The sequence below is a fragment of the Anabrus simplex genome, chromosome 3 (assembly GCF_040414725.1).
Source record: "Anabrus simplex isolate iqAnaSimp1 chromosome 3, ASM4041472v1, whole genome shotgun sequence".
NCBI lineage: Eukaryota > Metazoa > Arthropoda > Insecta > Orthoptera > Tettigoniidae > Anabrus > Anabrus simplex.
The window spans coordinates 426,805,176-426,949,354 of NC_090267.1; the positions used below are offsets into that span (position 1 = coordinate 426,805,176).

At 37.9% G+C, this 144,179-nt stretch overlaps 1 protein-coding gene across 1 annotated transcript; it reads right to left on the reverse strand.

Annotated features, from left to right (window-relative positions):
* Window positions 1–18,364: 18,364 nt before the first annotated feature.
* Prosalpha6 (Proteasome alpha6 subunit) lies at window positions 18,365–104,447 on the reverse strand. The gene is made up of 5 exons (XM_067143409.2): window positions 104,286–104,447; window positions 90,197–90,447; window positions 77,416–77,575; window positions 57,543–57,752; window positions 18,365–18,758 (listed from the first exon to the last, which is right to left on the reverse strand). Exons 1-5 carry the CDS (start codon window positions 104,286–104,288, stop codon window positions 18,549–18,551), a joined length of 834 nt encoding a protein of 277 aa, XP_066999510.2. The 5' UTR covers window positions 104,289–104,447; the 3' UTR covers window positions 18,365–18,548.
* Between the last annotated feature and the right edge of the window lie 39,732 nt (window positions 104,448–144,179).

Here is a 144,179-nt window from a genome sequence, read left to right on the forward strand (position 1 = left end):
AATGACAGTGATCACCACAATGTCAGCTACAAACAGCACTTAAAATGGGAAATAGTGATTTTGAAACTGTTTTCTCCACAGTTCAAGTTTCAATTTGAAAGATTACACTTTGTAATCCAGCTGATCTCTATCCAGCAAAGATGTAAGTAGAAGCATCCAGATGGCTGAGGATATCTGTAAGAAAGGCTAATTCCAAGATCCAAGTGAGGTCAGAAAATTCAGAGACAGGTTTTCCCTTTGTATCCTGTAACCGTACAACAGGGTTACAGATTCCATTCGGTATTTATTATTATTATTATTATTATTAACCCGATTCATGAGATTTTATATTCTGTTTCTCATCATTTAGACTGTAATAATTAGGTATCATGCATATTATTGTATTTAATCATAGGTTAAGTGAAATTTGTTTGTAATTATTCTGTATTGTAGTAAGTGAGATTTGTTGGTTTCATATAGTCATGCTGTGGCTTGTAACTCTGGCCAGATGAGCTGGCAGAGTATTTTGCAATACAGGCTAAGTTTAACTGAGAATGTTATGTGCAAGTAGGTTTCCCCGTGACTCATACAGCATAGTCAACTGTAATCCGCTTGGGTACACTTATATGACACATGACTGATGACATCAGTGCGTGGGCACTTGATTGCGACCAAGTGTCAGTATTCGCCAGCTACTGTACATTGAGGTAGAAGGGATGACCAGGGAATAGGGATATGAGTGGTCATCACGAGGTTATATAAGTCGATGCAACGGTGGTGAGAGGTATCAGATCATATGTATCAGTCAGATGTATCAAATGGAAGAAGTGGTCTTAGAGTGATGGTCAGAGCTAAGAGTTGTGTTTGAAGAGGTCTTGTAATAATCGAGGAGGTCTACAAGTGGTGGTTGTATCTGAGCAGAGACGGGTACTATGCTGATAAAGAAACATCATCTTCTTGCGAGGATGGACTTCACAAGATGTTTCAATAATATTTTCCAATTTCTTATAATATGTTGAGTGGACGTAACTATATTGGAGCTTACTACACGTGTACATGGTATGTAGGTCGACTCCTAGTTACATAAGAAGATAACAGCAGACGGCTCCCGACTTCAGCTCATAGGCTTTTCCAGGAATTTCAAGTTCATCAGTGGTATATACAGACATCAGATAGAATGTAATCAGCGGCGGTATCACATTTCACTTCAAGTTCATGCCAATAGCTTTTTTTGTTTAGAATAAATTTTCTTTTTATATGTTACCGCAAATCTCACTATATATTTTTTGTTAAATTAAACAACGTCAATGCTTGTTCATTGTGACGTAAATTATAGTCATAAATTCAGTTTTATTTTAATTATAATAAGTGATTCTAGTTCCATGTACAATCCTCAGTTGTGGAAATGCAACCGTAATCTAATATTGTCCTGATCCATATCCCTGTACATTGCCAGATGTGTGAGTTTATCACCTCACACCTTGAGATAATTGATATAAGAGGCATGCTACCAAATTTTGTTGTTTTTTCGTAAAAAGCAACTGGTGCTCAAACAAATGTTATGTATATTGTGTGAAGGAGATGAAGGTATAAGAGTAGTGGTTGGAGTAGCCACAATGTGTCGCTTGCAACGTGGGACTCGAAAGGTTCAGAAAAAGTGATTCTGAATGGCAATCTACATGGATCAGTTCTTTTAATGAGTACGCACATGTTAAATTCACCGAGTAATGTTAGGAAGGTCATTTTGTTGAAGTTTGTATTTAAGGGGTAATGTCAAAGGAAGTGCAAGGGGAAATAGCTTTGAGATCGCGAAAAATTAGTAGGAAACCGAAGATGGACAAGGATAGCAATATGCAGTCAGGTGATGAGGCTGAGGTTATTGTGTCCAAGGAAGTCCCAAGGTGGTAACATGAATAGGAAGTTGGTGACTAAGGTGGGGCCTGCTGAAAGCCAGAAAATAGTAGAAACTGAGGAAAACGCTGTCACGCAAGATCAAAGTAAAGGGGGGATTGACCTTGGTTTATTCAATTTGCTGATGTCCAAAATGACTGAGCAGAATAATGTGATTAGAGAGAAAATTGAATCTCAGAATAATATTATGAGTGAGAAAATTGAATCTCAGAATAATATCATTAATGAGAAAAGTGAATCTCAAAATAAGGTCATTAGTGAGAAAATTGAATTTCAAAATGATGTCATGAGTGAGAAAATTGAAGCTCAGAGTAATGTCATAAATAGTATTAATAAGAAGATTGATGATGTCAGTAATAAGATAAATCATAAGGTGTTAGAAATAAGTAAGCAAATTAATTTAGAAAGTAAGGTAAACAGAGAGTGTAGTGACATCAGAGCTGAGATGGAATTGAGTCGGAGCAATCTCCATACGGAAACAGTGCAAATTAGTGAGACATGCATCAAACAGATTGATGAATTAGGCGCCAAGATCGAGTCTAATAAGGGGGAAATCAATGAGTTAGTGGAAGAAAGGTTTGAAAAGATAGCCAATACAGTGGGGCAAGAAACTAGGAAATGTATTAGTAGGGTAGAACATGTGGAAAGGAAACTTGGAGAAGTAAGTGATCTAGGGAGCGAGCAGATCATTATCACAGAGAGGTGAGAGAATCGCAAAAAGAATTGGAGGAATTCAGAAAAATTCAAGAAAAGACTGAGGAAACAGTGGAAGAAAAATTTCTGAGTTGCCAGAGAGTACTCTGGTGATAGTAAGAACGTACGTGAGATAATTATGAATAATGGTTTAATCACTAGAGATCATGATATACCTAAGTTTTCTGGGAAAGAATTTAACCCGATGGAATTTGTGAGAGTAGTAGAGAAGAAATTTGCTGTTCAATTAAGAGACAATATTATTAGCTGGGAAACTGTATTGGAGATCTTAGCTAATGCTTTCGTAGGAGAGACTAAGTCTTGGTTTCAGGTATATAGAAGCTCGATGTCTAGTCTAACTGAATTTAAGGAGAAGTTCATAGCTAAATTTTGGAGTGAAGGTGTTCAGAGTAGAGAGAGAGAGAGAGAGAGTAATGTTTGGCAGGTATAATTCTAACGAGAGTGTTAGAATGACAGAATATTTTTTGGCTCATGTTTTGGTGTGGAGAAATTTAGAATGCATTGGACCTGAGGCTGATATAGTTAGACTTATGGCTAAGCACTATCCCGATAGAATAAGAGAAGCTGTTTGTATGCAAAGAGTGGAGACTATTAAGGAAATGGAAATTTTGTTGGAAAGTTTTGATGCTTTAGGTAGTAGCTTGAATAATAGGACACATAATAGGAATGTAGAAGGAAGGGGTAACCAATCTAATAATCAGGACAGGCCTATGAATAATCGTAACTACAGAAGAGAATATAAGCAGAGACCTAATAATAATTTCCACAGGGAGAGAAATTATCAAAATAGTTCGGAACATTTCAGGACTGGGAGGCGTGATTATGGAAATCAACCAGAAGCTGGGAGGCGGGAGAATACAGGCCATAATAATAATAATAATAATAATAATAATAATAATAATAATAATGAAGCTAGAGGTAATAGGCAAACAGGGGAGGCCGACTGAGGTGTGTAACCAACAAGTCGTAACCGAACCAAGTAATTTAAACGCGCAACAGGCTGTATAAACAGGTCACTGAGACAGTCCGTAAATGGTGAGTTCACGTATAAGGTAGATAAGTCAGTTAATGTCGACCAGCCTATAGTTGTAAGTGAACATGATTGTGAGTTAAGTAGCAATAATTCAAATGTTTTAAGTGACGACTTAATCGTAGAAAATAAATTTTATAAGTGTAATTTAAATTTAGATATAAGGCAAGATTTGTTAAGTGATCTTATATTATGTAATGAGGATAATTTAAGTAGTGTTACTGTTACACCGACAATTGAACTGCTGATATGGGGCAGGAAATTTAAGATTTTGTTGGACTCTGGTAGTGAGAAGTCATGCGTAAATTCCAAGCTGTATGAGGAAGTTTTGAGAGAGAAGTATGATGTAGCAGAAATTCCAGTGAGGAATACGTTCATCGTAACAGCTGTTGGAAACAAGTATCAAAGAGTGAATAAACAAATAGCTGTCCCCATTAACATAAGTGGAGAATGTATTTTCCAACCATGCTTAGTTGTGCCTAATTTAGTTTATGCCGTTATTTTAGGTACCGACTGGTTAATGTGTCACAAGGCTAAATTAAATTTTGATCTGTGTAATGTCAATCTTATTTGGGGAAAGAGTAGCAGGGAAGTCAGGTTACCATATGATGTTTTGTCAGAAATTAGTGCGAATAAAGTGTGTTCTAGTACGGAAGGGTCTTGTGAAATTCCTAATATGAGGAAAAATATTGCTGCCATGTGTCTATACAGAGAGATTCTAGAGATGAACTGTATGAGACAGTGGAGAAATGTAATTTAGCAGAAAGTCAGAAGGATGAATTGTGTGAATTGTTGATATCACATTGTGATGTTTTTAGTGACCGGCCTTGTAGAACACATCTTTTCGAACACAAATTTATGTGCATGATAACTTTTGTAGGATTATATTGGATGAATTTGAGCTTGGTGACAAGGTTTTACCCGTCATCAGCAGAAGCTGGTCAATTTTCTAAGTTTTTCTTCTTATATCAGGGATACTTCACCGTAGTGAGACGGATTGGGAAATGTGCTTATTCATTAGAAGACAAGGAAGGAAATATCGTAGGCACATACAATATAAGAAATCTTAAGAAATATATCATGTGAGTTTGTTGATTAATTCTCATTAGTATGTTAATTCACAATGTTTTATGAAGCTGGCATTGCGAACAGGACTTCAGTGAAATTAGCGTGTGTTGTGATATTAAGTGAAGCACGGCAGTGCAATAAACTCCAGTGCTTGGAGAAAGTGTATACAATGATATGTCTACGAGTATTATTTTGGACACTAAATGAACGTTTGAAATGACATAATGTTATAATTGTTATTATTATTATTATATATAATTCACTGGGGTCATCAAGGACCACGTTAAGTCTTGTTGCATTTGACACTGAACTTGGCCTTCTTTAGAGCCAAAATTTCCCTCATTCTTTGTGAGTGGGCCTGCTTACACTCCTCTGTCCAAGGGGCACTGTGTCTTCTCTTCGGTTGCTCGTCTCGGTTTAGCCCATTCGTCAATATTTTCTTGTGGAAGAGATCTCTTTTTTTTTTTTTTGCTAGTTGCTTTGCGTCGCACCGACTCAGATAGGTCTTATGGCAACGATGGGACAGGAAATGGCTAGGAGTGGGAAGGAATCGGCCGTGGCCTTAATTAAGGTACAGCCCCAGCATTTGCCTGGTGTGAAAATGGGAAACCATGGAAAACCAAGAAGAGATCTCTGTTAAGGGCGTCTTCAGCTGAGATATGTAGCATTTGCAGGTCTTCTTTGGTATTTCTAAACCAGGGAATTGTGGTTTTGGGGTTTGAATGAAAAAAGTGAAAGATTTCTTTAGTTAACTTTCTTCCGTCCATTCTTTTCAGATGACCGTAAAATCATGCCCGTCTTTTTCTGATTGTGTCAGTAATTTTCTCTATTTTGCTGTAGACTTCATGTTGGATCTCTTTTGATGGATTCTATTTCTGTACTTTGATCCCAAGATTCCTCTCACAATTTTGCGTTCTCTTTTCTCCAGTTCTTCAAGGAGTCCTTTGTTGGCATTTAGAGACAGGGTTTCGGCTGCATATAGAACAACTGGCTTCATAACTGTTTCATAGTGACGTATCTTGGTGTTTTGGGAAAGGTATTTTTTGTTGTAGATTGTGCGGGATGTTTGGTAGGCTATTTCCAGTTTGTGTACTCGCTCCTGAAGTGCTTCTTTATCCAGTCCATTTTTCATGATGATCTCACCCAGGTATTTGAATTTGTCTACTCGGGTGATGTCCCCGTATTTTGTATGGAGTCTCTTTGATGTTAGTCATTACTTGTTTTCTCGAACGATATCTGAAAACCAGTTTGTTCAGCAATTTCCTTTAAAATTTCAACTTGAGCTCTAGTGGTTTCTATGTCGTTTGAGAGAACAGCAATATCATCGGCAAATGCTAAGCATGATATAGATGTTGATTCCCATAGGGAATCTGAAATATTTCCCCTGAATGAGTAAATTTATAATACCAATATAAATGGTCCGTTATTGGACATTATAAATTTTCCAGCTAACTCATTCTTGGTTGCCAGCATTTTGCCCTCGTGTGCTAGGGTGGGCTCATCAGTTGGTACCTAGCACACCTACCAATACGCTGGCTAGTGCATACCGTGGAGGCCACTGCGTAGGCTAACTGGAGCCACCGGCAGTGCCAATGCACTAAGAGACTTTGTCTCATTATCAAAAATTGATGCCTGCTTGGCCATCAGATGATATAGATGTTGATTCCCATAGGGAATCTGAAATATTTCTCCTGAATGAGTAAATTTATAATACCAATATAAATGGTCCGTTATTGGACCCAGAAATTGTTCGACTCACCTCAAAAGAACACAGAACTTATTTGGGCACAAATAAAAAGAGAAGTTTCTAAGAAAAACACTACTTTCAGACGTTGAAAAGATTGTGTACGATGAAATTAGTAATATAACTAGGGAAATTTGGATTTCTTTTGTAAAATACACAAAGAAATTGCAAGATGATGATTTTGTGAAGGAAATAGGTCAACTTGAGATTTTGGAACCCATTGTAATTAACTTACTACGGTAGTACGGGCATGTGATGAGGATGGAGCCTACAAGAACAGCCAGAATAAATTTGGAAAGACAGGTGGAGGTGAAAAGACCTGCACGAAGACCTAAAACCTGATGCATGCACATGATCAAGGTTGATCTGGTTGCCAGAGGATGGACAGTGGATGATGTTCTCCATGACAAGTTGTATATGGACAGGAAGATGTGGAAGAGGCTCATTAACTGTACATTGATGATGTAATTAACTTACTGTAGAAGAAAACAGTGATACTGATGACAATAAGATAGTGATCATGATGAGGATGAAGAAGACACACCTTTAGCTGTGCCCATGAAATAGGAAATTACATTCCAAAGGTATGTTGTTTAAATCTATATATTTTTCTTATATATTTCTATTAAGAGCCTTTTGTAGATACATTTGAAGTTGTTGCTTGTCGTCAGCTCTAGAAAAACATTAATGAGTTATTAGAACATGCTTTCTGATACAACTGTTTCTGTAAACAAAAGGTGAAGAGAATATATTTAAGCCCATCCTTTACAAATTTTGAGATGACAATAATCTGTACACAATACTGAAAACTGATTAACCTTTTAACTGGGTATTATTGATGTGCTTGGTGTAACCCGCCCTGTGTATTTTTTCAGAAGATTCTTGTTACACGACAGGATAGGAAGAAAAGTTAGTAATATCATTAATATCATTCATCTGTGATTAAAAAAGGTAAAATAAAGGAGTTTTAATTAATTAATTGTAATGTTAGAGAATTTTTTAACCATTTTTACATTAACTGCAAGGTCATTTACCTGGTTGGAATTTGAGAGTTTGACCCATATTTTACAGCCGAGAATTGAAACAAATAAAAGCAAGGGGTACTTATAAATATCATATAATGCATGTGACATTCTGAACCATTTTCCATTAACTGCAAGGTCATTTACCTGGTTGAAATTTTAGTGGTTTTTTTTCATATGTTAGGACATAAAATTAAAACAAATAAAAGAAAGGAATATTTATGAATTACACATCATGATAGTGACATTGTGAAAGATTTTACAATAACTTCACGGTCAGTTTCATCATTTACCTCACTAGAACTGCAGTGATTTGTCTGTATGGAACTGCCTGAAGCACGGTGCAGCACAAAGTGCTTTCTGACAATCAGGGCACCAGATCATGGACTCTTTCCTTTCTTTCAACACACTACACATCTTCTACTGGCTCACTTCTTCAATGTACCCGAAACAAAATCGGGCAAGCAGTGCCCCAATAGTCGAGAAGGTGTTGGTGTTTTTTAAAGGACATCCTTTTGGCTGCTGTTCTACCACTCCTCCGGTTGAAGGTAAGTCCTCTGCTAAGGTCAGTTGAAAGTCCAGTCTATGTAGGCGTCGTCCTTTTTCTGATAAATTATAAACGCATTCAAACACACCAAATCAATCAGGTAACGAAACGTCTTCTGGTAATATTTCTTTAGGCGTTCTTTGGCAAGTTTGTAGCTGGGAACTTGGCCATCATTTTTATCCTCTCCTCTCATATTCTTGATGTAATCTAGAACAAGGGATGGTTTATGGATTACTCCTTTCCTTGCCTGAACATTGCTCATGCTGTCATCATGGATTGTGATGACTAAGGTAGCATCCCTTTTGTCTTTCCATTTCATGATCATTTGCTTTTTCGAAAGGCTGCAATTGTTTCCCCCTTCTGCGATTTGGCCCTCTTCTCTGTGTCTGGGAATTCCTTTCTATTGATACTCATAGTCCCCACAACATCAGTATTTCTGCTACACAATGCGTCAACTAGTCTTGGACTAGTATACCAGTTGTCCAGGATAGGCAATACCCTTTATCTAGAAGGTTGTAAGTTCTAGTACAATTCTGGACAAAATATTCTCACCACGATATCTTTGACCATACACTGTGTCCTTGTCAGTATAAACTACAAAATTTCACAGATAACCAGACCCACTTTCAAAAAGTTTATAGAATTTCGTGCCAAATCTGCTTCTTTTAGATGGAGTAAATTGCACCCAGCCCAATTGGTCTTTCCATACGAGGGACTCGTCGACACATATGTTTTGCTCAGGAGTGTATACGGAAGAAAATCTTGATTGTAGGTGAAAAAGTACCGGCTGAATTTTATAGAGCTTTTTGTTGTGCAGGTTAGGATCAAATTTGGAATTGTCAGAGAAATGAAGGAACTTGAGGAGAAGATGAAATCTTTCCTCAGAGATATTTATCGAAAAGTAAGGGGTTGTGATATTTTCCCGTTTTGAGAAGTACATACTGTTTTCTGGCTTATGAACTATCCCCTGCAGCATTAGAAGTCCAATTAGAGGTTTTATCTCAGATGGATTTGTATCCACCCTATCTCTCGCTCGTGACCGTGGTTTCAAGTTCAAGTGGACTTCTAAAAGCTGTTTAGCATACACATTCGTCTGTTCGGCAATAAGTTGAAACATATCACGTATGAACTGATCAAAATATTCCAACATATTGGATTCATCGTCAAAGTCCATATTTACACTACTAGCACCAGAAAATACAAATTTCTGACGAGAAACAACACACGGTGGGAAATATTGAAATGTCTAGCACTTCGCCTTCATCCGATTCGTCATGTTGTTCATCTTGTTCTTCATTCTCATTCTCTGAACCACTTTCACTATCAGACTCGCCTTCATCTGAATCAAACCACTCATATTCGGATTTCTGAGAAGATAAATCGTCACAATCATTCTCTAAGTTTTGAATAATCTCGTCTTCGAGCGTTCTGAACTTACGCTTTGAACTAGCTACTGCCACATTTTGCCTGCGGACAAGGAGCACCGCACAGTTGTAAAATAAAAACAAATAAGCTTCAAGAAGCATGACGTGGTATTTGCTGCCATCGTGCAGGAAAAACATCAATTAAGACGACAATACACGACGCAGCAAAGTAGCTCGTCATACCCAGGAGATATTTGCAGTAAAAGACGACTACGTATATATTTGTCATGCCCATTACCCTGTAACATTCAGCGTATGAATATATACGTCATGCCCAGTTAAGAGGTTAATAGTATTTTCTTCAACAAACTATAAAATGTGAACGACTAAGCGTAAAAATATTTTTGTTTCTATATCATAAAAATGTCCCCATCCGTGTCATTTCACTTTAAGTCCCAAAAGTGAAATATGTATCTGCACACTCGTGGTATTTCTTCTTAGTTTTACAGGACGTTAGACAGGCTGTCCACATGACACAACACAGGTCTACTCTGTAGAGTACACCGATTCTGTAACATCATGATGTGCTTCTACTCGTACGTGACTGAAGCCTGTGAAACGTCAAGAGGTTTTTTAGCTCCGCTTTAATGCTTGTGTTACACGTCATATTGAATTATTTTTATTTGGGCTGTAACAGATCCGTCAAACTTATTTAAATACAGTTTCGCAATTTTTCATAATGTTCAATGTATTGTTCAAATGTTAATAATGTTGTTTATTCACAAGAGGATTTCACCGAGTTCAACCAAATAAACTGTTTGACCTCCCAATCCAGCATTCTAATTTACGCAGATCATATTGCAAATGTCCCGGTCTCGAAAGCCAAGAATAACGGCCGAGAGGACTCATCATGCTGACCACATGGCACCTCGTAATCTGCAGGCCTTCGGGTTGAGCAGTGGTCGCTTGGTAGGCCAAGGCCCTTCAAGGGCTGTAGTGCCATGGGGTTTTATTGCAAATGTATGTTCTGCAAACACTCAAACACTATGCACAGGAAGGAGACTTTTGTTCGACCGCACCACCTCCATGGCACCAACTCGTGGCATGGTCTGCACGGCAAGCATGTCCACTGCTGTCCTTCTGAAACTTCATTTGGGTCTATAGCACTCCATTATACGGAGTACTGTTTGTATCTCTTTTTAAGAACTGCAGATTCTTTCTCCTACATTCTTCATATGGCTGGACAGTTCTCACTGACCTTAAAGATAGCTTTTGATGTCCTTTAAATGAGGGCTTGCCTTTCTTGATAAAATGCTTAGTTCTTAGACACCTATTAAAAATTATTGGAATTCATGACATTATTTAACTCCCAACTTTAGCCAGCTTTGCACAATATGGCTTTTTCTTAAACATTATTGAAAAAAAAAAAGGAGGTTTCTGTTCTGAATCTACAATTGCACACAGGAAACTAACCACCTGAATTCTTGAGTGGAATTCTTTCTTTCAGGAAAACTTCAGTGGTATTTTTTCAAATGTCAAATAAGCTTCTTTCTTTGCTCTATGAAACAGAGGGGCTGTGTATATATGCTTCTCTGGTACTTTGTTTTCCACTCCTGTTTGAAGAAGCTTTTTCTTCTAGTTATGATTAGGCAAAATGTCTACAGTTTATTTTTACAAATATAATGCAAATGATTAAATATACTATAAGTTCATGGGTAGATGCAAAATATGTGTTTCTTTATGTATACTGAACGATTTACAAACAACCCACGACATATCACGAATTTAGTCATTCTACCATTTTTTTCACAAATCCTTATGTATTTCTTGATTTTTGTGAATTTCTATGTACTTTAACATTCTTTTTACAATTTTGGATGAATTTTGCATTAAAAACCAAAGTATTTCTCAAGATATTATCACCAATAGATTACATGGAATCAATGTATTTCGATATCCACATATCGATTATAGGATTCTTGTTGTGCAATATACTGAAATCTTTTTCTGTGCTATCTAGAGATTTCATAAGCATGTCATTTAAACCTTTTAGTGCTAGGAGCACATAGTGCATGTTAAGATATCTGAAAATTGTTAACTGTCATTTATTTCAAAAATAACTTCCCAGAAGGGAACCATAATTTAATTTCACCAATGTGAATGCCTTTTAGGCCTTTTCAATCATGAAATTACCAGCATTCTTTCCCAATGTGGCAGTGAACTCGTCGGTTATTTACTTTAGCCTGTATAAACAGGGCTTGAGGTGGGGCAGGATGCAACAGGATGGTATCCTGGTTCTTTGTTAAATACCTTGAAACCATCCTGCTATCTTTTGGTTATAGTGGTACCACCTTAGATTGGTTATTTTAATTTTGAAAATACACCGATCAAAAAAAATTAGGGGAACATGTTTTGTAATGTCTAGTATGTGAACGTTAATTTGGTAGATGAAGTTCCAATGGTCATACAGTATACCTTGAGACCTCAGCTACTCAGGGTATGCCAAATCAAAGTTATACATCATGTGTAGGTGTAGCCATGCATTAAATTGTCAGGTGACCCCTCAAAACAAAGTGAATAGCGGTGTGTCCGTGTGTCGTTGTAAGGTACACAGACTACTGCGGTCATTTGAGCACGTACATAAACCAGCACATCCCATGAGACATCTTAATGAGGTTCAAGTTGCAAGGGCCGTCACTTTGATCCAGGAAGGATGGACTTTTCGTCGTGTTGCTGTGGATCTCAATGTCCCTCCGTCACTTATTCACCGCTTGTTGAATCGCTACGAGACAGGCCAGTTTACAAGGAGGGGTGGACAAGGTCGTGGACGCATGACAACCCCAGAGGATGACCGATATCTGACCATCCATGCGTTGCGGCGTCGTTCAGCAACTGCCAAAGAACTGCAACAAGATCTCAGGAGCGTCACTGAAGTCACACTGTCTGACCAGACAGTAAGGAATAGGTTAAGAAGTGTCCTTACGACCCAGACGTCCTGTTCGAGTGCCCGTTTAATGCAACAACATTGCGCAGCTCGCCTTCTGTTTGCCTGAAACCATGTCAACTGGTAACTTGTCCAATGGAGACCTGTGTTGTTCACAGACGAGTCCACATTTCTCCTGACACAGCATGATGGACGTCAACGTGTATGGAGACGCCGGGGTGAGCAGTACATGCCAAATGTTGTCCAGAAAGGCGACCGATTAGGACAAGGTTCTGTGATGATGTGGGGTGGCATCAGCATTGATGGCTGTATGGATCTTGTCGTCCGTGGTAATCTTACAGCTGCGGAGTACATCGAGCAGATACTGCTACAGCATGTGTTGGTTGCTGCATACGGTGTTGGCCCTGAATTCGTACTCATGTACGACAATGCCAGGGCTCATGTAGCGCGCATCACCAGAGCTGTCTTGCGAGAAGTGGACATTCACGAGACGGAATGGCCAGCAGTGAGTCCCGACCTTAATCCCATCAAGCATGTGTGAGATAGGCTTGACAGACCTGTTCGTGTGGGTCCTGTTCCACCACAGACTTGTAGCGGTATAATTATGAAGACTAGGTGGAATTACCGCTACACCTGAAATTCGTACATGTGGAATTTAAAAGCAGAAAGGAAACCATCATTTAACTTTGTGCCATGTAATACAACACAGCAATTGGACGTAAATAGCTAACTGTTATGCATATAAAAGACTTGATTGGACTAAATTATATATAATGGCGGCCAACCACTTCAATATTGGATGTTAGTGGTACACTGTTGTTTACAAACTTGGTATTGGTGAGCTTCACTGCTCAACTTTCAACTGTTTATGAAACGCACTCTTGTGCCTGCAGCATGAAACGGGTTGTTGTGATGTGATGCTCCGACAGGCATGATGCCGGTAGAGGTTGCTCTTGTTACGATGCCCTCAAAGGGGGTCGTGTGTATCTTCAAACCACCCTAGCATGTTCATTTAGTGCTTTTTAGTCTTAAAACTTGTGTGGTGGGTGGTCATTTCTATTGAAAAACCTACAACCTGTTTTCCACTCATTGACCGGGTCAGGGATGTAATGAATGAATTATATATAGGCTATTTTTACGATGGGGTCGCCACTCCCAAAGTGATGTATATTAATGACTGATAGATGCTACGAAATGAGAATGGAGAGTGTTGCTGGAATGAAAGATGACAGGGAAAACCGGAGTACCCGGAGAAAAACCTGTTCCGCCTCCGCTTTGTCCAGCACAAATCTCACATGGAACGACCGGGATTTGAACCACGGTATCCAGCGGTGAGAGGCTGACGCGCTGCCGTCTGAGCCACGGAGGCTTGGTCATTTCTATTATTGGGACCAAAATGAGTTTTTAAAATTATTTCATGAGTGACCGTTGCTTCTGCTATATATGCCTGTTCCCTAGGGCAGTAACTGTAAGTTATCGAAGGATTTATTGCAGTCATCTTCATCATCTTGGTAAGTCAGATCCTTCATGAATTACCTCTCATCTGTGGATGTCTGGAGTGCATCACTACATTGAAGCTCCCGTATTAAGCTATTCAAAATGTCGGAACAACGCGAGATATTTTTACTACATTGCACCTGGGAGTGACATTCAGCTTCATATTTGGTAATTTTTAAAGATGCAAATATTTTTGTGCTGGAAATTATTCTCTGATGTGAAATTCAATGTGTCCATTCAATATGCCTACAGTTTAATTAGGTGCAAATTCACTAATTGAACTGTGTAAACCTTAAATTGTTAGAAGGGTTGTGGTGACTGTTGGCATGCAATCTTGATTATCTGCAACCTAACTGGGTTGGAAGTTACTTATCTCGAAGAGTGGAATAATGTTATCAAAAGTTTCACACCTGTGTAAATACTGCAAAATTTTGTTTTTTTTTGAACAAATCAAGAGAAATCATTTCGTAATAGTTCATTGTAAATGTAATGATTTGTAATTCTGTACCAAGGTGAATACCGAAGAGTGCTTCTAGTTAAGTTTCTAGTTATCTGTGGCCTTCCTTTGATTTTCTTACATTTTAATTATGAATATTTTTATTCTTACTTCCTCTTATTGTCATAGTTTCGTATTCGCGGTTTCTGTTTCTGAAGCTGTCCACCGTTTATGGCATTGTTGTGGAATGCTTCTTTCTTTTGTTGATTAGATAACGGTTCGGATTAGTGCACATTATCGCGGCGAAGTCAGTGTTGTAACAATACTTGAGATGTGCTGATGTACGTTGTGTGGTGAACGTATGCCATTGGTGTGATGAACTGGGTCTTGAGATGTTTTAATTGCTTCAATATTATTGTGTTACCTTATGGTTTTCTTTCAATCATTTATTGTTTTCTCTTTTGACAAGGCCTCCTTCTTAATTTAATTTTAGCCTGCCTTATGTTATTCAGGACATTATCGTTCTGTTTGGGGATGTGGATAGTTATTACTTTAAAACCCTTCTGTGTTCACTAAGGTATCTTTTGAAAACCAAGTATGTGTGGTCGTCGGGCCTGTTGGCAATTTGTTTTTTTTTTGAAAAATAATTCGGATGTATTCTAAAATTTTGTAAGTTGTGTAACTAAATAGTAATTTGTTAATTAGGTAAATTTAGGGATGGCCGTACCCAGGAGTTGTGCACAATATTTATAAATTTTGAGAGTATTCATTATTCTAAATTTTATTGTAATACAGAGCTCAGAAGGTAACAATGAAATAATTTTTTTTAAATTGCAAACAAGTGTGGATTTAAAAAAATCTTTAAGCTTTGTTCATTCCAGTGTGTTTAGGGACCTTTTAAGTTAATGGTCATGTATTTGAGTAGTTTCTTGGAGAACTACTTGGTAAATAGGTATTTAATTTTCTGTCAATTGTGTATTCTAGTCTTATTGTTAATCCACCCACCCCTTTGTTTTTCTTAATTTATATTATTTTTTTTTGCTAGTTGCTTTACGTCGCACCGACACAGATAGGTCTTATGGCGACGATGGGACAGGGAAGGGCTGGAGTGGGAAGGAAGCGGCCATGGCCTTAATTAAGGTACAGCCCCAGCATTTGCTTGGTGTGAAAATGGAAAACCATGGAAAACCATTTTCAGGGCTGCCGACAGTGGGGTTCGAACCTACTATCTCCCGAATACTGGATACTGGCCGCACTTAAGCGTCTGCAGCTATCGAGCTCGGTAATTTATATTAAAATTTGGTCCTTAAAGTGTGATAGTGGATTGTTATTATAGTGAATTGCTCTACCCTTTTAACCTCTTCCATTCTCTGTTATGGTCGTTGACCTATTGGCTTTGCTCAGATTCCATCGCTTTCCTATTCTATGTTTGTGTTTTATCGAGGCCCTTCCCTCCGTAGTTGGCGTGAATCCGCGCTGGGAGGCGCCTCTTATCTCTTTACTGGTAGTGCTGACAGTCGAAGACTTGGGCTGCGGTATTGTGACTTCAGTTGTTTGATTGCCCGCTTCTTTGATTGTTAGTATGCCACAGACTCTCCAAGACCTCGAACAGGCTCTCACTGAAGAATGGGACTTGATACCGCAACGTGACCTCCGTCAACTTATACTGAGCATGCCACATAGGTGCCGAGCTGTGAAAACTGCTCGTGGATATACACCATACTAAAGCTCTCCAACTGTGATAAAAATCCCGAGGACTATCACTTTGTTTTCGCCCCTATTTGGACATTTCCGTGTGTGTTCTGAAAAAGAACGCGAATCCATTGATGTTCTTTTGTATACTTCAATGGTAAAGAATAAAGGTTCAGTTGCCAATATACCTGCGTGTGAGGTATTGTTTTGTGGAGCATGGCATACGTTCAAAAACATGTTCCCCTAATTCTTTTGAACTGTGTATCTCTTGATTATTTACTTATCTAAAAGAATAATATGGTGGTTTATTATTGAAAGTGCGGATTCCCATTCAGCAAAGTACAAACGTAGCATAGATAATAGACTTGTATTGTCAATGTCACGTACAGTTTGAAAGATATATTGTTGCGTTGTAAATGGTTGCCGCCATCCCACCTCATCCTCGAGCGGTGGTTGGTTTTATTACATGGGCAGGTCAGACATTTAGCCTACACCAACTAGTTGCCATGGTTTTCTGTTGTTGTAAACATGTAGTCGGGAATACAACAAAAACATGAGGCAAACTACAAAGCATGGCAGGAAATTGACTCTTATTATATCATCAGTTATCAGCCAATGGACTACATTATTCAAGTTAAACCAACAGTAATTCAGTAAGAAACTTTTAGTTTCCTAATGTATCTCATGATTTGATTTTACTTCGAGTTTGCAATACCAGTCAAAATGGGCAAGTGGCTAATCCACAATAAGAAAGTCAAACTAAGTAACAATGATTAATCAGGTGCATGCAGAAATACAGTCAAATCAAACACCAGTAATGTAAGTACCTTAACTGCAACAAAACAGAAATCCCTTCTACAACAGCTACATACAGTGGTATGACAAAAGCAAAAATTACAAGAACATAGTGCTAATTATTTCCCTAATTACTGTGCACAAAATCAGTGGCTACATAAATATAAACTTATGAATGGTTGACAGTAACAAAATATGAAGGAACTCAAGCAGCTGAGAAAATCCAAGGTTTAAAATTAGCTATAAAATGGTGTGAAGGTAGAGTCAAAGAATATGGTGAAACAAAAGATAGGAAACAGCAGTCTATTACAAATAAAATAGTCAAACAATCAGCAGCCCATATTAAAACCAGTGATATTTTATTGGTGCAATACAGGAAACACCTGAACATTTAAATATTAAATCACAAGAAAAACAGTACACATCGTATATATAGAAGTGTGTGTCAAATTGCAAAATTAAACTATTCAATGATAGATTTATCCGCCTTAGTTGACTTGCAGAAAGCAGTTGGTTCAACGATGGGGCATATCTTGCAATCTAACCATGCAAATACTGGCATCTGTGATCATATAGCTACTGAAATGAGAAATAAATTTAAGTACATACCAGTAATTGAAAATTGGCTTGGTTTTTAAGACCTGACGGATGCAAGGCGCGAAGTCTGAGCTGCGTGCTACCTTCACAAGGAGGTTACGAAGCTTTTTGGTATCTCACATTGCAAAATCATGGTCCAGTGTGAAAATGTAAGTCACCCAAAGCCTCACAAACTTAATACCATCAGGATCGGAGGAGAACAAAAGCTGACTAATGGAGATCGGATAGGAAAGATGGAAGCGAGGAGCCTGGCACTCAGCTAGGGGACTAATCCATATTCGTAAGTTGAGAGCCCCTGTGGTAACTCAATTTAATCACCTTCGGGCTTGTTCAACCAGTTTCTCATCCATCTTGTGAGGAAAAAACTAAGAACATTATTTTAAGGTGAGAAAAGGATAACTACAATACCATGCACAAACAAATTCGTATAGTTGACATTATATCTGTGTGGTTACTCCAAATACCGCCACTGTATGCATGAAGCTTGGCGATGGACTGTGGCACATCTCTACTCCAAACAATGCAATGCAACATGACCTTGAAAATACTAGTGAACTACTTCCGCTTGCACCATCACAACCCCTAATGTACAAACTTTCTACATTCGCCAGGCCCTCCTGGGAAGTGTGTACATCACCTAGACACTTGTTTTGATTACAAGACAGGGCTTCTGTGTACCTGCCTGCAGTTTCTTTCTACTTCAGCAGCAAGTAATGCCTCTCCCTACAAGTTGATGACCTAGGGTTTTAGGTATTTGGGAAGCGAAATAAGTCAGAGAATCCAACAAGCAGAGGGTCAGAGATTTGGTATGGAAAGATGATGTCCCAGTTAAATGTATATGTATAACTGTATATGAAAAGAATGGAATAAGAGGAATTATGGAGCAGGGATTGGAGGGAAAGACCAAGAGGAAGACAAAGGAAAAAAATAGGTAGGCCAGATTAAGGAGGATAATGGAAAATGAATCCACCTCAAACATTTGTTATACAGTTAAAGCAAACAGGTATCGTCAATAATGGACACATTAAAATACATACTTGTTTATTATCATTAAGGCAGAAATACATAATAAAAATGAAGTTAAATCTTGTACAGCTGTGGTCACTGAAACCCTTCAAGGTTATGAGAGTCTTAGTGACCACAGCTGTATTTCTTTAAGAGATGGCTGGCTCAACAACACGAAGAAAAACATATCTGACTTCCACTTTCTACTCTGTTTCCATGGCCACAGCTGGCTGCGGATCCTGAGGGCCTTCGCCGCCATCTGGAGGAGGTCGTGGAGATGGGTCAGCTGGGGGCTGATCAGGAGGAGGACCTCGCTTTTCTTCACCTTCAATCATTGCCAGGTAACGACCAGTATCATCTTCGTCAAACACTTTGAATAGCGTACCTTTCCCAACAATACCGATAGAAACATTCTGGAAGGAAACACAATGTTCAATTAAATAAAGAGCAAGGAAATCTTTATGTACATGTATTATGAGTTGTAGAGTAGACTGAGTTATAATATCAAACACTTATGACACTAATTTTGATGATATAAGCCAACTGATGAACATTTGTGACATAATCAAGAATGCTACTTCATGTTAACTGATCAATATTGCACTATCATTTAACAATTGAAGTTAACACACTTTTCTTTACAGAGACTAACATAAAATTACAATTACACAAACAAATATTTTAAGAATGCCATATTCACAAATTTCAACTTATACCATAGCTACTTTGATGAAAAGCCATTAAGAGAGCAGTGTTTACAAAACTTGTAAGAGATGGTACCTAGCAATGTACTGTACATTACTTTACAGACACCCAAATGTTGCTAGACAAATGTTACAAGCATTTTAGAACAATAACATCATATAACTACAGACACAACACAAGCTTTTAAAGGGCCAAGGCTGAGCAAAGACTAACTATCTTGGGACATAGAATACCAAAGTAGTAGTTGTCCTTTCATGTTTTCATATTTGTTATTATCTCCTTTTCTACTGCTCCCTCCTCTGATGCTGACCTGTCAACTGTGTATATTCTATTACAGTTCCCTTTGATCTTTCTATATATGACTTGATTGGTCACTTTTTTTTTTTCCTTTCCATGAATTGACCTATTGAGATATTTCTCTCCTTGTGTTTGTCTTGAGTTCATAGTTTTTCACCACTTGTATCATCCTTATTTTTATTTCTTCCCTTTATCTATGTTTATCTGCCTTCTGTCTTATCCCACACTTCCCGTATCAAGACCGAAGATCTGTCAAGATGGCACTACACTGAGTGATAAAATGAGATGGCTCCACACTAAATGATAATCAACTTTTATGGAACTGAACCCAAGTTTACTTATACAAAAAAGAGGCAACAATAACCAATATATCAGGGTGGAAGTTGGGTCCAATACCAACACCAACTCTGCACCTTAAATTTGAGTATGTGCTTTACTGTGGTAAACACAAACAGTAAATCAATGATTCTGTTAACTCCCTTTTTAACCCTCATTTAGTTTTGTATTGTCTTTTACTGGATTTCGTTGCCTGTAGTCTGAAAGATCAGGTACTAAATATACACATCCTTCTCCAAAAAAGTACCAAACATAAAATATCAGCATACATGATGAATACAATGAATAGAAATGACTAAACACAACTTGACTCTGTTCATGTGCGCCCGTGTGTGCTCTTATGCACGCATCCACTTTTCCTTGATCTAGCTTATATATGTCCACATATCTGATTTGATTCTATAGTCACGTAGGTATCATATTCCTTCAGCCATCCCCACGGTGAGAGGGTAGTGTACGTGCCTGTCACCTCGAGGCCCCAGGTTTAATTCCCAGGCACGTCAGAGATGTTTACGTGGAGCTGAGAGTTGGTTTGAGGTCCACTCAGCCTACGTGATTACAACTGACGAGCTATCTGACGGTGAGATAGCAGCCCCTGTCTAGAAAACCAAGAATAACAGCCTTGAGGGTTTGTTGCGCCGACCTCCTATCTGCAGGACATTGGGATGAGCAGCAGTCACTTGGTAAGCCTGGGCCCATCAGGGCTGTTGTGCCATGAGATTTGGTTTGGATCATATTCCTTCTTAGTTTTTAAATATAAAAGGGATACAATCCACTGTTCATACAGTTCTGCTAATTCTTCACTGCCTATTGTACTCGCCTGTCAGAAGAGCACAATTTACAGTCCGTTGTTGTAGGCTCCTTGCAAATATACTTTCGACAGTTCGTGCACGAACATTAGTCTCCCTATTCTGCTGCCAAGTAAAGTAACTGCATCTCCCAGTTTCATCTGTGCCTTTGATGAATTTTGGTACAGTACAACAACATACACACACCACTGCTACCAAGAAATATTCTCTAATTGAAAGTAACAAGCCCAAGTTATCAACAAGCACATGGTAATGTACACGACATGACATCTCAGTTGCTTACAAAGCTCATGAGAAGCAAAATGTAACACACATGGTCTAAAAGACAATGCATAATTAATTTGAGGTTCAAGGGCTGAACTTGAAAAACACTATTTTAGAAAAAGTCTGCAATAAATAAGCAAGTATGTAGTTTTACATGACAAAAATATTGTGCCCAAAATACACGAGACCTATAGTTTCTCATGGAATTCAACCTATGGGCGCAACTTTCTGCTTAAAAAATCCTGCACAAACTAGAAATAAAACCTTGGCCATTTCAGACAGAAGCTACCAACAATATTGTTGAACTATTATCCCTGCTCTGTATATGACTGAAGTTTGTTCTATTCTTCTCCTTCCTCCTCCTCCTCCTCCCCCTAGCTGTACATCAAAGAAAGGACAATGTTCCACCTTTTCAATACTATATATTGTGTGAAAATTTTACATTACAGTTAAAACATCACAACTTTTGTACATTCGGTACCGGTTTCGACAGATTCCCTGTCATCATCAGCCGAGAATAATTAAACAAAGACAAGTATAGATCATGATTCTTATGGTGTGATTACAATGGTGGATTGAAAATATACAAATCTTGTTTCAATACGGAACCTAAATATGAAATTCTTAACGTTAAATCCCCCTAGCTGTCCACTTCTGGATGTAAGCCTCTTCCATCCGTTTCTATCTGGCTCTGTTGGTGGCCCTCCATAGCCAGTCTCTCCCTGCAACTTTCCTGATGTCATCTGACCACCTCAGCTGCGGTCTGCCAACACTTTGCCTGATGGTTCTGAGTTGCTATGGGAAGATTTTCTTTGTCCACTGCTCGTTGCGCAGCCTTGCAAAGTGACCTGCCCAGCACTACATGAGACTGGCAATGTGTCGTATGATGTCTGTGACCCCAGCAGACCTCCAGATCTCCTCATTTTGCACTCTGTCTCTGAGATTGATCCCAAACATGGCTTGCTACATGGCATTTTGGCAAGTTCTTAGGCATCTGGCACTGCTCTGTGTGAGTGTTGCTGTCTCAAAACCGTATGTGGCGACCAGCAACACACGACTCGCATGTCTTCCATTTGAGGTTTATCAGGATAATGACGTTCTTCAGGATGAACCCGAATTTCCTGAAAGTAGCCCATGCCAGGCCAATTAGCCTTGTTATCTCCACTAACTGCTTCTTTTTACCAAGTCTGATGTTGCCACCAAGGTGAATGTAGTGGTCAACTAATTCGAGGACTTCGTTGCCTACATCCATTCGAACGCTATCTGTACTTTGGATATTCGTTTTATTTAGGTTCATCTTCAGGCTGATTCTCGTTAATGCTTCACAGAGTTGCTCGAACATAGTCTGCAGTTAATCTGGATTGTTGCTGACTGGCATGTCATCATCAGCAAATCTTAAGTAGTTAAGGAAGGTGCCATTGATGCTGACCCACTTCTCAGGACAGCATCTTGAAAGTGTCTTCTAAGGCCAAGGTATACAATTTACTAGAGACGATGTCTCCCTACCATACACCTCTCTCTGTCAAGATTCTCTCTGTTACCATGTCATTCTCAACTTTGATCTGGAGTGTGGTGTTGGCATAAACGTCCTGCATGAGAATGGAGTACCGAGAGTCAATCCTCGCCTTATACATCGTCTCTATGGACCTTTTGGCAGTCAATAAAGGCTGAGTGGAGTTTGATGTTTTTCTCCATTGCATGACCTGGAGCTGGTCTACAGTCTAGAAGCCTCTCTGGAACCCGGCTGGTTGAACTAGCTAGTGAAAGTCGAACTGGTTTGTCAGTTGATCCGCCACGACTGATCCACGTAAGCAGCTGTACATGACGGACAGCAAACTGATGGGTGGGTAGTTCTTTATGGTGGAGCAGTCCCCCATCCAGAATATCAAGAGAGACATAAGAAGAATCTGTTGTTCCTGAGAGCACTTCTTCTAGTAGGGCAACCCCAGCAGCTCTCCTCCCATCTTCTGCATCTCACTTATTATCTGCTCCTTGCCTGGAGCTTTCTTGTTCTTCAGTCTCTTCAGAGCTGCTCACAGTTCACTTCTGTTGGCCTCTGGGATCTCCTCAGACCCAATGTTCAGAATTATCAGTCTCTGATCTACCGTCAAGAGGTCTGCCTTCAGGATGGACATGCTGTAGAGCTTTCAGTAAAAGTCCTGGATAATGTTGGTGATGCTCTTCTTATTTGTCATGATTTCTCCAGTCTTTTCTCGTTTTGCATATCTTCCTTCGTCCTCTCACGAGACAGTTTAGAGCAGAGACCACTCAATGTTGGTGTTTTCTTAGATTGCTTTCTGGACCACTTGAGTGTTATAGTTTCTTAGGTCCTTTGTACTCTCTTTCTGAATGGTCTTCCCCAGTTCTTGGTAACTGCAGGAGTCTGTCCAGTATTTTTCTACCATGAGACTAAGTGTTGGCTCGTATTTTATTGTTTCAAATTTGTTTTTGTGGCATACTTTCTTTACAGTCAAGTGGATAGCTACTGGTAATATTTTTGTCGGTTCATTTATCTTCCCCTAGATCTGAAACTGACTCCAACTTTACCCAGAAAGCCTTTTGATACTCTATTTTTATTCTATGACAAGTCGTCTTTGTCATCTTCCATCTCTCAAGTTATGTGCTGATGCAGATCTTTGCCCGCACTATACAGTGTCACTTCTTGTGTCAAACTGGTTCAGGATGGTCACATCTGTACAGATCTCCATGCGAGATCTGAGAGTGTAAACAATCTCGTTTTTAACATTGTTAAAAGACATATAGGAAAAATTCAAGCAGAAGAACCCATACAGGAAATATTTTACCTTCCCCAACATGGTGTGAAGGAAGACAGACTGAGGAGGATTGTGACTGATGCTTCACCTCACGAGCAGAATTCACAGTCAATGACAGTCAGGAGTCTGGTCATGACCTTTTGCCTAAAATATTTTTCATGTTAATTCGGCCTTGCATGGTCAGCAAGCCATCATTGAAGATAGCACTTAGGCCTTCCTACAACTACTGCAGAACAAGAGAGCACAAGAAATGGGCGCACTTTTGCCAGCTGACTGACATCAGCCTATGAAACTGTTTGCCATTCCAGAGTAGAATTTGCTGGTCCCCTTTAAGCCAAGGTGGAAAGCCTGTCCCAGAAAGCCAGTTTTTAACTAATACTAATTTTATCACCTAGTCAACTACAACAAAAAATTGCAGGTTGTTGAATACGTTTCTTTAAATTTTATAAATTTTAAAGGTTAACCATAACTTTTAATGCATTTTTAAAACCACTTGTTACCATAAATCAAAGGTTATCAGCATAGCAAGAAAAATGTTTATGATAAATTACAATGGAATAGGAAGTTCACGAACGACAGTCTGTCTTGTCTTTTCCTAGAGATGGTTTGTCTTTTCCTAGAGATGGTGTGGAACGATTTTACGCTAAATAAATTTCAGTTGTGTGACCGACTTGACAGAGTTGGTTTGACATGACTCGACAGAGTTGGTTTGACATTATTCGCTGCCTGCAATGAGTCAGACGTTCATTATTCTGACACGGCCGACAGTGTTTGTTAAATAGAAGCTTCAAGAAGCATTGAGTAGAGACTTGTTTTACTGTTGTATAGTGAATAGCATGCATGGATTGGAAACTTTGAAGTAACACAGAACTCTGAATTCATCTAAGAAGTGGCTTATCTAACTATTCTAAAACTTACATTACATAGAGACAATAAACAACATTCGTTGCATAGGATATTTTGAGAAGTCTGCAAGTGATATAAATTATGAATTCTTGTTTGTTAGCATAAAGACGTATAGTACTCTTGAAATAGTATTGTAAGGTATTTGTGTAAATGCTGTGAATAATGAACGTCTTTTCAGACGATCTGGCCAAAGCATAAGTGTGTTCGACTCTTCCTGCAGGCAAGTAAACGGTATAACACTCGGCTTTAGGAGAACAGTTAGCCCGGCGGTAACACACAAACTTCATACCTAGTTAACTCGAAGTGAAACCCTTTGCAAGTGAACAAAGGCATTAATAACTGACCTATTTATCTGTAATTATATGAGGTGGGTGGAATAACATAACGTAGGAGAAATTAGCTACATCGCCCGCCTGGTGGCCATGATCGTTAAGTTGCTGAAGTCTAAACGGTCTGGCACCGAGGTTAACCGGTTCGAGTCCCGTTGGTCGAAAAAATTCTCCATCAGAATGTTGGCCGTCAGATTAGGGGAGGTGGTGGTTTACAATTTCTAATCACCAGATTGCGTGCCAACAGCCTGGATTAAATTCCAAACCTCTCCGCAGTGCTTATATGGAGTGAGGGCATATGACGCTGTTGATGGTGATTCGTCTGTCGGATGGGGACATTAAGCCTTAAGCAGACCCCTTGGTGCTATTTGACAGGAGTAGGCTATGTGCTGGCACCGGGTTTCACCCTCTCCCTACTATCATATATCACGTCATTCATTTCATCTCATTAACTCCTCTGATGAGGTTGACGTCAGGAAGGGCATCCGGTCATAAAAACCCGCCACGACAGATTCATCACACCTCATACCCGACCCCGTAGGGAAACGGGACAAGGGTTGGACAAGGAGAAATTAGCTACATCGAACTGAGTTCTCATGTACACAACCTGCTGAAGTCAAGAGTTTACATCTGATGATGATGATGCTTTTTGTTTAAAGGGGCCTAATATCTAGGTCATCAGCCCCTAATAGTATGAAATGTAATGACAATTTCAAAAGTCCAAAGCTCACCCACTGACCAAAATTAAAAATGTTGGAAGGAATCGGCCGCGGCATTAATTAAGGAACAGCCCCAGCATTTGCCTGGTGTGAAAATGGGAAACCACGGAAAACCATCTTCAGGGCTACCGACAATGGGGCTCGAACCCACTATCTCCCAGATGCAAGCTCACAGCTGCGCGCCCCTAACCGCACGGCCAACTCGCCTGGTAGCGAAGGCTCCGATAAGAGAAAGTATATCAGTTTCCAGATCATTCTACTATCCACAGTCAATTTGAGGAATCTGCAGACAAGGTGAAGGACCTGAAAGGAGAAACCCAACCTAGCAGTGAAATGGAGACCAGCTGCAGGGTACTGGAGCACAACATGAACACAAAAAATGGGACCAGAGGATGACGTAAGAAGAGGCAGGTGAGTACCACTATAATTATTTAAGTTATTGTAAATGTAATACTACGAAAGGTACAGGGGATAGTAGTTTAAGTTTAGGTAATTAGTAGATTTGGATCCAAATAAGGAATGGTAGTATTTCAGTTACATAAATTTATTTAGAAATGTAAGCATGTCACTATAAAGTTGTTCTTAACACGTTTGTGTATTGTGAGCATTGTTTGAGGTCGAGTTTATTGCATTTTGGAGTTGTATTTAAGTTAAAATTCAGAGACTTGACATTATTATTATTACTGGGCTAACATATTTGGTTGATAGACTGATGATGTTACATGAGGAAGTTGTTGTTTTCGCGCTACACCAGAATTTCTAGCACATTCTATGTAGATTCTAATAACAGACTTGATAGTTAACTCGCATCTTAATTAGCTTTGGCATGTCTTGCGAGAAAGTCTTCTCTGAATATGCGTTACAATATGATGGAAATGGCGTGTGTTAATGAATTATTATACAGAATCTGTGCAGGACACGAGTGTTCTCAAATTTGAGTAAATGGATGTCGATCAGTAGGAATATGTTAATTTTCCACGGATATGATGTTTACAATTTTCAAGGTGCTTTCGAAAGGTATTAGGTGACTGACATTCATGTTCTTTGAGAAATGATTACTCCTGTGCGAGGCAAGCCATAGCTTTAGGGTACGTTCGACTTAGTCATCACTGATATTATCATGTGTTGTGAATTCTTTTACCCCTGTATCCACGTTAATTAATGAAGTCTTCTATTCCTTTTCACCAATGAACTTATGATGTGTGTTATTTAGATGTGTATGCGTCGACTTATATAATCTAATGAGTTGAATCCACATGTTAATTTCATCCGAATGCATTATTACTAGGGTTCGGATGTTTAGGAAAAGTCATATTTTTTCTTTGTCTCTATTTTCTCGCCTGACTGGATTTTGGTGCAAATCAGGTTATTATAGTCACAATTAAGTGATTTTTATTTGTCATATAAATGCATATTTTGGCTTTTTTTTGTCATAAGGTCATATTTTGAGCTATTTTCATAGAAACGCCATATTTCGGCAGTTTGGCGACAACTGTAACTGTGCAAAGTCATCGTCAACTTTCCAAATGAGAACTAGTATTTACAAAACTCCTTTTCCGTATCAAATCTGTAGTTAATACAAATGGAATACTCTGCCTCCTCTATCAAAATTGCGTATGAATTGTTTTCCTACACTTTGTCAGCAAGTCAGACACATATTAAGTCGAACTTTAGAATTTTTTTTTTTTTTTTTTTTTTGCTATTTGTTTTACGTCGCACCGACACAGATATGTCTTATGGCGACGATGGGATAGGAAAGGCCTAGGAATTGGAAGGAAGTGGCCGTGGCCTTAATTAAGGTACAGCCCCGGCATTTGCCTGGTGTGAAAATGGAAAACCACGGAAAACCATCTTCAGGGCTGCCGACAGTGGGGCTCGAACCCACTATCTCCCGATTACTGGATACTGGCCGCACTTAAGCGACTGCAGCTATCGAGCTCGGTGAACTTTAGAATTATATCGAGTGTAATTACTCGCTTAGAAACTGCTAGCTTAGAAATACATGCACGTATTGAAATTGTGAGAAGTGTTGATCTTTCAGCACAACAATCACATGGAATAGTTGCCAGTGTAATATAGAAACTTTAAAATTTGCTTAATCAAAGTGACGGTTTTTGCTGTGTGTGCAAGATAAATGATGTTCTTAGAGAAGAATGTACCAGTATATTTCAGGATGAGTGCATACTCGACAGCAGTGATTTAATATTATTTAAATATGCACCAACAAGTCTTGTGACGTAGAAAGGAGCTTCCCTTCTTAAAGAATGTGTTAAGTGATAATCAGAGATCTTTTGCGCCTGATGCTTTGAAGATGAATCTTGTTGTACACTTCAATACCACCCGCGGAGAAGAATGAAAAAGTTATACGAATTTGCACTATATGCCGAGTCGCCCTACCATAATGTATCGAAAGACATCTACTTAATTCGTTTCGTGGTGCTCAATTTAAACTTTAACGCATTTGAGCAATATTAATGTAATCTGGGCTTAAACGTTTCAAAATATTTTTAGAAATAGATTGATTTCTAGTTTTCTTTGTATTTCAGACCACCAATGAAGGGTACAAACTTGTTTTGACTTTTAAAATGTTGTGTGATCTATAATCTTAGCGAACTTAGTACTTTATAGGTACGTATTCACGAATATTTGATAGGTGAAACAAGGACAATACACTGTGAATAACTGCTAAACATGTATTAAATTAAGAATAAAGAATTTAGTTAATAAATATGTATCAAAGGAATTGACGTTTCGATTTATAACTAATTTTAAAATAGTCATATTTAGATTAATCACTTTCGGGTCATATTTTGTAATTTTAATGTCATATTTCGTCACTTTTGAGGTCATATTTGCTTGCTTATTTGGGCTATTTTTAGGTCTTAAACATCCGAGCCCTAATTATTACTATTATTATTTTAGGAATATTTCACTTAGGTTGGTGTTGAGGAGACTGGTTCATATTTTCTTTCGTCGAAAATACAGTTCTCAAATTTAGTTCTTTTTTATAGTTGCCTTTATAGGAGTGATATGCTTAGGGTTAATGTAGTTAATTAATTATAGATCAAATAATCTCCTCATGCCTAGTAGTAGTGTTACTGCGATAGGATCCACTCGGTCATTCGAAGGGGATAATGGATGTTATGGACTTAGGGTTTTTTAGTGAACAATGTGTAACTATACTGAATTAAAACTTGAATACTGTAAGTATAAATTATCACAATTAATAGTTCAAATACTCAAATTCTTGAATATTTGAAAAGTTTAAGGTAACTAAACTGAATTAAAACTTGAATGGTTATAATGATTACAATCCCGGTATAAATTATTATAATTCAGGTTCAGACATTCAAATTCTTGAATACGGGTATGTGAAAAGATTAAGGTAACTAAATTAAAACTTGAATGGTTATTAACGATTAAAATCGGAGTTCAGATGTTTAAATTCTTGATGGTATGTAAAATTTGAGATAACTGAATTAACTTGAGCAGACATTATAATCATTCATAAATGGTTGAAAATGAAGACTGGATATTTTAATTCTTTTATAAGAGTAAAGTTGTAACAAACATTGACAGTATTACATGATTTGAATTCTGATTCAATTTAAATAAAACCTGGTCGTAAGATACTTTTTGGATGAGACATTGATAATATTGAGTTCCAAATATAGAGTTAATAATGATCATTTTCTTGGTGGACAAGGTTGTCTATATTAAATAAATCGTCATTCTGGATTTTTTTTCTTATTTTCATTTAATATCCTCTATGCACCTGCATCCCATTTGTTATACTCAGATCACCTGAGATATTAAGCGCTTGTTATTTTAATAGTGGCTATTTAGGGAAACTGTTGTTCCAACGAATACCATGGCATATCACTTAACAACTTTCCTAGGTGAACGTGATTTATTAAATAGCAAACGAAACATTTGATTGAAGATTTAAAAAATATTTTTTCTCTATAAAGGCTCAAGAGAGCATTGAAGGGGAGAGCAAAGGTCCGGAACAGAATTAGCAGATAACCATTTTCTAGAGTATACGTGGGCAATAAAGGAGTCCACTCTGTGAGCATGGAAAGAGCTGAGATCAGCTGATTTCTAATAGTTTGGGTTGTTAAGACTAGGGGATGACAAGTGGAGTCAGGCGCAAGTAAAGCCACAGAAATGTATGGTACGAGGCTGAGAATATGTTTACGCAATACAATCGTGCAGTTCACTTGTCGTTCATTGTCTATGCTGTAGGTCTACTATTTTCATGAATGTAGGTAGCAGTCAAAGGAGTATTTAGTTATCCATCAACTCCAAGGCAATATAGCCCCGAAATGCCTAGGCCTACCAAGCGATTACGGCTCAGCCTGAAGGCCTGCAGATTACGCGGTGTGGTATGGCCAGCAAAACAAATTCCCTTGGCCCCTTGGATTTCTAGACTAGGACTGTTATCTCACTGTAGTAATCATGTAGGCTGAGTGGACCTTGAAACCAGCCCTCAAATCCACGTAAAAATCCCTGACCTGGCTGGGAATCAATCACGGGGCCTCTGGGTAAGAGGCAGGCACACTACCCATACACCACGGGGCCGGTATTTAGTTAACAAAATAATTATTTTTGTTTCCTACACATGACCTAATGAAATAAATTTAATTAAATGTATTTACTTTGCACAAGTTGTTTTGATAAGCATCCCTTCCCTATGCGAGTCATGCAAGCAGCTGCTAGGTTGCACCTTCCTTCAGAGTTCATACTCTGCACCATTTTCCGCCTGAGTTGGAGCACTGCTCATTTAGCTGAATTGTGCCCTCTTTTATTCTAGAGGATGCACTCGGCCCACTGAAAGTTCCGATAGAAAATTAAAAATAACCCCAAAAAGTATTCCGACATACAAATAACGTTATAACAACAAGCAACTACCTTAGATGAAAATAAAAATACAGGTATTCATGATACTACCATCTTTTACAACTGCTAACAAAATTAAAATTAGTTTTTTACTGATGGTTATAATACTCCTATTATGAAAAGCTCACTACTACAATGGGCTAAATAAACTTAAAAAAGGCTATTGGGACTTACCTATTTATTTGAGACTGGGATAAATGGAATACAGGAATACATTAGGACAGCCATGATCGTTATTCTTCTGACATGAAGTTCATTCAATTAACAAACGATTAATATGACATCTATTGCCGAGTAGCAGTATTAATGAACAACAAACATTCCAATAAATTGTCACTCTGACGACAGATGCACACTGACATGGAATTATAAATAACTTTCCTTTAATGACAGATTTAACATTTCATTTATTTATAACCGAAGTAGCATATTTAAGCAGTTTAGTAAGACACCTTTTTCTTAAGAGCTTATCACAAAATGCTTTCAAAAAATGGATTACATTAAAATGTACAAGCTATCCTGAAATTTGCAATGAATCTTTTATTGTACGAAGCAATAGGCCTCAACCAGATGTGAATATAAGTGGCAATAATAGTCAGTTTATTCTTCAATACAAACTTGTTCAAAAAAGAGGAATCAAGTTCTATTTCAGCATGATACTTGTTTTGACTATTAATGCCATGAGCATGGAGAAGGCAGAAGTCAATTAAGAATATATGTTTCAGTTTGATATGGTTAAAAAAAAAGAATGAATTTACAGAGTTTGCTACATTTGAAGAGCACTGGAAAATAATACTGTATTATGAAAAGCACAAAACAAAAATGACACAACGGACACGTGGATCTTACAATAAATTCATCCACAGCACATAAAGCAAACACCTGATAAGTACTACTATTAAAATGCAGGGAAACACCTGTGCAAGAGCTGAAAATTGATTACTACACAGAAATTTAAAAGAAAATATTAGGAGGACGACACCCTGGTTTCAGCTGCTTACTCCAAACTACTCGCTACTGAAAAGCAATATGGCCAATATTAGCAAAGATTAACATCTGGATAGTTACAGTTTAAAGAAAAGTACACCAAGAATGTATTAGATCGAATATAAGAATATACTTCTTGTTAAAATGTACTTGTAAAAACCATATGATAGTTGCCTTACAAATTTATCCAAAAATTCAAAGTGGCTCATCTCTACTGGCTTGTGCACTGGGAGTCACCATGCATGCTGCAACTGAGCTTGAGGTCATGAATAAACAAATTTTTCGTCAATCAATGGCCTTTTCCAATTTGTGGTTTACAGCTTTTTTTTTTTTAGAATTTGCTTTACGTCGCACTGATACAGATAGGTCTTATGGCGACGATGGGATATGAAAGGCCTAGGAGTGGGAAGGAAGCGGCCGTAGCCTTAATTAAGGTACAGCCCCAGCATTTGCCTGGTGTGAATATGGGAAACCACGGAAAACCATCTTCAGGGCTGCCAGCAGTGGGATTTGAACCCACTATCTGCCGATTACGGCTTGTCTTGGTACCATTACATTTAGTTTTGGTCATTATTTTCAACTGCATGGAAAGGAGAGCATCGTCATCACTTCAGTTACAACATAATAATGATTTTACATCGCACTAATTATTTTAATGATTTTCAGAGATACCGATGTACCCGAATTTTCTCCAACAGGAATTCCTTTATGCACCAGAAAATCTACCATCATAAGACTGGAATATTTGAGCATCTTCAAGCACCATTGAACTGAACAAAAATTACAGGAAGGACATCGCGCACATTTTTTAAAAACGTTTCCTAATACATAACATGTTGTAGTTACCAATATAGCTGTCATATGAGCTGTAACTGTTATGATAACTGAAACAATGTATCTGAGTACAACTAGAAAATGTGGTAGATAAACTCCCTACAGTTTAATAAATCAAAAAGAATGTTCTATCCCGAAGTGTATTTTTTAATAAATCTATACTTCAAAAAGTTGCTCTGCTAAGAATTTTTAAAAGTTAGAATATTAAGGAAAATAAATTTATTTTCAGAAGAAACTCCCATCACAATACCTTAAGTAGTCACTTGTACAGCCCTGATTAACTATGGGTGATGCTTGCAGCACAACTGAAACTAAACCGGCCATTCATTTCATATTGCTCTCATATCAATCACGGTATATATGTCATCTAGTCACAGACAATATATATGGTAGATAAAATAATTATTACATGATATTTAGAGATATTTTAATCTGCAATTATTTTCAACAAGTTTGTTGTGTTGTCCTGTGGTGTAACGTGTTATGTATGTGAAAAGGTTACCATTTTATTTACAATATAGCCAATCTCTTGAACATTAAATCCCCTTCGGGTCCTTTCGCTACTACTGGACCACGGTTTGACATGGCCTGATATCTCTAGTTATAATGGACCAGTTCTGCATGCTATTATTGTGGCCTAGCAGTAAAGAGTTGAACCGATATTCATGAAGTCATATGTTCTAACACAACCTACTGATTATTAATTTTTTGAGAGAATCTAAATGCTCCTGTCTCTTTTAGGATTGTTTTAGTAACGCCAGGTTCATGAACACATTATGCTGTAACTATCATTTTTTATGACATTTGGGCTTCAAATGGAAAGAATGAAAAATTTCATTCTGAACAAAAATATATTTTATGGCATAAAAATCCCATAAAGGCATCTGCCTAAGAAATAAGACACAGTTCAATATTTAGACTCCTCCTCCTGAATCCATCCAATTTAGAAGTTGAGTTATAGAGTCTACTCGTCTTTCCAAATCAGGACTGTTCTAAGGCATCCTGGACCAGTTTACACCAATGATCAAGACGTCTTGGAGGGGGGTTTGGCCAATTTTTCTGGATAGGCTTCTGTACTTGTGCCCACAGATTTTCAATTGTGTTCAAGTCCAGAAAGCAATGAGGCCATCCTACCAGTATCGTTTTCTCACCATGCACACTTGCAAGCTCTCCCGTTGATATTCAAAAGTGATGTCAGAGTCTATTAGTAATACCCGTTGACTGCTGTTCTCTAAAAGGAAATTGAAAATGAAAGCGGATAACATGCTTTCGTAATAAATGCATAAATGACTTGACCGACAACAGTTGTTAACTCGTTAGAAATAATGGTTCACCTCTATATATGACAGAATAGATCACTGATTTCAGAGGATAGTTTATATTTTCTTGCATCTAGTTAAATGAAAAAATATACCCATGTAAATTCGTAGCAATTACAGTGCAAGTCAAGTAAAGATTTGGATGTTAACACTCATGACAATCACACGTCTTGTGTGTTTTCAGTTGGGAAGGAAAAAAAAAATCTACAACACACGCTTGCTTTTTAAATTTTATCTGTAATTTATGTCTTGCCTTAATTTAATTTTGACTGATGACGGTCTCTAGCAAGACTGAAACAAGTTTCATGAAATATATGTAACTTTTTTAAGGTTACAATAAATAGTATTGAATAGGTGGAAACCGTTAGCTTTTGTTTTACATTATATTGCTCTTCAATATGGAATAATATGGAATAATATGAGAGCCAAGGACGACGCAGATCTGTCCTGCAATGCCATTCGGATGAGGTGTCGATCTGAGTGGTGCGACCAGACCCATCTCGTGGTGTTCTATGGCCTTCTGTGAAGCATTCTGTACACACCCATTAAACTGCCGGCACAATTCGTCCCACACAAGCAGCAATTTCCCAGATGGATGCATCACGTTCCAATAATGAGCCCTCTTTCAAACTCACTCATTTGATGGTACGGTTCTCGCATACATCTGTGAGGCATCCTGCATGTCTGCTCAAGTCCCAGTGATCCATTATCTTCAGTTTATAGTGACAAAAGCCGCAGGCACATTTTACCAGTCGGTGGTGGTGCGCCGAAATATCGATGTGGACCTTGAACCTGAGGGCCAACATGGTTCAAATGCTAATCATTTCTTCAGAACATACTAATGCACATTGTTGTATGTCCGGCGCTCCCTTTTCGCTCCACCAGCCAGCTGCACGCGCGCCCGTGTATCATTCTGCTAGCTTCGACGCGCAGCCCTCAGTGCGCGTGCCTGACCATCGAGTGTACTATAAATAGGAGCTCCCTGCCTACTCACTTGCCCACTTGCCCCGGTGTCCAGCTCCAGAATACACCTTACGTCGAGCACGGAGGCTACTCCTCTTGAAAATGTGCTTCGACCAGGTGGACTGAATTTCTGGCAGTACGAGGTTTCACCTCTGGTCACCGCTCCCTTACCTGTTTCCGCTGCCTATGTCCCGTAATTCTCTTACAAGCCATTTTCATTCCCTAAATTATGCAAGCTCCCTTAGTTTCGCTAGGTGGAATTTCTTCAATCAATTGAACTTGCTTTTTAGGAATTCAGGCACTTCAACAAACAAGGACTCTCATGAACATTTATGTTAGTGTGCCAGATAGTTTTCGACTATCAACGTGTCAATTCACAAAGACTATCTTTTCGAGATAGAAGTGTATATAAAGACTGCAAACCTGTACATATTGTATAAAGACAGACTTTTCTCAAGATTCAATATTCCTTTTTGCTTCAAAATAAATTTCAGTTATTTGTGTAAATATCATAAAGTGAAGCAATAAAAGTTGTGTTTTGTAAACTTCAACCTTGGTTACAACACAACTCTATGGCGACGAGGTAAAAAAGCACCAAAATACAATTCATCAGCCCCAGTCGCCAACTCTATGGCGACGAGGTAAAAAAGCAACAACCTACAATTCTTCGGTCCCAGTTGCCAACTCTATAGCGACGAGGTACACACGAAACCAACACTACAATTCCACGGGCCCAGTTGTCAACTCTACGGCGACGTGCTAAACAGCAACGATACTCCAACCAGTTCTGACACACAGCTTACCTTACTCTTTCTTGCACGCATCTCGCCATGGCTACTGCGGAACAACTCGCTACGGTCTTCCAAGCCTTACAGCAGCAACAACAACAGTTTATGCAACAACAACAGGCAGCGTTAATTCAGGCTATTCAAGCTATTTCTGTCTCTACACAGCCATCAGCTATTCCTCCGTTCTCTGCTTTTGATCCGGCTAAGGAAGAATGGTCAGTTTATTTAGCCCGCTTGCAACAGCATTTCATCTGCCATTCTGTCACAGATGATCAACGCCGCCGCGCACTATTGCTTAGTTCGGTTGGCAATGCTACGTGTGCATTACTACGTAAATTAAGTCCAGAAGAACACTTATCTGAGGTACCCTTCACGCAGCTCTTGGCCCGTCTCACGGAACACTATGCCAAAGCTCCTCACATAGTGGCTGCTCGCTATAAATTTTTTCAGAGCAGAAAGCAACCCCATCAGACACATACTGAATGGATAACTGAATTGCGTGGTCTAGCTAAACCCTGCCAGTTCATCTGCTCCAAGGACGGTTGTGGTTCATCCTACACTGATTCTCTCATTCGGGACATGATAATTTTACATACTCCTGAAGACAAAATACGTTTTGACGCTGTCAAGCAGAGTAACCCTTCTTTAGAAGACGTCCAGCGTATTGCTACGGTTTATGAGCTTACTACCAAGACTGCTGCAGCCATAGCTTCTCCACACGAAGTTGCACAAGTCTCGCCTCAGGCCCGCAAGTCCTCTGCTACAGTGAACCGTACGGATAAGGCGCTCTCCACCAAGCATTCTCGCCAGGTTCCCTCTCGTAATGCTACACGGAAGCCCAATTCTAAAAGCACCTCGAAACTCCTGCCTTCCTGCCGAGGTTGTTTCAAGCATCATGAACGTCGTGACTGTCGTTTTTTCAAAGCTACTTGTCAACGATGTAATAAACTTGGACACATTCAGACTGTCTGTCAAAGTTCGCTCCGCCCTGCTAAGCCTACTGCAGCGCGCCGGAAGCATATACAGCCCCGCCAAGACATGGAAGTTGATCAGATCAATCTTATTCTTCCCACAAAGGATTCTCACAAAATCATCATTCCTCTCTCATTCTCTGATCGATCTGTCGATTTTCAATTAGACACTGGATCACCTGTCTCTATTATTAACCTGACTACCTACCACGACTTAAGTTCACCTTCATGCTCTCCAGCTGACATCCAGCTCGTGACATTTAACAAGAAGAAAATTGACATCAAAGGTCAAATTAAGCTTCAGGCTAGTTATAAAGGAATTCAGAAGGCCATTCCTCTTCTCGTAGTTAACAACTACACTGCATCAAACATTATGGGCATGGATCTATTTAACTTATTTGGTTTCCAGATACATGACAACATTAACGTCGTATCTACATTGCATCCTACTTCTGACGTTACCGCTCTCCTAGCGCAGTTTCCTGAAGTCTTCGACTCTCAACTCGGAACAGCAAAAGACTATACAGCTCACATACAGCTGAAATCCGGAGCTAAGCCTCGCTTCCTCAAAGCACGTCCAGTACCCCTAGCACTTCAAGACCAGGTCACGAAAGAATTAGAAAGATGGATACAAACTGGAATTGTAGTACCAGTTACTTCTAGTCAATGGGCTACTCCACTCGTGGTCATCAAGAAACCGGATGGTAATGTTCGACTTTGTGGCGATTTTCGATCTACAGTCAACGCACAACTCGAAACCGATATCTTTCCTATTCCACGTCCAGAAGACTTATTCCGTCGTCTCTCTGGTGGACAATTCTTCTCTCGAGTTGATCTTAAAGAAGCATATCTCCAGCTACTTTTAGACGAAGACTCTAAGAAATTTCTCACACTCAACACTCCTCTCGGACTGCTCCAGCTCCAGCGGCTCCCATTCGGTATTTCATCCTCAGCGGCTATTTTTCAGCGCTATTTGGCTCAACTCACCGCCTCAATTCCCGGTTGTGCTAACTACCTGGATGATATTATTGTTACTGGAAAAGATCATCAGGAACATCTAACCAATCTCCGCCTTCTTCTCCAGAAATTGAAAGACAATGGCCTACGAGCGAATCTCACTAAATGTACCTTCTTTCAGCCTCAAGTTCACTACCTCGGACATATACTTGATAAGAATGGAATTCGTCCTAGTCTGCAGAATGTCTCCGCGATAGTAAACATGCCAGCACCTCAGAACCTCAAGCAGCTTCAGTCCTTCATAGGCAAAGCGAACTATTATAATAAGTTCATTCCACGCTTCGCTACAGTGGCAGCTCCATTAAACGCTCTACGTAAAAAAGGTGTTAAGTTTCAGTGGACTCCGCAATGCCAACAGGCCTGGAAAACAATCAACAACGCCTTAAGTCAAGCTATACAATTCACTCATTTTCAGCCCGACAAGATCATCACGCTAGCTACTGACGCTTCAGACTATGGTGTCGGTGCAGTTCTCTCCCAGAAGGATCGTTATGGACAAGAACGCCCCATCGCCTTCGCTTCGAAAACACTTAATGACCATCAACGTCGATACTCACAGATAGAGAAAGAAGCTTTAGCCATCATCTTTGGTATTCGCCGTTTCAATGAATATCTTTATGGCAACCATTTCCTGATCATTACCGATCATAAGCCTCTCGTACACTTATTCCATCCTGGTAATAAGATCCCAGAGAAATCCCTCAGAAAGCTTCAAAGATGGTCCATGTTCCTTTCTGATTATTCCTATCAGATTGTATATCGAGCCACATCCCAGCATTGTAATGCTGATGCCCTTTCCCGCTTACCCGTTGGTCCTGATACTGCCTTCGATTCTCAAGAATCTGAATGTCTTCAGTTGGACATAGAACTTGAAGATACTGTATCCAGTTTTCCTATTGATGCTACCTGCATAGCTAAAGCTACGGATAAGGACAGTACACTTGCTACTGTACGTACTTACATCCGCAACGGTTGGCCTCTTCAGAGCACACTTCCTGCCCACCTGGCACCTTATCATCGTATGCAGCATCGTCTCACGACTCGTGCCGGAGTTGTACTACTAGAAGCAGGCACCATCTTCCGAGTGGTTATCCCACTTAGCCTACAGAAACAAGTTCTCGAGTTATTACACCAAAGCCATTGGGGTATCTCCAGAACAAAGCAACTCGCCCGTCAACACTGCTACTGGCCCGGTATGGATACCGCCATCGAAAAGTTAATACGTCATTGTGAGCAATGTCAAATGAATCAGAACGCCCCGTCTTCTGATCTTGCTTCATGGCCTCCTGCTACTACTCCATGGGAACGAGTTCACATCGATTTCGCAGGTCCTTTCCTCAATTCCATGTGGTTAATAGTCATCGATTCACTGTCAAACTTTCCATATGTAGTGGATATGCATTCGACTACTACAACCGAAGCTACCATTCGTGCTCTCCAGAAAATCTTTACTACAGAAGGTTTACCGCAAGTACTCATTTCGGACAACGGACCTCAATTTACGGCTACTGCTTTTCAGAACTTTTGTACACATAATGGCATTCGTCATATCCTAGCACCACCTTTTCACCCTCAATCTAATGGTGAAGCTGAACGCTTCGTACAAACATTTAAAAGAAGTATGAAGAAAGCTGTCTCTTCAGGCTTAACTAAAGACCAAGCCTTGCTCCAACTCTTAAACAACTACAGAACTCTACCAGGCGCTGATAATATCACTCCTGCACAGCAGCTCCATGGACGACCTCACAGAACTTTACTTTCTCTGTTACAGCCTCTTCCGGCCCAGCATAAGACCTCACCAACGAAGTTCTCCCTCAACGACAAGGTCTACACCAGGACATTCAAATCCAACCCACTCTGGATACCTGGAGTCATCTGCAGATCTTTGGGTCATCGTCTCTACGAGATACAGACTACGGAGAAACGTATCTGCCGCCATCAAGATCAGATACGTCTGCGCTACCGCCCCTGTCCAGCTATTGATGCTATTGCTAAACCTGATAAATCTATTGCAGAACGAGCTTTAGATCATTTAATAACAATGGGTTCCTTTCAGGACGAGACAGCGCCACTCCGCCCAGTTCCAGCTCCGGACAATACAACAGAGATATCAGCAGCTCCGCCCCAGCATCGCAGTCGCCGCCCGCGCCGCCGCCGTTTCACGCCGTACCGGCGCATTTAGGAGGGGAGGGTGTTGTATGTCCGGCGCTCCCTTTTCGCTCCACCAGCCAGCTGCACGCGCGCCCGTGTATCATTCTGCTAGCTTCGACGCGCAGCCCTCAGTGCGCGTGCCTGACCATCGAGTGTACTATAAATAGGAGCTCCCTGCCTACTCACTTGCCCACTTGCCCCGGTGTCCAGCTCCAGAATACACCTTACGTCGAGCACGGAGGCTACTCCTCTTGAAAATGTGCTTCGACCAGGTGGACTGAATTTCTGGCAGTACGAGGTTTCACCTCTGGTCACCGCTCCCTTACCTGTTTCCGCTGCCTATGTCCCGTAATTCTCTTACAAGCCATTTTCATTCCCTAAATTATGCAAGCTCCCTTAGTTTCGCTAGGTGGAATTTCTTCAATCAATTGAACTTGCTTTTTAGGAATTCAGGCACTTCAACAAACAAGGACTCTCATGAACATTTATGTTAGTGTGCCAGATAGTTTTCGACTATCAACGTGTCAATTCACAAAGACTATCTTTTCGAGATAGAAGTGTATATAAAGACTGCAAACCTGTACATATTGTATAAAGACAGACTTTTCTCAAGATTCAATATTCCTTTTTGCTTCAAAATAAATTTCAGTTATTTGTGTAAATATCATAAAGTGAAGCAATAAAAGTTGTGTTTTGTAAACTTCAACCTTGGTTACAACACACATGTCCTGTGAATATGAACTTCCTATCTCTAGCCTTTCAAGGTGTCCTGGTTTTTATGAACATGAGTTTATTATTATTATTATTGAGTCGTGTACCATACAGGGCTACCAAGGCCATAGGCTGCACGACAACAACACGAGCAGACAGACAGCGATACAAACAGATGAATAAGGAAGCAAATAAGGCAGTAGCAAGAACAAAGCCTGCTCCTGTCAGCGTGGAGTGCAGAACACCACTCGTCATGTAATGAGCATTGCGTGCTGTAAAGTGACAAGCACCGCTCATGGTACATGTGTGTATTGTATTGCAATCCAGCAGTTAGTCTTTAAACTCATTTCTCCTTGAAGTAGAAGGTTTGAACTTTTGAAAGATATATATATATTTCGGTAGTGTGTTGTTCACTTAAATTAGATTGATATTATTTTAATTCCGAGGAATGTTTATCTCTGCCACCAGGAGCAACCGCTACATTTGTCTGCTATCTAGCGCCTACTACGCACACTTCTTGCATTATACCTTTCTTTCCTCTTGGAGAATAACTAGACTGTCAATAATATCATAAATTATGTCTATTCCGGGCTCCCAAGACACTTTTTCGACCTTTTTCCTTTATAACTCGCCGTCTTGCATTTTATCTGTTGGGAGTGGAGATGGTTTCTAGAGGCAAGTGTAGGTTATTGAGCATGGAAATAGACAATAGTTGAGCCAGCAAATCATTTCAACAAACTCAATTTTAAAATAAATAATTACATCAATTATGTCCCACAAACTAGGGGGATGTCGAGGTGTCAACATTTTATCCCGCAGGAGTTCTTTTACATGCCAGTAAATCTAACCTTCATAAAGAAGTGATTTATAGACATCCTGAATGTTAGACCAATGGTGTTAAGGTATAAGCTGACCTGATTTGGGAATACACTTGACCTAACCTGTCAACCTTCCCTCGGAAGACCAGTGTTCTACTGTCTGAGTCACTCAACCTGACAATTTTAAAAAGAATACTGAACACAAACTTACTAAACTGGGAGCTGTAAATACCATTCAACTCCCAAATCAGCAATAAATACTGTAGTTTTCAACTTTCTAATTCTGCTTCATCTTCTGATCCAAAAGAAACCTTCCTCCCAATTATTGAATTTTAAAATCCAAATCATTATTGTAGGCACATGATTGCTAGTAAACTACAATACAACCAGGCTTTGTGGCTCAGACGGTTGAGGCGCTGGCCTTCTGACCCCAAATTGGCAGGTTCGATTATGGCTCAGTGCAGTGGTATTTGAAGGTCCTCAAATACGTTAGCATCGTGTTGGTATATTTACTGGCACGTAAAAAACTCCTGCGGGACTAAATTTGGGCACCTCGGTGTCTCCGAAAACCATAAAAGTAGTTAGTGGGACGTAAAGCTAATAATATCACTATTAAACTATAATACAAATAAAGCAGAAGAGTAAGATCTGCAAAAATGCTACAAAAAGATCTCTCTATTCAATGCCATCAGATAAATTCTGTATAGTTTAAACAAAAAACACAATACATAAGAGACCTTTAAAGCATTTCATAACGTGTTGGCTTAAATTATACATGACAATCTAAACGGTCACACACAAATAAATGTAAGCCTTCTTACTCTGGCACAGTGTCTGACCAGCAAAGCTTATTAAGTCAGTAAGCTGGAATTCTGATGTGCGTAAAAAAAGAATTGTTTGAGGCATTAATAATAAAATTAATGAAGGAAGAAATGTAACCAACTTGATGGGCTCTTCTTAAAATTAAGACCTAAATTTAAAATGTGTACTATTTACAAGAATGTAGTAACAACAAAAACTGAATCTGCCACATGAGCAACAGCCCTAAATATATACCAGCAGTGACGGATAAATTGAAAATATTCAGGTACGTTTAATCCAAAAATAACTGAAAAAATTAATATTACCATTGCAAGAGCCTGAAATCTTTCAATTCTGTTCTGAGATTCTCAAATAATAACACTAAATTCTTTTTCCCCACCAGGAACTTCATTTTCGACTAACAGTATAATTTCTCTCCGCCCTAGAACTAGTACAGCAATTGACATTTGATGTAAGAAATGTTTAACACCCATCTCCTATCCTGAGGTTAGCCATCAGCTAATTCTCGGATCTAGACCAATCTGAACATAGGGTTGATTGACTGATTGACTGTGTATGGCCTCCGGAGAGTGACTTGTCCATTTCTACCTTACCTACTCCCATTAGCTGTATCACTTACCATACAGTTCACCAATTCCTCATTGCTATTCTGTTATGTAGTTGAGTTTTCATTTTTGTTTTAAACAGTACTCTGCAGTATTTCAAAAAGGAGCCCATTTTGCAAGTAGGAATTCCAAAAGCTTGAGAGGATCAAGTGAATGGTTTGATTTAGCACCACTGTCATTGAATTCTATGTGACAAAATACACTAACAGGAAAGTGCAGCATATTTGCTAGGATTGATGAGTAATTGTAATAAAAGTTTAATTTTCTCTTCTTTGCCTGGTATCAATACACCTAGGCATTCTTGTGGATGGTACTCTTAATGGTTGAATCTGTCATGGTTGGAGAAAGACCAGGCATAAGAATTGATGAATTTGAATCAAGGAGTATTGCAAGTTACATATAAAATTCTAACTAGTGAAAATGCAGAACTGAAGTCATGCCTGGAAAAATGAGTTAACCAACACATTTTCAAAGATGGAGAAAAATTTAGTTTTGTGAAGAAGGCTGAAAGAAATATAAGGAATTATCTGTATTTATTACTGTGAACATACGGTTCAAGCACAAAGTATACATTTACATATTTTATGACAGACTTTCTTTAATAAGCCCAATAATAAAAGGAGGACATTTACATTAAACTTCTTTGATCCTTTTCAAAACTGTCTCCAATATTCAAAATAATATTTATATTCACTACTAACTGAAAAGTACTCATTGTAATCTTTCATTTAACCCCTTTTGAACACGTTATAAGTTTATTTGCATTTCCCAACTGTATTTTGCCCAGGATATTTATGGTTGATATGTAACAGTATGATTTTTTTTTTAACGTGTCATCAGGAATGTTCTCTGACTCTGCAACTTAGATATTTAGTTACTTTCATTGTTTTGTTCTCAGTATCAAGGGCCAACATAACCACTGCTGTGCAATACTGACATGATTAACAACTAATTAGATCACTACTAGATTATAAACATACTATCCTTATAAAATATTTTGTTTTGTAAAACTGATATATATTAATATTATCTTCTGCCTGATGTGATGTCGGTTCTTGATGGAGACAGTACTTTAGCATCCACCTCTTGGCACAGGCAAGAGAAAGTGTGGCTTCCACCTAAGTCCCAGTCTTATCCATGGCTGTGACAACATGGAAGCTGCTGGGGTATGGGTTGTGCTGTGTAATGACATTCGGAGCACATCCAGTGCATCTGGGTGTTATGAAAGAAGTTAGTCATAGGGTTAGTCGTGCTATAATAGCACTGTCTGGCCCAGCGAGGAACGCAATGGCAAAGTACCTCATTTCTCGTCTTGCCTAATATGCCTCGTTTTGGTGCTGCCACTGGTTTTTGTGGTTTTCCTATAGCTGCATAGCCTTTGGTGGTGCTATTTGAGGATCCAACCAGCCTCTGGGCTGATGACTTAACAGACATTGATACTATCTACTATTGAAAGAGCCATTCACAAATGTACTTTCTCATTTAGAACATTATTTACTGTGTAGGTTACCATGCTTATGCAGTTCCATGACTCACCTCCGGAAGGCAGATGTATTGCAGCCGTGGCTTAGCCTGTTCTTGATATTACAGATGAGACAAATCCAGAAGCACAAGAACTTTCACCTTTTGTATTTAACATAATCGCTGAAGGATAGCCCAACATCATGACAGATACATCTCTTATCAAACTACAGATGCCAGCACTTAACTCTATACCTCTATTTTTTTTTTTAAATTTTAAGAGTTAACCCATTTTTCCAGGCATGCCTTCAATTCGATTTCCCCGTTATGATAATGTTGAGCAGGGCCTCCTGAAGTATGGCCTAGAGGCCATACCTGGCCTGCCAAGGTTTTATCTGTGGCCTACCTGGGTTGATGTTATTTTACTACCATGGATTTTTGTGTCTAGTTTCTAGTGGTTGCAATAAAGAGTTTCAATGAGGCCTGAAAGTGAGTAAGGGTATGCAAACGTGATTCCCTAAAAACGCAAGACCAGATGGTGTTTGAGGAATAACAGGCAATTTTTGTACATCCTTGTGGAAGACGGTAGCGAAAACAGACGGCTCGTTAATTTTGCACGTCCACTTCAGCCAGCAGTGAATGATATCACTAGCACGTCATTCAACCCTTATGTATCACTATCCACGTCCTTTTCACTGTCTTGTGTGTCTCCACTCTTCATCAGTGTTTCCTTCATTCCCAGTAATTTTACATGTGCAGCAGTGTTACAAAAAGTGCAAAATGCTTTCAAAAAAGTGAAAAATTATGATCAAAACATCAGGTCCATACTTTTCATTTGCTGAGTAATTTTGCATGTGCTTTTACACACACAGTTCCAAGCTCTGCAGAACTAGTTTAAACACCATACATATTCATTAAACAGTACATGAGGCCTGCAACCAATTGTTCAACTTAATTATGGCCCTGAACATGAAAGAGTTTGGGCAGTCCTGCTGTAGTTCGAATAACCACAAGTGCTGCTTAAGAGATAGGAATTGGAGAACCCAATATAGCATTAACTGCTTTTCTTTAACTGTTGAGAGAAAAATATAAATGAAGCATAAAGTGGAAAGTAAGGACAAGTCATAAGGCAATGGCTGCCTTTGCTAGTGAGACCTAGTGTTTACAGTGCACCACGTCTTCTGGAATGGGCTGGGGTAAATTTGTTACTTTCATTGACCTATCTAATCTCACCCTTCGCTTTGACAACATGAAAGTGACTGAGGTATGAGTGATGCTAGTAATGCCATTCTTTATGCAGCCAGTGGCTGTTATGAAAGGTATGTCACTCTGGGTTGGCAAGGAAAGCAACACGAAGCGCTACATCACTCCCCATTTCTCTTGTTGATCTCTTCAGTGCCACGTAGGCCATCGATGACAGCTACTGGCAGAACTGTTGAAGATCCAACTAGCCTTCAGACTGAGTACTCAACATACATACATGAGACAATGGCCGTTCAATGAAGTCCAGTAAGGGTGATAAAATTCTTAATTTTTGATATTTGAAGGCATTTCTTTTCAGTTTTAACTCAATTTATATCTGTTAGGTTCTTCAGTTCGTCAAAACCAATTTGAGAACAAACAAATTTACGAACTACCTTAAAAAGATAATGTATGACAACAGAAACATTTATGTTTAAATTATGCTTAAAAAATGATGACTCCGTTAAGATAAGTTCCAACTGTCAAGTTTTTTTAAGGATAACAATTTAAACATAAATGTTTATACATTTCTAAATATTTCTCAGCATGGTATGACAGAATCTTTTACAATCTGACGATGTTCTTTCAAGAACGAAACATGTCGTTCTATTTTCAATTGTTTCTTTTTCAGGCATAATTCTGTTATCATATATGTTTTCTTTTGCAGGTAGTTTATACATTTGTTTATTCATAAATTGGTTTTTAATAATAGACCGAAGAACCTGACAGTTATAAAAATAAAGTTCTTAGTGTTAAACTGTAGAAGTACTGCAAGGAAAGGAATAGAATTAAGTAATTTAATAGTTATATATTTATCAGATGATGTAGTAGCAGTTGAATCATGGCTAAGAATGGATGCAGAAATATTCTCCTGGAACTGGAGAGTTTAGAGTAGACACAGGATAGTACTGACATGAGGGCAAATATTCATACTGGTGAAAGAAGAACAGCAGCTATCACTGCAGAAATGTGCATGGAAGAGCAGGAGAAAATTGAATCACATTTGCAGGCAAATGCATTTTCTCATGCTACTGATGGCAGAAATAAAAGCGACTTCAAATTATATCCTACTGTAAAGATTTCCGGGCCTGAACTCAATGAAATTCGGAGTTATCTACTCTCAGTACCTAATTTAGAAGGGGGTGCTACTGGAGCTAACATTGCCAATCTTTTGCTCTCAAGTTTATAGAAATTCTGCATTCCATGAAGAAATGACCTAGCTCCTGGTGCTGATAATGCTCCAGTAATGGTAAGATTACAGAATGGTGTGACAGTATGTTTGAAGCGGGAAATTAGTATCATAATCATTGTAGGCCGCACATGTCACCTAATTAATCTTGCTGCAGAGAAGGGTGTCTCACGTTTGCCTGTAAATATACACAAAAGTATAACCGATATATTTTATTATCTGGAAAGGAGTCCAAATAGGAAGAAAAGTTCAGAGAATTTCAATTTTTACACCAATATAGAGATCAGGAAAATTCTGAAACATGTGCCTACTCAATGTTTATCAATGAGAAAGTGTTTAGACAGGATTTTGCAGCAGTATGACCCTTTGGTTACTTTTATCAGGAGCAAAATTGTGAGTAAACATTCTCTGGTAGGAACTCTGAAGACTTACAAAATTCCTAAGCACAGTCTAAGTACAGATGTGTTTTGTTCATCTGAAAAGGCGAAGCATTGTAATAAGATTTCATCATACTCCTTAGTTAAAACGAAAGCCCAGTCATCAGTTTCAATGAAAATAATTGAAACCACTGTTTACTACGAGCCAGGCTTTATCACATGTAGTACGATTGTTCATGTTTCTTTCATCAAATTTACATAAATCTTTTTGCCTTTTTCATCTAGTTTTATGGCTATCTTCGAGAACCCAAACGTAGCTCTTCAGTCAGATATGTTGCACATCCACTTATTGAGGTCAATTTTGGAGGAAATGTTGAAGAATGTGATGGCACGGTTTGTGAAATCACAAATTATTAAAAACTCCTCTCCCCTTGATATAGACTATCATACTCCAGCAAATAAAAAATATGATTGTGATCTGATGACAGAAAACTGTACATTTGCTTTGGTGAACACTTTGAAGTCAGAGGAAAAGTGTATATTCTTGAAGTCTTTTAGGAAGTGCTTCTCTTCATCATGGAGCTCCATTCAAGGATACAGACCCAGTTTCTTCAACAAATGTTAACTGCAAACACGGCTCTTAAGTAAACTTAACACACAATTTAACAAAATGACTGCATCCTCAAGAACTGTTAACTAACAAATTTATTGTTAATACTTGTGTTAAATTAACATAACACCAACCCTCTGTTGAACCTCTTAACAGATGTTAAAATTTCAAAATGGTATCATCTAAAGGACGTATGTTCGAAGCCTTACTGCTGTATGAAGACTATCCATAAACAGAAGAAGTCAAAGGACAACCCATGCGAAGAAAAAAAAATGACTTGAGTTGTCAGAAGAAAGTTTTCTACCGAGATATATAATGTACCAAAGCCGTAATGAACAACATACTAGAAATTGAAATTTATCAGCATCCCCAGTGCAGCAACTGCTTACAGTTCTTAGATATTATGCTTCAGACTCTTTTCATGTAATTGTATGCAACTATGTTCATATGTGCAAAGCAAGAAAGTGTAGAATAATGCAAAGAGTTTCTGCCGTCATGTCAGCATTGCCAAGGCATTACATTCTTTTACCTGCAGTAAAAAAATACTCGAAAATCATTCAAGACATATATCAATTATCACATTTTCCATGTGTTAAAGGAGCTTTAGAGTACACTTATATAAGAACATATTAAATGTTGTGATATGAACATCCATTCATTTATTTTTCAAAAACACTCACATACTTATAAATTAAATCCATAACAACATTTGTCTCTTATTAATTCATTCTTACCTCTCACTGCAAGTTTATGTCTTAGCGGTCTCTGCTAACCATAGCCTATAATAATGTCAACCATGTGTGACAAAATACAATTCCAATATATAGCTCACTGCTCACTGCCAAACGCCTTCAGAAATCACACAAAAAAGTGTTTGTCTTTAACAAACATTTCTGTCACCTGTGGTGAGACAGCAAACTGGAAATTATCATTGTGTTTCATAAAATTACATTATCGAAGTTCAGACATGTAAACTATTCTTCACCTTTTATTTTAAGAAAATGGAATTGTTTAATATGTTGGTTTACCATTTTATTTTTCTTGAGAGATCAAGAAATTCCTATTATTTGGAACTTTAAATGAACAATACAAGAATTATTTTTGAAGCAATCTTTGTATTTAAATTTTATGTAGTTGTGTTTTATTGAATCTTGAAAAGGTTGCGTATCATTTAAAATTAATTCCCAGAAGCATCAAGAAAAGACATTCTGGACATTTTTTTAAAATGTAACTAGGAGAAAATTAATATTGTGTTTTGGTGAAATGCATGCAGTACATAACTTCTGGAACAGTATGTACTGCCACGTGGAGGAAATGGGTGATGTAATTCTAATTGCATCAGCAGTTTAGGAATTGGCCATATAAGGTCATGTATTTGGATTGGTCAGAATAACGACCTTTCCAATTGGGAAAAACAGAAATCTAGAGAGAAGTTCAGTGTTTTTATTGGTTACTTCGTGATCTGTCCATTTCCGGCCTTCTGCCAGCTTCGTGTGTACGATGCGTGAAGTCCGCGTCTTTTCCATCTGACAGACCTAGCGAGCCCCCATTTGTGGTTACCCGGTCTCTCTTGGTAAATGCTATTTCTATTATGTTTGATTTTATTTAATTCATTCTTGTGTTTCGGCTGTTTCTCGTTTAATGTATCTTTCCATGATTTAAATTCTGCGTGTCTGAGTTTCCTCTACATTCTCCACGTTCATCAATTTTAATTTTTGACAGACTGTCACAGCATCTTTGTTTTCGGAGGCAACGCTCTTTTCTGGTTTAGCATTTTGTAATTTAATGTAAATGTAATTTTCTCTCTGGATATTAAAATTTTGACTTCATCTGAGGTCGCCTCCCGTCATTCAGTGTCAATTCGATGTTAGAGATAATTTCCTATTGTCCGAAGTGCTTGATTATATTATTATGGGTTTTGGTTTGTAAGTTCATTGAAATGTCTTTTGTTTAGTCCTTTAATTGTCAGGTACTCTATCATTTATTTCTCTTGTTTTATTTGAAATTGTACCTTTTCATTTGTTTATTTTAATATATCTAAAGCCGGACTGAGTGGCTCAGGCGCTGGCCTTCTGACCCCAACGTGGCAGGTTCGATCCTGGCTCAGTCCGGTGGTATTTGAAGGGGGTCAAATACGTCATGTCGGTAGATTTACTGGCACATAAAAGAACTCCCATGGGACTAAATTCCGACACCTCGGCGTAGTTAGTGCGACTTAAAGCAAATAACATTATAATTATTTAATATATCTAAGCTCAAGGGTGATCGCTGCATGGTTCCCTTTCCCCACAACGATATACGTTCCCATGGCCTTGTTAGAATTCCCACCACGTTCCACAACCCTCCGTAGTGGTCGTTTATTAGACCTGTAAGTTGAAAGTTGCCACAACGTGATCTTGGCTTTGAAAGTTATGTTTATAAGTCTCATTTTCCAGCCTCGATGTGAAGCCACCGCTACATTCATGTTTTCTTAATTCATTTTAGTATTATTATTATTATTATTATTATTATTATTATTATGTGTAGACGCTCACCGATTGCTGCTACAGTTTCCTAACAAATGCTGGAAATGTGTTCATGAAACAGTGGACTTCTAACCGAAGTGTTAAATTAATATCAATTGATAGTTAACATTTGTTAAAATTTAACACACAGTTCAATGTTAGAAAGACATTATAAGAGATGGTAACTTTATAATAATTGTAGCATTAATTTTTCCCTCTTCTTCAAAGCAGTTTTAAAATTCTTTTGGTTCATAGTGGCAAAAATGTATTATCTAGGCTTTTCCTGAAGGTTTGTTTTCAACTTCCCAAGTTCAAAGACGATACCAGTTGTAGCTAATCTTCTTCTTTCCAAAGCCAAGACAGTTTCATTAAAGAGGTGTAACTCTCCATGTGCATGCCACCAGAACATTTCTCCACAATCTCTGTTAAAGACATTTCTGATAATCAATGGACAATGCTCTTGTGAACAGAAATATGATTTTAGACCATCAAAAAAATTTTTATAGCCGGAAGAAGGGATAAAAAAATCTTGCATTTCCATGCTTCAGTAACTTCTTGTATTTCACTTCCACTGAGATACAGAAGTCTTTGAACTGAGACTTACAAACAAAACAGATGTAGAAATATGTATACACTTTCACTAATATAATAGAGTTAGAGGGATTCAACACAATGTAAAATATTTGACATTTATTAAGCAAAGACCGGTTTCAACTCCCTTGGAGTCCCTACATACATCTGAATAGGTTGACATAAAACATGACAAAATTATATACACAATGGCTTTTTTTTTTTTTGCTATTTTCTTCACATCGCACCGACACAGTGTTACGACCACTCTACTACATCTTACCTTCTGCCTTCTGTCGCATTCATCTGCTTGCTCGCCCAGCTGTTCACTAACTGGCCTGTTCTCCGGCACTGTTGCTGCTTCCTCGTTGTGACGTCACACCTACGTATTTTTCATCGAGTAACTTCTCGAATCTGTTCACCACCTACATAAGCAAGCTATTCCTTAGTTTCTGGGGTCAGACATTGAGTTGGAAAACAACACGAGTGGAGAGAGCGGAACTGTTCGCTAACGGCTGGCCCGTTGCGACGTTTTACCTACTTTTATTTGTGAATAGCTGCATTGTTTACCAACAGACTGGGTGAGCAAAATGTTACAACCTTTTATATCTTTCGTGGTCTATATCAAGATTTGAACTTTGAATGTTAAATTATTTAGTGGCTTCATGGTCTCCATTCTAACTAAGTCCTTCAGACTGATACCTTTATCTATCTCATACGCCAAAATAAACTGTGCTTGGACAAGTGTTGCCACATCCGGAACTTTTTTACAGACCCGAGTGGTCGCTTACATTGCCAACGTGATAGCGTTTAAGCAGCCTGGAAGGATCCCCCCCCCCCTTTTTTCTCTCTCTTCTTCCCTTCTCACTCTGCTTCCCTTTTCTTTCCCTTTCTTCTTTTCCGGTATTGAGTTGTAAAAATTTTTGTCTCCCGACGTGCTATAACTCTCTTGCCCTCCTTTGGGTTTTAAATGAAGATTGTAAGGGTGGCCTTAAATCATTATTTTTCAAATATTTAGTGGCTTTATTTCTTAACCAAAGTGTTTTTTAAAAAAGGTTGTGAACTTATATAGGTGCTGATTCTGGTTTTTTCTGTCGGAACTCTGGTCTTGGGCTTTTCTTGAAAATCATAACCGTTATTCCCAATAATTCTTAATTATTATTATTCTTGATTGTATTTAGGTTGTCAAATGGGCTGAGCCCTTGTTAAAAGTTTGTAATTCCCCTTCTTTGCTTGTTATACATTGCCTATTCTAGTCATTTGAAGTTTAAATACAACTTATTTTAAATCCATTCTCCTTTCTTACATTTGGTTTGTTGTACGTTCTCTCTCACTCTTTACCTTTTCCTTCTCCCCTTTTTTTTTGAAACATTGTACTTACCACGGACACCCCTCTCGGTTAACCCGCCGTGGCGTCCACTGGCTCTGCTGACTGATGAATAATAAGGCTGATATACTAGGTTTGACCCAACGAGGCATTAAGCGCATGCCTTTCCGTGGTCCGACAAGTCACCACCAGTGAATAACATTTGTTTGCCTTTAGCGTTATGGTGTCCTAATGATTACCTTTTGACGATCTTCGATGTTGTGGGTCGACCATCCTATTATTATCTATGCTAAGATTTTCGTCCTTTTTGCCATTGGTATGAACATAATATTTATTAGCACCCCACACTGACAAAATACACCACAACAGATAGGTCTTATGGCGACGATGGGACAGGATAGGCCTAGGAATGGGAAGGAAGCGGCCGTGGCCTTAATTAAGGTACAGCCCCAGCATTTGCCTGGTGTGAAAATGGGAAACCACGGAAAACCATCTTCAGGGCTGCCGACAGTGGGACTCGAACCCACTATCTCCCGGATGTGAGCTCACAGCAGCACGCTCTTAACCGCACGGCCAACTCGCCCGGCCACAATGGCAATTGCCTAAATACATATCAATAGGTTGGCATAAAACATAATAACAAATTATGTACACAATGACATGAAACTCTTGACACTTTAGGGAAGCTCTTGGATCTGGGTTAAAAAGACTGTTGTGTATTTGTAGAACTCGGAACAGAATTATCGGTCTTGTTTCAGTCAACTCAAAAATATGCGAACCAGTTGAAATAAACCCTAATGACAAATTATATACATAATCACATGAAATGCCTGGCACTTGAACACATTGCGGACCGGGTGATCATCACACTGCTCAACCCCTGTGCCCGGCCATTTTCTGTGTAACGTATTGCTACAGCGCATGCACATAAACAAGAGAGTCGAGCTTCACTAACCTTGTACTGATTATGGTGAAATTTACACGAGACCTTTGGTAAGAGTCCTAATAACGTTTCCTGGTGTGGTATCTGCTGAAATCTATTTCTACTCACTGTATATGGTGGTTTAAATGAGGGGATCAGTTGACCAGTAGTCTTTCCTGTCCCATCAATATAAACAAAGCAAAAAATCATTGTGTCGAATCGTTACAACAGGCCACTTCAAGCTCTTAGGGGATATTTTGTGTGATGAAGAAGTTTGCTCATGGTACAATTTTGTATGCTCGGTAACAAGTTCAAAGAAATCATCACAAAAAGGAAGCCCTACTACACAATATTTTGAGGTTCATCGAATCTTACCGTTTTGCCAGGAACTCATGGGAAATCCTCTAAAGTCGGTGAACTATTATTTTCTACCCATTCATCAGAATAAATAGACATATACTTCCACTTACACTCACAATATCACTTTCAGCCTCGTTCTCGACCACCTCTAAGTCACGTTGTTTTGGAGGGCGTAGATCATTATTATCAACCAAAACACTTTTGTTAGAATAGCTTTCAGCATCAAACTAGCGGTCATCAACATCACTGGGGTAATCCGGTTACTTATCCGGATATAATTCATTTAAAATCTTGTCTGCATCTAAGCTCGTATTCAGTCTGGGAAGCACCATTTTACCCACCACATGGCTCCTTGAACGATGTAAACATGAGGTCAGAAAACTTAGCAAATTAATCATAAAACAGAAGAAGAACATAACGCAAAGCTATTATGGAATAACACAAAAGCTTCAACACCGAGATTCTAGTATCCTTGCCCGCCAGCTAGTTTAAAAAGTTTCGACAGGTGTCACCGAACATACGAGTCTCGTTAAGACAAGTTAACTCATCTCCCGTCCGCAATGTGTTAAGAAAGTTCTTGGATCTGGGTTAAAATACTGCCGTGTGTTTGTAGAACACGGAACAGGCTTGTTGGTCTTTAAGAGATAAGAATTTCATATTGTTCCGTATTGAAGTGAGTTCAATATTAAGTCAAAAGAAGGTATATAATGGTTCCACCTTTCAATACTATTAAAATAAGAAATATAAGATTACATTCCTATTTAATTAAAACTGGTACTGGTTTCGACCAGTATTCATGGTCATCATCAGCCAATTACAACTAAGTGTAAAACAATGCATGGAAAAATAAAATGTGAAGTTTAAATAATTCTGTTTGGTTTCTGCTAGTGAAGCACTAACATCTTTAAGGAGCGCCGTATGTTGAAATATAGCCAAAAAACACAAATAAGCTGCAACGGTAAAAATAAAGTTTAGATGATGCTGTCAGATGCAGTTTATGGAGCACTATAACACATAAGGGAGCACTGTGCGTTGAGATTTCAAAGTTATGTAGAAGTCTAAAGTCAAATACGTATTTTTAGTTGTAGTTTATGAGGCACTGTATAATTTTAAGTATCAGTAATGCGTGTCTATGAAGAAGTCTTAGATCAAATACGTTATTGAGACATACAGTGTATGTTAGAAAGCACTGTGTGTGAAGAAGAATCAAATACACACTTAAATGTAGTTCGGAGTAATTACCTGAAGATTTCAGTTGCAGTTTATGAGGCACTGTATAATTTTAGAGATTAGCACTGCGTATCAATAGATCTAAATATAATGAAGTCGTAGATCAAATATGTCAAATACATATTTAAAAGTACAGAGTAAGTTCTTGAAGATTTCAGCTGAAGTTTATGAGGCACTGTGTAATTTTAGAAAGTAGCACTACGTGTTGATAGATCCAAAAATTATGTAAAAGTCGTAGATAAAATATGTACTTGAAGTATGGAGTAAGTTCTTGAAGAGTAGATCGGCACTGTGCTTCTAAAAGTTACATGAGTTAGATTGATGAAGTTATTGAAGCATATGACATAGAAAAAACAATTGTGAAGAGAAACTTTCTAAAAGTGCCAAGTGTTTCATGTCATTGTGTACATAATTTGTCATTATGTTTTATGTCAACCTATTGATTTGTATTTAGGCAATTGCCATTGTGTATATAATTTTGTCATATTATAGGTGAACCTATTGAGATGTAGGCAATCCTCATGATGAATGTTATCAGATTCCCTTTGATTTAATTCTACAAGAACTTATGATTACTCCAAGGGAGTCAAAACCGGTCTTTGCTTAATAAATTTCAAATATTTTACATTGTGTTGAATGGTGGAACATCCCTCTAACTCTTATTACATTAGTTATACGTCAATATGGAAATCAAAATCATAACCTATTTTCAAAATCTATTGCCCACAGACTATTGGTTTGGAGACAGTTATGGACAATGTGAGTGCCAGAGCTATGCCAACAATGCTTCTTCCCCAAGTTTCTTCAGAAGTAAAAAAAATCACCTTTGCATATCTTGCTTCCAAAGTGGTATTACAACTGCCACCACAAAATCCAATAATTTTAGCAGACAATTCATGTTTCCTGATGACAGTATTAAGAGAATTTTAGAATTTCTGATGTTTTTCCAGAAACTGTTCTAACATCAAAAAGTTTTATCCTTGACACCATCTTCTCGGCAAATAGTACCATCCTGTAACAGGAAGAATTTTTATTTCCTGCTGTATGGTGAACCTATTATGACTGTCACAAAAGTACATTTTTCAAAATTCTTGTGAATCATCAATTATGGTCAGGTTGTTTCTCCAAGAGGAAAAGTCCTCCCAGTTTTAATTCTCAGTTGATGGGGTGATAGTACTGTAAGTGCCTAGGTGTTAATATACCAAATGATCTTCACTGGGGTAATCATATCAACGAGGTTATAGATAGATCTCATCACGTGGTTAGGTTGTTTTTTTTTGGGGGGGGGGTGTAGTAAGGATGTAAAGGAGAGGGCACATAAGTCTCTGGTAAGACCTCAGTTACAGTATGGTTCCAATGTTAGGGACCCACACCAGAATTACTTGGTATGAGAACGGGAAAAGATCCAAACGAAAGCAGCACAATTTGTTCTGGGTGATTTCCGACAAAGGAGTAGTGTTACAAAAATGTTGCAAACTTTGGGCTTGGAAGACTTGGGAGTAAGGACACAACAAGCTCCAATAAGTGGTACCTTTTATGATAAAATTTCTCTTCCACCTATTCAACACAACTCAATATGATAAGAGTTAAATCTCTCTCTCTCTCTTTTTTTTTTTTTTTTTTTTTTTTTTTTTTTTTTTTTTTTTTGCAAGTTGCTTTACGTCGCACAGACACAGATAGGTCTTATGGCAATGATGGGACTTAAGCGACTGCAGCTATCAAGCTCAGTGAAATCCTCATAAAATAAGAATTGGTACATGGTTTGCCCTTTCCTATGGGGCATCATCAGCTGTATCATTACCTCAAACCATATCAGGTACCTGGTTAAAACTGATCTAAAATCTATTGCAAAATTGAATACATTAAAAAACAATGATAGGAAAGGGCAAAACATGTACCAATTCTTATTTTAATGAGGATTTAACTCTAACTTTAACATATACGTGGAAGAGAAATACATTTCTTACATTTATCATAAGATTACTTTCAATACGGATTCACAATGATTTTCATTACTTGTAATGTAAGTGGTACGTTCTGAGAAGTCGGTGGGGAGATGGTGTGGAATGACATTCGTAGACAAATAGGCTTCAGCGGAGCTTTTGAAAGTAGGAAAGATCATAATGTGAAGATTAATTTGGAATTCAAGAGGACAAATTGGGGCAAATATATTAACAGGGTGAGGAGTATGGGATTGGAATAATTTATCAAGGGAAATGTTCCATAAATTTCCAAGTTCTTAAAGAAAAGGTTTAAAAAGGGTGAGGTAAACAATTAATAGGGGATTTGCCACCTAGGCAACAGCACTACATGCAGAGCACTGATGACTAATTGATTGATTTTTATTACTATTGCCTCACACTTTGTTCTGGCTAGTGTAAATTTAGCTTCATATAACTTCAAAATCAGTTTAGAACCTGATATCCTAAAACTGCAAAACAGAACAAAGTGCAGAAGTGCTACATTGTTCTCTTTGGATACACTCTTTTTAAAATGAAAAGATAATGTTGAACAACTTGCAGCCACTGACAAACTACCTGTATGTTAAGCACTTCTCAAATGGTCTGTAATATGCGAGTCACCTTCATGTGTTAGAGGGAAGACTGAACATAATGCTTTTGTTCGACTTGGTTACACACGCATTTTTTTTAAGTCTTTCTGTAAACTTTCAGTCTCTTTCAGGTATGTTTTAAATTATAACAATATTCAAACTTTTGATCACAATATTAAGTATTCACCGTAGTTGGCATGTCCTGTAATTAGTACACAAAGATAACAAACTGGAACAGAATTTCAAATGAAAGAAAAACTGCAATGCTCCTGCTGACTGTTAAGACAGTTTTAATCAGTGTTGCCAACTCACCACTAATCTCAAGACATTTGAGTAAATGGCATTGTGGTAATTTAAAAACTTATTTCTGTGCTCTGTAATATTTATTTCTTCCTTTTATTTTTGCCTGGATTTTTTGTAAACTGGCTGGGACAATGGGGCAGGACATTCAAGCCATGAGGTAGGTCATCCTAACAAGAAATAAATTTTGAATTACTTGGTGAAATGTTGATGTCAATGAAATCCCTTTTCCATAGCTAGAGTGAAAGTTGTGTAATTAACATCTCTCAATAAATATCCCATATCCTACTTAAAACACAGAATATAATAATGAAACAGACAAGAATCTAGCAATCACAAAAATCAGAATAATCACAACTAATGAAGTAAAAATAGGAACCCTTTGCTACAATAAGAAAACCTAGGTATATATAATTTCTAACACCAATAGGACAGATAAGGAAAGTTTATCAATCTGACATCTGTGGTTTGATTCCCAGGGATACCAACAGCCAAGAAGTAAATACATTTTTGATGGCCTGAGAACTTACCTTAATATTGAGTTCCACATCATTAGGTAGAGTATCTCTCAGAGCACGCAAGCCGTGTTTGATCAATTCATCTTCATCACAGACTGGGAACTCTTCTAGATGCTTCTCCAGGTATGTACGAGCGCTCTGAGATCGAGATCCAATTGCCATTGCTTTGCAGTCGAAGTAGTTGGCTGAAGGGCATGTCTGGTATATATGAGGACCCTTATCCTGAGGAATAAAGTAAACATTTTCACTCAACATATATAGTCACAACAGTCTAAGAAAGGAACAGTGTCTTTTTCTCACGGCAGAGACACATGTCCTTATCCAGAATTTGAGAGGAGTGAACAGAAAAGGTGGTGGTGGTGGTGTCAGTGGTGATGATTTTTGTTTTAAGAACAACAACTTGGCAACCATCCTCCCAACAGTCTAAATGGAAACAAAAAAAACTTAAAGCATTATTCTTGAACAAATTTGAAAATAAAGTAAAACTTATTATCTTATGCCAAAATATAAAGGGAATGTATGTTCCCCTGAGTAACAGGATGCTTGATTAATCCAATCTCACATACAAAGCAAATTACGAGATCAACACTATTAATGCTTACAATATAGTGATTATTTTAATCCACCTATTCAATACAAATTGGTTTTGTGTTACTACAACACGAATTCGTGTAGTATTATGAACTAGCAGCACAAAACCAATTTGTATTGAATAGGTGGATTAAAATAATCACTATATTGTAAGCATTTATAGCAAATTTCAATACGGGTCTAATCATGAGATTAGTTACATGTAATGAACACTATTGTCACTGGCAAGTATGAGGTGCGATGGTTCTTTGTAGAAAAAAGAAATAGAATAATTTAGCAGAGTGCAGTGATGAACTAAGGGTCCAATACAGCCCATGAACCAAGGAAGACATAATATACTATTAATAGCAAATAATTATTCTGCAAATTAAATGCAACCCTACTTTCACATAAGCATAGGATTGAGTTTTCAAAAAAAGAACACTCAGAATGGACAGCAGGGACAGAAATAGAAACAGAAAGACCAACCATATAGTTAAAGCCTTATACAGATGGTTCCAAACCTTCTGGGTCAAACTGAAACAGGTGATCGTGGGTCCACAACCAATTACATTGAGATAGGGAACCAATAGTCAGAAATGCATATTTATTGTGTTATGGACATATACAGCGTACACCTCATGACAACTTTGTAGCTCATAGTAATTGTTCAGTGACGAACACCAGTCTGAATACATGAATAGCAACCGCGCAAGCAGTTCTGCCGCACTCTTGCAAAGATCCCGGGTGTCTGTTGTACACTGGAACAGGCAGCGGGTGATTAAACAGTGTAACCCCTGACCACCAAGAGACGTACTGTACACAACTTAGCTCATAGCAAGTGTCATGTGAACTGTCTAGGATTTGCTGATGATCTAGCTCTTCTGGCCAATGATATTTAGGAAACAAAACTACAAATAAAATCTTAACAGGAAATAGCTCAAAAAATTGGTTTGAAAATTTCATTTGAAAAAAACAGAAATTATGCTAACTCAACTTCTGCTTGTAAGCAAAATTAAGCTGGGAGACCAAGAAATAAAAATTGTAAAAAAATTTAAATATTTAGATGAAATAATCACATATAACCTGAACGAGAAACCAGCATGGCAAAATAGAATAGATAAACTGGTTACAACACAGCATGTTACCAAGAATACATATAATATAAAGTGTCTCTCAATAGCAATCAGATTGAAACACTACAAAACAGTCACCCAGCCACAAATTACATATGCATGTGAAACATTATTCCATACAACAAACACAGCTGCAATAGAGTACTCAAGTTAGAAAGGAGAATAGTGAGGACCTGTTAAATAAAAATTATCAGTAAACGGAGTATGGAGACTAGCTTCCAATGAGACAGTTTATAAAGAAATAGAACCTGTGACTAGCACAATGAAAAGAAACGAATATCATTCTTAGGCCATCTAATACGGTTACCAAAAAACAGAATCAGTAGAAAAATTATGGAAGAGTAACAGTAAGAATAATATTAGATAGATCACAGAACTTAAAGACATGAGAGAGTTGCATATTACAGTAGAGGATTTAAAATACAAAACCAATACACTCAAAATATTAAACGATAAAACACGCTAGACTACAGACAAAAATCAACAAACAGAGAATAGGAAGAGTGATTCCAGAAGCAGAAAGAAAATTACGTTCAGAAAGGATGAAACAGTATTGTGCTGACAAAAAGAAGGAAAACCTCCATAAACCTGACTAAGTGGTCCTATGTTGGGTAAAAAATTAAAATAAATATAAAGAGTAGTGTTAAGAAAAATGTGTAAACTATAAATTGTTCAATTTAGCGGTATGCTCCGAGCTGTCAGTGGGGAGATGTGTTATATTGGTACAAATAAGCTTGATAGGACGTTTTAAAAGTAGAGAGTATCATAAACGAAGATAAACTTGGAATTCAAGGAGTAAAATTGGGGCAAATATTCATTTATACGAAGAGGAATTAGGGGTTAGAATCCCTTAAGGGAGATGTTTGATAAATTTCAAATGTTTTAGAAATCATTTATGAGAGGACTAGGTAAACAACTGACAGGAAATCTGCCACCTGACTGACAGCACTAAATGCAGATCAGTATTTATTGTGTGTTCAATTTTCTACTTACTGTATTTAATTGTTCTAAGCATGTTTATAGGCTTAATATAAGCGCTGCTTATTTCAACAAACATCATAATTCAAGTTCAGTAAACTAGAAAAAACACATATGAAAGGGGTTTATTTTGAAATTAAGAATCCACATCATCACTCAAGTTCAGTAAACCAGAAAAAACACATATCAAAGGGGTTAATTTTGAAATGCAGTTAAGAATCACACATAGCTGGCTCGTTGGCTGAATGGTCAGCATACTGGCTTTTGGTTCGGAGGGCCCGAGGTTCGATTCCCAGTCAGGCTGAGAATTTAACTCTGCCACTCTGGCTCAAGGACTGGGTAACTGTGTTCCGTAAAAACATCACTTCATCTACATACAACACACTTTGCCACACTAACGATCACCACAGAAACACACAAATGTGAGTACCTCTCTCCATATAGAGTTGGTGCTTGGAAGGATAACCGGTCATAAAACTAGGCTAAATCTACATAAAGTACTCACCCCAATAAACTGGGATAAAAGTCAGGAAGAAACAGGAGAAGAAGAAGCTTTTACACAAAGATGTTAAAGATTATAGTATCCTCACATGTTACAAAATAATGTAAAAGAAGGTAACAGACATGGATAAAAATCTTCTTTCACATATTCTTCTTTTTTTAAATAGCAATATATTTCATTAATGGACTTGAGCATCATAACAATCTGAACTTCAACAACAGAATATTCGGTGTAAAATATTTTAGGATTACTTCTGTTACTAGTATCACTGCCTTCACTACACATACAATTGGCACTGTATTCCTTATCTTGTATTCTCACAACAGATCATCTTTAGTTTCACTGATAGCATAAAAATTTATCGTGGTCTTGAAAGTTTTCTTTCTGAATATCTAATGTAATGACCCAGATGCTGACAGAGCTCACAAATAATTGATAGCCACTTAAACAGAACCTTGGTAACTTTCATTAAAAATAGAAAACAAATCTGAGACCCAAACGTATTGAAATTGCATAAGTATATAAAAGAAAAATATCCCATCAGTCAGTTAGATGTCAATGAAAATTATCAAAGAATAACTTCACTTTCTTCATTAACAGATATCCAGATTGTTAGGCAGATTTCAGTCAGTCCTTTACCAAAATGACTACCACACCCCCTTTTTCTTGAATGTTAATGTGAGAAGAGAAATCCTCCTTCCAGAGAGGTTTTCTGAGGATGATACAAAATGGAGACAGTCTGATAAAGTTAGCAGCAAAGGTAACATAATTTTACAGTGCATTTTTTCCCACTTTCATAATCTTCAGGAGATTTAGTGAAGAATCGTTTAGCATATGTTATGTTCTCCAGGAATCAATATCATGTCGCACTGTACTATTTTACAGGACAAGTGAACAACATGGGATCAATGTCAGCACCATCTGCTAGCTTAATTCTTAAACTAAGTGATGGTAGCATCAAATGTGCCGTTAAGTGTACTACAAAGTCTTTAAAAAAATCCCCCGATACATGTTATGCACACCAATGAAACCAAATCGTAAATTGAATATGAAGTTTCTGAAAAGTCTTCTTGTACTATGATGTTAAATATCTTATGTAAACAGCATTTTACAGTTAAAATGAAAGATGTTATCTAGGGTCTGTATTCTACTCACTGTTTATTGTAACTGAAGCTCGCTCACTGTTTATGTGGGGAAGCTTGTCACACTGGCAAGAGACAGAGAAACCCCTGTTTAGTTCATGTCTGACTAAAGATAAAGGCTACAGGTGACAAGAAACATGGAGCAAGAGGTGTTTCAGATTATCTGCAACTCTTTTTCAAGCGGCGCGAATATTTTCCCCAGTACAGGATATGCACACTAATGAAACTTTCTCTTAAGTCACAATGGGGGATTTTACTTAACTCCTTGAGGCTGACCTCTGTATGTCATACAGACCTCCTTTTCTTCACATGCTGCTGACCTCCATGCGTAGTATACACCCCAGTAGATTTAACTTCGTTTTGTTCTAGCTTGTAAAATTTTAAAGTAGTTGTACTGTATGTATGAATCAGTCCAAATCAGCATTATTTTTTTTTTCCTTTTAAAGAGTTTGAATGGCCTGACCTCCTTCCACTTGAGAGCATAAAGACAAATTTCTGCAGCATTCTGGCAGACGTATGAAACACTAACAATGTTTCCTTATGCAGACTGAAAGTATAAATCACCACCTTTTCATTGATATGAATGTTGACATCATCTGGTGAGGATTCCCGTAATTCTTTCAATGCCTTGAAACCTCTTACTCATAATTACTTGACTTACTGTCACTTTGAAATACGATACTGCATGGAGAAGAAGCATGGCACAGTGCAGTTTGAATGAAAGAGAAATAATTAAGTTTAATACACCAGACGATAACAGCACTACGCCAGATTGAACTGAGCAAAGCGAGAGTGGACGCATAACATACAGAATGAAAGTGCATGGTGTGCAAGATCAAGTAATGGACGATGAATCATGCCAAAATACATGCCCTCTTTCTCATGAACCAACTGCCCCATTAACCTGCGATTTGTGCTAAAAGAATCTTAGAACTATTGTTCCCGGTTCTTCTGCTCTAAGTTTCCGAGGCAACGATTACCCTAGTTTTCATTGCATTGTGAAACAACCCATGCAAATACATAAACGTCACTTTCATTCCATGCAAAATGTGGAAGGTCTCTTCTCCATTAGTAGACTATAAGGTAAATATAAAATCAATGAACGTAAACTACATTCTTTTGATCTAAATATTTGAAAATAATCTGAACTAAACTGTTGCAACAGAGAATTTTGAAATAGATTGCTGCATTTTCTTAGTGCTCACACCTTATCACCTCCATTCGCTGGGTGAAACGGCACTCAAATGTTCCCCATCGCTTAGGGGTTAAGGTATGGTTTCATTTATAAGGTTTCTACAAAGTCTTCTCGTACTACAATATTAAATATTCTATGTAAATAGCATGTTACAGTTAAAATGAAAGACTTTGTTATCTAGGGTGCATATATTACCCATGGTTTATTACAACTGAGGCTTCAATTATTAATTTCTCCTATTGTCATTATTGCTAGATTAAGATTTTCTTAATACCACATTATATATAAGCAATGAACTGATTAAGATGTTTATAATTTGTTATTAAAATTTCCTGTTCCATTCTTTTCTTATTTTTATATGCATTTACAGTGAAACCTCGTTAATGCATTCCTTATTAACATGTATTCCTGCTTAGCACGTCGTAAATTCGAAGTCCAGATCCTCATCATATTAAATCTATATAAAATTACCTCACTTATCACGTCACGAATTTTCACCATTACCGCTTAGTCTAATAAATATAAGATAATATTTCCACCTACTCGATACCTTTCTTTTATTTTGCCTTTGGCAATTTATAAAATCATTAAGAATAACAGGACATGTTTCGATCGCTTTGCGATCATCATCAGCTGCATACACAAATCTTAGATAAAACAGCATAAAGCAATCACATAGTTAAATTTTTGTTGACTTTAAAAACTAATGTTAGTAAAAGACTTATGGGTTGGAGGGGGAAAGAAATGTAGTGTGTGACGAGGGGGGGGGGGGGGATGGTTGTTAAGGACGTTAAACTTTAAAATGAATTAAAATACTATCTATGAGCTAAAATGTCTTTGTTATCACTTTAGGTCCCAAAGGCTTATTAAAATCACTTGTTTAAAAGACTAAAAAATTGGTGTTGTGATACTGAAGAAATATTTTTGCTGAAATATGCTTCTTCTTCACTTGACTTCTAGATTTCTGCCTTGTCACTTTGTACTGTACTAAAAAGGCTGATCCTCTTGTTTATCCTTTTCTAAGTGGAAAGGCTATATTCGTGGTTGGTTGAATTAAGAATCGTATTCATAAACATATCAGGTTGGATAGCTTGTTGTATGATCTGTAACCGACGAAAAGAAATATGCGTCTATTAGCTGAAATTGCCTGGGGAAGTGTTTCCTAAGGAAATTATTTAGAATAATGGTAATTGAGAAATTTTGAACTTACACCTGTCCAATTCATTTCCTTTACTTGCCGTAATTACGGGTGTGGGTCTGATACTACTGGCCGCGACCTTGTATAATAGCAGTGTGATGTGGTTTGTATGTTAGCTTGATTCGGAGGGGGGAGGGGAAGCGAGGTCGTGTCGTCATTTGTTGTTTCTCGCAAGGAGGTGGCTTCTGTCTGTGACGTAGGGCCCTCGTGCTTGCTTGTTACAATTGCTGGGCGTGTTTGATTCCTACCTAATGAATCCATGTATCTCAATATATGATCGTATAAGGGATTTCTTTGTTCATTCATCTCATTTAAGTTCTTGTCCTTATTGATGAACTTATCCAGAAAAATGTGAATATTTTCTAAACTATTCATCAGTCTACCTTTATTTATTCTATTAACAATTACAAGGTTTTGTTTGATATCTGTAAATTTATGACCCGTCTCTTTCATATGTACTCCCATGGCGGAAAACCTATATTTTTCCGCATTGACGTGTTCATGGTACCTTATTGCAAAGTTCCGACCGGATTGCCCCACATATGTGGCCTTGCACTGATTGCAGATCAACTTATAAATTCCTGAATCCTGGAAACATTCTTCTTTGTTTTTATTAACCATGTTGTTGAAAAACCCGTGCCTAGTGTTATTGTTTGTTGAAAATGCTACCTTGACGTCGTATTTTCTTAAATAAATTTGTAATTACGTAAATGTTAGGATTGTTGTAGGTGAACCTAACATACTTTTTTGTTTTCTCTGAATGTTTTATTAAATTTGCCCGTTGTTTATATTTACGCTTATTGATTAACCCGTTAATAATCAAGGCCTGTTGTCGGATGAAAGCTAGTTCTTTATTTCTCTCTCTGTTGGTTAACGGAATTTCGAAGACCCTATTAATAAAGCTATAATACGCAGATTTTTTTCTTTGAGTCGGGATGTAGAGAGTTATTATGAATCTTGGTTGGATTAAATGTAGGCTTCCTATGTATTCCAAAGTAAAATTGGTTCCCTTTTCTAGTTGTTGTAACATCTAAAAAGTTGATCGAACCGCTTTTCTCTCCTTCAATAGTAAAATGTATACTAGGATCTAAGGTGTTCAGGAAGTTCAAAATACTAAGACTATCATTCAGATCCTTATTAATTATAGCATTTATGTATCATCTACATAGCGTACCCACAAATCAAGCCCTTTAATGTGGTCTACAATACGGGAATGTTCTAAGTGATCCAAGTGTACGGTATATTAGCTAATATGCCTGAGGCTGGTGCTCCCCTGGGGAGGCCATCTTGTTGGTATATCTTGTTGTTAAATAAAAAGTAGTTCTGGTTAAGTACAAACTTAAGGATTGTAAAGAACTCTTCTATTTCGGATATGCTGATCCGTTTGTGTTCTTAATAGTCTTCTCTATGGGGATATTAGTATACATGTCTTTTATAGCAAATGAACAAGTAACATGAGAAGGTTTGAGTTTGAAGTCCTTAATCATCTTACAGAAGTCACTAGAATTTTTTACGGCAGTGTTAGAATGAAAAACATAGTTTTGTGTTAAAAACTTATGAATGTACTGTGATGTTTTATAAGTGGGGATCTTGTGGAAATTAATTACTGGTCTAATAGGTATATCCTTTTTATGCAATTTGGGCATGGCTCTTGCCATAGGGAGTCCTGGGTTCATATTTACCAGCTTTTGTGATTCCTGCTCACTTAGAAGGAAAGTAGTTTGAGTATTCCTTTCAAATTTCTATGAATCCATAAGATGGGATCTTTACCTACGATCTTGAACTTATTATTATTATTATTATTATTATTATTATTATTGAAAAAGGTTTCGGTTTCTCAATATAGTCAGTTTTGTTTCAAATGACTACAGTTCCTCCTTTATCCGCTTTAGTCACAGCTACGTCACTTTGCCTGATTTTGGGTTGTAGTTCATTGTTTATCCTAGTGTTGTTATTTTTCTTAAATCCGTTTATTAGGGAAGGGATTTTTTTCTTTGCTTCGTATCTCAAGTCAATCTGTACTTTGGCTGGGAGAATCTGCATGGCTGCTTCGGTTTCTGCTAAAGTGAGGGTCAGCTCCTTACTTTTGTTGGAGCTGTGCCAATTATAATTCAGGCCTTTACCTAATATTTGTAATTCTTGATCTGTGAAAACTGTTTCTGATAAGTTTTCGACTGAAAGTGGGTATCTGTTTTGATCAAAGGTTGGTTTAAACTGTAACTTATTCCCTTTTTTTGGATTATCCTCTTTTAGGTTCTCTAGTTTCTTGTTTAGTGTGACTTGTTTCTTTTCCATTAAGTTGTCTACTTTATCCCTACTGCGTTTAAGGAAGGAATCCCATTCTAATGGTAAAAGGGTGGCTGAAGCTGTGAGGTGTGCTAAGTATAATTCATGACTGAGAAATTGTTTCTTTTTTGTACATGAATTTTATCTCACTTTTAAAAAGTAGAAACATCATCACATCGAAATGGCTAGTAGGGGAGCGAAAAAGTTTGAAAAACCAAGCCTGAGATAATGTGCAGGCGAAATCATCACTTGTCACATGCTAGTATTTTTTTTGATGCACTCACGGGAACAATTACATATAGATAATTTCGAGTTCCTGGAAACTGTCAGCTTTCTTTGCTTTATCTCTGAATTCCTTTGATGAGCCATCCCACAAACAAGGCTTTTATATAATATCATTAATTACGGCTTATATATCTCATTTTTTTGGTCCCATATTGGCTCAACACAACTAAGGTTAAGTTATAAGGAGATTCCCACCTTCCAATACTTGTCAATTTTTTATAATAATTTTATTGTTTACATGATATAATTCAGCCTAATCTCTAGATATAGGGGCCTATATTAAATAGGACATGTTTTGTTCTGATTATGGAACATCTTCAGCTAAAAGATTTAGTAAAAATGGCAAGACACACGCAATGATTATGGTGACAAAATAAAATGTCCATTAATGACATGACATACATGCGTGTACTGCATTTGTAGCTTATAACAAAGAAAATGAGTATTGCGGAGTATTGTAACTGTAATCCTACTTCACAAGAAGTACGTCGTTTGCGTTGTTTAGGCTATCCGTTGGAATGGAAGCAGCACGGAAGTTGGCGAAGATGTGCCGACATCTCATGAACAACGAATTGACTTGACATGTTTTCCACTTGGAGTGGAAAACACGCCAACATTTTAAAAATGTTAACCTCAACATTCTGATTTAACATGCAAAGTCAATTGGAAGAGACAATAACAATACAGTAGAACCTCAATAATTCAAAATCGGTTAATTCAAAATCCCACCTAATTCGAAGAAGCTCTCGTTCCTGGAAACATGAGATACGGTTTTGCATGTTATTTAAATCGTTAAATTTGAAATACGGATAATTCATAATTCGAAGTACATTACCGAAATTCAGACTTAATTCGAAACTGCCTGTATATTTTAAAACAATAGTAATTTACAGAGTAAGTTAAATTCAAAATTTATCCGTGTCATGATAGAACGCATGTTCCGGAACGTGGAGGAGTAGCTTTCCGCACTTACACTCACTTCGGTGTGTCTACAGTGTGCTTTATAATTGCTAGGTTGAATGAAATCGGAATTCTTTTGTATTCAACCTTTTAAGGAACGCCGTAATATCAAGCAGCAGGCAGTGTGCGAAAAAAATAGAATCCGCGAACACTGGCGATGCCGACAGTTGATGAAAAAGCGTGGCTCATATAATCAATTCATAGGCACTGAACAATATTGTCATTGCCGATGAAACTGCATTGCTTTCTTTTAATGCCGAGCCCAAACGGTCTTATGGTTTTAAAGGAGAAAGTGCCAGCCGGAGAATCGTACAAGGGTGGGGCTCATTGCACTGTAATGCAATGCACACGGAAGTGAGAATCTTTATCCCCTCCTCATAGGAAAGTTTTTTTTTTGCTAGGGGCTTTACGTCGCACCGACACAGATAGGTCTTATGGCGACGATGGGATAGGATAGACCTAGGAGTTGGAAGGAAGCGGCCGTGGCCTTAATTAAGGTACAGCCCCAGCATTTGCCTGGTGTGAAAATGGGAAACCACGGAAAACCATCTTCAGGGCTGCCGACAGTGGGATTCGAACCTACTATCTCCCGGATGCAAGCTCACAGCCGCGCGCCTCTACGCGCACGGCCAACTCGCCCGGTATAGGAAAGTTTGATAAGCCACAATGTTTTAAGAACGTCGGACACTTTTCGTACAAGTACAAGGCATCTAAAAATGCGAACAGTACAGCAATCCAAAAAATACCGTAGTTTGCGCCTACAAGGGTTACTTTGCACCACTTGCCGAATGGCATTGAATGACCTCTGACAAGTATAACGTGAACTAGTTTGATTTAGTTTGTAACTTTCCAAATAGATGTCATTACTGTGGTACTTTTTGAAGTTACAGAATCCTCCCAGAATGCTGTGTTCTCTTGTGAGCCTCCACTGAATTTCAAGCTCTAAGACGTGTGATTTTTTCTTATTTTAACTTTTGTGTGTATCCTATACTTGCTGATGTGCTAATCAGGTAAGACCAATTGTACTTAATACCTTTATAAGCCACCATCTGAGAATTATACTGTTTATTCTAAAACAGTAAGCTGGAAATGCACAGTTCGAGTGAAAGCATATGCATGTCAACATTCTGAGCTACTTGGGGATACTTTGCACCAGCATGAAAGTGGAGCAAAGTAACCCCAACATTTTAAAATAAGTATATTTTAATTATATGAACTATGTTAGGTATGGTATTAACATATGATCAAACACACTACTCAGATATGTAATTCTGTTGTGTTGCAGACGAACTATGCCGAGAAAATTCGTCAGAAAACCTGGGAGCAGGCGTTATGCAGACTATTCTCTGGAGAAGATGAATGAATGTCTGACAGCCGTTCGGGTTGGAATTATGTCGACCAGGGCCGCAGAAGCACATTTTGGTATACCTAGGCGAACTATTATTAACAAAATAAAAGGACACCACTCTTCTATTCCTGGAAAACCACATATTTTCAGCGAAAAAGAAGAGAACATATTTTCAGACTGTGTTGTTGCTATGAGTGAGTTTGAATTTCCTATTGATGAATTTGAAATGCGGTGCATTATTAGTGCTTATCTGGGTAGGATGGGCAGGGAAGTCAAACAATTTAAAAACAACCTACCAGGAAAAGAGTGGGTGAAAAGCTTTTTAAAGAGACATCCAGAACTCACTGTACAATTTGCTGCAAATATAAACAGATCTAGGGCATCAATAAACAAAGAAACTCTCCAAGAATATGTAGGTAATATGAGGGGCACACTGGAGGGGGTCCCTCCGCAAAACATATGGAATTATGATGAAAGTAACCTCACAGACGACCCAGGTTCCAAAAGTGTTATAACTAAGAGAGGTGTGAAGTACCCGGAAAATATTCATACTGCTTCAAAGGCAAGTGTGTCTGTCATGATTTGTGGCTCAGCTGCTGGTGAACTCCTTCCCCCATACGTGGTTTACCGATCACAGAATATGTGGTCAACTTGGCGTGAAGGAGGTCCAACAGGATGCAGATAGAATAATTCCAAATCTGGATGGTTTACTGCAGAAATTTTCACTGACTGGTTTCAAAGTCTTATGCTCCAAAGATTAAAGAAACTGGTAGGGAAGAAAGTACTTATAGGGGACAACTTGTCGTCCCATATTACACCAATTGTCTTACAGTTGTGCAGAGAGAATGATATTCAGTTTGTTTGCTTACCGGCAAACAGTACCCACCTAACACAGCCGCTGGATGTAGCCTTTTTCCAGCCAATGAAAGCTGCATGGAGGAAGATTTTGGGTCAGTACAAAGAGAGTGAAGCTGGAATTCATAGTGCAGTGTTGCAAAAGCAACACTTTTCTCTGGCTATTGAACCAGTTGATGGATGCAATATCTCCACACACAGAAGAAAATCTAAAATCTGGCTTCCGGAAATGTGGCATTCATCCTTGTGATGTTAATGAACTGTTAGAGCGTCTTCCTGACAAGGGTTGTGAAACAGGCGGTAGTATCGAAAATAGCTACAGGGAGTTTTTGACCGAAAAGAGATGTAGCATAGTAAATGGCAACACCCAAAGAAAAAGAAGGAAAGCTGACGTTCTAGCCGGGAAGAGTATTGCTCATGAGATCTGTGCAGAAGATTTGGCTGACGCAGGCCCTTCAAAACCAAGTTCCAAGAAAACAATGAAATTAACAGCAACAATGCCAGATAAAAAGAGAGGGAATCTCATTTAAGCGTAACAGAGTCTGAATCAGAAAAAGAAAGTATTACACTTTCGCTTCAAGACTCATCAAGTTCTTCACACGTTGGATTGTCTGAAACTGAAGAAGTGGAGGAAAGTGGAGAAAAGTGGCAACCTATCAAGAGAAAGAAAGGCGAGTTTGTTATTTTCAGTTATGAAGACGAGCTCTTTCCTAGTAAAATAGTTTCTTTTACTTCAGATGCTGTGGTTATATCATCAATGGAACGATCTGCAAGAGCATGGAAGCGGCCAACAACTGTTGACAGTATGGAGTACAGTTGGGAGGACACTTTGGGCGCCATTAAACCACCGACGCCAATTAATAACCGTGGATATTTTTCAGTTCCCAAACTGCTACACAGTTGGACATAGCAAAGTTTCGTTTGTAGTGTGTTTCGATTTTGTGTTGGTGAATAGTGAGACAAAAAACTGAAAAGTGTTCAGAAACAATTTTTTAAATGTTTAAATTCCAAATTTCTATTTGTCTAATCACTGTAATAGAAATACTGTATAATGCTGACATACTACTATGGTGTAAAGTAACATTTAAATGTGCTAACTATGCTCCATTGTCATGTCCTGCCTCATTTTCCATGTTATTCATTAAGTCGTGCAAAGTATCCTCCCCCTATGAGGATACATTGCACCACTTTTTAATTATCCACAGTGCTGAAAATTGTAAGTCTACAACTTCTGTAAATCAAGAAACTGGATTAACAGGCTTTTCATACATGTGTGTCCAAAAAATTACCTTAATATCTCTTCTTCTTCTTCTTTTATGACCACATAGGATCACTTTAGTCAGTCCGTCGTTCAGGTCTCTTTGAAGGGATTGTTCGGGCTTTGCGGTCCTCCCAGTACTTCTTCAGACGCTCCGATCTTCGTGCCCTTTCCTCAGTTGAAAATGTGCGTGTTGTTGGTTTGTTTTGTGTAAGGGTAAAGCGGAGGTTTGTACTCTTGAGTTTTGTATTCAATTTTATCTTATTTTTGGTGTCTTCTGTTGTAAGGCCTATTTCCTTCAGATCCTCTCTTACTTCTCTGATCCATTTACATCCTGTTGTGGTATTTTTTGAGACGAGATTGTGTTGTACTAGTTGTTTCAGAAGTCTCGAGTCCTGCATCCTCATGATATGTCCAAAGAATCCCAGTCTCCTCTTACGCATAGTATCTGTACACGACTTTGTTAGGTATTAACCGCCACTGTCCATCTTTCTGATATTTTTTGTTGATACAGGTTCTTCCAATCCTCCTTTCAATTTTCTGAAGTCTGTCAGTCTTTGATTGTTTATTCAGGTAAAAGAGTGTTTCTGCTGCATATGTAGCTTCCGGTTTTATAACTGTGTTGTAGTGTTTTATTTTTGTATTTATTGATAGACATTTCTTTTTGTAGATATCCCATGTTAATTTTTGTGCTTTAGCTAATCTATTTGTTCTTACTTGGATTGAGATTTTTTCATTTAAGTTATGTGTTATTACTTCTCCAAGATATTTAAACTGAGTTACTATTTTGATTTTATTACCATTTATGGTGACTTCTTTTAGCTGTGTTGGTTTTTGGGGCATAATTTCTGTTTTTTCAAATGATATTTTGAGGCCAATTTTATTTGCAATGTTTTGAAGTTCTGATATCTGGGTTTTTGCTTCTTTTATGTCCACTGCTAGTAATGCTAAATCGTCAGCAAAACCCAGGCAATTTGTTTTGATTTTTCGGCCAATCTTTATTTTGGGGGGACATTTTCTAAACCATTCCCTCATTACCATTTCTAGAGCACAGTTAAATAATAGTGGTGAGAGCCCATCTCCCTGCCGTAGTCCAGTTTTAATTTCAAATGTCTCTGATGTTTCACCCCTAAACTTCACTTCTGACTTGGTATTGGTGAGAGTCAATTTTATCATGTTTATTAATTTGGGGTGTAGTCCAAGGTGTCTTAAAATTTTAAACAGAGATTCTCTATGGATGCAATCATAAGCTTTCTTGAAATCTACAAATGTTATCACCATATCTCTGTTTCTTCTCCTGTTATAGTCCATTATCAACTTAAGACTCATGATCTGATCAGGACAGCTCCTCCAGGGTCTGAAACCTCCTTGATATTCTCCTAGTTCTTTCTCAAGTTGTAAACTTATCCTATTAAGGATGATTATTGAAAATATTTTGTATGTTATGTCTATGAGAGAGATTCCCCTGTAGTTATTAGGGTCGGTTTTGTCCCCTTTTTTGTGCAGAGGATGAATGAGGGCTGTTGTCCAGTGTTCTGGTAGTTCTTCTTTAATCCAGATAGAGACAAGTTGTTGATGGAGGGCAACTTTTGCTGAGGTTCCTGCATATTTCCAGATTTCCGCAAAGGTCTGATCTTCTCCTGGCGCTTTGTAGTTTTTTAATTTATTCAGAGCTTGGTAGACTTCCTTTATTGTGGGGGGATTGATGTTTTCTGGTGATGTTTTTATCGGGGTGTTGGTGTCCAAATGAAGGAGTTCTGTAGGTTCCTCACAATTTAAAAGCTTGTTGAAATGTTTAGCCAGAATTTCTGCATTGTCTTTATTGTTATGGGCCAGCTTACCATCTTCATCCTTCATCAGTAGGGTCGGGGGTTCATATTTTTGGAGCTGCTTTCTGAAGGTTTTGTAGTAGTCCCTTGATTTAGTTTTACTGAACTGTTCTTCAATTAACTGCAGGGTGTCCTTATGATGTTGTCTTTTTATTCTTCTTAAGACTTGGGTAGTTTCTTTTCTCTGTTTTACTAGCTTTTGATAGGATATTTCTGTCTTTTGGGACTGATGTAATAGCCATGCCTGATGTCTTTTCTCCACTGTTTCATCACATTCACTGTTCCACCATTGGTGTTTTTTACGTGGTTTAATTGGAGCTAGGTCTTCTGCAATTTGTTTAAGGTTGTGTACTAAGTCTTCAAGTTTGTCTGTGATTTTTATTTTTTCAGTTACTTTCTGGTAATTTTTGTTGTTGATTAGCTGGGTAGGATCTATTTTTCTTTTAGTTTTAAGGGCTTGCGTTTGTTGTCTCCTCTGGGGAGTGAGTTTAATTTTAATTTTAACTACGTAGTGATCTGAACCTGTGTCTATTCCTCGGAGGACTTTGACGTTATAGATCTCTTTGTGGTGGTATTTGTCCATGCAGACGTGGTCCAGTTGCCATTCTCCTTTAGTGTAGTCAGGGTGTTTCCATGTTTTGAGTTTTTGAGGTTTCCTCTTAAAACATGTAGATTTTGAGATTAAATTATGGTTTTCTACACAGGTCAACTAGTCTCTCTCCATTTTTATTTGTTTTCTTGTGTGCTGGCCATTTTCCGATGATGTCACGGTATTTTCTTTCTCTGCCTAGTTGAGCGTTGAAGTCGCCTATTAATAATTTTATATGGTGTTTGGGGATGTTATCTATGGTCTGGTCCAATAGTAGGTCCCAAAATTCTCCTGTTTCCTCCTGGTCTTTTGAGGAGTTGTTTTTATCATCAGTGGGAGCATGGGCATTTATTATAGTATAGATTTTATTAGATGCCTTTAAGGTGAGCGTTGAGAGTCGTGGAGACTGTGATCTGAATTCTTGAACTGAGTATATTATTTTAAGGCTGACCAAAAATCCTGTTCCAAATTGTGGGACATTCTTCATCACTCTCTACCCGGGTATACCTTTATAAAGTCTGTACCCTTGAGATTCCAAGGCATCCTGGTCAGTGTTTCTAATTTCCTGTAATCCCATGATAAGAATTTTGTGTTGGTCCATTATGTCGGTGATCACTTTTAGTTTACCGGTTTGAATGAGTGAGTTTAAGTTATATACCGTTAAACCTTAAAATTGACAGTAAAACGGTAATGCATTTGCACAGGGGAACCAGCATAATTTATCCTCGTCTTTGAATTGTGTGATTTTTTTCATTCGTTGCGTGAGGTTATATTTGTCAGTGATTTATCCAAGTGCATTTTTGAACATCGTAAATGCAGCTTGTTGGATACATTTCGGATATAGTTTTTTTCATGACATCTGAAAGGTTTAAACTGTGAATCGAGGTGATTGCACGCATTAATGGGTCTTAGAATATTTTGTGATGCGGCAAGTGTTTACTTTTCTGAAGTACGAGAGAAGTGCCATGGCGGGAAATCGTACAAGGATAGAGTCATAGGAAAGTTCGGTTAGCCACGATATTTTAAGGGCATCGGGTACTTTCTGTGTAAGTACAAGGCATCTAGGATACATACAGTACAGAAATCCAATGAATAAAGCACTTGCACATGGGAGCCAGCATAGAGTTCTCCTCTCCTTGCAATCGTCTTTTTTTTTCTTTCTTTCGTTGCGTGATTTTATGTTTGTCAGTGAGTTATCCAAGTGCATTATTTGAATACTATAAACGCACCTTTTTGGATAGATTTTGGAAATTGTTTTTTTCATGGCATTTGAAAGGTTTGAACTGTGAATCAAGGTGAATCAGTAACAGGCCTTAGAATATTTTGTAACGCAGCAAGGGTTGGCACGCCTGAATTGGCGGTTAATTCAAAACCACGTAATTCGAAGTCCGATTTTTTATCCCCAACGACTTTGAATTAAGGAAGTTTTACTGTATACATGTCAATTGTAACATGTTGGTGTTAAAAGTAAATCAGGGGAGGCCGGCCTTTAGGTTAACACAGTTTTTAGATTCAATAATGTTTTGTATTAACCCGTGTTTTTGCTGAATTTTATCGCAGCGAGTGGTTTATTGCTCCGTATGATGATGTAAATATTGTATATTGTGCTGTTTTTATTTTCGTCATGTCTCTCTCTTGTTTTTTTATTTGTTCCTTCATTATGTTTTTTGGTGCATTTCTAGCTTGTTTTATGTAAATTACTTCCACTGGTCACAACACCCAGACCAACCCCCCGAGAAGATCGACACCTCAACCGAATGGCATTGCAAGACAGATCTGCATCCTCCTCAGGTCTGGCGCAACAGTGGAAGAGTATAACCCATCGTACACTATCAGGAGTGACAGTCCGTCGCCGTTTATTACAGTCTGGGTTACTGGCGCATCGTCCACATCTCCGCTACCGTTGACTAATGTGCATAAACATGCTAGTTTGCAATGGTGTATGGAACGTCACAGGGGACAGGAATGGCAGCAGGCAGTGTTTTTGGATGAATCCAGGTTCGGTTTGCTTGAAAATAATGGGTGCATTTTGGTTCGCCGCACACAGGGGGAGAGGCATCACATTGACTGCATTCGCACTAGACTTACAGCACCAACTCAAGGTCTTATGGTTGAATCACAAATCACAGTTGGTATGTGTCCAGGGCACTGTGACCAGTTTGACCTACATGAATGACATCCTGCAACCCATAGCCATACCCTTTCTGCATGATACCCCAGACACTATATTTCAGCAGGACAATGCGTGACCACATGGTGGTGCACGAACACGTGCCTTCTTGTCACAGAATGTCAGACTCTTGCCCTGGCCCACCCAATCACTGGACTTGTCGCCAATCGAAAATGTGTGGGATACGGTGAAACGGCGGGTGCGGCGCTGTGCCCCAATGCTAACCACCAAAGATGAACTATGAAACCAGGTAATTTCAGCATGGATGGCTATACCCCAGGACACCATTCGCGCCTTATACGCGTCGATGCTGTCATGCATGGAACAAGTTATCAGTGCCCATGGAGAACCCAGAGCCTACTAGGCAACAGGACACATGCTGAACCTAGGTGTCTGAAATGCTAACTGTTTCTGCAGAACATACTAATGAACATGACCTGTGTATATGAACTTCATATCTCTAGTCTTTCAGGGTGTTCTAAATTTTATGAACATGGGTGTACATCATATAATGATAATGCCTTAAAATTCAAAACAAATTGATCTCTTGATGTTAGAAGTTTCCATGGCTTTGTCCATGGCAAGGAATGAGCAGTAATCTTTTCGCTGTTCCTGGTTTCAGTCACCTAGATCAATGCCACTACACTAACAACAGAATATTTTCTTGCCTATGGTCCTTGAAAACATTACGAGTCTACTTCCTTTTTTCTTCCAGTCAGGTTTCACCAGCAATAAATATCGTTCAGTGCACTGGAAACCTGCTCGCAAAAACTTTGTGCTATATGCTACATTATTTTTGGCTATTTGTTTAACATCCCGACACAGACAAAACTTATGGCAATGACGGGACAGGACAGGGCTAGGAGCGGGAAGGAAGCAACGTGGCCTTGCCTGGTGTGAAAACGGGAAACGACAGAAAACCATCTTCAGGCCTGCTGACAATGAGCTTTGAACACGGCTCCCAACAGTGTGCTTCATACTCACTACCTCCCAAAAGCAAGCTCACACCTATGTGACCAAAATTTAATGGCCAACTCACTCGGTGAACAACAAACTAAAGCGCTGAGGACCCACAAAATTACGGATGTATTCTATAGTCATTTCACGTCTGCCAACTGATCTATTCAGTTCTTCTTAAATAGCCTAATTAGGTAATGCAATATTCAGGTGAAATGGTGACAAGAGTTTCCTAAGAATTTGTAACAAGAAAACATTGCATCCGGGAGATAGTAGGTTCGAATCCCACTATCGGCAGCCCTGAAAATGGTTTTCCGTGGTTTCCCATTTTCACACCAGGCAAATGCTGGGGCTGTACCTTAATTAAGGCCACGGCCGCTTCCTTCCAACTCCTAGGCCTTTCCTATCCCATCGTCGCCATAAGACCTATCTGTGTCGGTGCGACGTAAAGCCCCTAGCAAAAAAAAAAAAAAAAGGAACTATCATTGATATACACCTCTTCTGAAATAAAAGAAGGGATGTTCAATCAATGCCATATATATTATAAAAAAAGGAAGTACAGGGTTCTAATAAGTGATGAGATAACACCTGTGAGTAAAATACAGCACATAAAAACACATCACTTACATCATATCCTGCAACTAGAAGTCCAACACCATATGGACGCCGATCATATCGCTGAGTACATACTTGCATCTTATTTCCTAGATTTGTGATCAGTCTACTGATTGGAAGTAATGCATCATGGGAATACTTGTGATTGAGGCACTCATTTCTCATATATCGGCTGGAACAGAAATAAAAACAAATAACAATCCAATAAAGGATTAAAATAAGTAAACTGCTTTTTTATATATATTTTCACAAGAACATCAGCACATGTATTGTGTGTGACCACAAGGATCCTGAATTTACCAGAAGACGCTAGTAGACATAATGTTACAACTTGGAAAAAAAAATAAAAACTATTCGTATGCACAAATAAGAAAATTCCTTGGACTTTACAGAATGCAACACATTCATAGGGGATTATCACACACAAAGTTGCCTAGATTAACAATTATGAAACAAAGGTGGTGGTGCAGAATGCTTAACAAGTCTTTGATAATGACTATTATGATATTGTTAAGTATATTTCTGGGAATACCTAACCCTTTCACGATATTCCATGTGTATTTTGTAGTATCTCTTCTGCTACCAAAAAGCAATCCTTTAACTGACCAACGCAAGTCGGATGTTGTAATATTTGCTTAAATATGGGAGGCATGGTTCATGAATATATTTCTTTTCTCTGTCAATCGCAATCGCCTGCTGAATGTCTCTTTCAAAACGAATGGTGTGATCCAATACTAAAGCAGTGTGCTTTTTCGGATGAATGGCAATGATGTCGGCACTTGTATTCGACCCCAGAGAAGATACAAAGTGAACTTCTTTATAAACTTGTCACTAGAGCTAGAGCTGATCTAACCCTGTGATGACGATTATTTCTTTGCAGTGCTCCCTTGGGACAGATACAGTCAGGATGACTGCAGCGTGTTGTACTTGTGCACTTTCCAGCGAATGCTCGAACCGCCGAGATGTTGAACGACATTTTAAGGGCGTTTGTCCACTCTGAAACGATACACCATTACGATTATTCACCCAAAAGCTGGCTTTCGGTAGGTCAGCATATATTTAAACGCCCTTTCCTCTCAAGGAGTGAGAACCCCAATTATGAAAGGATTTCTACCTTAAGACTTTTCTTAATTGCCTGCCAGTCCAGTTGTTGTAATCAGCTTCATTGATATTTAAAATGCTGAAGACAGACTTCTTACTGTGGAAGTCTCTGACAGAGTGGAATTAGGCATCTTTGAATCGAAGCAGACGGTTACAAATGTTGAAGTGTTGTAAGGAAGCCTCCCATTTAGCTTTCACAAGGCCCAGTCAGCGACAACTTCTTGGAGCATATATCATTCCATCTAGACAGTCGTGAGGAAGCCCAATGATTTATTTCACAGCTCCTCTCAGTAACTTACCTAGGGCCTACATCATCTAGAAAGCTATTTTAAATTTTTACTAACTGTGCACACTGCAGGGGATATATGAGACTTGGCCAAATATACTAATTAATGATGGAGAGTTTCTGATCAGCTTTCAGCATAGGTGAACTGCACGATTTGTTGATGTTTATATTCAGATCCTTTATGACGCAGCTTCTTCTAAAACAATTTCATCACTAAGGTTAACGCCAAGATATCTGATGCATTCATCAATATTTGTCAAAGAATATATAATAGAACTGCCTGCAGTGGTAATTTTGGTTGCTTCAAAATTACCATTTACAAGACAAATGAATTTACTCTTTGTTGGGTTTGTTCTTAGACCAATGGATGCCAAAGAGCTTTCTGCAAGTTGAATGAGGTAGGTTATGCTGACTTTATCATCTCCCATCAGAGGTAGGTCATCTGCAAAAGCAAAACACGATAGCATACACACCTGCCAACTTTACAAAACCAAAAATCAGGAGATTCTGATATGAAAATCAGGAGAAATCAGGAGATACAATTGGTCACAACTGCTTATTCTACTGTACATGTCTTGGGCAATACAGAAGTACTATGGTATATATTATAAACACTTTTTGTCTCAAAACCCGACTGTTGCTATACAAGGCTGCAAGGTTAAAAATTACACATCTCTATTCCCTCGCAGAAAGTATGAGTGTGAGATGATCGGTCTCTGATAAGCCTTCCGAAAATAGTATGAACTCATGCTCCACATGCATGAATCAGTCATGCACTTAGATGCCATTACTTAGCAAATGCATAAATTAATATATTGCATTGCACACCCGAGCGATTATGTGAAGCGCAATGCTATTTTTATCAAGTAATAAATTAAAATTTGCAAGAACTGTCTGAATGGCTCCTAAAATCTCTAGAAAATTCACTAGTCACTATATTTGAAATTCTGACACTAAAATTACTAAAAAAGACTCTAAATCTAGCGATTAGTCTCTAGAATAGACTAGACTGATGTGAACGAACACGAACATAGCACACGAGAATGAGAGATTGACAATCGATAAATGCGTCACGATATATAGGTTTCAATAAACGCCCCACATTCGTGCACATTTCTTGTATTAATAAACATCGATATTTCATTTGAAAGCAGCCAATGAGCGAAGGACTTCCGGCTACTGGCGTACAAAGCTGAAACTGCAGGATCTGAAAACAAATGTTTGAAGTTCACCAAAGAAAAAGCTCAAATTTGGAGAAATAACTGAATAATCGGGAGGCGGGAATAACTGTCGAAAATCGGGAGTCCCCCGCCTAAATCGGGAAAGTTGGCAGGTATGCATGCTTCATCCATCTACTACTGTAAACCCATATACATCAGAAATCTTGCGGTCATAAGCTCCTTAATTATTCCATCTATTGCTAGGTTGAACAGAGTTGGCAACAGAGGGCTGCCCTGCGTAACTGCCTTATTTAATGGGATTGCCTTAGTTTTGTCAGGACCTACTTCAATTTGGATACGACTGTCGACTAGTAATTTCACAATTCAAATTCTTAAATTCTCAAGCATACCACAGGAAGCTAAAGATCTGCTAATATGTTTGTGTCCTACTGAATCGAACGCTTTCATTACATCTAAGAATGCCACGCAACAGCCCTGTTTCTTTGCCTTGGCCATTCTAAGGCAGTCATTAATCAGTCAAGTGTTTATGTGTGTTCCTGGAGAGGAGACAAAACCCCTCTGATGGCAAGAAAAGCTTATAAGACTGCGAAGCATCTTATCTAGAACACGTTCAATTATTCTTCTAATAACTGAGAAAATGGGTATAGTCCTCCAGTTTTTTTAGATCAAATGGGTCACCACCTTTGAATATAAGACTAGTTCTTCCCCTTTTAAACTCTGTAGGAACCACTCCAAAACAGATCATCGAAGACCCTAATAATGCGATGAGTTTTCCTGCTTTGGAATGCTTTAAAACTTTCACTGAAATTTTATCAGGGCCAGGAGAAGTATCCCAAAGCATACCAGAAATGGCTCTGTTAAAATCCTCCTCCAATAATATCCGCGTATTAACAATGTTATTGTTTGTTTGAAAAGAGGAGTCTAAAGATGTCATATCATTAGTAGACCCAAATAATTCTGAGAAATATCTCTTGACATCATTTAAAGGTGCTGGACAGTTAGGATGCGACTTATTATTCATTATCCATCGTACAACTTTGTTTCCTGTTGTCATAGTAATTATACTGTGCTTTCTCTTTCTCTCTTTTAGATCTTCTTGCAGGATTAGAGCTTTGAGAGTGAGTGAAACCATAATTACAGATCGCTTTTTTTATGTAGGTTAAAATATTTCACTACCGGGTGTTGTGGTCCGGGTAGTGTATTAATCGAAGTGCGGGGGGGGGGGGGAAGCAAACCTCCGAGAGAATATCATCTATCTGCTCTGGTGTTTGGTCTGTTACTACTTTATACATTCTTGCTTCCTATGGTTTCATTAAATCAACGGAACTATTTGACTACGCAGCAGCAGCAGCAGCAGCAGCAGTAGTAGCAGTAGCAGTAGCAGTTTGTATATTAATCTTTAAGTCGGCAAAGTCATCATTAACAGTATCTTTAACTATATAACGTTTAGTTAATATCTGCCTATGCTCTTCTGGATGTGCCTTACTAATATGGATATTTATCAATTTATATGATTTTCTGCATAATCTGCAAATATGGTTTCCATCCGAAGAATTTTGACAGTTATTATTAGCACTCGTCATATCTCGTTGGCAAAAGATGAAAATCACTGGATAGATTAAAAAACACTAAAAATCTTTAAAAAACACTGTTTCAATGCAAGAAGCAAAATAGTCACTATAAATTGTATGTAATAAAAAACTAACCTATATCAAAGAGAAGCATTGTAACCGATATAAACAATGTTATACGCAACGAGGTTAGTGTCACAAGTAAACACACAAACTAAACCAAAATCCACTATGGTCCAACGTTAACATCACTAATAATAAAAAGCACATGAAGACAAACACAGAAACAATACAGAAATCAAGAATGCAGTAGAAAAATCATAAAATAAAATGCATAATATATGAGGAGCCTCTAATCAAGTCACCATAATGAATCATGGCCTTCTATGCACTACAAGACAATTGGCACTTATAACAGTATGACAAAAAGGTTGATGTTGAAAAGAAAAGGCACTATGAAACTTACTTCAAATATAACAAAAACTGCACGGTAATACACAAGGAAGTCATAGGAGCGTTGTTTGGTGCTCATGGGACAATTCCAAATATAACAATCAATTTTTTCAAATGCTTTAAGAAATAACCCTACGTTGTTACGAGACCCTCTGCACATTGTACATCAACACGTACATGGTTTCACTGAAAAGTAAAATAAAGCACGTTCTCCATGGGGTAGCTGCCTTCGATTTTCTCTTTTATAATCAGTGATAGGAAATCTACAAGAATAATGTAATATTGGGCTCAATTACAGTTACTTGAGAAATATTGTACTTGATTAAAATTTACAAATTACTTTTTCAAGAAGTAATCAGTAAAACTACAATTACTTTAAAAAACGCCAGTCTTAAGGGAATCACTGACATTTGTTTTCCGTATGGGGCTGGAATGATAAAGTTTGCAAAGAAAAAGATGTTACTCCATTCCGTGTTTCATTTTTAGCATACAGCAGAAACATTAAGTGGCTATCATCACTAAGAATCTTGGAACTTTCAAAATGACTATTTTTGCAAAAATTGTGGAGGAATGCCATTGTTTTTTAAAATTACAAAGTACATCTTTCCATTTGCCAAAAAGTTGCCATAAATGGGCACATGAAGGAATGCCTATATTTAATTTTAAGAGTATCTCCACAAGTGATGGATACTGCAGAGTAAGTTCAATGCCACTGGAAGTACTGAAGAGGTAAGAACAAATCTCATCCAGCACTGGTGAAGCTACTGGTTCTGCTGTAGTAGAACTGAAAAATTACCTTCATCACCACTTTGTTTTGTTTTTTTCTACTTCCATGCTAAGCATATTGAATACTAGAATGTAACGATTACAATTTTATTCAGTTGTAAATTATAGGTCTAGGTAAAAAATATATTTTTTAAGCAAGTGTTGAATACAAGTGCAAATTACAAAAAAACAAAGTATTCATTACAAGTAATTTCATTTGTTTTACTCAATTTTTACTCAATGACTCTGTCCATAATTCAACAAAATTTAATGTATGCTTGTTTTAAGAAAGCAATGATTACAAGCAAAAATTTTAAAAAGAAGTATTCATTACAATTTGAATTTCTTAATCACTTTCAAACTCTGTTTATAATAACGAGAATTTAATGTTCGTTTGTTTTATCTTTAGACTAATAACTGGGCTGTACGTCATAGTAACCGTTGGCTAAGGGCAGCTATCCTTCGAGGAGTTTCTCTCCCAGTCTAAAATAAATTTTCTTAATCATTTTCATCATGCTGAGCCCTTTCACACCAAACCACAAAAAAATATACATGTGTATTAACAAAAACTGTGATGAATGCTTGGACTAGTCTGATGCAGTTCTACAATCCATCCCACCTTACTCTATTCCACCCCACTCTTCCAATTAATCTACAAACTAACTTCCCATTACAGACCCTTTGGCCACCCACCTCAACCTGCCAGTCTCTTGCACCAAACTACAAATTTTGTAACAATAAACACCAGCTCAGTCTGATAAAAACTACTGACCACAGGCCCAGGTCATTTCTTCCTATTAACCTTCCAGCGGGCGCGCATACCTGGATTTCCCAAGCGGGCGCGCAGTGGCTAAATAACCGCCCATTCTTTTACATCATCAAATCAAAGACAACTTAACAGTAATCGAAAGCGACGTTCACTGAAGATAGCCAGCATCCGGTTCTGTTGGTAGTAAACGATTTTGATAAGTTTGTGCGGTTTATTCTTTTCACGGCTATTAAGAACAAGGCAAAAGAGCTAAAATTTCCGATCTTGTTGTTTTTCCAAAATCTCTTTCTCGACCTTCTGGATGTTTATCTTTTACCCTGTCAATAAACGTATTTATGTGTCTCACAATTTCATCGACCATATTTGAATTTATTATGGTGAGAAAGCATTCTAGTTCAGTTTTACACTGGCGAGCTTGTTTTAAACAAGTTCTTTGCCTTTGTTTTTGTACTCCTTCCTACAGGGTTATTTGCCCGTAATCTCCCCAATGAAGAAACGTAGGGTGCTGTCATGACGGTCGTCAATCGCTTACATCATCAGCCCTGTCCATCTCAACTTCAAAGTCACTGCTGTCCGTTTCGATAACTTTGGGTTCGAAATCAATATCATTAGGATCGTCCCACACATCTCCTTCATTCGTTTCTTCTTTTTCCAATTCATCATGAATTCAGAGAATAGAATCAGGATCAATGTATCGTGCCCTGAAACGCGTACTAAGACAAAATTATGTCAAAGGAGGGAATCAAACAGAAAACTAAGCGAACTTCAAAATATAAATATCTTGGAACATTTATGCATAAGAGAAAATGTTCCTCTCTGACGCACACAAACACACACACATGCGCGTGCATGCACACACGAGCAAAATATATTTACTTACATGTTTCATTCGGGTATAAGAGAATACGAAAATAATCAGGCGCGTTACGCCAGACTGGCCGCGTGACTCGAACGACGATGGCACGCACCTCTTAGAAACAGAACAGCGGCTAATCCGCGCCGACTTAAAAAAAGTACGAAAATGCTGTCTCACATCAAGATGAGTAATTAAAGAATAACCGGAAATCCCAACTGGCTAGTTGTCCATAAAGGGCACATTCTCGTGATTTTCCCCAAAAGGCGGCCAAATTGCCGCCCACGCGCCCGCTGGAAGGTTAAGTCAAGCTCTTGATAATATTTTCTCTCATTTCTTTTACTTCAAAGAGATTCCTGTTCTTCCTACATTACACTGAACAGCCTGTTCTGAGGATCTGACGGTTAGGAAATATCTAGCCAATCAGACACAGTACCTGAAATTCTCATCCATCCTCAGATTCAGGAAAGATCCACCTTAGGTCTTCAAAAGGGAACGAAGAAGGCCACAGGATAATTTACTGGTGGAAATGGTCTTCCACCATCAAAATTACAGCCGATTCCAAAAAGAGAACAAGAAAAAGAGGTGTCATTGGACAAGAGATAGCAAGATGAAACGGCAATGTGAAAGGTGCAGTCAAACACTCTGCAATGAACAGAGTCAAATGAGCCATGTACCCAAAAACTGCAAGTATGACTGCTGGTTTTAAACAAATATGCCATTTATGTTGGTAATGTTTGCCAAACTGTTAATTTTCAGGAAAATGTAGCATGGAACAATTTTTTAATTTCTGGCATTATTATTATTCTGCTTTTACAGCCTCACTAAACCACTTCAGCCAATCATTTCCTGGCCATCTTCTTCATTAAGTTTCTTTCCGAATTGCCCAGTAGCTTTCTATTCATTCTGATCTTTCTGTCGTTTCTCATCCGTAAATACCCTTTTCACTTTAGGCGTTAGTCTATTCTTGGTTTAAATCTTATTTTTACGTTTTTGGTTTATTTAAATTTTTTGTTTTGTAAATTGTCCAGTTATTTCTAGTTCTTCCATATCATCTCTAATTTCCTTAATCCATCCTACTTGTTGCTTCAGTTTCCAGAGTTTCTCTGTAATTTTTCTTGGCAATCTGTTTTCTGGTGTCCTCATAATGTGACCAAAAAAAAGAGATCCTCTTCTTCCACATAGCATCCGTGATGGGATCCAATTCTCTGTACACCACTTCATTTGGCACTATCCACCATTAAGGCATTACCTTAATTAAGGCCATGGACGCTTCCTTCCCACTCCTATGTTGGGTATTCAGCTCAAAGGCTAGTTTGATCCTCCATGGCTCTGCCAACAGCTATCACTGAAAAGGCATACTAGCGATTTTTTTTTTTTAGAATTTGCTTTGTGTCGCACCGACACAGATAGGTCTTTTTTGTTTTTGCTATTTGCTTTACGTCGCACCGACACAGATATGTCTTATGGCGATGATAGTATGGGAATCAAAGGAAGCGGCCGTGGCCTTAATTAAGGTACAGCCCCAGCATTTGCCTGGTGTGAAAATGGGAAACCATGGAAAACCATTTTCAGGGCTGCCGACAGTGGGATTCGAACCCACTATCTCCCAGATGCAAGCTCACAGCTGCGCGCCTCTAACCGCACGGCCAACTCGCCCGGTAGCGTCCCAAGTAAAACAGCATTTCCGAATATTGGCTGAAAGTAGTTGGACGGTTAATGCTATATTACTGTCCCAATCAATGACGGGTACTACAGCTAGTTATTAATATAGTTATATGCTGCCTATTTTTATTACTCAACAGTAGCAATATATGAAATAGAAAAAACAGAAGAAACCGAAACAAGATAGGTTAATCATTAGGGTACGTTAAATGTGTGTGTAAAATAATTCTGTAATATCACTGTTCCTTGTTCACTTTACAGTCAGGTGCACGTGTATTTAAACATATAATTACATGTACCAGTAAATTATTTAACCACCAATCTACTTGAGAATATGAAAAGGAACTTATGAATTATTCTTTATTTTGCTGAACATGTTTATGTTGGTCAAATATTCTTTCAGTGTTCCTCACTCCTACAATCAGCTGCTTGGGTCTTATCACCTATTTTTTAACACAATCATATGCGTGTTTTTCATAGCCGGCCAAATGAAACAACTTGATTTACCGGTATCTACAAAATGAAACCAAAATAACGACTTTCTCTTTATTTTTTTGTTAAAAATGTATGTATGTACAACCAATTGCCGTTATGCGCTTCTCGGTGCCAAAAGCTCCTTTCCTATGCAGTCTGCTGAGAGCTTTATCACGTAAGGTTCAGTTTAGTCAAGTGTTCACATGTTTAGTGCTTAGGGTGTTGTTCCAACGTCATTTCAATAAGTGAGCGTGTGTATACATACATTCACAAAGTAAAGGAAATCTAGTGCGAAAACACACGCTGACCGCATTATGGCAAAGTACTTGGGAGATAGGCTCGCAGTGCAGGCGACCAGGCAAGTGAAAATACCCCAAATAGATAAAATAATGTTCCTGTATCTTCCTCAGGACTTAATTTTCTTGTACTTTGAGGGCTATGTGTGGTGTTTTCTTAGTTGGAGATAAGCCATCTGATGCATAGAAAATTGATGGTCTGACTATTGCATTGTAGTGTCTTAATTTGACATTCGTTGACGTTTTGAGGAGTATAATTTTCTGCAGGCATGGAATGCCTTGTCAAGTTTGATTCTCCTCTGTTTGAGAGCAACCGTTTCACTAACGACTTCTGATATCTACTCTCCAAGGTCCTTGCCAATTTTGGCTCTCTCGATAAGCTTGGTATCACTAACTCTCATAATTCTAGGGGCATCTTTGATATTGGTAATGAACTTGGGCTTTCTAATGTGTTTCAGCAGTTATTGAGTGTAGTGTATGGAGTTGCGTAGTGGCCTCTTGCATATCGTTTGCTAGTAAAGTCACGTCATCAGCAAAAGACAGCTTTGGGATCCTTATGTTCCCTGCTTTAATCTCCATTCTTAGTCCGGTGTTCACTGGTAGGGATCTGGTCCATTCCCTGAAGATCTTTTCCAGGACACAGTTAAATAATATGCATGAGATCCCGTCTCCTTGCCTCACCCGTTTTGATTGGGAAGCTCTCTAAGAGCTGTCCTCTAAATTTTTCTTTGGAAGTGGTCTTTCAAGAGTGGCTTGCACCAAGTTATTGATTTTGTCATTGAGTCCTAGTTTCCTTAGGATTTTGAAGAGTGTTGTTCTATCCACGGAGATGAATGCCTTTCAGAAGTTAATGAAGGTAACTACACACTGTATGGCTCGTTTTTTGCTATATTGGAAAATGATCTTGAGTTTTGTCTCTGTTCACTACAGCATCTCAATGCTCTGAACCCTGCTCCTGCTTGGTATTCTCCTAACTCGCTCTCCAGCTGCCACACTACATACAGTTTTAGTATCTTGGAAAAGATGTTATCATGCCCATAAGGAGTGATATTCCTCTATAGTTGCTGGGGTCTATTTTGTTCCCTTCCTTGTGGATCAGGTGGATAACAGCTGAGGTTCAATCATCTGGCAGCCTCTCACTAGCCCATATATCAAGTATCACTTCATGTATGTCTGGCTCCATGGTTAAATGGTTAGCATACTGGCCTTTGGCCATAGAGGGTCCCGGGTTTGATTCCCGGCAGGGTCGGAAATTTTAACCACCACTGGTTAATTTCGCTGGCACAGGGGCTGGGTGTATGTGTCGTCTTCGTCATCATTTTCATACTCATCAAGACGCACAGGTCGCCTACAGACGTCAAATCAAAAGATCTCCACCTGGTGAGCCGAACATGTCCTCGAACACTCCCAGCACTAAAAGCCATATGCCATTTCATTTTACTTCATGTATTATTATCATAAACGTTGAAGAAAAAGAAGATTATCATATTAAATTGTTTTGCATGATTCAAGGGATGTTTAATGAGCATTAGTGAATTAAAGAATTACATTTTAATGGAATTTGAATCATTGTGCTTTCTTGATATTTGATTTAATTCACTGTCCTGCTAATTTGTGTGTGGTTGGGTGATTACAATCGTTTATTGTATGTGATGTTTGAGTTGGCTTCCTGTGTATCTTGTTTGACAGTTTATCTCTATTTCTACTGATTTTGATGTACAAAAAGGTAATATTCCCAGTTGTTTCTGGAGTGAACACAATGATACACAGAGCTCTAACCATACCAATAAGCAAATCCGATTTTAACAATGAAGTACAAATAATAAATCAAATCACAGTACAAAACAATTATCATCCTAACACAGTAGACCAGCTCTTCAAAAAACGAAAAAAGATGCCATACAATGACCAATATAACCTCAACATCAGATGATAATTCTGTAATAAAAAATAAAATAGTCTTATACAACATAACTATGCCATCATACACAAACTAGATTTTATTGCTATAAATGTTGTCATTTTTGCTTATTAGTATCTGATGATATATCCAGGAAATTATTTGGATACAAGAGCATAATAATGAATAATATAAACCTCTTATCGTCTTGTGAACAATTTATAGGTCTGATTTTTGACCTGTAGTTTAAAGAGCATTTCGACAATCCATTAACATTTAAGATTGTTCTTGCAACACTCCATGAACACTACCAGGACCAAGAGCATTTAACGAACCTATAAATGAATTCTTGCAACCCACCTTAAATATGTGATAGTACATATTTTACTCATTCAATTTATTTTACTACATATTTTGGTGCTTTTTTGTTACATATTTAAGTACATATTTTGCCACTTTATCAAAATACCAGCTCTAGTTATAAAGCATTTCAACAATTTCTGGAAGAGTGGACACAGGTTTTAACATAAATGGTTTTACACATCTCAATAACAATTCATACTGTAAGTTATATACAAGATGTGAACAAAAGCTTTCCGTTTGAGGGCGTTGCAGCAGCGGGCATGCAACGTAGCGCGATGCCGATGCGGGCGTATAAACACGGACATGTAAGCAAAGGGATTGGCGTGGCAGTCGTGCTGTGCCGAGGTGCATGCATTAAATGTAGTCACGTGAATTTATTACCAAATGCGTCCAAACAGGACCAATGTGCTGTTATTCTGATCTTGGCTGCTGAAGGACAAACACCGGTGGACATGCATCGGAGAATGAAGACTGTGCATGGGACAGACAGACATGTGGAATGGTGCGCCAAGTTCCGTGCAGATTGAGTTTCGACACAAGACTCTGGAAGGCCAGCCTCATACCCAATACCGCAAAGGTCTTCATGCAGAAGGTATGCCAACTCAAGTGGGAAACTCTCGAGCACCCACTCTATAGTCCTGATCTTTCCCCTAGCTATTATCATGCCTTCAGTCCTCTCAAAAAAACCTTGAAATGTTGACGCTTCCTGTCGGACAAGGATGTGCAGCAAGCGGTTACGGACTTCTTCACGCAGCAGGACACGGTGTTTTACCACATGGGTATCTTCAACTTGGTGCATCGGAGGGATGGGTGCCTCAATGCTCACGGTGATTTTGCCTGATTGGCATTCCGATTTGGGACTGTGCGGCCGTCAAACAGATACTTTTTGATCACCACTTATGTTTTTTATTAAAGTGAGTAATTTGATAGAAACCGGAGTATGTTCTTTCAAGAATGAAACATGTCACTCCAATTGTTTTTTGTTTTTTTCATATATAATCTGTTACTATATGTATTCTTTTTCAGGTGTTTTATAAATGCTATTTATTCATAAATAAGTTTTGACAAACTGAAGAACCTAACAGCTATTTTTAAAATAATTCTTATGCAAATTACCTGAGCATTCTAGCATCTGCAGTCAAGCCAGCAATTGATATCCCAATATGTGAATCAATGGGTATAACTTTCTTCTGATGAGCAGAGAGTTCTGAAGATGCCCGTTTAAGAGCAATAAGGACAGCATGAGTTCTATTCTTCAGACCTACAGTAGCAGAACCCAGCTTCACTGCCTCCATAGCATACTCAACTTGGTGAAGTCTTCCTTGTGGACTCCAGACCGTGACATCACTGTCATACTGATTACGGAACTGAAAACACACAAAATAAATGTGCATACTTACTCTGCATTCACCAAGATGATATTTAGAATATTTCAACTACCTTCAATACTTCAAAATATTTTTTGGAGATATTTGTAGCAGAAGTTCTAAGTCACTACTGCTGTGAGAATGTTTGTGGATCAATCTTGTTGTGAATGTCAATTTTTTTTAATATGTATATACTACTTTGCCATAAGTAATTAAATTAAACTGTTCAACAACAAAAATATTGGCATAGTTTTCAATCTCAAATCCCAACAGGAACTCCACTATAAAAAGAAAATTGATATTATTTGTAAGTCCTAATGCTACATTCATCCCCATATCTGGGCTTGTTAGATGTCAAACTGGAGACAAGTGTGCGAGTCTCCAAATCTCTAACTCTATTCATATTCGGTTGTATAATACCATTAGGATTCTTTATTCTAAAAAAGCCCTACTAATAAATTTTATTTTAGAGTAAATACACCTGACAATGTTGTGACGCCCCATGTGGTATATACAGAGGAGCGTATTACAAGAGTTCCTTTTAAATAAGGCTAGATACCTTGCTGAAAGGTTTCCAACATAAAGCTTTCCCTGCCCACATTAGCCTGTTATTATGTTTATCCTTTAGCCAGTTTTGATGATCCATACGTGTAATGCAAGTTACTTAAGGGAAGTTGCATAATCAAAATTCAGTCAAGACAAGACACATCCTACATTGATCTTTTACTTAATAAGTTGGCACATGAAGCTCCGCTGCTACTTCGGTCATTGTTGTATTCTTAAGTTTCAACACTATCCCATGCTTCCTTCCACTCTTAAATGTCAGACTCTGCCACATTTCTGTGTTTCATTCTGAGCTGCCATCTCGGTCTCCTACCCTCACATTTAAGACTACACATTTTCCTTTGTATTCTGTTTGCCTGTATGTATCCACATAATTTCAGTATGAATTGTGTTATGGAAAGGTGCAGTGAGTACAATATGAAAATTAGCATTTCCAAGATTAAGGTGATGTCATTAGGGAAGAAACTTAAAAGAAAATTGAATGTCAGGTTGGGAATACATAACTGGAACAGTATTCAGGATGTGTATTCTCCCAGGATGGTAGTATAGTAAGTCAGATTGGATGAAGGTGCAGCAATGCCAATGCAGTGAGCTTGCAATTGAGATCAACAGTAATCTGTAAAAAAGAAGTCAGCTCCCAGATGAAACTATCTTTACATCGGTCTGTTTTCAGACCAATTCTGCTGTACAGGAGTGAAAGCTGTGTTGACCCAGGCTATCTTATTTGCAAGTTAGAAGTAACAGACATAAAAGTAGCGAGAATGAACGCTGGTACAAACAGGTGGTTTCTTGGACCGAGGAGATGATGTTGAAGTTTGGAATGAACTCAATGGACGAAGTGGTACACATGAACCATCTCCAGTGGTGGGGTCATGTGAGGCAAATGGAGGAGGATAAGTTACACAGGAAAATAATGTTACAAACAGAGGACTGCGGAGGTGTTTAGTAAATTCACAGAGGCTTGCAGGCTGAATGCTGAAAGGCATAACAGTCTATAATTAATATGTTTGCATGCTATGATGATCTGTAGTTGATCAACTCCACCCATGTATCCTACTTCTGAATTCCCCAACTCTGGCCTGTATTTTTTCCCAAAACTTACTTTGAATAAATTATATTTGAGCTCCATAAATTCTGTACTTGTCCCTCTTCCTTATTGCCCATTTATTGCGCACACATCAACAAATTTGTTACAAGATTCTCTCACATTTCAATGACCTTTATTTCCCATAGATCAATAAATGTTTTCCTTTGGGGGCATGACAGGAAGCATGACCAATAAATGGCGAATAAGTTAATATGGGAAGGACAGCTGATTCAGAAAGTGATGGAGCCAACCAAAGGGAAGAATATTCTGAATGTGGTGCTGATAAAACCAGATGAGCTCTACAGAGAAACTGAAGTAATAGATGGTATTACTGATTACAAAACTGCTTTTGCCGTAGTTAAAAATAAATGTGATAGAAAGGAAGGTCTTAAAGGACTATTAGGCAGATCCATCTGGCTGATAAAACAGGCATGAGGGAGATTTTAAAAAGTAAATATGATTGGTAGAAAACACTAAATAAAAATGTAAACAGACTCTGGGATAGGTTTAAAGCAATTGTTGAGGAATGTAAAAAAAAAAAAACAGGTTTGTACCCTTAAAGGTGGTAAAGACCCAAGTATATTTTAACAGAGAAGTACTGTAAAGAGACTAAGGAGGAGGTGCAGATTGGAAAGCAATAAGAGTTAGAAATGGCTGTGGAAATAAGGAGAAATTGAAGGAACTTACTAGAAAACTGAATCTAGCAAAGAAGTCAGCAAAGGATAACATGATGGCAAGCATAATTGGCAGTCATACAAATTTTAGTGAAAAATGGTAGGGTATGTATAGGTACTTTAAAGTAACCTTGAAGTAAGAATTGCTGTAAAATGCAACCATTCACATTTTCTCTTAAATCTTCTCAAGTTTTCAAGGTAATATATTGATATTTTCTGGAGATGTTTATGAATCCTTAATGTAAGTTTTCTTTCACTTCTGTTATCGTAAGTCGAAGAGAAAAGTTTTTAATGAACATTTTTATGGGGGAAGAAAATTTAAAATTACCAACTGATGGAATTAAAATTAATGTTCCTATTATAAATTCATCAGTTGTTGCTAATTTCTAGTAAATACAATAAAATGTCTACTTTATTCTGGTAATAACATACGATTTTTAAAAATTTTCCAAATTTATTCAAGCTTTTTACAGTGTGTAATTTCATACAGTTCTGAAAATAATGATGATACTTAAACAATTGTAGTTCCCAGGCATTATCATAGAGTACATTGCATGTGCAAAAAAATTCAATAAGATTGGTGTAACCAATCCGGAGAAAATGGAGTATTTACATTCAAATTTTTTGGGGGGAAATCGAGAAAAGAAAAGTAGTAGTGAAATGACCTGACATTAATACATCCCAGGACAATAATCCTCCTGACCATCCTGATCTCCCTCTGTTTTTCTTCTTCTGCAATCTTCTTTCTGTCTTGGATTCCTTTGTCATGGCCTCAGTTGCACGAATGGCATAGAATATTGCAGGTTATAAAGCAGGTTATAAACTTCATTTTCCTTGTCCGTATTGAAGATCTACTTGTGATACAATTCCTTTAGTTTTGTTTCATCAACAAGTTTGTACACGAACAATTTTACCCCATTGATAATATAAATTAATACCAATACATTTTATAAATGTTACTCCAGCAACGAGAACAAGTCTATCGACCATAATGACAATTATCAACTGCAGAAAATATTCAATACTGTTATGAAGTTTTAATGACAATTATACAAGTTAAGCAACGGGAATCAACACAACTAGCCAGATTTCAAAAGTTTTTTATCTTATTCTTATTTTTAAACAATTTTAAAAGATGTTCACCGGATGAATTTCGGCGATAAAATGTTTGGACTGAAAAATATTTTAGACAAAAAGTGTTAACTTAAGACATAATTTTATTGTTGTGTGACTTTTAAAATGTTACAAGATTGTCAATTAGTTTTATAGGAGTAATCTTGAACCAAAAGAATTGTTTTATGATCTTATACAATCTTAGATTAATGATAGTTTGGCTGATGATGCTCACGAAAAAGAGCGAAACATGTACCATATAAACATCATAATAAATATGTAAGTTTGTAATATATTTTTATTGTATTGAAAAGGTGGCAATTGGCAAAACTAAAGGAATCGTATCACTGGCATAGAATATCCAAGCATTGTCAATGGAGGACAAAAAGCCTCATTACAGTTACTTCCAGGTAATATTCCCATTAATCACACCCAGGCGACTGGAGTGGGGCATTGATGATGATGAATATTCCCATTGTTTTTAAGACTTCAATTCTTGATACTACACCATAATTAAATGTCAGCAAAGCATTATACGCACATACCGTAATTGTCTGAGTACCCAGAACAGTTGTTCAGACTTTCATTTACATTTTTTCATGAACACAGTTTTTTAGAAGTCTTGATACATTTGTTTTATATCTTCCATGTTTGGCATTAAAAAGGCATGTCAGCATTTATCTGTAGGTTCCACCAACTGCTACAGATTTTTGGTACTTATACCACGCGTCAGCCCCCTTCGGACAAAGATAATGAATTTGATTTTCATCCTTTATACGAAAACTGATAGTCAAGTTGAAAGTGAGTGTGGAACTTTCTAGCTATACATTCAAAGCTGTTTTGAATAAGAAAAATGTTATTTTGGTCATTTTTGCATTTCCTGGTTACCTTAAGACAGAAACAGGTTCCGAGAAGGACATACCAGGAATCATTAATGAACAAGGGGAGTGTGTATGTGAGAATCTTCAAAAGGAAGAAGTATTCAGTCAGCAGCATGAATACAAGGATAATGTACAGATAGAGGAAGTGACTAATACTAAAGAAGTATTAAAATTTACCTATGGTAACAACGGCATCTACAATAAGATACAAAAGTTGAAAACTAGAAAAGCAACTGGAATTGATGATTTCTGGGGATATACTAAAGACAATGGTTTAGGATATACAACCATATCTTAAGTACTTACTTGGTTATTGTTTGCATGAAGGAGCTATACCAAATTAATAGAGAGTTGCTATAGTAGCCCCTGTGTATAAAGGAAAGGGTGAAAATGACGGCCAGTCAGTTTGACATGAATTGCATGTAAGCACTGGGAAAGCATTATTTCATTTCCTGTCTGTATTTAAGATCTACTTGTGATACAAAATTATTATAGTTTTATTGTACCACCTATTCAATACATCATAAGCTAATGGAACTACATCCTTATTAAACTGTTAACATGGTACATGTTTCACTCCTTTTAGTGAGCATCATCAGCCCCAAGCTTTAATAAGATCATTAACATATTCTATTGAACAAAAATATGCATCGCAAGCATGAGTGACAAATCTCACAATATTTTTCTCATCACATGATGGTAAAAGGTTTATGTCTTAAGCATAGACACAATTGTCTAAAATCTTGACAATAACATTGTCTTAAAAAAAACTTATATTGGACACGTTTGCAAAATTAATAACTGGTTCGATAAAAGGCAGTTAGGATTTAGGAAAGGTTATTCCACTGAAGCTCAACTTGTAGGATTCCAGCAAGATATAGAAGATTCAGGAGGTCAAATGGATGTATTGTGATTGACCTGTCTGAGGCATCTGAGACAGTGGATCATGGGAGACTACTGGCAAAAATGAGTGCAATTGGACTAGACAAAAGAGTGACTGAATGGGTACTATATTTCTAGAAAATAGATGTCAGAATTAGAGTAGGCGAAGCTATATCTGACCCTGTAGTAATTAAGAAGGGAATTCCTCAAGGCAGTATTATTGGACCTTTATGTTTTCTGATATATATTTAAATGATATGAGTAAAGAAGTGGAATCAGAGATAAGGCTTTTTATAAATAAGTTACAAGAATGTGAGCAACTGAAAAATGACCTTGATAATGTTCTGAGATGGACAGTAGGCAATGGTATGATGATAAACAGGGTTAAAAGTCAGGTTGTTTCACAAATTAACAATTAAATGGAATGTGCTTTCTGATTTTTATCTTTATTGTAATATCTTTTAATATCAGTGTTGTAATCTTCAAATGATTGTCATGTTTTTAGACTCAAATATTAACACAAAATTGTTAAGTAATATTATACCACATTTTATTTTGTATTGTTTAACGATCTCCAATCCATTTTACAAGACATAGTTTTTAACAGTATTCATAAGTCATTCCCAATCATGTACCTGATCTATTCCTAAGGTAAAAAATGGCTGATGATGCCTACTATTGATAGGCAAAACATGTACCATCCAATGTATTAATTTTATGTTAATATTTTGATAAGGACAAAGTCCTAACTTTTAAGATTGTATTGTATTGAATAGGTGGGAGAACAATATAAACATTCTAGTGTTATTTAATATAAGCAGTACATTCCGAGCTGTCAGTGGAGAGATGGCGTGGAATGACATTAGTAGACAATTAAGTTTGAGTGGTGTCTTTAAAAGTAGGAAATATCACAATATGAAGATAAAGTTGGAATTCAAGAGGACAAAAAATGGGGCAAATATCTGTTTATAAGAAAGGGAGTTAGGAATTGAAATAACTTACCAAGGGAGATGTTCAACAGATTTCCAATTTCTTTGCAACAGGAAAACAACAGATAGGGAATCTGCCACTGGGCGACTGCCCTAAATGCAGATCAGTAGTGATCGAGTGACATGGTTGTAGTGACAAGGCTTTTTCTTTATATGATGGTTATTGTTATAACAAAGATCTCAACTCAATTACGCAGGCAATTTACAGTAAAACCCATAACAGATAATATACAGAATCATGTTGAAGAATTAAGTGGAATACAAGAAAAGGAACCATGTTTAGGACAGAGAATATGCAGAAATTTGTTATTTTTAAAATAGGGGACACATGAGAAGCCTCCACGTACCGTGTACTTCAAACTGACATTGCTGCATCCGAGTGTCCCCTGGTTAACGGACTAGGACTTCTCCTAGACGAGTGATTCTCTTCAATAACAGGGGCAAAATGCTAATGATAAAATGTGATCATATACACACCTCTTCTAAGGGCTAATCATGACAATCATATCTGTGAACATTGAGGGTATGTCAACTGTCGAAGAACAACTGTAACAAACTATGCCAAGTGATGTCTTATGCATTCAAGAAACTCACAAGGATGAACAACAAAGAAGTTCAAGGGTCCCAAAAATGAGCTTAACTACACATCATATGCATATTATGGAACTGCTGTTTTTATTAAAACAGGTCTCAAGGTCAGCAGTGCCCATCATGGAAAAGAAAATAATGCTGAGATTATATCTGTGCAACTTTGTAACATCACAGTGAGCTCTGTGTATAAGCCACCTAATGAAGAGTAGTTCTATTTCGTTTCACCTAAAAACATCAGCAGTCATGAAAAGTTTGCTGTAATTGGTGACTTCAACATTCAGGGCTATACCATGGCCAACTCGATATGTTAGTTCCAGCCTTCTCCTGTTGAGTTCCACAGGAATGTCACAGTTTGGTCCATCCATGCAAAGACATAAATCTTGCTCACATGATAGTCTGATTGTACGTTGCTGAAATTTCAACATTATTACAGGTGCTCGTAGGTGTTTTAAGAAATAATATTACGAAGTATCTGTGAAACTTTCCTTTCTGTAGTAATATACTTTTATTGTTATAGTATTGTACTTTGAACAGCTTGGTGTTAACAAAGCAAGCATTACTAAGTTATGTGAGCCCACTGAACTTTCATGACTCGTCTAACAGGGTTTAAAATTTAGTACTTAGTTATGATGATGATTATTATTATTATTATTATTATTATTATTATTATGTGTTAGTGTACTGTAGGATCCTCTTTACAAAATAGGGTGAATGTGTAGTGTACCGGAGTGTAAGTCCAATTACCGTTCGTATAAGGAAGGGGCCATTTCCACATTAGTGAAGAAGAGAGGCGAGATAAATGGATTTGTGCTACACCCTGAACTGATTTTGAGCCTGATAAACACGCTTATATCTGCGTCAGACATTCTTCTGAAAAAACATTGTAAGTTCTGGTAGACACTGTAAAGAGACCAGATGGTTCTGTTTTAACTGTGCCAAAGTGAAATACAATATTAACTGATGATGTCCTCCCAACAATATTTTCTAGCCAGCCCTCATACATATCACAATCACCCACTGCTAAATGAAAATCACCAGGGTAAAGAAGAGATGATACGTTGCAGATGGATGAACTTCCAAGACATGGTGTGAAAAAGAATAAATTATGAATATTTGTTGGACAAGTTAAGTATTTTTGCTTAGCTTTACACTATTGTAATAATTTTCAGGAATAATTGATATCTTTACATTTTCTTTTTCTTTTACAAATTGCAAATCAAAGACATTCCGACTGCCAACATGTCCGTAGTATTTTTCAAAGATTTAAGTACCCATACGTTATACAATGTACCAAATTGTTTGCAAGATACTTTCTAAAAATTCAGCTGGATTTTAGGAGACTGTTTGCTACATACAACATGTTCAGCACTTGAATGTTTACTAAGCCACTTGAATGCTTACTATTCCATTCTAGGATAGAGTTAGCAAGTTAAGTAGGCCCTATATGTGCTCAACTTTAGACGACTGTATTAATATTGCCCCAAAACTGTGATCCTCCGCTGCCATTCATTTTAAACTGAGAACAGCTTGAGCTCAGTATGTGTTCATAATCAAAGTACTACCAGATATATTTCTCTGGGAATCTTATTCATTTCCTGATGCATACATTCAATTGAGAAATTGAAGTATTATGACACCACCTTACCCTTCTTACCTACATTATTTGAGATGTTCATATCTTATTTTCAGAGTGCCTTTTTAAGGAGTGGAAATCATAGAGGCATGTTTATAAATCTTTATATCTTGTAGGTGGTGCTGTGATAAGTAGTCTGGATGTTGGATTCCAGTGTTCTCCCCAGAAATTTTCGCCAGCTGGATGGCAGGAATGAGTAGCCGGGCGAGGAATGCTACGTAAAAGAGTGTATATGATCAAATTTCAATTTAGTCACCTCTCAGGGCATTAATAATATTAATGCAAAAATTGAACTACTACTTCTTCTCCATCCATTCCCTTTTCCAGATTCTCTCTGGGTAGGGTAGTGTACCAAAGTCCTCCACCTAACTAGATCTTTCCACCACTCCTCTTCTAGTACTTTATTGCTGTCGACTCCTCTATTTGCAATACAGTCCACAACAGAGCTCCTTCATCTCATTCTAGGCTGTCCCCTAGGTCTCTTTGCAGTCTCTGTAAACCAATGAATGTTCTCTTTGGTATTCTCTCTCCTGGCATTCTCATCAAGTATCTAAACCATTTTAGCTTTGCTATACCAATCTCTTCTTGAAAGTTACACACTCCCACGCTTCTCCTTATTTCCTTATTTCATATTCTATCTCAGCTTGTCTTTCCCTGTATGTTGCTCAAGAACCTCATTTCAACTGCTTAAATCTTACTTTGGTTCCGCTTAGGTCAACGTCCAGGCTGCTGAAGCATATGTCAGTATAGGTTTGTAACAGGACGAGTATAAAACCTTCTTGCACTTCACTGGCACATCTTTGTTCCATACAATGTCTCTCACACATACTGGTAGAAACTGGCAGACTGCTGTATTCTTAAATCAATTTTTCCATCCAAATTTCCATCTTGTGACATCATGTTGCCCAAATATTTAAAAATTTTCACTACTTCAAGAGGTTCATTTCCTATTTTTATCATTCCCCTGGATTTTCTGTTACCTCTCGTCATGATCAAAGTCTTGCTTTTTGCAGTACTAGTCTTCTTGTCTGGCCAGTTAAATCTGCTATGGTAATGGAGTAAACCTCCATGCCGAGTGTTGGGAGGTGGTAAATAACCTGACCCACTATAAGTACCAACGGCTAAAGGCAGAGGAGTCCTTATAGAAGGGAAATGGGCCCTTAGTGGAGGAAATGCCACTGAAACCCCATATCAATCTGAAACTCTCCAGCTTCATGGCTAAATGGCGTGCTGGCCTTTTAGTCACAGGGGTCCTGGGTTTGATTCCTGGCAGGGTCAAAAATTTTAACCATAATTGGTTAATTTCACTGGCACGGGGGCTGGGTGTATGTGCTGTCTTCATCATCATTTCATCCTCATCACGACGCACAGGTCGCCTACGGTCGTCAAATCAAAAGACCTGCATCTGATGAGCTGAACTTGTGCTTGGACACACCCGGCACAAAGCCATACGACATTTCATTTTTTACATTAAGGAGTTTTCATTTTTTTACAATCTGAAACTGTACTGGGTGCACATCCAGATGCAGCGAGGTCATCACCTCTTGCATTACATGATTCAGCAGCTGAGTACACATGCCCTGCCATGCCAAAATTGAGGATGTGATGCTCATCAAGTCACGCTTAATTATCACTGGTTATCTATGTCCCATGCCTCTGGAAATTCCGGCAGAGCACCTTCTGACACCCATCGACAAATAACTACCAAGAAACAGAAGAAAAAGATTATATATCAGGTCCATCCTCTGTTTGGACATCAGCCAGCAGTAAAATTTCCACACCCGGTTTGTGAAGTAGGCTATACATTATAAATGCAACAAGCCGGCAGCTCCGACAACCTCTCAGGCTTGTCTACATCGGCATTATATACAGCACTAAATAACATGCAAGCCGAACAAAGGTTACAGCTACAAAACATTGATCTAGACAAAACCATTGGTCTGGATGGGTTAGGTCTGGTCTGGCTAGTAAGACATCGAGTTAAGCAAAGAGAGTCGAGAGGCATAAATTCCCAGGTTAGGGCCGCTTTGCGGCCAACAGGCTTCCAGCATCTCCTGGAGTTTTGCTAAAATGTGATAAAAAGTGACGAAGTGACAAAAAGTAAGGTTACGGATGCAGGCCATGACAATTTGAAACAGCACAGTTCTCCTACTTTAAAAGGGGCAACCCTGCAGGAAAATACGAGAGATTTCTCAGAAAGACATTTTTTTAAAAAAATATTATTTGCTTTCATGTCGCACCGACACAGATAGGTCTTATGGCGACGATGGAATAGGAAAGGCCTAGGAGTGGGAAGGAAGCAAATGTGGCATTAATTACGGTACAGCCCCAGCACTTGCCCGGCATGAAAATGGGAAACACCAGAAAAACATCTTCAGGGCTGCCGACAGTGGGGTCTAACAGCAAGGCCGACCAATAGCAAAATAGAAAATGGTTGCAGATTTACAGTCTTCATTTCAATTCATCTATATATTTTAAAAAATTCTACGAGCAGGTTGGTGGTTCCCTGGCAAGCATCAAAAGGATACCTCCACTCTGCTACTTCAGTTATCATACTGGTAAAACATTATCTACGATTAGAACATTTGAAACAGAACGGTTATCAAAACACTTGCTTGCCAACGTCCCAGCTCAAGAAGGAGCTTCTTAAGATCTACTGAGGCACTTGCTGGTACATCATGGCAAGCATGAATTCAAGAGTGGCAGACAAGAGGTCAACATATTAATGGCTGGATAATGCCAGATGAACATCTCACTCTTGGTCATATGACAGATAGGGTGACTTGGAAGTCATTCAACAGACTGCATTCAGGTGTTCTGCAATGTAGGACAAACCTGAAGAAGTGGGATTCCACTTTGGGTGAATGTGGACAAAAGCAGACCACAACACTCCTATTGCAATGTGGAGCATGCACAGTCAGTTGCACAGTGGAAAATCTGCTCAAGGCAACACCAAGTGAACTGGAAGTAGCCACCTTTTGGTCTACGAAAGCAACCACTAATGTATATATGTATTATTTAATGTAATAAGTTATATCGCGTTTGTTACACCATACCTAGTCTAGCCACACTGTTACAATTTAAGAAGTGAAAAATGCAAATATTATGAGAAGTATTTTAATTTGCTGTTGGTATGTTGTTCTTACAGGCATTCTTTACACAAATCACCAATCACTTTTCGAATGTCATCTTTGGCACTGATACAGGCTCTCAGTCTTTGTGGCCACTCGTCTATGACAGAATGGAAGACATCCAGGGGGAAATCCACCACTGCTGACAATAAGGAAAGCTTTAAACTTCCAATGGTGGGGTGTCTCTTCCTGCAGATGATGCCCTCAAGCACTGACCACAGTCAGTAGTCCAAAGGGTTCAGGTCCGGACTGCTACTGCGCCAAAGTTCAGTTGAAATGAAGTCGAGGACATGGCGCTGAAGACACCCTTGAGTTGACCTAGCCTTGTGGGCTGGAGCAGAATCCTGTTGGAAAGACCAAGGTTGGTTTTGAAACAATGTGCCACTTAAGTTCTTGACAAAAGGCTCCAAAACTGTGCTTTCGTACACTCTGGGGTTGATTTTAACACTCTTTTTGCAGAAATGCAGCTGGGTGTTGCCAGAATAACTCACCCCCACCACACCATCACAGAGAAGGGATGATTGGCCCTCTGAACTTATGGAACCTTTTTACTGGCTTCCCGAGATGATGATGAGATGATGAATAAACCCTGTTGTTTTGCACATTGAAAGATTCTTCAATAGTGAATACCTTTTAATCGGTGAAGAGGATGTTTCAATGACCATTTTGTGCATAACGCTGCAGGAGACATCGACATTAAGGCACTCTCAGCTTCTTTCGGCGCGCGTCAAGGTAATGTCTTGTTCATCCTCTGACAAGCCTTGACATGGATCTCCTTGAAATGTTCATTTCACGGGCCATGATAGCCTGCTTCCGCACCGCATTTCTCCAGATACGAGCCCCCGCTGCCTTTTTTTGCTGCTGGAGTCCTGACACTGCGTGGGCGACCCTTCCTCGGACGATCCTTTACAGTCCCGGTTGCAGTGAATCGCTCAATGGTACGGTACACAAAATAAGACTGATTTTCAGCTTTTGCAGCATCTTGAAAGTGCCACTTGGAGATTTTCCAACTTTATGTAATGCTATTACTGCAACGCGATTTTCATAATCAACCCATTCCATGTTGAAACCCGGAGCTAGATGCTTCCTCTTTCACAGGCAAGTAAACAATGGTTCAAGGTTAACGTGTGCACACTGGTAGGTGTGTGTCAAAATTCCGTAACAGTATTCATGGCTAGACTAGGTAGAAAATTAAAAGAAAGAGTAAGAAGTTAATGTGCAAGAAGGTACAGAAAATCAAAAGCTTGAAAATACATTTAAATATAAACTTAAGAGCCCCACTTAGGTATAATTTGTCAATCTACATGGAGGATCCTTCCATGTTTTTCACAAAACTTGCTTCCAGATAGGATAGAAGAAATCACCTTCTTTTTAGGAGCAAGGTGAGGAATGAAATATGATTAACAAGCTTCAGTTAATATTCGAATTATCTCCATCACTGCAATTCCTAGCACCAACTGAATTGGCAAAAATTTTCAGCAATTTGGTACAAGATGAAAGTCAAAACAAGGGGATGAATTCACATGGAATCTCCATATACTGGCTTGCGTTGTAGAATTAAGACATCATTTAGATACGTCTGAGAGTTTGTGTCCATACCACCATTTGCCTCCTATGGTTGGTTTCTCGTCAGCAAGCCATTATCGCTCCGTTTCCAGTATATATGCCGCGCAGGGGATTTAGAATTTCTCAGGTGCCTATGTGTATTTACATTATTATACACGGCTCGTCGGGATGGTTTGTGTCTGGAGCTTTACCAAATAATTTTTGACACAAGGTGTGTACTAATTGAAAAAACCGAATATACAGTCACCTGGAGTCTCCGAAAGTATTCAACCAAAAATGGTTAAAGGATGCTGAATTCCAAATAGAAATGAATATGTGATACACTTCGTGAAGACTACATACAATGCATCCGCTGCGGGTTACTATAAATGGTAAGAAGTGTTCTCATCTCCGTTATGAAGACCCGGTCGCTCACTCACGGATAACCTCTTAACTCCTGAATTAAGAACATTGAAATGAAACGACAGCGAACACAAATGCGAAATATTAACCCAACCACTATAATATTAGCAATATTTACCAAACGAGCGCCACCAATACAAATAATCCCAAAACAACTCTTCAAAATTATCTAGTCATGCCCCATCTTTTACATAATTTCACATAAAATAGATATATATACAAAACCAACAACAAAGAATTAGTTAAAGAGGCTGAAAACGAACTTATTTATATTATATACATAAAACACGATAAATACAAAATATATAAACTTATAAAATCTAACCATTTTCCACACACAGTAGAAACTATATACCTCCCTCAAAACAAACCGACCAAAGTGACAAATGACAAAATATAATTCATGGAAGTTCTATTTAATGCACAAGCTTCCATGACACAGGTGAATCCAATGAATGTCCTTTACCTAAACAAATTGACTATATTTGAATATTCACAAATACTTTTTGATCGTAATTTAAAACTCAGAATGTGGTAGCGTTCACAGCGTTCATTATTGGTTGCGTTCACAAAATACGACTCCGAGTAGAGTTGGAGTAGAGTAGAGTATCGCGGAGTAACTGGTAAAGTTAACTCTGAGTAACGGTATTTCGTGAACGCTTCGAGTGAATACAGAGTAACAGAATATGGCTAATCAATTAAGGAAGGTTATTTGTTTTACCATAACCTCATTTGCGAGGAATTTAATGTCTAATTTCTACGCGAGTTTCTTCATAGCAGCGTGCTATATGAGTTATTACTACTTTCCTCAACAAGTTGTGCCTTAAAACAGTATCCGTTATTCTTTACCTCGTAGGAACAATCTGATTACATTGATGATGAATACCAATACATCGGCTCCGCACTGATGCATGATAGGCCATTTAGGACAACTAACTGTAAAGATTATGTTGTTAACAACTACGACGAAACTGAATTTAAACATAATTTCCGATTGCCGGATCAGCATTCGAACGTGTACTCAGAGTCATTGGCCCTAAACTTTTTAAATCCAAAATTGGGGAACGAGGAAGACTATTGCAAGACCCACGAAAAAAAAATCTGGTTGTAATTTGGCTCTTAGCACCTGATTCGAAGATATCGGTTTCGTGAGAATTATAAATGCACTGTGTGGTATTTCCGATCGTATAATTAAATGGTCTCATTCAGAAGGTCATCTAAAATATTAAAAAGTTACGTTGCATTTTCCCAAGGAACTCTCATAATGTTGAGGTTAATAAATCAGCTGCTCATTCATAACATGGGTTTTCTTATAAAAATTCAATCATGTTATTTCCGCCGATTATTAAAATTGGCACGGTGCCTATTTTTCCTGTTTTAAACGAAAATATCCCCTTATTTATTCAATACATAACGCCCTTCTTTGTCAACAACTGAAAATAATTTGAATTCATTGCCATGTCAATATAGCCACAGTTAATATTTCTCACCGCCACCAATGAATGCATTACTGCGCATGTCGAGTTAAATCTACCCATCTATTTACGCAGAGTAAAAAGAGTATACTCTAAGTTAACTCGAAAGCATTTTCTGAACGCCTTGTAGAGTTGACTCTTTACTTTTATGAACGGATTGAGTTAACTCCGAGTTTACTCGGAGTTGGAGAGTAGTATTTTGTGAACGCAACAAAAAAGTTCACATATACAATGACTTCTGGGGATATGATACTTCTTATTTATGTTTGACAAGTTTGACTTCAAGATGGCGACTAATGTGTGTGAGTCTCTGATATACGTGGTGGATAATGGTGTAAGATGCAGTGAAAAATGTGGCAAATGCAGAAGAGTAGTTAAAAATGGGATTCTGTGTCGTAAGTGTGATGAATGGTACCATTTTCGTTGTGCAAATATTGTAAATAGGTCTGATATTGAAGAAAGTGTGTGGCTGTGTACCGAGTGTAAACAAACTGATAGTGAGGTAGAACAACAAGAGAGAGAGAGACTTACGAATCTATGCTTAAGATTTTAGGAGTGCTACAAGAAGACTTATGTGCTCTAAAACTTGAAAATGAAAGCTTAAAGGACAGAATAAAGAAACTGGAAAATAAATAAGACAGTGGAGAAGAAAGATCGCCGTGGACGGAAGTGGCGCGTAGCCTAGCCATTTTAGGCCTAATGTTAAACATATGGGAGAAACTACGTACAACTTAAAACAGGGAAAAAACTCTTTGCAGTGCCAAAATAGATTTCAGTCATTGCAACAAGTTCCAGAAGAAGACACATCAAGTTTTCCGAATAATTATAAATCCAGTGGAGGTAACCTACAGAAGAAGAAAACAAACCGGAAGACAAGATCGCCAAAAGTTCATCACTACACAGACAGTCAAGGGCGGGGTATGGCAGAAGGCATCAAGGATGAGCTGCATAATCCAGAATGTGAGGTTTTAGGACTAATAAAACCAGGTGCGAAAACTGAAGACGTCCTTTCAAGTTGTGATCCTGTGTTACAGAAGGACAACTACGAGGTGATTCTGAGTGGTACAAATAACATTGCTGCAAATGAAGGTGAGGAACTAATTACGACCCTCAGAGGTAAGATTTCGAAACTACCTGACTAAAAAGTAATTGTAGTTAATGTGCCACCCAGGTATGACCTTATAGAAGACTCGTGTGTGAACAAAGCTGTACATGATGTAAATATAAAAATCAAGAGATTAAGTAAGAGTTTTAAAAATGTATATGTAGTAGATACTTTAGGTCTTGGCAGGAAAATGTTCACTAGGCATGGGTTACATCTGAATGGTAATGGAAAAGCAACTCTCTGTAGACAAATTGCTACAATTATCAACAGAGGTTTGCAAACTAATATGCACTTAAAAAAACACATACCACTAAATTGGCATATACAGGGAAACCTGCCAGAAAACCCAGATCCTTAAATCAAAATCTGGGTTCCAGGGACGTTCTCAACACATGAGTCAAATGTTACCCAATTACTACAGTCAACTTTTAGGGAGGAAGGGGGTCTGAGATTGCTCTTGGTAAACTGTCAGTGTAGTAAATAAACAAATAAAATTCAGTACATTGATAGAATCTTATGAGACTGATGTGGTGATAGGAGTAGAATCATGGTTGAGAGAAGGAGTGGGTAATAGAGAAGTATTTCCAGAAGGGTATACAGTCTATCGTAGGGACCGAGGAGATAAAAAGGGTGGGGGGTTGTTTATTCTAGTGAAGGAAACTTATTGTTCACATGAATGGTTTACTGATGAAAGGGATGAAATAGTAGGGATAAAATTAGTTTGTGATAATATGAAGGAGGTGGAAATTATAGGAACATATAGGCCTGGAAGAGAGGAAAGAGATATGGAAATATTTGAGAAAATAATAGATTATACTCATAAAAACAATAATACTGATATGGTAATAATTGGGGGAGATCTAAACTTGCCTGAAGTTTAATGGAATGGAGCTGCAAGTGAAGCCCATGAACAGAAACTGGCAAATAAGTTAATTTGGGAGGGAGGGTTTACACAAGTAGTACAAGAACCGACTCGTCTCAACAACTTGCTAGATGTATTCTTGGTTAAACCATGAAAAAATTGTTTATAAAACTGAGGTAATTGAAGGAATAGGTGACCATAAGGCTGTAATAATGGATGGAGGACTTGTACCAAAAATGCTTAATAAAGGGTCAAACAAGACAAGAAATTATACAGAAATGGTAAAGTTGATGAATTTGGGACTTACCTTAAATCACAATTCAGTTGTTAGATAAGTGAAGGGAGTAATGTGGATACATTTTGGGCTAAATTTAAAAGAATTATTTGGGAAGGAGAGAAGAGATTTGTACCTGTTAAGAAGGGTAAAATGACCTCAGACCCTGTTTATTATACAAGGAAAAGAAGAAAATTAAAAAGAAAATGTAGAATAGTAAACAGGAAAATCAAAGAGAGTAGAGAAAGTAGAAAACAGCTAATGAGGGAACTGAATAGAGTGAAAAAGGAAGCAAAAGAGAATTATATGAATGGCATACTTCAAGAGGGTAATGACCACAAAGGGAAATGCAAAAAGCTGTATTCATATATCAGGAATCAAAAAGGAAAAGGAATCCAAATTCCTACAATGGTGGGAGAAGGGGGTGTACACTATTTGACACACTGAGAAAGCAAACCTATTTAGTAGGGAATTCAGATATTCAGCAGATGATTGTCAGGAGTTGGAAACCATAACAGAAGATAGAGAGGGAGAGACACAGAGGGAAACAAGAAGCTTCTCATTCACAAATGAAGATATTTTAAGAGAAATCCAACTGCTTCAGCAAGGAAAAGCAGCAGGAAATGATCAAATTACTGGGGAGGTATTAAAGACAATGGGATGATATATAGATGTTTATTTAAAATTTCCCTTTGACTATGTCATACATAATAGTGTAATACCAAAGGAATGGAAGCAATCCATCCAGACCAATCAGCCTGACCAGTTAGTTTGTAAAATACTGGAGAGTTTAATATCAAAGTCCTTCAGAGAGATATGTGATGATAAAAATTGGTTCATGAGAAGCCAGTATGGATTTAGAAAGAAATTTTCTTGTGAGGCAGAACTGGTGGGATTTCAGCAGGACATATCAGATCAATTGGATTCAGGAGGTCAGTTAGATTGCATATCCATAGATCTTTCCAAAGCCTTTGATAGAGTGGAACATGGAATATTATTAAAGAATTTGGAGGGAATAGGATTGGACGTAAGGGTTACACGTTGGATAAAAACATTTCTAAATTCAAGGGTTCAGAGAGTCAAAGTAGGAAATAATGTATCGTAGGAAGAGAAAGTTTGGAAGGGAATTGCACAGGGTAGTATATCGGTCCGTTACTTTTCTTAATACACGTAAATGATTTAGGGAACAATATAACATCAAAAATAAGATTGTATGCAGATGACATAATTGTTTATAGGGAAATAAATAACATTGAGGATTGTTCAGAATTACAAAGGGACTTTGAAAGTATCCAACAATGGGTTGAAGAAAATAATATGAAGGTTAATGGAGACAAATCAACTGTTACAACTTTTACAAACAGGAGTTTTAAAACTGAATTTGAATATACTTTGGATGAGGTAGTTATTCCAAAAGATGGCAAATGCAAATACTTAGGTGTGAGATTTGAAAGTAATTTGCACTGGAAGGGTCATATTATTGACATTGTTGGGAAAGCATACAGATCGTTACATGTCATAATGAGGCTACTTAAAGGATGCAATAAAGAATTAAATGAAAAAGTTACTTAAGTATGGTTCGTCCATTATTGGAATATGCAAACAGTGTTTGGGATCCTCACCAACAATACCTAATAAAAGAAATAGATAGTGTGCAGAGGAAAGCAGCAAGATTTGTATAAGGGGATTTCAGTAGAAAGAGTAGTGTATCAGAAATGTTAAAGGAACTTGGGTGGGAAACTTTAAGTAAGAGAAGGGAGGAAACTAGACTTATAGGAATATATAGAGCCTGTACAAGAGAAGAAGCATGGGGAGATATCCGTGAGAGGCTTCAGTTGGAAAATAATTATATCGGCAGGACAGACCACAAATATAAAATTAGAAGGAATTTTAGCAGAAGCGATTGGGGTAAATTTTCATTCATTGGGAAGGGTGTGAAGGAGTGGAACAGTTTACCAGGGGTAGTGTTTGATCCTTTTCCAAAATCTGTACAGATATTCAGGAAGAGAATAAACAGCAACAGAGAAAAATAAATGAAATGTTAGAGGGCATTCGACCATTGCAGGTTAATGTAAATAAAAAATGTGTGTGAATAAATTAATTCCATCCCCTGGTCTAAGGAGTTTGGACAGCAAAGGAGGGGACTGCCTGTAGGGTTGAAGTACACTGGGGACTTCGAGGGCCCTGGGACCGCTACGGTAGCTGCGAAGACCCTTCAGGAACTCTGAAAAGTGGTGGCAAAGGGGGCTCTGGTTAAGACGCAGCAGGTCGTTATGCTACTTAGGTTCCAAAATGGGTAAAAAAGTAAATAAATGCAATGTAAATTTTAATCTTATACTAGTAGCGTAGTATTATTTGAAGTAATTCCACATAATGTATATGAGTTGACTATGTTTGTAAGTATAGGAGATATTATAAGTAGAATTTTGTAAATAATATAAATTTATTAAGGATCTGTTTGTTTAATAGAAAAAAATTTTAGTGTACCATTTGCCACCGAGGTAGACACCTCATTTGCAAATAAAGATATTTTGATTTGATTTGATGTAAAATTTGGTTTGAAACCCATGCACCACAATCCTGGTCACTACATGTCGTAATTTCAGGTTTGCTTTTCTCCATTTGGTAGTCGCCACTGCTTCTGCTGTATAGAAGTCTTTCAATATTTGATCTTCCTTCTCCCGTCTGTTCCGCAGAGCAGTCTTCACTGCAGGTGTCTTTGGTAACAAGTGGATTAAAGTTAGTACTTCCAACAAAAAAAGTTTCTTTTGCCATAACATAAACTAGTCGAGACGGCCTTGTATTTTGATATTCCCATAGTTCTTTTCAAGAATCTGGCTTTTAGAGTCTTGATATCTTCCAGTTGTTTTACAGTCAGGTGTTCGCAGATGATCTCTATTCCGAATATTAACGTGGCTAGTATTTTTGGTATCGAACAACATCAAGGCAGTTTCCAGGGAGAGAAGCTGTAGATTGTTAATATCCTTAATTGCTTTAACTGACGCGATCAGTCTTTCCCTCAGGTGTACTGAGAAAGATTTTGCAGTCATCTGTATTTTAATTCCTAAATATCTGTACATGTTTTTCTTCTTAAGTGGTAAACCTTTACAGAAGATGTCATCGTTCGAGGCTAGTCTTCCTGCTTTTCTGAAAATTACTAGATCCGTTTTGTCTCGATTCATCTGTAGTTCGTTCGTTTCTATCAATTCAACTAAGGAGTCTACTCATCTTTGAAGCTCTTACCTGTTGTTCGATGCCAGTGGCATATCGTCTGCATATGTGTATGAATATACATCTCGTGATCCTTTATTAACTCCAGCTACTACATCGTGAGTAAGAATATTGAAGAGCATTGGGCTGAGTGGATCACCCTGCAATACTTCATTAACCTGATTTAACCATTCAGACTGTCCAATACCGTCGTTGATTTACACAAAAATTTCCGACAGGATGTTTGATATGGTTTTATTGTGCATGGGTCTTCGTAGAGTTTTCTTAGTTTATCTACTAGCTTCCTGCGGTTAACCATGTCAAAAGCATTTGAGAAGTCTATGAAGATCACATACAGCGTCCTCGTTCTTAACATATTTCTGCTTGTATTTGTCTTATCAGACATTCGGCTGCCATAAATGTGGAGCGACCTACTTTGAATCCAAATTGCTCGTCTGGAAGATGTTCCTCTATTTTTGGGCCTACCCTCAAGGCTACCAATCTTGAGAGTATTTTGGAAGCAACTACTTCAAGTACTATACTTCGATACGCTTCCGGATTATTTGGGTCTCCTTTGCCTTTGTATAATACTTTTATAGCGGAAAGGCGCCACCCCCTTGATATATTTCCTGTCGCTAATATTTGTTGAACAGGTCAACCCATGTCTCTGCCATTAGTGTGTATATCCCTTGTAGATGTTCATTCCAGAGTCCATCCGATCCTGATGCTTTTCCTTTCTTTAGAGATCTCAACACATTATTCAATTCATGCTTGGTGAAGTATGGACACGTTTCATTCAAATATGTTTCTTCTGTAAAATCTGGTCCCGTTTCCTTGTGTGATGAAACTTTACTGAAATGGTGTTCCCATCTTTCCGGGGAACAGACATTGCGAATCTTGGCTGCTTAGTCCGTAAGGCTTGGAAATGAAACTTTTCCGCAGCTTCTGCTTGTCTAACAGCTTCTTTCTCAATGAATTACATTTACTTCCGATTTATTAGTCTTTTGTTAAAAGCACAAACAACCACTGTTATCAACAGCTTAAGATGTACAATAAGCTTCCACTACCAATGTCGAACACAATCAGCAATCAATATTCACAATCAATATCTTACGTATACATATAGGGGTAGTAAAATATACATTGTGAATCCCACATAAGGTTTAATTGTGTGTAGGCTTCAAAAATACAATAGCTAGATTATGTACATCATGGCATCTAGTGAATATCATTTACTCCATTATCATTTTGGTGATATTTCACTACAGTAATTTTATGAACGGCTTTCTGCATTTGGTGTAATAAACAGGAATCTGGAAAGAGGGGGACATGGGTTAAGGAGAAGGTGGGTTTCTTAGTAGAGAGAAAGAGTGTGCTAGGCATAATTGAATTAAATATTATAATGGAAATTTATAAGTTGATCTACTTTGTAATAATTGTTAATGAGCCATGTGAATAGCTTTTTCTTCAGGGTATTCTCATTGCCATTGATCACGTCCACAGGTAATGGATTGTATATCCGTGGCCCTAGACAACTTAGACTTCTTTGTCCAAGTAAAGTGTTCCGGCGTGGTATTCTTATTCCAGTTCTGTGTTGCAGCCTAGTGCAAATTTTTTACTTGTGTTCTTTGCAGAAGACCTTTAAATTTTTATGCATGTATAGGGTCATTGACAGCAAAAATAGCTGCCGCATGTTAAGTACCATGCTTTGCTGGAACAGTTCATATGTTGGAAACATTAGTGGCTTTTTGTACATGACTTTCAGTATGTAGTCCTGGCATGTATTTACCTGAGCCAAGTGTGAATCAAGTATTCCACCTCAACTGTTAATTCCATATTGCAGTTGTGATTGAAATAAGGCAAAGTATACAGACTTCAATGCTTTTGTTGAAATAACATTTATAATTCTGTAAAATATATAAATAAGTTTCTGAAGTTTAATGATCAAATTTGATGCACGAAAATTCCACTTCAGATCACTATCTCTAGTTATCCCTAGGTATGAAACATTTATTGATTTCTGTAAAATATAACTGTAGCAGCTATCAGTATTTTTGCAAGTTGGTGTGTGGAGTTATAGTGTTAGGTTGTCTGAGGTTTGCGTTGTTTTATTATGTGAGAAACAGAGGAATTACTTTTTTCATATAAGCAAGTAGGTGGTTGTTTAGTCATTTCTGAACTATGAAAATTGACTAGGGTTTCTTCAGCTCTGTTGAACGTGTCCTCCCAAGTTTCACCCGTGACTGTGACTACCAGGTCATCAGCATATGCGTTAATTTTTGCATTACAGTTTAGCTCACACAGATCATTGATATATAACAGAAAAATAAAATGGTCCTAACACTGTTCCTTGAGGTACCCGAGTTTTACTTAAGAACTTTTAGTTAGAGTATCCTTGATTCTTACCTTTTGTATTCTGTTAGAAAGAAAGGTTTTAATTAGATTTTGAGGGATTCCACGAATGCCTACTTTGACAAGTATTCTAAAAAGTATATTGTGGTCCACGGTATCAAATGCCTTTGTTAAACCCAAAAATATAGAAATAGTCCTTTTTGGAGCTATCAATGGTTTTACACAAATACTCAGTTAAGGAGAACATTGCATCTTGAGCACTAATTTTTGGTCTAAAACCAGACTGATTTGGAGACAACATGTTATACTTATTCAGGTAAATAAGTAATCTGGTTTTAATGCATTTCTCTAGTAATTTTGAAAAGTGGGTTGTGAGAGAAATTGGGCGATAATTATTTAACTCTCTCTTTTCGCCTGATATATGGATTGGGACTATGATAGCAATTTTGAATGGGTCTGCAAATTGTCCTTTCATTAGTGAAAGATTAAAAATATATTGCAGAGGCTGTAGCATATGTGAATTAATTGTTTTTAGTGTTTTACTTGAGATATTGTCATAGCCATTGGCTGAGATATCTTCTAGTGCAGCTATGTGATTAATTATTTCTGTTTCTGTTATGGAAAAAAGATTGATTATATTTGAAGTATTGCACGAATGTCATATGTACACGTGTCATTCATTAGGTTCTTTGCGGGTATTCATTATATTGTCAGCAAGTTCTAAACTTATACCGGGACCACTGAAATAATCTATAAATTTGTCTGCAATGATAGTTGGTTGGGTTGTCTCTTGTAAGATTTATGCTGTCTATATCTGAATTTTTTTCTCCATTTTATATGTTATATCATTTATTTTTTTCATAGGATTTTAGAATAGTTTGAGCTTGACATAATTTGATTAGAATAGTACTTCCTTTTTGCTACTTTAATGAACCAGTTTATCCAGTTTCGGAATGTTTAAGTTTCTTAACAGTGTTTGTGGTTTCGACATTATTTGAGGACCAAATTTTTTGTTTTAAAATAGTCTGGTGTATAGTGGGATATCAAGGGTTTACTGTTTACGTATCCTATCGGAGATGTTCTGCAGGGAATCTTCACTAGACTGAGTTGACATTTCATTTGTGGGCCCGTCATCTGTCTGGGTGTTCTCAATATCTTGTCTAGTACGAAGTTCCGTATTCATGTAAATACTGTCCTGTTGGCTAACATCCGAACTGCTTGTTGTTTGTAAGTGTACCTGTTCATTCTGAAGTTGATTATTTTGTTGTGAATCAGGCTGTGATTCCTGTTCCCGGGACATGTTTGCCGGCGTTGGTAGCCGCAGTGCCTCAGAGCTTTGTTTACTTTCTAGCGCCTGCTGCTGGCTAACCTGCTCTGTGCTGTGTTGTGACTCTCCAGTATCTGGGATGTTTAATGCAACGTTCTCCGTGTTGTGGTTATCATTTAATGGCGTATTCGATAACAGATGGAAGTCTGCATTATCTAGTGGTCTCTGCTGCTCGTCTTGACTATTAGTGGATGGAACAACCGATGGGGATAGTGGCAGACTAATCGTACGAAGTGTTTCCAGGCGCCTCATAGGGTACGAGCGCCGTGGACATGCACTACAGAGGTGATCGGCGGCATTACATATCGCGCACGTCTTTTCTTGTCCGTCGTAGATAACTTGACCTCGAAGCCCTTTTACAGTAATAAAGGGCGGAATTTGTTGTTTTAATTCAATTTGAATTTGCCTTATTCCATCAGCAACAGGGAGTTTGTAGTGTTTGGACCAATATTCATCCGTGATCCTTTTAACAAAACCATACTTGGAGAAATGGGTACCAATTTTTTCGTTAGGAATTTCTGGAGGAATATTAAAAAGTCTGAATCTCGTAGCCTCTATGCCGGCTTCAGTTATTTCCACTGGAACCCGTTTGTCCAGCACAGTTATTCAGCAATCTATCTAATATCTTTTGTGAGATTATATATACTGAGTTTGTGGTAGCATCCTGTTGTATAGCTTTCATCTGAACCATGTTGACCTTCAATGTCTCTGATACCCATACGTGCATTTTAGCTGCAGATGTACGAGTGTGATTCCATTGAAGGGTACATTTCAGCGTATTCTTCCTGATTTGTTGCATTGTTTTTTCTTACGGGTACTCTTTACACTTTCACTAGTTAAGTATTGTAAGTGTTCAAACGTCACTAAGTTGTACGATACTCTTAACACTTGGCTGTTTAACTTCACACGGAGCTCTGTGTAACCGGTCGACCTGCTCCGGCCACTGCTTGGACGTAACTGCTGATTATCTTATCAAATAATTCTGAATCAGCATCAGCGCTACACTTTCCCGGTCTGTACAGTCCAAAGATATCAAGTTGCATATTATGTTTAGGGATGAGCCTTACGCCTAGAATTTCATGTTTGACACCTTTAAATTTTCGTAGCTTACAAATTCTTCTTTCACAATAATGAATTCCCACCACCCTCGTACAATCCCTATCCTATCATTACGATACACACTCCACTTCCGTGAGAATATTTCTGCATCAATTATATCACTTCTCAGACATGATTAAACTCCTGTTACAATATCTGGTAAATATCTATCTACTAAATTACTCAATTCCATTCCATTCTTTACAGTACTTCAACAGTTCAGCACTACCATTTTATGTCATCTCTAGTTGACTTCCAGTTCTCTGTACCCTTATCACCACTCCCTAGCCCACCCCCATTTCCCTGAATGTATCTCCCTATAATGCTTCTAAACAAATTTTCTAACTTGTATGAACCACTGCGGTTTATGTGAAGACCATTTGCGCGCAGATCCCCATCTTCTACTCACCCATTTGAATCTACAAATTTCAATCCCAGTTTCCCACATACCCACTCCATAGTCTCATTTACATCCCCAATTACTTTCCAGTCAGTATCCCTCCTACACTATTCCACTACAGTATTCCACTGATAACAATCTCCGGTTCCTTAAACTTCACCCGTGCTGCATTTACCAGGTCCCACACATCCCCAAATATGTTTGTACTTACACCTCCTTGGCTTATGTTGTTAGTACCAAAGTGAAACACTACCACCTTCTCCTTTCCCCCTCCTTCTCACAACTTGCGGTGGATATTACTTTTTTAAGAGGAAGTACAACTAGCCAGCCATCCTCCTCATTTTCTTCTACTTTACTCAACATCTGCCTCAAACTATTTCCTGGATAACACTCTACCCTGGTTCTTTTTCCTCCACACACTTTCCCCACTTGTATAACAATGGAATCCCCCGTGACCAGAGAATCAACCCTACCCAACTCATTTAATTCCCTCCCCTCCTGGTCAGAACTATCTTCTCTCACTGCTGCAGAAACGATTTCCTCCTCCATTTTCTCCCTTCCATTATCCTGTTCCACCTGTCTTTTCCTATCCACTACTCCGCATTTCCCTTTACTACATTTTCCCTTCCCCCTACTTCCAAACTTCACAGGAACAGTTCACTGTTCCAAATCTTCCCGCGGTTGTTCTACCTGGAGTGACTCGTACCGCTTTCTCACAGACACCTCTTCTGAATCCTGATCCTGAATATAGCCCTTAGCCTGAAATTTTCTTCCCCTTAAAACATTAGACTGCTTGAATTCTACAGTTCCCCCTTTCCTTCCCTTCCCTATTTTACACCTAGTGTATCCTGTACACTCTTTGAGGAAGGCCTACTTTCCTTCCTGTCCTCTGAGAGAATCCTAATTATCTCCTCCAAACTCTCCAACTCCTCCCTCATATTTCTTAATGCCTGTCCACACCCACAGTTACTACACCTGCACTCCTTAGTCATTCCTCCCTCATATTCCGTAATGCCTGGCCACACCCACAGTTCCTACATCTGCACTCATTAGTCATTCATTACGGAATAATTAGAAAAGGAAGAATAAAATAGCTTATTCTGTGCAAAACAAAATTGAAAGGAAAAGGCCTACAATATTCTGAACTGCAGTCACGTAGACCCAAATTACTACAACAGAGTTAATACAGATACTATACTATACAAATATTTCACAGTAACAGAATAAACATACTAATTTCTAATAAGAAGCTATAATACCCTACAACAATTTTAAATTACGTTCAGATTACGTTCAGATAATAAAATATACTACAATAATTTTAAACTAAGTTCAGACGTTTCCTAAATACAACAGGTTATTACTATATACTATGTATATTAATTGACTGATTGTTACTACATCAATATCTCACTGAATTTATACATTTTTGTTAAAACAATGTGTGACAAAAATGTAAGAATTTGAAGTAAATATGTGCATAGCACGATCTCTAGTGCGCTACACGTCAAGAAAGTTTCGTTTTAGAATTAGAATGTGATATTTGGTATCATTTTTAAGTACCATATATATTTTAAAAGGGTATTAGGTGAGGTCTTTCGTGAGAAGCGTGTCGCCATATAGCGGGCTGTGCTGTGTTGCACTCAACACAATTATATAACGGCTGCAGCTAGATGCAAACAAATGACATATCCTCTTCGTTCAAAATAAAAAAATCGGTTTATTTCGAATCATTTTACAAAACCGACCTGACCATTTCCTTGCACATTCATATTGGGCAAGATATATATATTATTTTGCGAGGTGCCTGCGGGGACGAATGTTTCTTCCAATGTCACAGAGAGCAGAAGAGCCTGGAAAAGCAACCCTGTGTGGTACCCACGGACCGAGTGGCTTCCCGTATAAGTCATCTCCGTTTAAAAAGTGTCAACGGCCTTCTTAGTGGACGGATGAGCGGGCGGAGATTCAGGACACCCTCTTGTCCTTGGGATGGGAAACTAACCTAAAGGCGGGAGGAGCCACTGGATGGCCAATGGCATAGGATGCAATAGGCAAGGGGAAACCACTGCATTAAAGATCGCCAAGATATCCTAATAATAAACATGCATGATGTAGTCTTCATGAGTTAAATTTGTTTCCTGAGGTAAAATAGTCCCCAGATCGGATATCTGGAGGTGGCAATGTAAAAATATTCTAAGAAATTATCAAATATATAAAATGGGAAAATGGAAATTTCGATCACTCAAAACGACTGGAAAATGTCAAAAAGGAGATGGATAGGAGATTGACGTCTTAGGACTAAGCGAATTGAGATAGCCAAATAATGGAGACTTCTGGAGTGGTGACTACACAATTATTTATTCGGGAGATATAGAAGGAGCGTGTGGAGTTGCCTTTATCTTAAAACAAAAGCTAGCGAATCAAGTTCAACGCCTTTGGGGATTTAGCGAAATAATTATCATGATAACACTCAAAACAGTACCTAAGGATACAGTATTAATCCAGACAAACATGTCAACATCGAGTCATGCTGATGATGAAGTGGAAGATACATATGAACAGCTGGAGGAAGTATCGATGAAAGTTAAAGAAGATGAAAACCTAGTCATCATGTGAGACAGGAATGCTTTTGTAGGAGAGGGTAAAGCGTGGGAATGTATGGACTTGGGAATATTACCAAAATAAGGAATTGGCTTATTGGGTTCTGCAGAAGTCATAAGTTAATTATTGACAAAATCTGCTTTGAACAAATAAATAGAAGAAGATACATTTGGTCAAAGCCAGGTAATAGTGACAGATATCAGATAGATTACATATTGATGAAAGGCAGTTATCCTAACCAAGCCAACTCTTGTAAGAGCCATCCGGGTGCAGATGTGGATTCAGACCACAATCTGCTGTTGATGAAGAATCAACTATGATTAAGAAGAAAGGTTATAAAACAACCCTATAAGGGATGGAACATTATCAAGTTAAAAAGTAACAGGCAAGCTTAAATGAGTTCAAAGAGAAACTAACGAAAGAATTGACCTTTGGATGATGTCTGGAATATACAGAAAAAAATAACTGAAACAGCTGAGGCTTGTTACGGTAGACAGTAGTAGGTGGTATACAAACCATGGATCACCGGAGAGATACTGGATTTAATGGAAGAACGTAGGAAGTGCAAAGCAAGCGGAAGCCATGAAAAATATGCAAGAATTAGAAATAAGATTAGTAGACAAGCAAAGAAAGTAAGGGAAGAATGGCTTGAAAAGAAGTGCAAAGACATAGACATACATAAGGCGAAAGGTAACAGTGAGGGAGCATACGCCGATATACGGAAACAGTTTGGAACAAGAAAGAACATGATAGACATCATACGGAACAAGAATGGTGAAGCCCTAACTGAAAAAGATGAAGTGGTGTTAAGATGAAAGGAGTACACAGAAGAACTCTAGGTGCAGATGTCCCTGAAAGTGAGGACCAAGTGGATGTTGATGAATTAGGACTATCAGACATAAGAGAAGAATTCGATAAAGCCCTCAAATTGTTAAGACATAGAAAGGCTTCAGGGCCTGATGGGATACCTGCCGAAATTTTGCAGGTCTTAGAATATAAAGCCAAGGACAACCTATACAAGCTAATCAATGAAATTTATATAACAGGAGAAATACCAAGAGAACTTTGAGCGAACTATTCTTATCCCAGCACCAAGAAAGCACAGGGCAGATGTGTGAGGATCATGGAACTTTGAGCCTCCTCTCCCATGCCTCCAGAATCATAACAACTTATGATCTATCGTCGGAACGGAAGAAAAGTAGAAGATAATACTTCAGAAGAACAGTTTGGATTTAGGAAGGGGACTGGCACGCAAGAAGCCATCCGAAGTCTCGGTGTAATTATTGAAAAATCCTGGTATTTGCTTACTTTGATTTAGATAAAGCCTTTGATGATGTAAATTGTAATGTCCTGTTTGAAACACTAAGAAAGCGGAACATAGACTACAGGGACAGAAGAATACTCTAACAACTGCACAAGAACCAGACAGCATTAATTTCCAAGGAAAAAGGGGAAGCAAGGATTGGGAAGGGAGTAAGGCAGGGATGTGGGCTATTATTTAACACCTACATTGAAGAAGCCATTAAAGAATTTTTAGCTATGAACACTCATGGTGAATGGCAAACTGTTCAGTACCATACGTTTTGTAGATGACATAGCCCTGATAGCTGAGAATGAGGGAGGAATGGAAAAGGCAACACTGAATCACATAAAAGAATTACAAGACAGCGCAGTATGAGAATAAACAAAAAGAAAACCAAGGTTACGGTATGCAGTAAGGATGGTTGACCAATTTAAATATTTGGGGAGCCTGTTCACATCTAAAGTAAAATGTACGAGGGAAGTAAATTGTAGAATTGCTCAGGCGACAGAAGCCTTTTCAAAAAAGAAGTCTCTACTATCATCCAAGGATAAAAATTTAGAGTTGCTGAAGCACTTTGTGAAAAGATTTTCGTGTGGAGTATTGTAAGTGGCTCTCAAACATGGACCTGCGGAAAGTAGATATTTTTAAACTGAGGACATTTGAGATGTGGTGCTGGAGACGAATACTAAAGACATCTTGGACTGATAAAATTCACTAACGAGTTAGTGAGAAACGCACCTTTGTTGAATCCTTGAAAAAAAGAACAACTTTGTTGGTCATTTTATTCGTCAATCTGACTGGGAGCACCCGCCTTATTGAAGGGAAGCTGGAAGGAAGGAGGAGTAAGGGAAAATCAAGAATTCAATTTATAAATGGCATTAAAAGAAAATACACCTATTGCCACTTTAAGATAATAGCTAAAGAAAGAAGACGCTTGGAAGACATGCATGTCACCCATCAACCTAACGGCTTAGAAGAAGAAGAAGAAGAAGAAGCAGAATAAGAAGAAGACGAGAATCAATCAATCAATCAATCATCTGCATTTAGGGCAGTCGCCCAGGTGGCAGATTCCCTATCTGTTGTTTTGCTATACTGTTCTTAAATGATCGCAAAGACATTGGAAAATTATTGAACATTTCCCTTGGTAAGTTTTCCATTCCCTAACTCCCCATCCTATAAACGAATATTTGCCCCAATTTAACCTCTTGAATTCCAACTTTATCTTCATAGTGTGATTTTTCCTACTTTCAAAAACACCACTCAAATTTATTCGTTTTCTGATGCCCTCCCACGCCATCTCTCCACTGACAGCTCGGAACATACCACTTAATCGAGCAGCTTGTCTCCTTTCTGCCAAGTCTTCCCAGCCCAAACTTTGCAACATTTTTGTAACGCTACTCTTTCGTCGGAAATCACCCAGAACAAATCGAGCTGCTTTTCTTTGGATTTTTTTCCAGTTCTTGAATCAAGTAATCCCATACACTGCAGCCAAACTCCAGTTGGAGTCTTACCAGAGACTTATGCCCTCTCCTTTACATCCTTACTACAACCCCTAAATACCATCATAACCATGTGCAGAGATCTGTACCCTTAATTAACAATCATATTTATGTGATTACCCCAATGAAGGTCTTTTCTTATATTATCACTTAGGTACTTACAATGATCCCCAAAAGGAACTTTCACCCCCATCGACGCAGTAATTAAAACTGAGAGGGCATTTCCTATTTGTGAAACTCACAACCTGACTTTTAACCCCGTTTATCATCATACCATTGCCCAGCGGTCTCTCACAACACTATCGAGGTCACCCTGCAGCCGCTCACAATCTTGTAACGAATTTATTACTCTGTACAGAATAATATCATCTGCAAACAGCCTTATCTCTGATTCCACTTCTTTACGCATATCATTGATATATATATATAAGAAAACATAAAGGTCCAATAATACTGCCTTGAGGAACTTCCCTCTTAATTATTACAGGGTCAGATAAAGCTTCGCCTACTCTAATTCTCTGAGTTCTACTTTCTAGAAATATAGCCACCCATTCAGTCACTCTTTTTTCTAGTCCAATAGCACTCATTTTTACCAGTAGTCTTCCATGAAGAGGACGAACAAGGGGAATAATAAGAAGAGGAAGAATAAGAAGAAGGGGAAGATCTATTAACATGATCTAAAACATGCAGTTTCCGAGCATGTAGAATTAAACAAACGTTTTTCATATCCCCGGCCTGTTCTCGAAGTGAACGAATGTCCCTACGCGAATACGCTGATAATTCATCGTGAGAGTGGAACTTTCAGATACACTTGACATATTGAAAAAAATTTTTTAAGAGAATTCTTTGGTAATTTACAGCAAATGATTCAAATAACCTCATCGTTCTTTTACGAACATATTCAGTCTTTTGTTCCGAATTTTCCAGTGTCCTACTGGATTTCGTCTAGAATAATTATTGTCCATTCATGATGCTGGTGATTATTGCTTTAACAGGAAGTATAACTGGATAAACTTACTCTCTTACAACCAATGGTGGTGGTGAATATACTTTTAAGAGGCATTAAAACTCTGAAGCCCTCCCCTAATAACACTAAATGCTGTGATAATTATTGTTTTTGGAGGAAGTACAACAGGAAAATATCATCGATTAATAATTATCAGAAGTGTAAATTGGAAGAGGTCCCACACTACGAAAAACGACGTTGTTTGCAAAGGAAATTGGAAGACCACGATGGGCTAGGCGTTGCATATCTAATACGATTGACATAGGGAAGTCGGATAGGAAGGATGAAAGTGAAGACCTTGACACAAGTATATGGAAATCATGGCAGACTCTCCTAGTAAAACCGTGGTAATTATCCCGTTTTCTCAAATTGAGAGCCCCATGTCCCGCTTTTAGTTACATCTTACGACAAGCTAATAGGCAGGTAGTACTGCGCATGTATTCTTCCATCTCCCTGCACAGGCTTTGAGGTCTGGACAGACTGTAATAGTGAGTATTTTTCATTAATGTCTAAACCATATATCACAGTTGCCTTATTTCAACATATAATTGCACATTTGCTTGCTCCCAGTCAGAATCTAGTTGGGGTGTTTTCATTATAATACTCACAGACTATTTATAGCTAGACACTAACTACTTACTACTTAACTACTTCTAAATCTACTTTGTAGCATCCTGCACATGGGCGGATCGCCAGCTCCACATGCAGCACACCACCTAACTAAACTAACTACTTTACTACATGAATATACTACTTAACTACTTCTAAATCTATTTTGTAGCATCTTGCACATGGGCGGATCGCCAGCTCCACATGCAACACACCACCTAACTAAACTAACTACTTTACTACATGAATATATACTAAATCTATCCTAAATCTGTCTGGCCGTGACATCACCCCTGGTGAGGAACTGCTACCACCCTTCCCTGGGATGTCACGACCAGACATGTCTCATGAGGCTCGGAAACCGATACCTCATAGACCCTTTAAGCTGTCAATGTTATTTCCTCACCACTCCTTCCTGTAACAACCCACATGTGAGCGGATTGCCTAGCTCTACATGTAGGCTATCACACCTATATTTCACTGCCGAGACGGATACCATAACTCGGCTCATCTTTCACTGTCTCATTGACAACTTACTTCCCCTAACCTAACACTATTCACTACTTTACTCTACTTTACATGTGTAGACGTACCGAATCAACACTTTAGCTTGAGATAGGTCAGGCCTATCCCCGCCTCTTCCAACTCCACTGTACGTCATCAGCCAAAAACAAATAAACTAACAAAACCAAACTAAAATAAAACCAAAATAAAATAAAACGGGCAGACAAACAACCAACAATCTCATTAGAAGGTAGCCAAAACAAACTAACTAACAAAACCAAAGAAAATAAAACAGGCAGACAAACAACAATACCTAAGGAACAAGGGAACAAAACTGAACAGATATGAAAAACGAAAATAATACTAAACTTATAATTATTGTCGCCCTTAGTTATTAGTGAGTTAAACTCTATAATGTTCCATATCTGTGAATCAAAGTTGTTTTATGTACATACATGATTACAAAACTTCGTTATTATTAACCCATACAGAGATGATACTTCAGAGATAACTACTCTCCGTATGTTTTCTTCTACTGACTATAATCAATTTTAAACTTCTTATTCATTGTACGGGTAACTGGTCGATTTGGAGTCTCCCTCTTCCAACTTCGGTCGTCCGAAGTAGGAGAGCCGAGACTTGGTTCATCCTGAAATACTAGCATGCATTCCTGTATGTGTAGCTTAAGTGTCCCATGATATCCTTTTAACCATGTGTACTCGTGCTGATTACGCTGTTTCATCATTTTTTTTTCAGCAGCATGTGCCCCTTCCCTCATGCACTAATTTCATTTTTTTCTCCCACAAGCTTTTTATAATTGTGAATAATTTTGATAGTTTCCCTGGCCTTCTCCATTCCCTGTTTATTAATTTGACAAGAGTATAGTACTCAGATTCTCTTTCCATTTTATTTATCTCTTCCGCTTCCAAGTATTTAACCCGTAATGCTCTTGTACTTTCACACTGTCTCAAGAAATGTGCATTTCCTAACTCCTTTTCACACAATAAACATGTATTTGCGACTTCTGTAAATGCCTTATTTTTATAAACTCCCATCAACCACCATATCATTCCCCTGTATTCTCTTTTGGTTAATTTATCATGTATTATTTTCATACCTGGGTATATATTCATGAATTCCTCCAGAGTTCTCCTATTATTACCCTCAGCTCTTAGCCTTTGTATTTCTATATCTGCTACCCTCTGTGCCACTCTCCCACAGACTTTTCTTTCTTCTAAACCGTTGTCCCAATAGTTCCCCATCCCAATTCCTTCTAGTATTTTCTTTAAGTTGCCCGCCCAGTACCCATCCTGATACCTCATTTGGTGTCGGTAAGCTATATCTAGAATTTCTCCCCCTCCTCCCCTTTTTAACCTAAACCAATATTTTATTAATCTCTTAATTATATCCACTTTTATATTAATGTCAGTACACATTAATCTTGCTCCACTATTCGCTGTACTTATTGGTAAGCCTGTAATTATTTTAATAAATCTACTAGTGACTGAATCGAGCATTACTATTTCCTTTTCTGTGCCCCATACTTCTGAACCGTATATCATTTTAGATTTAATCACAGCGTTGTATACATTTCTTTGTACCCTAAAATCAATATTAGGCATCCTGTTATCTAATATTCTTATACTAGCTAGGGCTGCTGTACCAATCAGTTTTGCTCTCTTGACGTGTTCAGACCAATTTCCATTTCCTGATATGATAATTCCTAAATATTCTAACTTATTAACTACTTCCAGATTTACTCCTTCAAGATGCCATTTTTCCTTTTTTGCTAATTTGTTCCCTTTTTTGCACACCATTACTCTAGTTTTCTGTGCGTTAATTTTCATATTCCACTCTTTACAGTACTTCTCGATACCATCAATACTTTTTTGCATTGCAACTGGCGTTAGTGTGAACAGGAGTATGTCGTCAGCAAAGACAAGACCAGGAATATCCTGATTTTCTAAACACGGCAGTGCTAATCTTTCCTCAACTTCAAATTCTAGTATATCGTTAATGAACAATAAAAATAAAATCGGTGACAATTTACATCCCTGTTTCAAACCCATTTTAGAAATAATATCTCCTACTACTACTCCTTCTTTGACTCTCACAGTACACTTTACTTCAGCATATATCTTTTCTATAGCCCTTATCATTTTACATGACACTCCTACTTGTCTCAATCTAGTAACGACTGCCCCCCTGTTCACAGTATCGAATGCTTTTTCTAAATCTATTGATGTAATATAGAGCTTTCCACGTTTTTTCTTTACATATTTGTCAATAAGAGTTCTCACAATAAAAACATTATCTGGTGTTGTTCTCCCTCTTCTGAAGCCACTTTGAAATTTCGAGAGGATTGAATGTCTCTCTGCCCAGTTCCTTAGTCTATTTGCTAGTATACCCGTATATACTTTCCCCAATGTATCTAATAAGGTAATTCCCCTATAGTTCCCTGGATTTAATCTATCCCCTTTATTTTTGTATATAGGGCATATAATCCCCTCTTTCCAAGCTTTTGGAAATATCCCTTTCTCGAATATTTTATTGAATATCTTTGTCAAAATTTCCAACATGCCGCTTCGTTCTCCCACCTCTTTCCAAAATTCATATGTGATACCTGAAATTGCTCCTGATTTTCCCTTTTTGGCTCGTTGTAACAGATTCCTTATTTCATGAGTCGAAATAGCCTCATCTAATTCAGGCAGAGTGACACTCAAACCCCTCGAAACAGTAATCCCCTCATGCTGAGCTCTCCATGTGTCTTCTTTATTCAATAATTTCTCGAAATACTGGACCCATGTACTATAACTTATATTGGTCCCCCCAGAGCCCGACTTCTTTTTGGTTATTTGATTTATTTTATCCCATACTTTCCTACTGTCATTGTCCTTGCACTTTTTATTTATATCTGCGGCCAACTTTTGTTGCCATTCCAACTTCGTCTTTCTTAACAATTCTCTGTATTCTTTCCTTTTTTTACAAAATTCGTTTCTAGCTACTTGACCACCATCCACCCTGTATATCCTAAGTGCCTTCATAACTTGTGACTTTTTCTTTACACATTCTGTATTATACCATCCACCTCTTATCTGCGTTTTACTTGGATTTTGCCTCATACCTTTTCCTGCCATTCCTATTAAATTTTCTATCCTGGTTAGGGCTTCCTCCACTCTATTCTCTTCTATCAATTTTACAATACCTATTTTCCAAATCTCAAAATTTTCTCCATTGAAGTACTCTCTGAATTCATTTCCTAATTCTTCTCTCCAACGATACCTAGCTATTTTCCTCTCCTGTACGCTATCGTAAACGATCTCTTGCGCTCCTATCTCTTGAATAATTAATTTTATAGTTACTGGCATATGATTTGCCTCTGCCCAATCCTTAATGCTTATCTCTTTGATAGTTTGCAAACTATCCCTACAGCATACAACTAGGTCAATTGTACTACCCCCATTTTCTACTATATAGGTTAGTTTTCCACTCTCATCTCCAAACCACCACCCATTCAATATATAAAGCTCCTCTACCGCGCATAACTCTAGTAGTTTTTCTCCATTTCTGTTACATTCTTTATCCTGACTATTTCTATTAACTAGTAATACCCCGTCCTCAAGTTGACTATAAACTGGTTTCTTGTCCCCTATCCTCGCGTTAAGATCGCCCATAATAATAATGCTTGCCTGATCATACGTACTTCTCATTCGTCTAATTTCTGTCGCTAAATTCTCAAAAAAATCATTCTGCGCAAATGGAGAGCTCAAAGGTGGATTATATATAAAAGCTATACATATTTCATTCCTCCAATTAACCCTATCTAATATTCTTATCCAGATTAATTCCTTAAACTCAGATTCTAACCGCTGTATTCTATCTTTTAAGTTGTTTTTGATAACCACTGAAATTCCGCCCGATATCCTTCCTCTATTGGACCTCCTTGATTCATATTGACTCCATACGATACACCCTTCTATCTTTAAGTCTTTCTTGTAATCATCCCAAGTTTCTACAAGCCCAAGGATGTCCATTTCTTCCAGTAGCTCTTTAAAGTCTTCGTTACCTATTTTGCTCCATACTCCTTCAATGTTAACACATGATACCTTTAACTCTAGTTATTTTTTACTTCTATGTTCTAAACTCCCTGACTTACTTCTAGTTATTCTAGATCTTTCCACTTCCATTATACTTCCCTCCGGAGAGCAAATAACGTCCTTCTCAGATAGTTCTTCTGTGAGTTTTAATCTACTACCTGAACCCATCCCCTTCTTCTGAAAAAAGTCTTTTAGACTCACTGACCTACGCCTGGAAGTATCCTCAGCTCCTCCACGCGGCGCCGCTGTTGACATCCGGCTCGCCTCGTCGTTCCTCCCACTGTTATTTAACTCCGCTGGAAGATCTTTCCCAGCCAGAGTCTTGGTTCTGTCATCAGGTGTGCCGCTACTTCCTGGATTCGTGTCGACTCGACAGTCAGCTGTTTGTCCATCCTCCTCCACTAGGTGTTCGTCCCTCTGCCGTCTTCTGTTCCTCTGTAGAGTATGCAGATCGCTGTTGTCATCAGATTGTACGTTATCAGCCACTGTGCAGGCAGCTGACTGACACATTCCTTCCTCTACAGGCCGTTGCACTTCCTGGTGTGATGAACTCAACTGTCTATCCATTTCTCGTAGCTGTGCAATTGACCAGATCCGCGACCAGTTACTGTCACCTACTATAAGACGTTTGCCTCTTATGTATGCTTTTAGTCCATAGTTCCTAGCTTTTACTAGGTGAAATCGCAAGACTCTCTGTTTTATGATTGTCTCTTTATCCATATCTCTTCTTACCCAAATCCTCTCTCCTTTCAAGTTCTTCCCATTGAGGATAATTTTGTTCGCCTTCAAAGCAGAAATCAACTTAACCTTAATAGGTCTTTTCCCTTTGACTCTCCCCAGCCTATATATTTCATCAATATCTTCTTCTTTACAATTTATCTTGATATGGTTATTTATAATATCCAACACTTTATTCGTTAGATCATTCGAATCCTCCTTTTCCTTCTCTGGAATGCCGTATATGAAAATATTTTTCCTCTTTGCGTCCTGGATAGTCATTTTCAGTTGCCACTTTAATTTATCATTTTCTCCTTCAATCTCCTTCATATTCGACTTCAATAATTCTATTTCCCTAGAGTTTTCCACCACCTTTTCTGTCATAATTCTTCTCTCTTCTTTTATACAGTCTTTCATTTCTGTCATGTCATTTCTCAGCTCGCGAATTAACTCCCTTGTTTGGTCAAACTGGCAAGCCTCTCTGACTATTTCCCTAATCTTATCTATGTCCTCCCAGCTCAATGAACCCGTTGGTCCAGGGTTCATTTCTATGCCTCCTATTATCAGAAGAATTGCCACCACTGCTGCTACCATCATAGTTCCCTCAAGCCCAGATTTTCGTAAATGCACCTTATCACTTGGCGTACACACACACTTCACTCGCCCGTGCCATCGACCTATGGCCGCGCGATATTGCTCTAAAGCAATATTCATACTTCTCACTCAGCACTCACTGCACAATACAACCTCTCGCTTCGCTAGCTCGATTACAACTTCATTATAATAACATGTGCATTTGCCTTCTACCAGTTACAACGGTGTTGGTGAATTCTAATTATAATGACATGCTCTCTTGCCTACTGCAACTCATAATCGAGTTTGGAGTCATTCTTTGAATTGGCAGGCCCCCTTTCCCACTTCCAGGCACAAAGGACAAAGGTTCCACCTATTCAATACAATGATAAACCATTGCTCAAACTTATGTCATAGCAAGATTAATTTGGTTTGGAACCGGTTTTGACACATATTTATATCATCATCAGCCGATGGAAAAAGCATGGCAAGAAGTATACAATTATCAACACAAAAAACACATTGAAGGATAACTGTAACACACACCACTTTCATGAAGAAGTGTACAATTGAAGTTCATGTAGTTTTTACATTCTTGCTGTGAGTGTTAAAAGAACTGAAGGATATAAGTGAAATATAACACTCTTCCATGAAGATTTTTTGTAGAGATCTTAAGCAGTGTGACGTTCTTGGGCACTCTTGCTGCATGCTTCGGAGTCAATATATTAGATGTTGAGATAAAAAAGGATCTTGAAGGATGCAGCATAATTTACAATTGTTGCTAGGCAAGGAATACACTTGCTGCTAGGTAACGAATGACATGATTTTGTTTTGGTACTTCTAAAGGTGGATAGCGATATATATATATATATAAACTCCTAGAGTATATTGTAGGATATGAACTCATCAGTCTTGATATGGATTTATGAGATCTATAGAAAAAGGAAAATAAGTTAGAAATAAAAATAAACACAGGGAAAATAAATAATACTGTGAGGCTCACCTTGTTTAGCTTGCCATGAAGTATTAGAGGAAGTAAAAACAAAAATTGAGCACAGGTTGGGGATATGAGGCGGAGGAAGAGTGTAAAGGAAGTTGTCTATGGTGGATCAGGGGGAGTGTTGTAGTAGGGGCAAGTAGCGCAAGAAGGTGTTGTGTATAACGTGGAAGATCGACCGCCTACTTGTCAACTTGAAACTTCAGATAAGGAAGCTAAAAGGATGTTCGGTTTTCCAGAGAAGTCATTAAGGTTTTGGCTAGTTTTAAAAAATGATCAAGGTGTATTAAACAATTTTCAGTGATATCAAGAAGAGGGCCTTTGTTTAGGGTATTGATAATTTCAATATCTTGGTTTAACGAAGCGAAAATATGTTTTCCGTCCTGCATGTGATGCCCTATTACTGAAAATTGATTGTATTTTATCGGGTTAACGTGTTCTGAATATCTAATTTTGAAACTGTGTCCTGTGTGTCCTATGTAAGAAGAATTACAGATATTACATTTAAGACGGCATATGCCTGATCTTGAAAATATATTAGTTCTGTTTAACGAACTGACGTTATAAATCACTTCCTTGTTTTAATTGTTAGTTCGAAAGGAAATTTTGGAATTATGTTTTTTGGAGATATTGGCAATGCCGTGGACGTCTTCATTGAAGGTGAAAGTAGAGTAAGCAGCTGGTTTAGGTTTGTCATTTAATAGCGTTGTATATGTTCGTTGTTTACATTTAATGATTATTCGTTCAACAAAAATCTGCTGTAACCATTAAATTTAGCGATGGAATTGATGATATTAAGTTCTTTATTACATTACATTTAGATAAAAGTATTTTGAAAGCATGGATAACCATACTATTGTAAGTGGCACACTTATGTGTTTGAGGGTGTGAGGAATCTTGTCCTATGTTAGTAGCTGTTTGTGTGGGTTTCCTGTTAATCATATAAGATAAAGAATAATGTAGTCTGCTAATTGTTATATCTAGGAAATTGATTGATCTGTTGGATTCAGTTTCAACGTTCAATTTAATATGAGGATCAATTTTGTTGAGTTTATTTAGAGTGGAGGATGCATTAATAATCCTATCATCTAGAATTATCATTGTTTCATTTCACTTATCTTGCCCAAAATAGTATATTCTTGGAAATAATTTAAGTATATCTCTGCCAAGATCCCCGAGGCCGATGATCCCATTGCTAAGCCATCTTGTTGGTCTATTATATTGTCGATTGTGAAAAAATTGTAATTGACTACCAATTTTAAGACCCAGTTCAAGTTCCTTTCAATAATGGGAAATAATTGTTTGGTATTAATGCTAGGGTACATGTTGACAATATCAAAAGAATATAAAGAATGGTGTGGTTGAATTTCAAAGTTGTTCAGTTTTTCATTTAGCTCTATAGTGCTTTTGATATAATTTCTCGATAATTTGTTATTATTATTTAGAAATTTCTGAATAAATTGGACTAATTTGTATAGTGGGCTGGGTTTGTTATTAATGATCGGCAGAATGGTGACATCAGCCTTGTGGGTCTTTGTTTTTGCAGTTGGCAGACCCGGATTGATGTTCAAAAACTTTGTTTTCTCATGATCGGTAAATAGGAAATAGGTGTTCTTTGATGTTTTTTAAAAAACGCTGAATCTGTTGAGCTGGGTCTTTCTTAATTATTAAAAAAGAATTATTGCAAACATGTTTTTGGTTTTTTCGATGTATTCCATTTTATCAGCTTTTGTAACGATGAGATTATTATCTTCAATTTTCTTTTTAAGCTTTGAAATATGTTCTCTTTCAGGGGATGTATCTCTATTAGTAGGTTTTATATTTGAAATAGAGGTGTGAATCTTATTTAATTTTCTCTTTACATCTTGTCTTATTTCGTCTTGTAATTCTAGGGGCATTTTACTGATGGCTATTACAGATCTTGTAACTAAATCAAAAATGTATTAACTTTATTTGTGTTAGGCCAATTACTGTTTGTTTAGGGCTATGAGAGAGGATCAAGTTATTATCATAATTTAGAGTTGTTTTTGTTAAGTTGACTACAGGTGGATGGAATTTCCTTTTTATGTTGTCGGCATTGCTCCGTTCTTTGGTTAGTTTCGTAACATTCCTACTTATCGCTGAGTTCTTTTTGAGTGTGATGAGCTTTCTTTGTAGGGTACTCTGTTTTTTACATAGTGTATTGAACAGTCTGTTGTCAACTTGGGTTTTAAATATGTCCAATTGAGCCCTTGAGAGTAGGTGAGCTGCTTCAAGGTGAGACTCATAGAGTTGACTGTTCAGAAAAAAATTCTTATGAAGAAGCTTAATTTCGTTATTTAACCAAATCTTGTTAACTTTTGTTTGGGTTCTAGAATGGTCAGTGGAAATGTGTTTTCTGTTAAAAGTTTTAAGAAAATTGGGAGTTAATTTGTGTGCGATACATTGTTTAAGAAAGCTTATATGTTTGCCTAGTTTTGCAGTCTTGATTTGTAGGCCCATGTAATGACAGGCCTTAGAATTCGCCTGGTAAGTTTCATCATAATTGAAAGGTAAAAAATAGCTACTACCACAGGACAAGATTCCTCACACTCACAATCACATAAGTGTGTCACCTACAACAGTATCGTTAACCGCGCTTTCAAAATATCTTTATCTAAATATAATTTAAATAAAGAAATTAATATCATCCGTCCATCGCTAAATTTAATGGTTACAGCAGACTTTTATTGAACGAATAATCAATAAATTTACACACCGAACAAATACAACGCTATTAAATGACGGTCCTAAACCAGCAGCTTACTCTACCTTCACCTTCAATGAAGATGTCCACAGCATTGCCAATATCTTCAAAATCATAATTCCAAAATTTCCTTTCGAACTGTCAATAGAAACATGGAAGTGATTTATAACTCCAATTCGTTAAACAGAACTAATGTTTTTTAAAGTTCAGGCATATACCGTTTTAAATGCATTACCTGTAATTCTTCTTGCATAGGAAGAACAGATTGATTGACTGAGAACGCAGTTTCAAAATTAGATATTCAGAACACGACAACGCAATAAAATACAATAAATTTTCAGCAATAGGGCAACACATGCAGGACGAAAAACATCATTTCACTACGTTAAAACAAGATATTGAAATTATCAGTACCCTGAACAAAGGCCCTCTTCTTGATATCACTGAAAATTGTTTAATACACCTTGATCAATTTTTTAATCCTAACCAAAACCTTAACGACTTGTCTGAAAAACCGAACATCCTTTTTGAGTTCCTTATCTTAGTTTTCAAAAGCTTCAAGTTGACAAGTAGGCGGTCGATCTTCCATGTTATACACAGCACCTTCTCGCGCTACTTGCCCCTACCACAACACCCCCCTGATCCACCATAGACAACTCCCCTTACTCCCTTACTCCCACACCTTATCCCCTACCTGTGGTCAATTTCTGTTCTTACTTCCTCTTATACTTCATATCAAGCTAAACAAGGTGAGCCTCATAGTGTTACTTATCTTACCATTTTTCCCTGTGTTTATTTTTATTTCTAACTTATTTTCCTTTTTCTATAGATCTCATAAATCCATATCAATACTTACGAGTTCATATCCTACAATATACTCTAGTTTATATATATCAATCACTATCCACCTTTCGAAGTACCAAAAATAAGAAAAACATGTTATTCGTTATCATTAGTTCAGCCCGTGGACCGCTATTCACACAGACGTTTTCTCACTCGCGGCCTTCTTGGAAAGAATATTCTGCAGCAATGCTCAGAGCTGCCAAGCTCTTTGCTTAGGAACTATGCTTCGAATTGTTCCCCGTTCTTGCCGTCTGCGAAGCGGCCTTAGGCCCCTAGTTTCGTATACGGTTGGGACAGGATCTAGACAAGACAATTGGTCTGGACGGTTAGGATTCGTGCCATGGACAAGACCATTGGTCTGGACGGTTAGAAGCCGCGAAGCGGCGTTAGGCCCCTAGTTTCGTATACGGTTAGGATAGGATGTAGACAAGATGATTGGTCTGGACAGTTAGGATTATTGCCGTGAACAAGGCCATTGGTCTGGACGTTTAGGATTCTTGCCGTGGACAAGACCATTGGTCTGGGCGTTTAGGATTCTTGCCGTGGACAAGACCATTGTTCTGGACGGTTAGAAGCCGCGAAGCGGCATTAGGCCCCTAGTTTCATATACGGTTAGGATAAGATGAAGACAAGATGATAGTGCTGGACGGTTAGGATTCTTGCCGTGGACAAGACCATTGGTCAGGACGGTCAGGATTCTTGCCATTGACAAGACCATTGGTCTGGGCGGTTAGAAACCGCGAAGTGGCGTTAGACCCATAGTTTCGTATACGGTTAGGATAGGATCTAGAAAAGACGATTGGTCTGGATGGTTAGGATTCTTGCCGTGGACAAGACCGTTGTCTGGATAGTTAGAAGCCGCGAAGCCGCGGCACTAGGCCCCTAGTTTCCTGATGTCTAGACTGGGCGACAGCAGCGCACTTTTATTATGCTGCGGTTAGTAACGGACTATCATCAACATACTTGACGGGAAGGAGATCACGTGCCACTTTACAGTGGCCAATAAGAGTACAAGTACAATGGACATGGCATGTGATAATCTTAAGTAGGTTATAAAAGTAAATGTGCTTCTTGGGGCGGGGTGGTGGGTTCCTGGATATCGCAAAGAACACATCTCTCCTCTGAGACGCTCTTCAAGTAAGATTTCACTAATTCCACTCACTTGTAACATTACAAATTACGGTGGTCTACGGGCTGAACTAATGCCTATTCGTTACCTAGCAACAGTTTTAAATTATGCTGCATCCTTCAAGATCTAGTATATGGGATTCGAAGCTTACAGCATGAGTGCTCAAGAACGTCACACTGCTTATTATCTCTACAAAAAATATCTTCATTAAAAAATTGTTACACTTCACTTGTATCCTTCAGTTCTTTTAACACTTTACAGCAAAAATGTGAAAACTACATGAGCTTCAATTGTTCACTTCTTCATGAAAGTGTTATATGTGTTACAGATATCCTTTAATGTGTTTTTGTGTGTTGATAATTGTATACTTCTTGCCATGTTTTTCTATCGGCTGATGATGACATAAATATGTGTCAAAACCGGTCCCAAACCAAATTAAGCATTTTGTGACATAAGTTTGTGCAATGGTTTATCATTTTATTGAATAGGTGGAACCTTTCTCTTTTTTAACATTGTGATATTGTGATTCTCAGTTCAATACGGAACAATTATTTAGTTTTTAACTTTAAGTAACCCTTTCAGGATACCAATACATGGAACTGGGTATGAAACTTTACGTACAATGGTATACAAATGAAAGTAGATATGAATTAATTAGGCACTCCCAGGCACCTTACACACTTAAACCTTGGTACCGGAGAATTTGATACCCTCAAGATCATTAAAAACTTCTAAATTTATGCGAATTCTCCGAGGGAGCCCTGCTAGGTGGGGGTTCCTTATTATACAATTGTACAGTATGATTAACGAGTGAACAACGTACATAAAGAAAACTGGGATGTAGCAGTACTGAAATAAGATATGGATATTGCCTCAAAGCAGATTATACAAACTTTAAATCATTACATCCATGAAAGCACAGTTATTAAACACATCAAAATTCAATCTAAATTTAAGAAACTAAAGTCCCTGGATAACGTGGGGTGTTCTCACAGCCATACGCTTAAGTGATAAATTACATCATCGCCTCATATAGCACCAAACTATCCACAATCAAACTTATGATACAAGCATTAGAGGAAATGGATCAACCGGCTAGTCAGAATAGCAAAAGAATTGTATTATTCCACAAAATGTTAAACAGTTTGCTCAATAAGTGACAAATGGAAAATTATGACACAGTAGGAAGAAAACAAAAGAAACTGTGAAAGAAATAAATATAGGAATTGTCCTAATAATATATACAATCAGTATAAAGTATTCATTTTCAGTATGTTCTACTACGATCGGAGCGAAATTAGCCAATTTTATAGAATCTACATGTAACACATCCCTTAACATTAGTTGAGTTCCTTGTAGCAGCAAATTGTTATTCTGCAACCAGTATCATAAGGAGAAATAAGTAAACATATTTCCGTTTTAAGCTGTGGCACTGCACGTTTGCCTAGTAATATATCAGCTAGAAAGAACCCGGTAAAGCCACGTACAATGAAACCTTTACTACATATTTTCAAACTGTCACTATGAATGGCTTATATCCTGACTATTTTAAAATCACAACAATAAAAATTATTTATACATCAGGAAGCAAGGATGATATGCAAAATTTACCCGCAGGTATCTGCAATTAGCCATGCATCAAAATTACTGAAGAAAAGCATAAAATCCAGACTTAATATTTTGGAACCAGTTTGGTTTTAGGCCAGGAATAAGCACCGAAGATGCAATATACAAAACAGATTTCTTGTGCAAATCAATAAATGAAGGAGCGAATAAGGAGTGTGTTTTGGAATAAAAATAACATTGGATGAGGAAAATCTAAATGCACAGTTTAAAACCTGGAAAAAGTAGGTGTTCGTGGAATAACAAACAGGCTCATAGACAGCATCGTTACAAATCGAATACAGAGAGTTAAAGTTTATGATAAACTAAGCAATCCCATAATAAGTCATACAAAATTACCACAATGAAGAATGAAAAAAATTCTGGTAGATATTAATGATTGCCTGATATGAAATCTAGATGGAAAAATACTTGCTTATGCTGATGACACAGTCATCGCAATCACTGGTGCCTTATGGGCAGAGACTTGCGATAAATGGGACTGAGTAAAGAAAATAATAAATGAATTGTATCGTATTGTATTTATTTCTTCCAGCTGAAGATCCAGTGATATGGGACACGTCAGTAATCACATATATAATAACAAAGGATCAAACAGACATATACATGCCATGAGAAATAAAAAGAAATATGCAATCTAGTAAAAAAGCACAGATAAACAAAGATACGTAAGTTAATTTTCAAGAACTAAATATTCTTCAATACGATAAAAACTATGGTTAGAAACAAACTGGAATTATTATTTCTTAAAATTTGGTTTTATACGCTTAATGAAGTTTGGCAATTTATTTAAACAAATGCACTCCTGCATAACTCAAACTTGATTCATAAAGCGTAATTTTGTGTGGTTCTATGTGGAGACTATGTCTATAACTAGTATTATACATAATGTAAATCTGAGTTTATGGTGAAACTGATTACATTCTTTTTCATATGTGCACGTTTTTGTAATATATAAAGGCTAGGCAATTGTGAAATAGAATACTGTTTAAAATATTTCTTGCATCTTGTCCTCCTGCCGACACCGGCCATTCCTCTAATTATTTTATTTTGTAATTTAAAAATGTCCGCCTCTGTGGTGTAGTGGTTAGCGTGATTAGCTGCCACCCCTGGAGGACCGGGTTCGATTTCCGACTCTGCCACGAAAATTTGAAAAGTGGTACGAGGGCTGGAGGTGGGTTCGATTCCCACCTCAGCCATCCTCGAAGTGGTTTTCCGTGGTTTCCTACTTCTCCTCCAGGCGAATGCCGGGATTGTACCTAACTTAAGGCCACGGCCGCTTCCTTCCCTCTTCCTTGTCTATCCCTTACAATCTTCCCATCCCTCCACAAGGCCCCTGTTCAGCATAGCAGGCGAGGTACTGTCATTCTCCCCAGTTGTATCCCCCGACCAAGAGTCTGAAGCTCCAGGACACTGCCCTTGAGGCGGTAGAGGTGGGATCCCTCGCTGAGTCCGAGGGAAAAGCCGAACCTGGAGGGTAAACAGATGATGATGATGATGATGATGATGATGATGATGATGATGAACTTAAAAATGACTTCTCTATATCGCGAATTCCCTCAGATCCATAAGTTAGTATGGGATGGACATATGCGAAATATATTATTCGACAAGTCTCTAAATTGAAACTACTTTTCAAAGATATTATCATGAAATAAATTCTACTAAGTTTTACACTATAAACTCTGTATATTATTCCCAGCCTAGAAACGTTGTAGATGATGAGTACTCAACTAATGTTCTCTCCAAATTATATTGGACAAATTTCTATATTTAAATAAATCTTATGGTGAAATATGATCACAGAAATTTTGCTTTAGCCCTATTTAAGATTAATTTATTACCTTCAAGCCAGCTCAGGATATTACTTACTACATTGTCTGCCTTTAATTCTAACACTTCAGAGCATTCATCAGCTACAAAAATAGTAATATAAACTTCAAACGAAGTTAAGTGCATTCCTTGAATATTATCGACAATTTGGACTATATCATTGATAAATTCTAAAAATAATAATGGTCCTGCATCGAACAAATATACAACCTAAAGTCTATACTCCGCCACAGAATGTTGAGTGGTAAGAAAATTGTGGTGTCGTTTATAGACTTCAAAAAGCGTTCGATTCGGTGGACAGAGAGACTTTGGATAAGATCATTAGGGAATTTGGAGTCAAAACCAAACTGGCAAATATAATCAAAGAGACCCTAACAGGCACAACCTCCAAGGTAAAATTCTTCGGGCATCTCTCACAATCATTTGAAATTGAGGACCGTTTTTTCAAAATTCGCTCCTTGCAAAATCATAATTTTTCAGGAGAGTCAAAAAGGTGGTTAGGCAATAGAGTAAAAAGGATATTTTGACAAAGTGCATCTTAAACAGTTTATTTGTTAGTTACAATCTGATATAGGTAGAGCCAAAAGCACAAATTTGAATTGTTTTTACAAAAAAGGTAGGGGAAAATGTTCGTTTTTTTTAAACTTGCTCATTGTATAATCCTATTGAGTAAAAATGTCCTCCATAGCATATATAAAACAAATTTAAAAACATAAAATGTCAGAATTTACACACAGACATTATCACAATACTATAACTGAAGAATGGTAGTGGTAATATTATGGTCGATACCAGTGTTTCAAAATTGAACAGACATAAAATTAATGAATGTCTGTCTTTATTGACTAGACCTCTTTATTTCTCAATCAGTTTCCTCCATCATATCACTTACATTCAACTTGTTCTTGGTATGTTTTCCCTTAAGAACCGCTTCATAGAACTCCTTAGCTTCCACAGGTATTTGTATGAATTTCATTAATTTTTCGATATCTTGGCTCTTTTCCTTATTAACGTGATTTCCTATTTCCATTTTTGGAGACAACTCCATTTCTTTGAAGGAAATCTTTCCTTTATTGAGTATTTCTACAATGGTTGATTCACCACTGTATGTGTATCGAACAGCGACCTGTACCTTGAAGTTTTCATGTTTCCTGTATTGAATGATGCGGGTTTTCGTGATGTTGAAAGGTGGTTTCCCTTCCAAAATCTTTCTTGATTTTGCCTTCACATCATAGATGTTCCAATCTTTTTGTAGTATTCTCACTAGTCCGTGATCACTGAGTAGGCTATGATACCTCATAGGCGATACAATCTCTTCTTTCTCTCTGTATTTTTTTCTCTACGTTCCCGAACACTCGATACGGCGGCGAAAAGCTATGACCTAGAATGGGAAAATAATGTTCAACTGATGTGAAAACTTTAGACTTTTCGAGGAAACGTGCCACAGATGCTAATAAAATACTATTCTTATTTTGGGATACACAAGAGTCTGAAAATAGCCTGATTTTTAAATATATCTAGCCCCTTCCTTGCGAAGATTATTTTCTAAGTGCTCAAGATAGTCTTTTTCCCCCGAAGCTATTTCATTCGCTCCACGACCCCCTTTCGTCTCCAACTACGTATAAAAGAAAACTTTACTTTTGTCCAGTCGCTTTTCATTTCCCATGACACAAAGATTATATAACCATGCTTGTCTCAGTAAAATGCTTCCCCTATAGATACTTTAGGAATGGGTTAATTTTGTTGCATGTCAAATATAACATCAACATGACTATCATCCTTTTCTTTAAGTATGGCAAAAAGTTTATTAGCTCGTGCTTTGTGTAATTTATAATCAGTTCGAGCCTTGTTCCTTACAACGTTATTTTTCGTATCTTTTATTGATAATTAAAGTTCTTTGCACGTCGAACATGTATCTGAGTGTGGATTACCAAAACCTAAATTGAATTTCGTACAGATAATTTGCATGTACTTTGAGATTGAACATTTTGATTTTCCTTCTAAATCTCTTTCTTTGCAGAACTGAATGTACATTTTATTGATATTAAGGTGCGTAGGCAAATACGCCCGTGTACACTTATTGCGACTATAGTGGCTTTGCCTACACTTATATTTCAATATGTGATGAATAACGGCGTCCGTAGTTTCCTTACATGTCAGCAAAATATCCAGCAGTCTAACTACGTTTGCTGTAATGAGCGAGTTTTGGTATACCACATATCGTAGTAATGAGCAAGTTTTGGGAAAACGACCCATATTTAGCGGCTTGTTGTGATGACAATAAACAACTTTTGCTAAAACCAGTTTAAGGACATGAAGGCCAAGTGACCTAACATTCACGTCCCGTATATAACTCAATTCACCCCATTTTTGCAATGAGCGAGTTTGAAAAAACGGTCCTCAATTAAGACAGGCGTGAGGCAAGGGGATCGACTATCCCCACTCCTATTCAACTGTGTCCTAGAAAAGATAGTGAGAATATGGAACTCAGAACTTGAACATCAAGGGATAATCCCGATCTGTCTAGGCCTAGGGAGAAAATCAGGTGGGATTAAAGTCAACTGCTTGGCTTTTGCTGACGACTTTGCTATACTATCAGGATGTCCAGAGGTCGCAACCATCCAGATAAACCTCTCGGAAAGACTCGCCAGCCAAACAGGACTGAGGATCTCGGCTGAAAGGACCAAATTCATGACGAACATCAAAGATGGACCAAAATTCCTGGAAAGAGAGATAGGACGGATAGAAAGGTTCAAGAAGTTCAAGTACCTTGATGAGACAATACAGGAGAATGGACTAGAAAAAGCTGCAATAGAAGATCGGATCTCAAAAATGGAGAGAGCATACGGCTTGACAAAAAACATCTACAATAAGAAGTGCTTATCCTGGAATTCCAAATTAAAACATTACAACACCGTGGTCAAAACAGAATGCCTGTCCATGAACGACAAGCTGGAGAAGCTAGAGGTCCTGGAAAGACGAATCCTCAGAAAAATTATGGGAGCTGTCCAAACTGAAAGCGGATGGAAACTTCGGAGTAACCAAGAAGTTTACCAGAAGGTGGAAAGAATCTCAGAGACCATGAAAGAAAGGAGGCGGTGTTTCTTGGACATCTATACAGAATGAATGCAAACAGACTTACCAAACCGATATTTGATTACTTCTGGAGAAAAAAAGACCACTACAGCGTGGATTAAAGAAAGGAAGAATGATATGGAAAGGTTAAGCATCTTGGAAGACCAGCTGTTAGAAAGTAATACGTTTAGGAACACGCTGAAGAATTTGGAAGGTGTTCAAGCCGCAGGAATAACTAGGAAGACCGGAAGAGCCTGAACAGATGAACAGCGGAAGGAGGCCAGCGAACGCATGAAGGAGTTTTGGACACAGAGAAAACTCCGCACGAAGAGAAAGACATGAAGTTGTAGCGTGATCCTCGCCGGCTTGCCGGCGGATTTCAGCGAAATAAAGTAGCTCTTGCTGAACAAACACACAACAACAACATCAAGAAATCCACGAATATCTGTTCTGGTATCCAGCGACTAGTGGTCTGTGTCTGTTCACCTAGTTGGTGCGGCAGTGAAATATGGCTTGATCTTAACAATTAAGTCTGTAATTACCATGAACTTTATTGAAGAACACCACAGTCAACTTCAGCTTGAAGGAATCATGATGGAACAAACGGAAAGAAATCCGCTACCCCAGGGCCCAGTCAACGCACTGGACTTTCCTGGTCATCGGCTTCTGGGGGACCATAAACATCATGAGGAAAGGAGTCGGAGCTTTTCAAAATTTCTTCGCAAACACAAAATTGGCACTCTCAATGCAAACACTCTCTTCAAACTTGGAAAACTAAAATACTTACAGACATGCTTGAAAACTTTCACATCAAAATTCTTGCCATTCAAGAGACACGCTTCATAGATGTAAACCATTTCGAAACAGAAAATTACAGGATTCACAAAGGTAAACCCGCTGTCAGAAGAGGCAACCAATTATTGTTTGGTACAGAATTTGCAGTACACAAATCATTCGTGGCTAACATCACAGACTTCAATTCCTTATCAGAACGTATCTCCACACTGTCCTTCAAATCAGGTGATGAAGCATACACAATTATCAAAGCACATGCACCTAAAATGACCATTACAGAAAGAAGCCACAAGAAATTGAAGACTTCTGAGAAGACATGGAAGAAGTAACCAACAACGACTTCAATGCCCAATTAGATAAGGAGAGAAAATACAAACAAATAACAGGCCCGTACTCGGCACACATTCGCACAAATAAAAATGGGCAACACATCATTAAATATTGTCATAATTTTAACCTCAAAATTATGTCAAAGCATTTTCATAAGCAAAGACGAAAACTTACAAAATAGAAAGCACCCAACACAGTGTGGGGAGAATTCCAGATTGACCATGTGGCCATTTCCAAAAAAGTACGGGGGAATTTTTAATGTCAGAACGCGTAAAGTATTCTTCGAGTCTGATCATTATGTACTACAAGTTAAGTTTAGGCCAATCCCAGGAGAGAAAAATACAGCGCAAAACAAAATAGTCAAGCCTGATCTGGAATACCTGCAGATAAACAGGGATAAAATCGTTGAAGAAATTCATAGGCATTCAACAGACACTTGGACAGATCTTGCGAAGGTAGTTCAGAAAGCAATTAGCCGGGGCTACCTCCTTGTAAACGAAAAGATAGATGGTGGAACGTAATTTGTGATCAAGCCATTGAGAGAAGAAAACAAGCATAGGGAAGTTCAGCAGTAACAGAACATCAGAAACATGGAAGGAATTCCACTTAGTTCAGAAACAATAATCGGAGGAAGTCAGGAGAGAAAAACGAGCATACGACAATAACAGGCTAAAGATAATTGAGGAAGGTTTTTAAGCGGAATAACACAAGACATTTTTACAGGACTTTCAAAGAAAATATTAAGGTTTATCAACTTCCCAGCCTCTACTTCCGAAGAACAGGTGGATCCCTGGAAACAAAAGCAAAATAAAACTGTAAAATTCTCAAACATTACTTTGATAAACTTTTGAATTGCTAGAAACCCACAGAAAATCTGACATTCCTTAGAACTACATCAACCCCGATTCTAATCCAACCACAATAGAAGAGATAGAGGAAACGTTAAAACAAATGAAAAATAACAGAGCAGCAGGAGAGGATGGTACTATCGCAGAGATCTGGAAGCTCCAAGATGAAAACATCACCAAAAAATCCATAAGATTATCACAGAAATTTGGGTAGAGGAATGAAAATGTGCATTAATCCACCCATTAAATAAAAAGGCAGTCTAACCTAGTCAGCGTTCGGTTGCAGACGTATTGTGTGGAGGTGTCAGGAGAGCCGGCGTGGAATGTGAACGGTGGCCAGTAAAGTAATTCGAGAGGGAAGAGGAAGATGATTGGCGTGGATCAATATCGTGTGGCTATTGGAAGATGGCAGATGAAAGGGAAGAAGGAGATAGCTAGAAATAAAGGAAGTATAATGGAAACAAGAATGACGGACGAGATGATATTGGCGGCAGTGGTGATTATGATACTACTAGTTATAGGAGGAGTAGAGGTAAACCCCGGCCCGACTTCTAGTAGCAACATGAACTGGGAAGACGTGTAGGTCATTAGAACAGTGGTGAAAGAAGTGGTGGAAGAAGTATGCCCGATGAGCAGATTAAGAATATGATGAAAGAGCAAATGAAAGAACTTGAGCATATAAGGCGATGGATACACGGAAAAACACACGAGATAATGAGTAGAGTAAAAACCAACGAGAGAGAGATCATATCACTCAAGTCAAAAATAAGGGAGATGGAAGGAGAGGTGGTGAAGTTGCGAGCGGAAATTGAAGACTGTAACCGAGAACGGATGAAGAAATTCCTATTCATATATGGAGTACCGGAAGACAAAGCAGAAGATAAAGTACTGACAACATACAAAGTTGTGGAAGTCATCCAGAAAATGATGAGAATTAATTTTAGCGTAGTCGATATTGATGATGTAGACAGGACAGGTAAAAGAACGGGGTGAGAGACCGATAAAACTG

Bases quoted from the DNA above. Each gene is read 5' to 3' on its own strand.
- Prosalpha6 (XM_067143409.2), bottom strand. The intron at 57,753-77,415 runs GTAAGTGATGTG...TTTATTCCTCAG, and splicing joins TTCTAGTTGCAGGATATGAT to GATAAGGGTCCTCATATATA. The intron at 18,759-57,542 runs GTAAGTTCTCAG...GTTTCCTTCCAG, and splicing joins ATGTGGAACTCAATATTAAG to AATGTTTCTATCGGTATTGT.